Source organism: Megalobrama amblycephala, linkage group LG11 (assembly GCF_018812025.1).
Source record: "Megalobrama amblycephala isolate DHTTF-2021 linkage group LG11, ASM1881202v1, whole genome shotgun sequence".
Classification (NCBI taxonomy): domain Eukaryota; kingdom Metazoa; phylum Chordata; class Actinopteri; order Cypriniformes; family Xenocyprididae; genus Megalobrama; species Megalobrama amblycephala.
Window position 1 is genome coordinate 10,687,625 of NC_063054.1, and position 102,736 is coordinate 10,790,360.

A 102,736-nucleotide genomic window follows, 5' to 3' on the forward strand; every position below is an offset into this window, starting at 1 on the left:
ATATAAGTACAATGTAAAAACATGTATGTACACAATAAATGCATTGTATCAAATGATTAATTTAAATGTAAGTACATAGTAGTTAATGCCACTTAATATAAAGTGGGTCCGAATTTTGTACTGTATGTGTGTTGGAAAATCCTCCATTGTTCCAATAGAGTACATTACTGATCAAAAGTTTGCATCAGTAAGAATCAGTTTTACTTTTTTTAATAATACTTCAAGGATGCACTAAATTAAATAAATTGATCAAAAATGACACACTGTAAAACCGAACAGTGAAATTAATTAAATTAAATGAATTTGTTTCACTCAAATAATAATGAAAGTTCATTGTACTTAATAGAAAAAAAGTAGCATGAACTCAAAATTTCATTGTAGTAAGCTGAACTTAATGTGATTGAGTTGAGCTGCAGCAGATTTCTAATTCCCAGCATGCTTTGCGTCAGACCATATAAATTAGTGTTGAAATTAAATGTTATTTTGTGTGTTTTTGCACAAGATTAACATATGAGACATAAGTTAATGTTTAATGTTGTGTTATGTTGGGATTCAGGGGGGTTCTGTTATGTTAGTTTTGTAGGGTTACCACTGTGGTGAAGAGTAGAGCCTGTGGTTAGGTTGAGGATGAGCTGCAAAACATTTAAGACCACATATGTTGTTTGATTACATATATGCAAGTATGTAATGACTCTCTGATAATGTCTCTCTGATAGTTATAATAGCATGTGTTATTTGCTATGTAACATTTAACCAAGATCTGAATGTGATGTTTATGTAAATTAACTGTATGTAATTAACATTATGATGAGTTGGGAAAGGGATGCTGGTGACGGGATTGTTAGTGAGAGACACCTGTGCACCACACTGGCCTTGATCCGCTTCCATGGCTCTCAGCCCCGCCCCACTTGTCACAAATATTTTAAGTTCTACCAACTTTAAAAAATGAGTTAGTTTACTTAAATGTTATGAGTATTCTGAACTTATTGGGTTTTACAGTGCAGCAAAGCATTTTGTTATATGTTCCCCACATCTTGTCAGGACTTTTGTTTTATTTCCTGTTTCTAGTGCTATGTTTGTAGTTCTTGTAGGTTTCCCTGTTGATTAGTCTGATTGTTCCCAGGTGTGTCTTGTTAGCTCGTTATCCTTTGTGTATACTGTATAGACCTTATTTTCCAGAGAAACATGCGCGCCGTCATTTTTAGAATATTGTCTTTGAACTTCCGTTTTCGCGGTAGCCCTGTATATTTCTATGGCATCGCTGTTGAAGAATAATTAGCTGGTGACGTGGATTTAAATGTTGTAGAGTTAACAAAAGTTATCATGAGCATTGTAATGTTTCAAGCGGGTGTCTTAACAAATGTCAGTAGAACGGGAAGATTTTAAAATGAGCAGTTCACTCATAAATACATAAGATCGCTGTGGAAATACAAGCCGGAAGTCAAAAGACAACGAGCGCAGCACTGAAAAGGGGCGGGGCTACATGAGGTCTATATAGCCATTGTGTTTCCCTTGTTCCTTCTCAGTGGATGTTTGCTATGGATGTCTAGTGCATGTTTGGCCCTGTCCCAAATGGCACACTTCATGTGCACTTGCGATCTTGTGTACTTATGGCCGTCACGTGTGTGTATCCGTTAAGTCCACAAGACCGTAGGCGTAGGGTGTCCCAGTTGTCATTTTAGTTTACAGAAGGGTGCTTGCGAGTGCCCTTTTTGCAGCCGATAATTGCCCTTGATGCGCACTGAGTCTGCAAGCTCGGCAGCAGACTTCTACCCGACAGTCAAAGGCCCCACTTACGGTCTTCTGGACTTACAATGGCTACCGTGTCCGCGTGTCCGTGAGTCCATGAGACCGTAGGGTGTCCCATTTGTCATTTTAGGAGGAGGAGGATCCTTCTCCTAAACATATTGGGGGGCTAGACAGCCCAAGCTTGAACAGCTGCAGAGCTTGTTCCACCATCGACCTCACCAATGAGAATGGCATCCAAGCTGATCCACCGCTGATGTCGGTGTGAGCACCCGGAAGTTTAGAGGTGCCAGCGCTCTCTAGCTCGGCAGTCCCAGTGTTCTTTAGCCCGTCTGTCTTTCCTCGGGGCTCCCAGTGATGGCAACTGCCATTTTGTGCGTCTGGGCTGTACACACTTCCCCAGAGGCATTGACGTCCACCACGACCATGAAGGCCATTTTCTTACAGGTTTGGAACGACATGAGGGTGAGTAATTAATGACAAAATTTTCATTTTCGGGTGAACTAACCCTTTGAAATTAGGGATGTCCCGATCAGGTTTTTTTGCCCTCGAGTCCGAGTCCGAGTCATTTGATTTTGAGTATCTGCCGATACCGAGTCCCGATCCGATACTTCTATAATACATCAAAAAAAGAATAAAGAAGAGCGAAAAAAAAAAACAGATCCAGGATGTTCCTTATTTTTTATTTAATTACAAACAGAGCACTTCTGTGAGGTAGCTTGAACAATCAAGTAATAAATAACATAAATTGTTCACTTCACTTCACTTTAGTGCAACAGTAAATATAAAAAAGGCTAATATAAAAACAAATATATTTGGTTTGATTTGGGTATGCGTAGTGTAATAACTAAAATAATGAGTCTGTGTAATAACTAAAATAATGTTTATATATATATCATATTTTCAGGCTAGTTTACTTTAGTTTTTTATAATACACCATACTTTAACCCAAACTGAATAATAAAAAACAAGTTTAAATGGGTAAATCTTCTATTGTTATTTTTGATTCTTAATTTTCTTTTCTGTCATACTCAAATTCTTGTTAAAACACATGCATTTTGAACACTTTTTGTGTGAAATTATATTTATTTTGTCCATCAAAAGTGTGCTTTCACTTTAATTACGCGTCAGCAGCGCAGTGTGTCTCAATCAGCTCCCTAGTTCAGTAGTCAGGGCACTGATCAGGGTATATCAGCCACATTCACTTTCATTATATACTGATTCACGACCTAGGGAGCTGATTGAGACACAGGGATAGACTCGGTGCCGAGACGATCGCGGCACTGCTGCTTACGCGACGCTCCTGCCTGGCGCTTTACGAGCTGCTCCTGCTGCCTGTGTGAATGCATCCGTTGGTTGACATGCACGCTGAAAAAAATATGCGCTGCTCACGCGCCGCTTACGCTTGCAGTGTGAAACAGGCCTAACTCTGTGCCACCGCGTCACTATAGATGTGTTAAAAATAATGAGAATATATATACATATATATCCGAGTCCTGATCGGGAGGTAACGTCGGATTCCGATCGAGTCTGAAACCACATGATCGGGCCCGATTTCCGATCACGTGATCGGATCTGGACATCCCTATTTGAAATACCCAAGATTTGAGAATACTGAATCATACAAATGTATTAAAATAAAATTTATAAATTTTTAATTAAAATAAGTCTAAATTCTAAAACAACTACACCATAAGTATACATTGAAAGAAAAATTCTAGTACTGAACATGTTATTGTATTTTTATTACTCATATTTCGTGTTGTTGTCTGTTCTAGCTCCCTTGCTGTACCTATACTATGAAATCGATGTGAATATCTGTCTGCTAAATTTATTAATGTAAGAGGCTTTAGCATACAGTATTTTGAATGATGATACTACTAATGATTCAGATAGGCTAACATTTGCTAGCTACGGAAGAGGATTAGGGCCAAGCAATAATAAAAAAATAAAACCATCTCGAAGTTGTTAAATTTCGAGAAAAAAATCAAAATAAAATGTTGATAATAAACTTGTTAAATTACGAGAAAAAACTCGTTACATTTTGAGAAAAAGGTCGAGATAAAATGTTGAGAATAAACTCATTAAATTATGAGAAAAAAGTTGTTAAATTACGAGAACAAATTCTCGTAATTTAACGAATTTGTTCTCATAATTTAACGAATTTGTTCTGGTAATTTAACGACTTTTTTCTCATATTTTAACTAATTTGTGCTTGTAATTTAACGAATTTGTTCTCATAATTTAACAACTTTTTTCTCATAATTTAATGAGTTTATTCTCAACATTTTATCTCGACTTTTTTCTCGAAATTTAACAACATTTTTCTCATAATTTAACGTATTTGTTCTCGTAATTTAACAACTTTTTTCTCGTAATTTAATGACTTTATTCTCAACATTTTATCTCGACTTTTTTCTCAAAATTTAACAAGTTTTTTTCTCGTAATTTAACGAGTTTATTCTCAACATTTTATTTTGACTTTTTTCTCGAAATTTAATAACTTAATAACTGGACCTCAATAGGTGCAATGTCGTTGCTGCCTATGTGTGGTTCAGTTACCCTCGGATTTCATCAAAAATACATTAACTTGTGTTCCAAAGACAAACGAAGGTCTTACGGGTTTGGGACGACATGAGGGTGAGTAATTAATGACAGAAATTTCATTTTTGGGTGAACTAACCCTTTAAAGCCCTGAACAGGTCAGTAATTTTGCTATATTTTTTGCTGCTTCTTCTTGGATAGCTTTCCCTCTCTGTTCCACCTGGCCACTTCTTCTCCATCCTCGAGCCGTGGAACTGACGTGAGCCGAATCGTAGCAATGCCAGTCAAGACTAAACAATTCATGAATTATTATTGGTTTATTATAATATATATATATAAATGCAGAAAGTTTTCTGTGATGAGTAGGTTTAGGGTTAGGGGTTAGAATATGCAGTTTATACAGTATAAAAATCGTTACGTCTATGAAAAGTGCCCATAAAACATGGAAACGCAATGTACATGTATGTGTGTGAGAGAGAAAGAGAGAGAGAGAGAGAGAGAGATGAGGTAATGGCTAGTGAGAGCTCTTATCAGCTGGAGAGGGGGAACCAGGTGCATTTCCTGAACTTTGGGCCCGGGTGCCACAAAAGCTCCTTTGTCCAAGCCTGTTCCCTGACTCTGCACTAAAGCAATGATTCAGCCCGGCTCCTTCCCCTCTCCAACCTGGTCCTTCTCTTTCTCTCTTCTTACTCCAGAGAGACCAATTAGAGACAATGCAAGTAGGTTAGACTGCCCATTAACTGAGGGCATTGTTAAGCACAATGCCAAGAGGATTGTACTCTGACAATAAAACCCATAAGCCGGTACTAGAGTGTCACTGACATTGTTGCGCTAAACCAAGAGTGCCATTTTGTTCCTATGGAGCGTGTGAGTGTGTATGTGTGTGTGTGTATTGGGGAGAGAGAGTGTGCGCTGGGTCACAGACTGCATAGACCAGTTTCTCGTCACTTAAATAGAATCTCTGTGTTCCACTTTTCTATCCTATCTCTTTATCCCTTTCTGTTCCTGGACATCTCCATCTCTCACCCACTGACCCCCGCGCACACAAAGACAGAGAGTCAGTCTCTCTACACCCCTGATAATGATGGGAAAAGGATGATGTAATGCCCCCAGCCAAGGGGTTTCGAGTGAGATGAGGTTGCTTTTAAAAGGCAAACTCTCGTGGGCCTGTTTGGGGGTCTTGACCTCTGACCTCGGGGGTCACGGGTTCGCCTACTATTGAGGGAAATAATTTTGCTTGTCCATTTACAGCACATTTACACCAATACATAAACATACAGCCCTCCTCCAATCATCTGTGCATAAAGAATGCTATGTCTACATCCTTATGGTTTTGCCTCTTCATACCTCAGCAATATCATAACTAAATATATTCCAGATCACACAGATCATCCAACTGCAGCACCTAAATCACTTATTCTGTTAGATACCTATGAGATTCAAGTAACACTGTTCTCAAAGTATCTCAAAATAATATTTAGAGCTTTTTTATAATGTTATTTTTGCATTTTATGATTTTACATACTATTTTGTACCTGCAGTGTCCTTTGTATTGTTTAGTTGAAGAAGTCCCCATATGTATCTCATTTTATTTGATCATATTATATCATAAAAAAACAAAATGGCAACATTGTGAAATATTACTACAATTTAAAATAAATGTTTTTCTATTGTAATATGTTTAAAAATGTAATTTATTCCTGTGATCAAAGCTGTATCAATTTTCAGCATCATTACTCCAGTCTTCAGTGTCACATGTTCCTTAGAAATCATTCTAATATGCTAACAGAAGAAATGAATCATGTCTGATTGCATATAACACATTTCTACAATGGCACTTATAACTGAAAACCTTTGCATGATGTGAAAATCACACTACTGGGTGTCAGTAAGTAAAAGACAACTGCCATAAACTGTGCAACATAAACTAAAATTACCAAGTGCTCTTGTAATCCAAAGCTATGATTTTCTCTGCTCTCTATTTATCTCTAGATATCCCAGGGGACAGTTTTGACCCCACTTAAGTGTGTGGGAATGAGTGGTTGCCCTTGGCGACAGTACTTTTGGCCTGTGACAATGCAGTTATCCCAAACGACCTTTATACGGTATTTATAAACACACCTCATCTGTCTCTCATGCACCTCCTCTCTCTCTCTCTCTCCCTCTCATTCTCTCGTATCTTTCTTCATGATCTCTTCATTTTTTCCCTCTCTCTCTCTTTCCCTCAGTCTCCCTCTATCCTCTCTTTCACTGCCTGATTAGCTGGATTCTATGCTCCTTACTCTCAACAAGCCATTGGAATCTGGGTCAGAACTCACAGCTGCTCTGGATCAAGGGCCAGTGTTGGACCAACGCTGAGGTTGATATTAGATTTTCATCGACTATAAATCAGTAGTGACAAAACAATGATTATAGAGCCATTTAGCTCTAACTCTATTGCCAAGATAATCCAATAATGCAATAACCATTACAGGCAGACCAAAATGTGACATAACATAAATCATCCTTCTAGTTTATATGCAGGAACTGGTCAAATGTATGCATAGCTCTATCTGACCACAATATGTGAGCGATTCTTTATAAAGCTGCTTATAGCCAGTCTTAAAACAAGTTTCTATGTCAACACTATCAATGCTGAAATTAATCTGCAGCAGCCAGGCGGTACAAGTAAGAGCTCTGTAAGTTGTTTACTCATTAGGGGCTTTCGCACCTAGAACTATTGACTGAAGTACCCGGATTTTGCCGTGTTCACATCACAGGAGCTAGGAACGATTTTAGTTCTAGGAACTCCTTTTGGGGGAACTAAATTAGCTCCTACTTCAGAGCAGGGTCTAAACCAGCACTATAGGAACTATCAGTGATGTAAGTGTACGTTAATAGGTCAAACGCATGTCAAACACCGGCACCCGGTAAACATATTTACTTCACGAACATGGAAAACAGTGATAACGACATTTATTCTCTGCAGAGTGATGTTCTTTTCTCCGACTCGATGATATGTAATACTAAAAAGAGATTGTCACTTTGCCCCACTTTTTGCCTTTTCTGTAATTATGCATTTACATTCCATCTCCTTTATCATGAAATGCTCCAATCACGGTGTCCTCCATCCACCATTTCTTTGGGTTTGTAAAGGCTGCGCTTAAAGATGCTGCTGTCAGCCGCTTCAGAGTTCCTATTGCTGGTGCGAATACAACCAGGAACATGGCCCGGGGGAGAAATTAGTTCTCAGGGAACTACCCTAGGCTAGTTCCTATAACTGAGTTCCTAGAACTATTCAGTGCGAAAGCCCCTATTATCGTTCATCACTTGAGGAGCACTAACTGTTTATGTTACAGGCAGGCAACTTCCTACGTAAAGAGTTTCAAAACTGTCAGTTATGATATTCTAATTCAGCTACAATGTTGCCTTAGAAGGCAGCTGCCTATGCTGGCAGTAGAAAGCAAGGAAACTCAGTTTTAGAACGGAGCTAAATGCCATTAATCCAACCAACACTGATATGACTCAAATCACCTGTATCAGAAACCTTCCTCACAGACCCAAAAACACCACAGTGGTAGTGTACTCACACACACACACACACACACACACACACACACACACACACACACACACACACACACACACACACACACACACACAGGGACTCCCTCATTAAGTGTATTGCAGAAATGCTGATGTCATGAAAATGAATCTGTTGGCCTCTTTTTGGCTGAGAAGTAAGTGTGATCACCCACGTACGGGTTCATTAAGTCTCTGTGTGAATGTGTATGTGGGTATTTCAATTCACAGACAATACACTGAGGGATTAGATCACAAAAGTGTAGTGAGCATGTGCTTTAAAGCACGTAGGCTACAGCTGAAAGGAAACGTGAGAGCGAGTGAGTGGCACTCCTGTTTCTGAGCAAGTAGAGGAGAAATTGCTGAGCTCACTGTCTCGAGAGAGACAGGGGGCTGTGAAGGGAATGTTCTGAAAATTGGGCACGTGCATGTGCGGACTGTTCACTTCAAAGCAGAAGCCCCAGGGTATCTTGACACCCAAAGGCCCAGGTCAACATGAGGGCCAAAGCCCTATTACACTCACTCATCTGAAGTGCACATATTTGACTTCCTGAAGTGTTTGTAATAACAGAAAGGTATTAAAGATATTAAAATGAGAACATTTTGTTTAATAATTTTAATCTAATTACACCATTCAGAGTGCAAAAAGCATATTTTTTAATCAAAAATGACATTTAAAATCAACATTTATGAATTAGTTTGACGCTTCTATTTAGCTGAATTCAGTGGCATTGCAAACTTGTACAGAGTGAACTTGGAGCTATATTGAACTCTCCACCAGTCAGAGTAGGGGATGCTGAAGCATTTGACAACTTTGCACTCTCAGTACATGCTCTTGTGGGCATGCTTCGTTCCTTAGAGGGTGAGAACGGCTGGTCAAACTGCCTGCCAGCTACCGTGATGGGTTTGTCAAGCATTGTCTAAGTCGTGGTATACTAATCACAGGGACAGACAAAGCATACACTTTGCTGGACCTATCAGCTTGGCTTCAGTTAAAATCACAGGTGAAGCACATCTCCAGAAGATCTGTTGACATGGTTCAAGAACAGATGAAGCCTCAGAGGAAAGGGAAGAGAAGTCCAAGTCAGCCATCATCTTCTGTGTACTACAACACAAGTAGTAGTCCAGATAAATTACCTCTCAGACTCACCTCACCTCCCCACTAAAGCCCAGAGACAAGCCTAAACCTTACTGCCCATAGTGTAACATGTGTGAACACTATCTCAGTTTGCTGTAGCAAAATGTTCTTCCCTTGGATGGACACTTCACTTTACCACAGCAAGCTCTCCCCACTTTGATCTCCAAAAGCATGTGGAGAAACTGTGGCAAATTGATACATTGCCCTATATCAGTGAGAAAGCTACCACCCGATCCAAGCTTTACCAGCAAGCACTTGAATTGCTTGAGCAGCGCACTGTAAGGGTAAATGTAGATGGCACAATAAGATATGCTACACCGCTTCTCAGACGGAAGGACAGTCCTTGTCTAAAAGCAGCCAAATCTGCCTGTCTTTCACTACTTCGAAGTACAAAGCGACAGATTGCAAACGACACCAAACAAGCCATGACCTATTGTGAAGAGGTACAAAAGCTTGAAATTGCAGGCTATGTGAAGAGATTGACACCTTGTAGATTCCTCTACTGAGTCATGGTACCACCCTCATCACTTGTCCACCGCAATAACAAAGCAAAGCTTGTTTTCAGTTGCTCATATCAATACAGAGAACAAGCGCTAAATGATCACCTTCTTCCGGGTCCCATCTTGGGTCCTTCCAAGCTTGGTGTGCTCCTTCAGTTTTGCGAGCACATGGTGGCTATCAATGGAGACATTAAAGTAATGTTCCACCAGATCAGTCTTTTGCCAGAAGATCGCTCACTGTTATGCTTTATCTGGAGGGACATGAAGAGGGACAAAGAATCAAGTGTCTGAATGGCAGGTTATTCCTTTTGGGACTACCTGCAGTCCTTGTTGCTCCACATAAACACTCCAAAGGCATGCGAAGGGCAACAGCAAATGATACAAAGATGTTCAAAGGTCTGAAGAGGTCTTCATTGGAATTGTCTCACTGACCACCTTTGATACCAGTATCACCAATTTGACTACTCCAATCCCAAGCTACGAAATGTGTACATAATTATGGCCACACCATATGATCCACTTGGATATCTTATACCCTTTACCACCGAAGCAAAAATGCTGATTCAAGATCTCTGGAAACTCAAGATTGGTTGGGATGACATCAATCTTGAAAGCCTGTTAGTACAATGGCAAGCCTGGGAGGCTGACCTGGCCAATTTGCACACTGTGGAGATACCCAGAGAATACATCCCACCATGCGCTGACACAGAAGGCACCCAGAGAACCATCCATATTTTTTGTGATGCCTCCGAACGGGCATACAGATCGGTTGCTTACCTTCACACTCAAGATCAACATGTAGCCTTTGTGAAGGTCCAGAGTGGCTCCTCACAAACAGATCTCAATGCCCTCCTCAGAGTTTTGTGCAGCTCTCACATGAGCGCAGCTGGCGAAGTTGCGCAGTAAAGAGCTTTCTGTTCCTTCAGATGATATAATTCTGTGGATCTATTCAACAACAGTCCTGAGCTGGCTAAGATAAGACTCCTGCTGCTACAAAGTCTTTGTCGGGACACGCATTGCTGAAATCCAGGGCATGAATTTGGTGTAAAATTGGCATTGTCAATACCTCAGAGAACCAAGCGGATGACCTGACTAGGGGGAAGGCTTTGCTAGAGATGGATGTCAGGGACCACTGTTCCTTCGCCAACATCCCAACACATGGCCATACTTTCCTTAATTAACAGCTCCTGATGACAGTGATAAGATAAAAAAAAAACAAAAAAAAAACAATCATTCTGTGGTAATGCATGTCTTGCCAAGCCCCAACCTGACATCTACAATATTAAGAGTTGGAACAAACTGTTGAAAGCAACTCACCAGTCCCTTCACGGGGCGGCTGCTATCATGACTGTAGCAGATGCCATAGCAGCTGAACTACACCTGTTAAGACAAGTTCAGAGAGACAGCTTCCTAGAAGAGGCGGATGCGCTGACCAAAGGTAAATCCATATCTGTCCAGAGTCGTCTTGATTCACGTTTCCCTGAGTACGACCAAACACTTGGTTTAATCCGTGTTGGGGGATGACTCCATCGAGCTGAGGGCCTAGATCCATACACTATGCATCCAATGATACTAGATCCTAAACATCAGATTACAATGCTTCTAATCAAAGAATATGACAACCAGCTTCTGCATCCAGGTCCAGAGAGGGTCTTAGGTGAGATCAGATGGATTGTACTGGATTATGATATCAGATGAAGTACTGGATTATGCATGGTAGAGAATCCATCAAGAACCACTAGTACAATTGTGAAATGTGTCAAATGGAGAGCAAGTCCTGTAATTCTGAAGATGGCAGACTTGCCCCCATCACGCCTATGGCTATACAAACCACCATTCTGGTCCACTGGTAAAGGCTGTTTCGGACCATTCACTATTAAACTGTGCAAATGCACTGAGAAACCCTGGGGCATCGTATTGAAATGTATGACAACCAGTTTCATACATCTTGATCTCTTAGAGATCATGGACCTGGTGGCCTTTCTGATGGCATTAAGACAATTTGTGTCACATCGTGGTAAGCCATTTGAGATAGAGGCACAAACTTCAGAGGAGGAACTACTGAACTCCAGGAAGCCTTTGCACAGGGACCTTCAGGAATAACATCTAGCAGGCCAGGAAACTGCTTTCCAGTTTAACCCTCCAAATGCTCCAAACTTGGGACCTGGGAGTGAGAGATATGATGAGTGGGCAATCGGCAAACAGTGACCGAACCAGTCTTGCATACAGTGCTAGTGTAAGTTGAGGGAATCATCAACTCTAAGCCACTCGGGTACATTTCATCAGATGTTGCCGACCCGGACCCAGTCACACCAAGTCTATTGCTAATGAGTCATCACAATGCATCACTCCCACAAGCAATCTACTCATCTAGTTTTGGTTAGGAAGACCACGTTGGCGACACAGCCAAATTCTAGCTGTTCACTTTTGGGTTAACTTCATCTGGCATTGCTTACCAAGCCTACAGCCCCGCCAAGAATGGCAGAAGGACAATGCCAATCAGAGCAATGGTCAGATTTTCATGATAATTGATCCAGAGTTGCCCAGAGCTTTGTGGCCTATAGGTAAAGTGACTAATACATATGCAGGAGCATATAATCACATACGCACTGCAGAAGTGCAAGTAAAAGGGCAAACTTATCTTTGGCCTGTTTCCCGTTTAGTTAAGCTGCCATCATGGGAGGATGAGGAATCTCTGAATGAGGAATAACTGACACTGGAATTTTCCTAACTTTAGATGCATGCAAGTATGCACAGTATGTATGTGTGTATGCAAGTATATAAGTTTGTATGCATGCATTTACATTTAATAATTTAGCAGACACTTTTATCCAAAGCGACTTATGCAAGTGTGTGTATGCATATACATACACACAAGTATGTATATACATATATATAAGGTAGTATGCATGGATGTATGTATCCAAGTATGTATGTATGCATGTATGAATGCAAGTCTGTATGTATGTATGATGGATGGAAGATTGTATGTATGTATGTATGCAAGTATTTATTTATAGTATTTTTTTTTTTTTTTTTTTTTTTTTAGCAAATTGGTTATTTAATAAATATTCAGGCTCCTCCACTGACCAGTTCAAAAGAAATAAACATAAGAAGTAAAACATATGCAAATGTGTGCAAGGTTTTTTCAAATCTTACTGAGAAGATAAACAGTTACATACTTTTTTCATATTGATCAGATTATTTCAGGTCTACATCAGCCACTTCAATCTGATCAAAAATTCAGTTGGATCGAGCTTTATCAGATCGATTGAGGTGTTTACACAAGGCTTCTCAATCCAATTGAGCCATCAATCTGATTACTAACAGATTATTTGGGTGCATGTAAACATAACCAGTCTGGACTAGCAAGAACATTTATTAAGGATGACAGATGTTTCAAACAAAATCAAAAAGTTTCATTCCGAAATACTGAGGCAGCTAAGCCACTGGACATTGCAGTATTCTCTTCAGATGTCCTCACCATTGTACCAGTGCCACTGGAATTGACTTTACCAGACATCAGAATCCCTCATCCAGCATGTAATCGAGCATTTTCATATTTCACATGGTAACATTCACACACTTTTATGGTTTTTCTGCAATCTGTGGTCCATCTGAGAAGAGGTCCAAGAATGTGGCTCTGTCATATTGCAAGAGAGGGTTGTGTAGTGCAAAAGCATAAAACACCATTTCCAGGAAAGACACTCATTTGGTTCATTTAGAAACCACTGCAATCTGCAAGCCAGACAAAAACACTCGGCAGTTTAATAGCAAAACATCATCAGTCCAGTGTTCTATCGCAGAGGCATGACTCGTGCGCTTGGCCACCATCTGTAATGATCACCCGTGCATGTATATTGCATGCCTCAGCTAATCAGCACCGCCTACGACTGAAAGCCCAGTCACGTTTATGTGTTCCAGTGCTGAATTAAACATGTCAAGAGTGTTTAAGAAAGACGTGTCATATATTGTACGTTGACAGTCATTAAGAAAATATTTGCCTCCGCGATAAACCGATGATCCCCTTGTGATGGCTGTTAAGAGCTTGGCAATGAGACAAGACAAAATGGCACCTCATCATCTTCTCAAGAATCTTTTCTGGAACAAATTGGACATGAGTAAGAGCCACTATTTATTTGCTGCTAAATATTTGAGCTGAGATTTTTTTTTTTATATATAGAGGTTGTATATTGAGATAAGGCCTTTTTTATCCAGTGTGTTAAATTTATTCTCTTTCTCTTTCAGTTCACCTTTTGACAGCAGGCTTTGTGTACAGACTGTGGGAAAGTTTCCTTTCCTGATGAGGTCATCCCTTCAACCCCCCCACCCCACCAGATCTGTTTCACTCTCACACACACACACACACAGGAAGGAGGTATACAACAAGTTCTTGGCTTTTCGGCTGTTTGTGTATGCACACATATGATTGCGATGAAGGTTACGTGTGGCTTTTATGGGTGTCTATGATAAAGGAAATATGTAGTTTGAAAAAATGTGTAAGTACTTAGAAATAAACCTTTTGTGTTCATGCCTGGTTTTAATGTGAATTTTAAAAATCTTTATAGAATTTTAAGGCAGAGTTTCAATTGAATAACTCTAAATATGTACACATCTTAATCATTATTTTCAAAAATATTCTTAACATGTTTTTCAAGGTAAAATTTTTTTTTTTTTTTTACAAATACCATTCATTATTAGTTAATAAAAATGAACGTTTTTTTGAGGAGTTGCACCACGTGACATCTTAAAACCTTAACTAACCTAAAAAAAACGGTGGACAAACATTTGTCAATTTTCGGTGGACAAACATTTGTCAAATATTAATAAGCATGTAAAGCAGTTTAGTTAAAAAATTATACACATAAATATATAAACAATAAAATATACTTTAAGGTTTTCTTTTCTTTTCTTTTCTTTTCTTTTCTTTTGTTTTCTTTTCTTTTCTTTTCTTTTCTTTTCTTTTCTTTTCTTTTAATGAGGCTTTTTTCTTTATTATTGTATCACCCTGAAATTTTTGACTTTGCCCCCCCCCAAAAAATATCAAAACAAAATTGAATTCAGGAATTAAATGATTGTGATACAAAAAAATGTATGTATTCGGTGTATGTAAATCCAATTTTACATTTTTAATATATATATATATATATATATATATATATATATATATATATATATATACACACACCCAGGGGGAAAAAGTCATGTCCCTGACCCTTACATAAATAAATAAATAAATAATAAAAAAAAAATATATATATATATATATATGACACATTGGTATATATTGCAGTTTGCAACAAGAAACACCCAACCATTTTAATTATTGGTTTTAATTAATTTTAATTTTTAGAATTTCCTCTTTCATTTTAATTTTTGTTAAAGTTTTAAATATTTTTTACTAATATATATTAGTAAATATTATATATATATATATATATATATATACACACACACACACACACACACACACACATTTTTATTCCAGTAAAAATTATTATTAAAAAATATTACTAAACCACCTTTTAGTTGATTCAATACATCAAGTTCAACTAAATATAAAACTGAGATGGTAATGAGATCAACCAGCTGATATAAAACTGAAATATCTTTTAAAATATTTTATTTCAAGTTCCAGTTTTTATGGTTCTAGTTTTAAACCCTGCACCCAACCACGCACTGCACGTACCCCTGTCTATCACATTTCATTCAAATACAAATTTCCAGTGACCTCTTACACCCCCAACCCACAAATAATTAAGCTCAGGGTCAAAGTCTGCATCCATACAGAAAATACCACCCCAGGGCCACACTTATGACACAGCCGCCCCTCACAATGTGCCTTTATGGTCAAAGCTCACACTCCCGGTGTAATGTTGGAACTTGACGGCAAGCGAAAACGTGCAAAATTAAACATGCACAAAAAACACAGAGCTCATAGTCGTGACCGTGAGTCTGATGAAGAGGAATGGCTGACACACACAGCTCTCCAGACGTACACACACACAGGTCTTTGTTTGAGATATGCGTAATACACTCACGGCGCTTAATCAAACTCTCCCGACTGTGACTCTTTTCCAGTGTGTGCGTTTATGCAAACATGTGGAGACCTGCGGGGTGTTGAGATGAATTGTGTGTGTGTGTCTGGAGAGTTGCATGACTGGCATTGCTCTCAATCATACTGAAGCCCATAGTGAGAAGGCTAAAGAAACAGAAAAGCAAAAGAACACACTCTCAGAGCTTGATGTATTTGGGAAGGTGGGCCAGAAGGGGGCGCTCAGCTTAGCTGACTCAGAAAACTCGTTTTCTTTCTCAGTTTCTTTGTGTCTCATTCTTTCTTGTTTAATTTCCACCTCCACCCCCTCGCCCCGAGCCTGTATAAAGGGCAGTTTGTTTAATCAGTAATCACATCTGAACAAGTGAGACACTATCTTTAAATCCGACCAAGTCTGAATAAGCAAACCATTATACTACCCTCTCTCTCTCTCTCTCTCTCACCAGAGAATATAGTGAGCTCATGCCACCTGCAGTCTACCACATTATGCTGAATCAATGTCTTTGAAATGGTCAAAGTTGTAATATTAAAGCTTTTCTTGTCCTACAATAGCTACCTGACAGAAGTGTCCTGAGGAATTCATTTTAAACATAATTTCAACCAGTTTATGTGAGTCGTAGCATAGGCCTACCTGTAAAAAGGTCAGTCGTTAACATTCCAATTCATTTCAATGGCAGTTGCTCAGCTGGTGCACACAGTCCTGGAAATACACAATCAAGATGCTGCCATCTTTGCTTCATGAGGATTTTTTGAGCCAATCACCTCGTTTCTAAATGTCATGTGACTGATCATGCTATTTAAGAACTTCCTTCAGCAGACAAGACAACACAACACAGTGACAACTGGAGATGCACCCGTAGTCAAAAGCAAAAGACTTTGGACTGCAGAGTGGCTACAGAAATTGAAATCTTCAGGTAACGCTAATACACACGCAATGCTGATGTTGTTAACATTGACAATTTGAGAACAAAGTATAACAGTAACAGTGCTTCCCACAGGTTTGAAATATACTTGCGGTGGTAGCCGGGCGAAAAATCCTCCTATTACCCACGTCACAAAAATGGTCTACTACATGTGACAAACAAACAATGTGTGATTTTTAACAGTATTTTTATTTATTAAAATTAATTTTAATTACATATTACATTTAATTACATACTAATATTATGCATTATTATGTATTGTAAATTATGCAAAATTACAGCATTTAAATGGTTCACATTTTCCTATGTTCTCCTTGCTGTCATATAGTGTCTCTCTCAGTGAATGGGACACAGATTTTACTAGTAAAATTTATAAAATGAATAATATATGTGCCAAATAATGTTCTTAGTCTTTTCTTTCTGTGGGGGAGACTACAATAATTTATGAGTTATAATTTATGAATTAAATGGAAATCAAATAAAATACAATTTATAGTGTAACCAAAATACCAATAATGCCCAAAAGAAAAAGAAAAAAACTTAGCGTGTGACTTTTAATTATAAACAAGCCCGAAATACACAGGTACTCTTATTTTGAAATGTCTGTACTATTGCAGGCTGATCCTTCAGATTCTTACAACCATATAAAACATTTTATATAAAGGTTATAAAGTAGACATTGTAATATTTCATCAACTTAAGTTCATTAGCAATCGCTTGGCATAAATCTGCGCTTTTCATTGATTGAGAATCACTTTGAAGCAGTCTGAAGCGCTGTTGCGCGAGCTTGTAGAACCTATGTGTAGAACATGCAACAGCGCCCCCTTGTGACTTTGCAAAATGCAGCGCCCGTGGGAATGTTAGCGGGAGTAAACAGTTCTGACACACACATAACAAGTAGGTACGAAACGACTAGTTAATCGATCGCGGATGGTTTCGTTATCTTGCGCAGATATAAAGAGGATAAGAGGATAAAAATAATAAAAGCAAAAATGTGTCTCCGAATATACCGTTATTATACGTGGGCGGGCCCCCCAAGTAAAGTCTATGTGTGGGATGCACTGAGTAATAATAATTTGCACGGTTTGATGTGATATGAGGTGATGATTAGATTTAATCACCATTGGTAGCGTGATTTATTGTAATGTTGTTTTTCTCACTTGGTCAGAACAAAAGTGGCAGACATGTTACTTACTTGTTCAGATGACATTTTCCGGTAAAAATCCTTATTTTGGTCATACTTCCAAGAAGTACAGTATCCACACAGATGTGGTGACTGACAGCAAACATTAGATTCATCCGCACTGATGAGCCGTGCCGATGCACAACCCATGTAAAGATGATAATTCCACAAATAACTGCAATTGCGGGATTTCAAACAGAGATGGCGACAAAGAGGCAAAACTTACAGACTGCAGCTTTAAACATTTAAATGCTATATTAAATATGGATGCTAATATCATTAAAGGTTTCATTCTTGGTGTGAACAGGGCAATTACTGTAAAGGCAGAGAAATGGTTTGCAAAAAAAATAAAAAATATATGCTGAGCAAGTTAAAGCTAAAAACAGTCAATCCTTATGTGTAAATGCCTATTTCCATACTATATAGTAGGTGAAAAACAGTATGTGCGCTAAGTATTAAAGGGTTAGTTCATCCAAAATGAAAATAATGTCATTTATTACTCACCCTCATGTCATTCTACACCCGTAAGACCTTCATACATCTTCAGAACACAAATGAAGATATTTTGATTAAATCTGATGGCTATTGAGAGCAAAGCCATTGAAACTGTCAAGATCCATAAAGCTACTAAAACATATTTAAATCAGTTCATGTGAGTTCAGTGGTTCTATCTTAATATTATAAAGCGATGAGAATATTTTTTGTGCACCAAAAAAACAAAATAACGACTTTTTAACAATATCTAGTGATGGCCGATTTCATAACACTGCTTCTTGAAGCTTCGGAGCTTTTTTACAAATCAAATCAGTGAATCGGAGCGCCAAAGTCACGTGATTTCAGCAGTTTGTCGGTTTGATATAGACCTTATTTACCAGAGAAACAAGCGCGCCGCCATCTTTATAAAATTGTCTTTAAACTTCCGTTTTGCGGTAGCTCTGTACATTTCTATGGCAACGCTGTCAAAGAATAATTAGTTGGTTAAGTGGATTTACTTGCTGTAGAGTTAATGAAAGTTATCATGAGCATTGTTATGTTTAAAGCAGATGTCTAAACAAATGTCAGTAGATCGGGAAGATTTTAAAACGAGCAGTTCATTCATAAATGTAATATCGCTGTGGAAATACAAACCAGAAATCAAAAGACAACGAGCGCAGCGCTGAAAAGGGGCGGGGCTACACGCGATCCGAATCACTGATTCGACTCAAAAGATTCATAACGCTCTAAAGCAGTGTTTTTTAATAGGCCATCACTAGATATTGTTAAAAACGAGTATTGGAACACGAGTGTTTACCATCGGCATTCGCTGTGTCCTGTTAGTGGATTCATTATGTCGGACTCACCGCAGGTAACTCATAATCTGCAGTTGTTACTCCTGTCTCCTGACAAAAACATTGCATGCAGCGCCTGTGGAGTGTGGAAAGTTACTGGAGAGCGCAGCCGCGCTCGTCTCTCACAAGGAACGTCATGGCAGTGATTGACAAGCCAGAGGGCCAATCGTTTACGCAATGATCGTGTAAACGATTGGCTGATGTTTTAAGGCCCTACCTCGTGCACAGGTGATGTATATTAATATTATTACTTTCAGTGCACCTAATAGACCCCTTAAAAGTTTGTAAACATTGCAACGTTTCCTTGTGGGCGGGGCTTAGCTGGAGGCAAAAAGAGACGCTGGACTCAATGTTGACAAGCGTAAGCTAGCATGTTTTAGGAGGGATTTATTAAACATAGATGCAGAAGAAGGTTCAGAACTGTCCGAATATGTACAGTCACTGACTCTGCGGGACCGTGACAGCTATTTTTGTAAATTATTTAAGTTTTGGATATTTCCTAGACAACATATGAATTACTTTCGGATGGTTTGGGGCATTTTGTCAAGGCTTATTGTCTAATGTAACCTAACGCTGGGCTAACTATGATTATGGCTAGCAATGTGGATTATTTTAAGAGACCATTCAAAGGATGGCACACACATCTATCGCTGTATGTTTGTTTATCATTTAAGCTAGCTAGTGCGCTGAAAGTTGGCTACTTTTCACCTATAAAACAGAAACTTGATGATTTGTACTAGATAAAACCAACACACCATTACATATGCATCGATTATTTTACCTGATATGAAGTGTGCACTGCAAACACAAGCATTATTTATGATCGTCTCCGTCCAGTCTGTACGCCGTATTGCTTTCAACAACAATTATCTTTTTGATTTCTGTGAAGGAATGTCTGCCGGGATCTGGTAAAACTTTAGTTTTGAACCAAAAGTCCTGTTCCTTCTATTCTGGCAGCCAAAAACACAACAAGACGACATTTTAAAGTCAAAACCTCAAACTTTTAGCACGCCCGCTATTAGTTCTTATTTATGTTTTGCCTCCAGCTAGAGCGGTGACGTCACAGTGACGTAGGCGATTAAGGGGTCTATATATAGTCTTTTATCAGTAAAGACAGTTTCAAGTAATATTGCAAAAATGTATAAAACAAAACATCCTCTGTAGCACCTTTAAGATAGAACCACTGTACTCACATGAACTGATTTAAATATGTTTTTAGTACATTAATGGATCTTGAGAGAGTCATTGCTGGCTATGCAGGCCTCACTGAGCCATCAGATTTCAACAAAAATATCTTAATTTGTGTTCCGTAGATGAACGAAGGTCTTACGGGTGTAGAACGACATGAGAGAGAATACAAATTTTGTTACATTTTTGGGTGAACTAACCCTTTAACCTATGTCCAAATTCATAGAATTCAAACAGTAGGTGAAAAGTACCTGGATGACTACTTCAAGTCCAATTGGCACTTTACTATCCCATGAGGCCACGGGAGAAGTTTTGTGAATAGCAGTGAAGCGATGCAACTGAAGCTGGTAGGTCACGTGACAAAGACAACAGGACAGATGTAGTAGCCTAGCTATGTTCATTCACACACATACTATACAGAACATACTTTTTGTGAGCAGTTAACTAGCTAGCTAACTACAAAATATCACAACATCACACTTAACAGCCATTTTAAGGATAATTACCACTAACTCCTGAAGTTTGTTACAGCCATATTAAGGTATAAAAACAAGTCAGCGTAACTAGCATTTGCATTTTTGTGGCCTTAAGCTGCTGGTGAACCAACTAGCATGTCGAAAGAAGCTCATGATAGATGTCCTTTCATGACAGACACTGTCTCAGTTTAGTACCATACAATATCTTTATTGTATTCTGTGCATGTATACAGTCCATAAAACATTAGTTTACAAATAAACCAAAGAGTTAGACAGTACAAGAAAAGTACAGAACAGTTTTTGTAATGAAAACACGGTCCTTGCAGCTTAAAGTAAGGAAAGTAATGGCACATGCAGATTTATGTCTGATTCAGATTTATTCCAAGTGAAACTTTTAACCCAGAATCCTCTTTGATCAAGCATTTACACACTTGTTCAGTGAAAAATAATATGCCAGAAGTACTGAGTTTACATGAGTAATGTCATGCTGCTTACCTCAAAAGAGGTGATTTATCAAATAAGACGTTTTAACACTCATGCCGCATAGATGAGTAAGAGATGAGTATACACAGAATATGAGTTATATGATAAATATTTCCAAATATATAAACAAAGTAAAGCCAACATGCTTTTTAAGGAAACCACTTGTCATTGACTGAAAATGTTAGCTCCGCACTTATAAACAAATACACAGATAAACAACAATGCACTGAATATTTTGAGCTATAAAAACATTAAAAGTGGTATTTGATAATGTATACACATATATATATATTTATAAAATTGAAAAGTTCTGTAAATTGATATGCAAAATGCTCTTTGGTCTGCATCTTGTGGATGTGCCCAGACACAAATTAATCATTATTATTTACAAACGAAACCAGGGACCTCCGAAATACTGCAAAAAAAAAAAAAAAAAAAGTCTTCTAGGTAGCTAAAATAAAATAACTGTTAGTCATTTTTCCCCTAAAGCCTTCAACTTTGTTTTCATCAGACTCTGTTTATGGCAGTGCGAGAATGAGCCAAAGAAGTGTGGCGCCCCCTGATGGATGTGTCCTGTGATGCGCCAGCACTGCATGGATTTCAAAGACATCCTGTGGAAATTATCCTCCGGGATAATTAAGGTCCACCTATAAATCTGCTCCTGGTCCTCATGAAGTTTAGCGATGCCCCATTTTATCCAAATAACAGGGTGAAGTTTCATCCATTACAATACTGAGGTTTCATTGTCTCAACACCATTAACAAGCGAAACCGATCACAACTGCAGCAAAACTGTAAATATGTTTTGGTCTTCTACATTTGAAGTGGAAGATGTGGAGTCGGTTCCCATCCGCAAGAATATCTGCGTGTGTTTTTTCTATTTGGTCTTCTGAGAGCCTATCATCACCTTGGAGACAAAGTTGACGATGGCGCTGGCGGGCTGCTCGGGGTCGTGTTCGGCAAACAGGTGACACACATTCTCTGTGCTGCTTCCGCTTTTCCTCGCAATAAAGCCAAAGATCCTGTTACACACACACGTACAACAATGAATAAATGTGCGCACATGTACAAGATGCACGTTTACCCAAATACACAACTAGCACTACTTCGAAACTGAGATTGGGACTGATTAAAAGAGGGACTCACTTTGCAGCTGTGCAGCCGTCTCGTGTCCATCTGTGAACAGATCAGTAGAGAAGTCAGAACATCCCACAAAATCCCAACAAAAAATGAAATGTTGAATTAAATTGTCAACCGATATTGGATTATATTGGTCTATCATCGTTATGTGCATGTGCTGTTCTGCATGATCATGAAATCTTATCGTTTACATGCGTTTTTAAGCATTGCTGTTTAAACACAAGTGATTTTAAACCGCTGAAGCACAGTGAGCAGTGAAAGAGAACTCATTTTGCTATATGTGCACACTGTGTGATCGTTTCTGAACGCTGTCTGAGAGATACAGTACAGTCCAAAAGTTTGGAACCACTAAGATTTTTAATGTTTTTAAAAGAAGTTTCGTCTGCTCACCAAGGCTACATTTATTTAATTAAAAATACAGTAAAAAACAGTAATATTGTGAAATATTATTACAATTTAAAATAACTGTGTACTATTTAAATATATTTGACAAAGTAATTTATTCCTGTGATGCAAAGCTGAATTTTCAGCATCGTTACTCCAGTCTTCAGTGTCACATGATCCTTCAGAAATCATTCTAATATGATGATTTGCTGCTCAATAAACATTTAAGATTATTTTCAATGTTGAAAACAGTTGTGTACTTTTTTTTTTTTTTTTTTTCAGGATTCCTTGATGAATAGAAAGTTCAAAAGAACAGCATTTATCTGAAATACAAAGCTTCTGTAGCACTATACACTACCGTTCAAAAGTTTGGGGTCAGTAAGAATTTTTATTTTTATTTTTTTGAAAAGAAATTAAAGAAATGAATACTTTTATTCAGCAAGGATGCATTAAATCAATCAAAAGTGGCAGTAAAGACATTTATAATGTTACAAAAGATTAGATTTCAGATAAACACTGTTCTTTTGAACTTTCTATTCATCAAATAATCCTGAAAAAAAATATTGTAAACAAATATTTTGTACAATTGTACACATTAAATGTTTCTTGAGCAGCAGATCAGCATATTAGAATGATTTCTGAAGGATCATGTGACACTGAAGACTGGAGTAATGATGCTGAAAATTCAGCTTTGCATCACAGGAATAAATTACTTTGTGAAATATATTCAAATAGAAAACAGTTATTTTAAATTGTAATAATATTTCACAATATTACTGTTTTTTACTGTATTTTTAATTAAATAAATGTGGTGAGCAGACGAAACTTCTTTTAAAAACATTAAAAATCTTAGTGGTTCCAAACTTTTGGACTGTACTGTACGTGCGCATAAAGTTGCTGCTCATAAAGTGCTTGAGCACTGAACTCAGTTCTTTTTGCCATGTAATTGGGCTTGAATGGTTATATACACATACTTGCGTGTCAAAATGCAAGTATCCTCATAAACACAATCATTTATGTCTTAAAGGTGCAGTATGTAATAATTTCGTCTGCTAGAGGTCGCTAGAGGCTTATTCAAAACAAAGGCTTAGCTTGATGACGGCAAGTTTGAGTGCGGAATCTTGGGACATGTGGTCTTCACCTCAACGGACGATGCAAAAGAATAGGGATAGAACTCGGGAAGAAATCATGTTCATAGATGCGATTATTAACATTACTGTAGTATGAAGCAGAGCAGGGCCGAGTGTTGTGGGAGCTGAACGAGGAGCTGGAGCGATTGATCAACACACGCCTTTGTGTCTTCGTTCTATTGTAGTTTTGTCCCATTGCTTGTAATTAGTTTCTTTGTTCTTATTTTATCACTGACTGTTTACTTGTCTTCAGTAAGCTTGAGAGTTAATATAAGTGATATAAGATTTTGGTCATATCGCTCACCTCTAATAGTAATATCAGATATTTTTGACTTTGTAGGGACATTTTTTTATATATCATACTAATTGGTGTTTTTTGAAAATGTAAAAATGCAGAACATTTTCTGTGAGCTTTGTGTTTAGGGTTAGAGGATTAAATATGCAGTTTGTACAGTATAAAAATCATTATGTCAAAGGAAAGTCCCCATAAAACATGAAAACCCAACGTGTGTGTGTGTTTGTTTGTTTGTGTGTGTGACGTACTTCCTGTCCTGAGGATCCAGGGCACAGAATATCACTGTGTTGACAGCATAGTGTCTCCTGAAGAACAATCTGGAAACACAAAGTAATATAAAAACTCAGGACTGAAAGAAATTTTTACTTTTATTCATCAATGATGCATTTAATTAATCAAAAGTGACAGTGAAGACATTTATAAAATTAAAATATATAAAATTAATATATAAAAAAAAATCTATTTCAAATAAATGCTGTTCTTTTGAACTTTCTATTCATAAAAAAGACAGTTTTCTACAAAAATATTAAGCAGCACAACTGTTTTCAACAATGATAATAATGAGAAATGTTTCTTGAGCACCAAATCATCATATGAATGATTTCCGAAGGATCATGTGACACTGAAGACTGGAGTAATGATGCTGAAAATTCTGATTTGATCACAGGAATAAATTACATTTTAAAATATATTCAATTACAAAACAGCTATTTTAAATTGTAATATTTCATAATTTTGTTGTTTAACTGTATTTTTGATTTAAAAAAAAAAAAAATTGCAGCCTTGGTGAGCAGAAGAGACTTCTTTTAAAAACATAAAAAATGTTATAAAAATTATAAAAATTACAAAAACAAATTAAACAACAGCTGATTAGAGACATCATGGGACAAAACATTTCACACAACATTACCTACAATTAGTTTTCAAAATAGTACTCATCTCTGAATAACGTTGAAGTGGAAATGTCACTAACACAAATGTTTATCATTATTACATTAATAATGATAAACATTATTACATTATTGCTGCCTGACCATGAAATATGTGAATACTCAAAAGAAACAGAAACCTAAAGAGAGAGACTCACTTCCTCTGGTTGTCTGTGAGGGTGATTCCCTGTGCAGACACTTTAAAGTGAACGACAGTGGATGTGGTTGGTGGATCCATACTGAAAATCACAGTGGTGGCCTTCTGAACACCCTGAACTCCTGTCAGAGACTCCAGCTCCACGCTGCCCAGGAACCACACGTTACACGCTGAACAACACACATACACATTAGCACATCAAACGCATTTCCTATACAATAACCACTGAAGAAATTCAACACACGCAAATATTCAATTACCTGCTCCCTGTTTAAGTAGCTCTGCTGCAGAGTTTGTAGATGTTTGTGCTGGAGATTCATTTGACTCTTCTAGAGGGTCTAAAAGAAGTATCCAGTTAGTACAGAAACATTATTTAAAAAAAAACATGCAGACACTCTAATAACTATGGAAGCTTGTTTCTGCCAATGAATAAAAAAATAAATAAAGGTAATTGCGACTTTGTATCTCACAATTCTGACTTTTTTCTAGGAATCTGTAGTCATAAAATGGCCTATTCTGATTTTTTTCTCACAATTGCGAGTTTATATATTGCAATTCCGACTTTTTTTTCTCGAAATTGAGATTATGTCTCGCAATTCTGACTTTTTTCTTGCAATTTGTTGTTATAAAATGTCCAATTCTGAGGAAAAAGTCACTTTATCTCAGAATTGCAAGTTTGTATCTCGAAATTCCAACTTTTTTCTTCACAATTGTGAGTTTATATCTCACAATTCTGACTTTTTTCTCACAATTGTGATTTTATATCTCACAATTCTGACTTTTTTCTCACAATTGTGATTTTATATCTCGCAATTCTGGCTTTTTTTCTTGTAATTGCAAGTTTATATCTCACAATTCTGACTTTTTCTCACAATTTGTAGTTATAAAATGTCCAATTCTGAGGAAAAAGTGACTTTTTTTTTCTCAGAATTGCAAGTTTATCTCTCTTATAACATGCAATTGTGACTTTATCACGCAATTCTGACTTTATAATTTTATATTTTATATCACTTTATACGTTTATATCACACAATTGCGAGAAAAAAAGTCAGAATTGTGAAATAAAATTCGGAATGACCTTTTTTATTTTTTATGCAGTGGCTTCCATAAATAACATTACGTACCTCTGCCTGGGATGATAAGTCTGCAGGGTAAAGCCAAGGGTGTGATGGAATGTTGACACACCAAAGCTGTGAGACTTCCTATACATACAAGAAACATAACATTTTTAATTAGTTTAGCTAAATGTTTTACCATATTACTTTTCATACAACAATGCACAGTTGTTGCAATTTTGCTTATTTAAAAAGATATGCACTACTGTTCAAATGTTTGGAGTCAAATGTTTTTAAATGATTTTGAAAGAAGTCTGTTATGCTACAGTATATTGAGAAATATTATTACAATTTAAAATAAATGTTTTCTATTGTAACATATTTTAAAATGTAATTTATTCCTGTGATGAAAGCTGAATTTTCAGCATCATTACTCCAGTTTTCAGTGTCACATGATCCTTCAGAAATCATTCTAATATGCTGATTTGGTGCTTCAGACACATTTATCACAAATGTTGAAATCATGCTGTGTAATATTTTTGTTGAAACTGTGATACATTTTTTTTTTTTTTATAGAATTGAAAGTTTGAAAGAACAGTATTTATTTTGAAATAGTAACAATATAAAAGTCTTTAATGTCACTTTTGATCTATTTAATGCATCTTTGCTGAACAAAATAATTAATTTCTTAAAAAAAACAAAAAAACCTACTGATCCAAATGAGTGAAAAGAAAATGGTAACAGCCACTAGAGGGAGATCTTGACCATGCAAATGATGAGGCTTTAACTAGCAGCACTCATGTCCTCATTAAAATCATGCAGACAATAACAGGTTCTTACCAAAGTAGGGTTCGTTTGGACAGCCTTTTAACCGCACACCTTTCGGTGTGCACTCGATCAGGAAATGCCGCACAAGCTCATTGGTCAGATCACCCACTGTGCAAAGAGACAGGAAATGACTTCATATGTAAAATTATTAACATAAACATAGTAGCAAGAGGAAATGGACTGAAACGTATCACACAAGCTGAGAAAGTAGCTCTGAAATGATCAGGGATCTTGTTATAAAGAGCATTTCAGCTGCTTGTTTCTAATTTTGGGCTCTACAGAGCAGCAGCAACAGCACAAGGACAGACTTTCCTGCATTTTACTCTAATCATGAGTACTTCTGATGTTTAGGAACAACAATATGTATCCTGCTTCCTCCTTAATACCTCATTCTGACTGGGCAGGCCAAGTTTCTGAACACCAAACAGGCATAATTGATGTTGAGGATAGACAGTCTTTGTTTGTTTGATACAATAAACTCTTATCTCAAAATGCAATTTCTCATGATACAGAAAATAAATAATAGCTAAAAATACAGCATTATACTGCATGAAACCCCCTCCAGCCATCTAGAACTAAGAATCAGATGGTGACCGACAGTGTGTGTGTGTCTCCCTTCCTTCCTGTGATTGAGAGACACACCGTGTTTACGGAGGGGCTTTGGATATGAACGCTCCAGCTGTGTTCACACTCATTCAGCTGTTCCTCACACAATAGTGTTGGGATGTTCAGCTCTTCAGGGTCTTAAAGTCCATCAAATATTTCTCTGCAGTTCATTCTTGTACATTCAGAGTCTATGGACAGTTCATATTTACACAGAGTGTTTAAAGTTGGCATGAAACGGAAGTCTTTTCTTCCCTATTGTGATATACATGGCAAAGCTGAATTTTCAGCATCATTACGCCAGTCTTCAGTGTCACGTGATCCTTCGTTCTAATATGATTTGCTGCTATTTATATATTGGAAATACATTCATACTTTTATTCAGCAAGGATGAATTAAATTAATCAAAAGTGACAGTATAGAGACATTTATGTTACAAAAGCTTTCTAATTCAGATAAATGCTGTTCTTTTGAACTTTCTATTCACCAAAGAATCCTGAAAAAAAAAAAAAAAAAAAAAAAAAAAAAAAATGTACACAACATTGATAGCAATAAGAAATGTTTCTTGAGCATCAAATCATCATATTAGAATGATTTCTGAAGGATCATGTGACACTGAAGACTGGAGTAATGATGCTGAACATTCAGCTTTGCATCACAGGAATAAATTACATTTTAAAATATATTCAAATAGAAAACAGTTACTTTAAATTGTAAAAATATTTCACAATATTACTGTTTTTGCTGTTTTCTGAATCAAATAAATTCAGCCTTGGTGAGAAAAAGAGACTTCTTTCAAACACAAAAAAATCTTACCAATCTAAAACCTTGCAAGTGAAAATTTCTCAAACAAACAAACAAAAAAAAGACAAAAATGTTGGGCGGGAATAGACTTAGTAAGAAGTTATTTTGATTAAAGATTACAAGGGAACATGAATTTAAAAAAAAAAGAGTGATGTGCACAATAAATCATTTATAATAAATACTGCAACATTCCATAAAAAACGAGAATTGTCAAACGAGGAACCCAGAGTCGGATATTTTCCACACCAAGTACTTGTTAAGTTACATAAAATATGTTTTCAAAACTCTTTATGGGCAGGTTGTGTGTTTGCCCAGTCAATTGCTTCATCGTTCAACTCGAGTTGTCATAAAAAGTAATGTGCAGCATTCTCTTACTTTTCCTGCTCTGCTGTAGAACGGAGGGTGGGGGCGTGGCCACCTTCATGGCCAATCCGTAAGCTCCTCTGAATGAGTGACTGTCTCTGATGATGAAGGAGCCTGGCTCTTTATCCTTGAGAATGCCAATAGCTACAGCAAAAAATAAAATAAAATAAAAAACACAGATGTATTATGCAGTCATCTTAGAAGCAAAAGAGAACGTAAAGCTTATAAACCAGTGTAGACTTTGGTGATGGAAGCTACTTTGAGATCCACTTTAAGATCCTTTGAGAATAATCAGTTGATCAATTAACAATATATAACACCAATGAACAAAAAAAGGCAGAATAAAGCATTAATATGTGGTTTATAAGTACTAATAAACAGCCAATATGCAACCTAATAAGCAACTCGATAAAAGTGAGAATTGTTCCCCATACTGAAGTGTTACCAACTATTATACAGTTTTGCCAAAAATAAATAATATAATTTATATTCTTGACACAAAAAGATGGAAAAAGTTAATGCAGAATAGGCATCTGTATAAACAGTCAAATGAATTGGTGAATGTTTTATTATTTTATTACCATCTGAATGAATTGATTCACTAGAAGGAATTTAAAAGGATTTTCCATTTCTTAATATGACTGAAAACAGCTGCCAGACTTTCAGTTTGCTTAAAAAAGTTGCAATAAAAACAAGGTTGTGAGGGACAGAAGGAACTTTAGTCCAAAGTATCACATCACTGTATACATTAGTGTTCATAATATTCAGCAAGCATTATTGAGATTCATCTTTCCATAAATTTTCAGTGGTCAACTCTAGACAACATGACAAGTGAACTATGACCTTAAAAGGTCTAGTTCTGGAGCTTCTGCAAGAACCATTGAGGTTCATTCTCGTGTTACGCAGTACGTTTGAGCTTCAGCGAGAACCAATGAGGTTCATTCTCGTGTTATGCAGCACGTTTGAGCTTCAGCGAGAACCAATGAGGTTCATTCTCGTGTTACGCAGTACGTTTGAGCTTCAGCGAGAACCAATGAGGTTCATTCTCGTGTTACGCAGTACGTTTGAGCTTCAGCGAGAACCAATGAGGTTCATTCTCGTGTTACGCAGCACGTTTGAGCTTCAGCGAGAACCAATGAGGTTCATTCTCGTGTTATGCAGCACGTTTGAGCTTCAGCGAGAACCAATGAGGTTCATTCTCGTGTTACGCAGTACGTTTGAGCTTCAGCGAGAACCAATGAGGTTCATTCTCGTGTTATGCAGCACGTTTGAGCTTCAGCGAGAACCAATGAGGTTCATTCTCGTGTTATGCAGCACGTTTGAGCTTCAGCGAGAACCAATGAGGTTCATTCTCGTGTTATGCAGCACGTTTGAGCTTCAGCGAGAACCAATGAGGTTCATTCTCGTGTTACGCAGTACGTTTGAGCTTCAGCGAGAACCAATGAGGTTCATTCTCGTGTTATGCAGCACGTTTGAGCTTCAGCGAGAACCAATGAGGTTCATTCTCGTGTTACGCAGTACGTTTGAGCTTCAGCGAGAACCAATGAGGTTCATTCTCGTGTTACGCAGTACGTTTGAGCTTCAGCGAGAACCAATGAGGTTCATTCTCGTGTTATGCAGCACGTTTGAGCTTCAGCAAGAACCAATGAGGTTCATTCTCGTGTTATGCAGCACGTTTGAGCTTCTGCAAGAACCAATGAGGTTCATTCTCGTGTTACGCAGCACGTTTGAGCTTCTGCAAGAACCAATAAGGTTCATTTTCATGTTACGCAGCACGTTTGAGCTTCAGCAAGAACCAATGAGGTTCATTCTTGTGTGTTATGCAGTACGTTTGAGCTTCCTCAAGAACCAATGAGGTTCATTCTCGTGTTACACATCACATTCAGACTAAACCGCTCAATTCATATGGATTAGTTTTATGATCTCTTTATGAACTTTTTGAAGCTTCAAAGTGTCAGTTGTGTAGCTGTCTATGGAGGGACAGAAAGCTCTCAGATTTCATCATAAACATCTGCATTTGTGTTCCGAATATGAACGAAAGTCTTACAGTTTTGAAACACATAAGAGACTTCTTTCAAACACATTTAAAAAGCCTAATCTTTTGAATGGTAATGAATACAGTTGCATACATGTCTTACAGTCTCACTTTTGTTCAACTCATATTTAACATGACCTCTACCTTCAACTAAGGCCTACTGATGATCTAATATTGTTACCTTGCTCTCTCGAGATATCCGGCTTGTACCAGAACTTCGATGTATCCTGAACAAACTTCACGTTTTCCGGTTTACTGGCCATGAAATCTGTAAATAAGAATAATATCATAGTATATATTTAAAGGTGAATCTGGCTGTGTGTGCACTTGCAAACAGGCCCGATGCTCACCTGGACTTGGTGTAGATCTGGTAGGTGAGGTGTTGTGACTGGCATAGGACGTGCTGGTAGCACTCCTGCTGAGCGGGAAACTCAACATTGTCTCTGAGCCCTCCGTCCCTCGTCTCTTCAGGGGCAGAAGAGGAGGTTGAGCCACATCCAGACCCAGAGCCTCAAGACCCTCCACCGCCTCCAGCAGGCTGCTCTCCAATCCCCCGACATCCAGAGAGGAGGTCAGGCTGCGGGGAGCTCCTCGAGGGGAGCTGTGGGAGTTGGGTGCCGAGAGGGTGAGGGGCGGGGAGGACTGGGGGGTGTAGTGACTCAAGGGGGTGCTGGATCCACCCTCTAACCAGGAATGAGCTGGAGTGGGGCTGCAGGGAGAAGAGACCACAGAACAGGGTTATCTCTTACATATCATGTACATAGACAAACACACCCCACCGTGTGTTGATACATTGTTAAGTATAGACTAGATAAACAATAGACCACACATGCAGCCCGTTGTTACGGAAATGCCAGAATTTACTTTGTGTGGGAGATGTTTTGATTTGGCTGTTAGGAATGTAGTAATAATAAAATTATATTATTTGTGAAATAATGGTCAGCTTTTCTTTTTAATAGTCATCTTATTCATCTTAGTCATCAAGCTTGTACGCACTGGTCAGTGGTCACAGACACTAAGATGTACCTTTCATTTCACCAAGCTGATTGCTCACTAAAACATCCCCAGAGTCATCATGTTCCCATTAATGGCATCATTCAGGCCGTTGAGAACACGTACGAAAACAAGAAGCGTGATTTATTGCGTGAACCAATCATATTCAATCATAACCGATCTTATCCAATGAAAGCGAGATGGCGGAATTGCCTCCTCTCACATGATTTTGCCCCACTTATTCTCAATTACTCCCCACCAAACCCAGCGCACGCTTTAGGGGGTCTGTTTAAAGTCAATGGGCTCAGGGGAGGCAAGTTGGATATAGTTACTTTATAAAAATGAGTGACTTTTACATTTTTTATTGTCACTTTTTGTAATATCTGCGTTGTTTTATTTTTTTGTAATACCAATTATTTTCTCAATCAGTTTTGTTGTGGAGGCACTGCCTCCCTTGCCTCCTCGGAGGAAACGCCCCTGGTGTGTGTGAGTGTGTGTTTGTGTTTGTGAGTACACTTCCATCACACCATTATAATCTACAGTATGAAAAATGAATATTCATTTTGAGATAGGTTAAGATTAGATTTAAGTGCATGAATACATTTTTAGCGTTTTAAAATATGAACTCTCTGTGAGTAATCTAAATGTGAAATTGGGGAAATGGACATACACAATTTAATATCCAATATAATCAATAACTAATATTGTACTGATATATCATGCATCCCTATTGGTTGCTGTTGTTGATTGGCAGTCAGTACCTGTCTGTGTTGACCAATGGGCTGGGGGTGGACATAGAGTGCATGGATCCAAACATCCTCTGACAGGAGGCGGAACTTCCTGTGACATCAGAGTGGAAGAGCTCTCCGTCGGATGACATAGATGTGTGCGTCATGCTGTCCACGTATCCTCGTGACTCTAAGAGAACAAACAAACAAGGAATTTTAAGACCTAAACACACACTTACACTTTTTATGGGGACTTTCCATAGACAGTGATTTTTAAGTGTACAAACTGTATATTCTATCCCCTAACCCTACTACTCATCACAGAAAATTGTCTGCATATTTAAATTTTCAAAAACATCACTTAGTATGATTAGGATTAGTTCACTTTCAAATAAAATTTTCCTGATAGTTTACTCACCCCCATGTCATCCAAGATGTTCATGTCTTTCTTTCTTCAGTCGAAAAGAAATTAAGGTTTTTGATGAAAACATTCCAGGATTATTCTCCTTATAATGGACTTCAATGGGCATCAAACGGTTGAAGGTCAAAATTACAGTTTCAGTGCAGCTTCAAAGGCTTTAAACGACACCAGACGAGGAATAAGGGTCGTATCTAGGGAAACGATCGGTCATTTAAAAAAAAATAAATAAATGTATATGCTTTATATAAACAAATGATCACCTTCCAAGTGGTTCCGCCAAAACCACACTTTCGTATTCTTCAAAAAGCTTACGCTGTATGTCCTACACCTTCCCTATTCGCCAGTTCCATTTTTTCTGGTATCGTTTAAAGCTCTTGACCTTCAATCTGGAGGCCATTGAAGTCCACTATTAGGAGAATAATCCTGGAATGTTTTCATCAAAAACCTTCATTTCTTTTCGACTGAAGAACGAAAGACATGGACATCTTGGATGACATGGGGGTGAGTAAATTATCAGGAAAATTTTATTTGAAAGTGAACTAATCCTTTAAAAGCTGATTTCCTCATGGGGACCAAAAATGTCCCCACAAGGACAAGGAATTTGGATATTACCATTTTTGTGGGCACATTGTCCCATAATGTAGGGAATACACACACAGACACACACACACCTTCACCCAGTTTCTTCTGGAAGATTCCATTCAGTATAAGCAATGTCTTATTGCACACCCACAAAATATTTGAAGACCTGCACTGTGCAACCTGCTACTAGTTGCCAAATCCAGGTAATAAATCAAGTGGTATTATTGGATAGACTATTGTATGGGAGTTGGGCTTGTGGGTTTGGCAAAAGCCCATACACACGCATTCTTCAGATTGTGCACATAACAAACCACAGGGGAGGGACCCTGGAGGAATTTCTCTCTGTTTGTCTCCCTCTCCCACCCTTTCTGTCTGGAAACTGGCTGGATATAATCAAATTAATTTTGTGGTAAATCCTCTTTGACCTTACCATTAATTAAATATGAACAACAACAAAATAATATAGCTTCAAGCAGCAGTTAGCAGAAGCATAATGAAGTGACTGTAAAGAATCAGATGTAGTTGAATTTCATCTATAATATTGATGCTCAACATTGACACCTGTGCATTCATATTATTTTACCCATTGCTCTCAGAGAAATTAGCATGCATGTGTTCAAAACTTCAATGATAAACCACAACAATCACAAGTCAAAACTGCAACTTTTGATAGTCTTGTAAGCATTAGTTACATTGAATGAGGAGTTGATGAGATGGAAATTGTCCAATACTGGGAAAAATATTAATAAATAAAAATATCGTAGAGCTTACTGGTCTTTGAGGCAAATTTATTCCCATGGCATAAGGAAAGAGACTCACATGTGGAATTTTAAGTCCATAACTCCAACAGAAATGCTAGGCTGATGTTTTGTACATTTATCCAATAGTCCCAAAGTAACCACCCCTCCATAATTACACAAAATGCAATTAGCTACAGACTTTTATGCTGGATTCCCCATGAATGTTCTCTTTCAACAGACGTTTACTAATCAAACATACACCGAAGCATCATGATAGCTTCTTCTTCAGCCATGACCGCATCCATAATCACATCATATGATAGGGTTGTCAAGGAGACGTGGTGTTTGAAATTGTAACCAAGAATACATAAAAACATAAACAAATACACAAACAACATCTGGAGGCAGAAGACTCTAAAGTGTTCCCAAAATAGACATCGTGACCCACCCAGAAAACCCTGAAACTCATTCCCAAGACACAGGAATCCCTAAATCGCTTCCCAGAGATTCATCTGGTCCTCTTCTCCTTGATCAAAACAGCAGCACAGCTGGTCGCCAGCACATGTTGTGTTTTGGATGCAGGTGGTCAGTATGGGATGCTGGTTTGCTGGTGTCCCACCAGGCTTCATAACTAGCTTAACCAGCAAGGTTTTCTTTATTAATCATCTTCACCAGGAGCCTCCTAGTTAACTTTTCCTATTGAAAAGCATATCTACATAACACAAAACCAGCATAAACCAGCCTGGACTTGCATGAAAGTTCATTGAGGTACAGAAAATAGATACAAATGGAGCAGAAAGGCATCCCAATATCATTCTATGGAAACTGATGACATCAACAGATGTCAGGGTCACATGAGGATTGCATCATCCGGTGGGCCAAAAGGTCAATGATCTGATGAACTACACCGGCCCTTCAAAGAGAAGAGAAGATCTGCATGACCCTTCCAGAAAGACGGAGACTTATTACGGGCCACAAATGAAGCAGCACTGAATTTAAGACATCAGACGTCCCAGTTCAGTGTTGAAAAGATAACTTAAACATTCCAAAATACCAAAATTTACATGAATGCGGATGCTTCTAGCTGTTCAAGCTTTCAAAACCCAAGTTCGAAGACCAGCTCAGCACTCTGGGATGAAACATCATCACAAAAAGAGCCAACAAATCACAAATGACCTCACTCAAAGAAAGAGTATAATTAAATATTAGATCCTGTATTATTTTTTATATATTTTCTTTATTATTATTTTTTTTAATGTAATTAAAGGAAAAGTATTTAATATTAATGCTGCTTTTTATTTTTATAATGTAATTATTTAAGGCAAAGTATATATATGTTAATATGTTTTATTCAATTAATTAAAGGAGGTGTTTAATACTAGATAACTGGTCACTGTTTATTTTTTTTATTTTATTTTTTTACAATTTTAATTATCTTTTATTTTATTTTTTATTTTTTTTGCCAGTTCACTTAATTATTTGACATTTATTTTGCAATGAGACATTTTTTAAAATGCATCAGGTTATCATTAACTAAAAGTCAAATGATAAAAACATTTTCATTACTTGAAATAAAAAAAACATTAACTGAAATAAAATAAAATATAAAAAAACAAACTTTATTTTATTTAAATTTATTTTTTTTATTTATTTTAGTTGAAGTACTAAAATAACTAAAAACTTAAGAACTATAGACATTACAAATAGACAACACAACAAAATTACTAAAACTTTAAAATAAAAAATGTAAACAAAATATAAAAATAAAATAAAGTATTAGTATTAACAAAAACTTTAATGGTACAACAATGATACTAAAATAACACTGAAAAGTACTATCATCTGCAAATGAATGAAAAGTATATGAAAAAAAAGACATAAGTTTAAAAAAAGGCATAAATTTGAGTATCAGACTGTTAAATGCAGTCATGCTGAAAGTATAAGCCTCATCAATTTCAGCATGTCATATCATCCTCTTACAGAGTTGGGAATTTGTCTGGCAAATGAAAGCGAAGGGCGATAAAAGTGTGTGTAAGCGTGTTTGTGTGTATGTCTGCTCAGTCCAGGTCTTTCAGGATTAAATCTCCCGCATGCCAGTGAGACAAAGGACGACTTCAGTTTTACGGACTTAACAAACTCGCCATTCAAAGGAGGAATGCACGCACACACACGCAGTGAGCCGAGCTGAAAAATGTCCAGCTGTTGTGATCAAAGCTGAGCTGGATAGAGAATGTGTGGAGGGAAAATAAAGAGAGAGAATTCAACACAGGAGAATTAAATACTTTCCAGTCAAGGGCATTACTTCAGCGCTATGATACATGGTCTAAAATATGTCTGCAATAAGATTTAGCTCATTTGAGTTTTAAATGTGACACCTGGGCTTCCTCTAAGACTTCAGATGCCTTCATGACCACATGATGCACATGATTTCTTCGCTGTGTTAAAGACCCGTCCACTAGTCCCGTTATCCTTACAGCGTCAAAACATGCAGACCAAAAATAACACTTTTTCACTGCTTAGGTATTCAGCACACTAAAATAGCTATTTCAGTCCATTTGTGGTCTTAATATGGCAATATACTGTACACACTCAACACATCAATCAAACAGCTGATGGACTGAATGTTTTCTTTTCCAACATCATAAATTTAGGAGAAATTTTATATGTATGTTAATTTTTTAAGATAATTTTTTTTTAAATATTAGTGCTGTCAAATGATTAATCGTGATTAAATCGCATCCAAAATAAAAGTTTGTTTTTACATAATATATACACTATATTGCCCAAAGTTTTGGGACGCCTGCCTTTAGGTACACATGAACTTTAATGACATCCCATTCTTAATCCGTAGGGTTTAATATGGAGTTGACCCACCCTTTGCAGCTATAACAGCTTCAACTCTTCTGGGAAGGCTTTCTACAAGGTTTAGGAGGGTGTTTATGGGAATTTTTGACCATTCTTCTAGAAGCGCATTTGTTTGGTCAGGCAGTGATGTTGGCGAGAAGGCTTGGCTCACAGTCTCCGCTCTAATTCATCCCAAAGGTGTTCTATCGGGTTGAGGTCAGGACTCTGTGCAGGCCAGTCAAGTTCCTCCACACCAAACTCACTCATCCGTGTCTTTATGGACCTTGTTTTGTGCACTGGTGCGCAGTCATGTTGGAACAGGAAGGGGCCATCCCCAAACTGTTCCCACAAAGTTGGAGGCATGAAATTGTCCAAAATGTATTGGTATGCTGAAGCATTAAGAGTTCCTTTCACTGGAAATAAGGGGCCGAGCCCAACCCCTGAAAAACAACCCCACACCATAATCCCCCTCCACCAAACTTTAGACTGGGCACAATGCAGTCAGGCAAGTACCGTTCTCCTGGCAACCGCCAAATCCAGACTCGTCCATGAGAGAAGCGTGATTCGTCACTCCAGAGAACACGTCTCCACTGCTCTAGAGTCCAGTGGCAGCGTGCTTTACACCCGTGCATCCGACACTTTGCATTGCACTTGGTGATGTAAGGCTTGGATGCAGCTGCTCCGCCATGGAAACCCATTCCATTAAGCTCTCTAAGCACTGTTCTTGAGCTAATCTGAAGGACACATGAAGTTTGGCTGAGTTGCTGTTGTTCCCAATTGCTTCCACTTTGTTATGATACCACTAACAGTTGACCGTGGAATATTTAGTAGTGAGAAAATTTCACGAATGGACTTATTGCACAGGTGGCAACCTATCACGGTACCACGCTTGAATTCACTGAGCTCCTGAGAGTGACCCATTCTATCACAAATGATTGTAGAAGCAGTCTGCATGCCTAGGTGCTTGATTTTTGAATTCAATTTGGAGGGGTTTCTCAATACTTACTTGGCAATATAGTGTATGTGTGTGTGTACTGTGTATATTTATTATGTATATTATGTATAATACATACACATAAAAATAAATATATATATATATATATATATAATCGTTTGACAGCACTACTCTAAAAAATAACTTTAAAAAAATGAAAAATTTACACATTAAAATACCGTTTTCCATGGAAAAATTAATATTCCAAAAAAAAAATTCTGGGTAATATTTGAACAATGCATTCTGGGTAATATTTGAACAATGCATTCTGGGTAATATTATTTGTCGTTTTCTAGAAAGTAGCCTATAGGCCTCTTTTCTTTAAACGACAAATATTACCCATTAATGCATTGGAAAACGGTATTTTACTGTGTAAATTTGTTTCAATTTTTACAGTTATTTTTTAGAGTATACATAAAAAGTTTAATATCAGATAATTTATTTAATATTAAATTATTTAATATTATTAATTTTATAAAGTAAATTAAGGTAAAGTATTTAATATTATATATGGTATAATTTAAGCCTTTTTATAATTATTAAGGGAATTATGAAATTATTCAGGAAAAAGAGTACTTAACATTAGATGTTTATTTTTTTACATTTCTAATATTTTATAATGTAATTATTTAAGGAAAAGTATTTAATATCGGGTGCTGTATTCAATTTTATAAGTTTATTGTTTTTATATTATTAAAAGAGAACAAAGATTTAATATTAATATTAAAATGTTTTAAATGTTATTAGTTTTATAATGTAATTATTTAATGGTAAGATGCTGTTTTTTTTTTTTTTTTTACATTTTCAATTTAATTATGTAATGGTGGTGTAAAATTAGAGATGCTATAACTGACTTATTTCTTTTAGTCTTTTAGACTTCTAACTTTTTTTTAAATCACATTTGTATTTTTTGTAACACAAGCACAATTTACCAATACAGTATTTGAAATGTTTTGTTGCTCCATTCAGTGTAAGCCTCTGTTCCTATTCTTTGTCAAATTCTGTCATATCCTGGTAAAAGAACAGTAATAAACAAACCAAACTGTGTGCTTTGGATAATTTAGTTGCGTGCTTTTCATTCTCAAGCTCATATTAAATGAATTTCAGGTCAAACTGACCCGATTACATAACACATTCTTTCCTCGTCCACATTCATTTGGACACAGGCCCACACAAAACTATCTTTTGTCCAGAGACGGAGAGAAGAATAGCATCCACTGTCTCCACTCCACCTCCATCAGAGAACTCACTACACACATCCACTCATGACAAGAGCTCCACATCCATCTCTCTTTGTTTTAGTACCTCCCATGGTCGCTTGATAAATCTGCCAGGCCAGACGAGAAAGAGCCAAAGCCTAAATCACCAATCTGAGGTGAATTACAGGACAAGTCAAGTGTAAATGAGCTTTTAGAAAAGAGTGAAAGCAAGATGTTTTCCACAAAATACCCCATGGTAAAGTGGTGCTCTGCTGTTTGTGAGAAAGCACATGAGGAATGCCAAACACTGACAGAACCAACAAAATATAGTGTAGTCTAAGCACAAATATTGGGGCTTTAAATGTGTTTGTCTTTATCAGTAAAGTTATTGCAATGCAAATAACTAATTAAGGTCTCCAAGCACAGTGTGCATGTCTAAGAGCCAGCTGAAACAGGAAACATTCACATATAAACAAACCAAAAGAGCACACACACACACACACACACACACACACACACACACACACACACACACACACACACACACACACACACACACACACACACACACAAACGTCCTTTTCAAATGAAAACCACTCCCCTTTTTTGCCATCTCAGCAGTTTGTTGTGCAAAAATCAAGCATATACTGTGAACACATATATAAAAATCCATCCTATAATCCTATATAAAATCCTCATTTTCTAATCAGTATTTGTGTCTCGTCCAGTAAAAGACGTTTTTTATTATATATATATATATATATATATATATATATATATGATACATGACAATCATGTCATATATATACAAATATGCATTTTGATATGACCTACACTCTAAAAAAAAAATGCTTGGTTATTTTTCTAAACTGAAATGTTGGGTTCATTAGGTTACTTTTTCAAAATAAAATAAAATAAAATAAAATAAAATAAAATAAAATAAAATAAAATAAAATAAAATAAAATAAAATAAAATAAAATAAAATAAAATAAAATAAAATAAAATAAAATAAAATAAAATAAAATAAAATAAAATAAAATAAAATAAAATAAAATAAAATAAAATAAAATAAAATAAAATAAAATAAAATAAAATAAAAAAATAAAATAAAATAAAAAATAAAATAAAATAAAATAAAATAAAATAAAATAATAGTTATGCATTTTGATATGACCTACACACTAAAATATGCTGGGTTATTTTTCTAAATCGAAATGTTGGGTTAACTGGGTAAGTTTACTGGTCATTTTCATTATTTTTACCCAGGTGCTGGTATTGGCAAATTTATTTCATTTATGCTTCACATAATCTTCATTACATTAAATTTAATTAATTAATCTTAATTTAATAATATAATTTTATTTTCTCTGAAAACAAGTCTTTGTCATAAGAAATTTTCCATAAAGACGATATTTGCATGTTTTTACTGAAAATCAAGACTGATATAGAGATTAAAAATGATTTGAAGTGTACTAAAGATGTGAGAAGAGAAGAGAAGAGAAGAGAAGAGAAGAGAAGAGAAGAGAAGAGAAGAGAAGAGAAGAGAAGAGAAGAGAAGAGAAGAGAAGAGAAGAGAAGAGAAAGTCTTCTCCATAGTGAGGGGGATGTTCACATAGACTTCATGCTGACAAGGAGACAATTCAAGTCTGCCAGAGATGATTACAGCAAATGGCTGAGGTATTAGCATACAAACACACAGGCAAATGTTCACGCACAAAAATGCAAGCAAGACTCAAAAAGGTGCTCAAAAATCTTTTCCAGCATACCTAGAGAAGCAGTCATGCTGAAGTATTCCTCACAAGACACTCATCCACAGAAGATTAGCTGGACTTGCCGGCCACTGCTGCGTCCTGATGCTCTGCACGCTTACTTTGTTTCCCAGTGTCACTCTTTCATGGCCCCAGGCTGCCTACTTTGTCACTTATTCCACCTCACATTCTCTCTCTCTCTGTCGGCTTCCCGGCACAAACACTGACCACGGGCGGCACGTCACACAGTTGCTGTTCTGTCCAACTCTGTCCCCTTCCTCTCTCTCTCTCTACTCATTTGTGTCTAGCCTGAATGAAGTCATTGAGTTTTTGGAATTCTGTTAAACCCCAGATGGAAAACTACTTCACGTCACTCTTCCAGCAGGACTGTGCCGCTGGTTTACTGACTCCAGCTTTGAGGAGGGAGGGAAGGGGGAGGGCTGAAGGAAAGGAAGAGGGAGGGAGGACGACTGCCCCCAACTGGCATGAGGCAGAAAGGCAGTGAAAGACCCCCATGGCTTCATTACCATATGAGTTCATGAGTGCTCTCCTGCCTTTGATAGGCCATTCAAGCATTGTTCTCCGCAGACTCTCACAGTCTGCTTCACCTAACCAAACAGCAGCACTGGGGTCAGGGGTGAGGATGTCCTTTTATGGATGCCCTTATGTTCAACACCATGTGCTGCTGCTCACAACATCTGCTTCTATGCAAAACAGTCTTAATCTGCATTTTGGTCTTGTTTTGGAGTAAAAACATGCAAGCATTCTTATCTCTGACAATGACTTGTTTTCAGAATATGTGTATTTTGACTTTCTTCCTTTGAATAGAATACTTCACTTGTTTAAATATTGATCAAATTTACGTAAACATCTTTAAACAAAATAAATTCACCAGAAGTTTTCTGATAAAACCAAATCGAACTGTTGCTGGAATCAAAATAGACTTAAAAAACAAGACACAAGAAAGTCTGTGCTTTAAAATTTTGAAACAAACAAACAAACAAAAACAACTAAAATATAGCTGCAAGCAGCAATGCTGGGTCTAAGCCCTGGTGGCTTTAGGGCAACTGTGCATGACGGGCAATATGCATTTAAACTGGGTAAATGTAAAAGAATTATGTCAAAATATGAGACTTATTTTAACATCTTCAGTGTCTTGCCACCATGTTCAGAAAGTTTGCTGTGAATCACATGAATCCCGTAGGAGGAGTAGTTAAAAATTCAGAGACTGATTATTTAATAAAAATAAATAAATAAATAAATAAAAAAATCACATTCAAACCTAAATATCTGACTTCCTGTTGGTCGGAGCTATTGACTGTAAATTAGAAAGTTGTCCGGCTTGATGAGAACAATATATGTACCGAGTGACTTTAGGTAAAACTAAACCCTCCACTTTTGACAAAAGGTGACGCTATAGAGCACCTCCTCCCTGTCAATTTCTAAAAAAATTTGCCCATGTCTACTGGACAACATCTCTGACGTGTGCTGAGTTTCATCCAATTTGAAGCGTGCCAAAACACCCAAGAATATTATTGTGTCAGTAAGAATTATTCAGCAAGGATGCATTAAATTGATCAAAAGACACTGTGAAGATTTATACACTCTAACAAAAGATTTATTTTTTTTAAATAACTGAAGCTTTTTTATGTACTTTCTATTCATGAAATAATCATGAAAAAATGAATCCTGTTTTAGGGTATTTTAATAAAGTAAATGCAGCTTTGTTGAGCATAAAAGACTTTTAAACATTAAAAAAAAACAAAAAAACATTTTGAACAGTAGTGTGTATAGTCAATGACGTGAAGGGACATTTTTTTTTGTCCAAAGGCCTTAATAATAATAAAAAACAAAGACATGACATCCAAATTATGTAAGGTAGTACAACTAGATCTCTTTTATTTAATCCAAAAGGTTTTAATTAGATTTTGCTCATTCGGTTTAACTGTGAAAAGGCCAATACAGCCATTTCATTTGTGATTAAAATATCTTAAAATGTAATAAATGTATATATTTTTTTTCTGACACTAATTTTTAACATCATATATCAACATAGTGCAAAACGGTATTAAAATTACTGTAGAAGTCGTTGCTTTGTTATGAGAAAAAATGTCCGGAAAAAATTAAATTTCATTTATGTAATTCGGAGTAACCAATATAAAGGGGCCTTTTTGGATCAAGTCATGCGGTCAGTATCATGTGACATGATGTGCCATTATTCAGACACCTGCAAAGGACCACATGGTCGTGAAGCAAAGTAACTAACTCTAATTTAACTATATGTTTTCACTTGCTCATACGCATGTCCTGAAACATCAGGTCATTCAGTACAACCGCTATAAAACATGGAAAATGTTGTAATATTTTAAAAACTTGTACTAAATATCAAATGTTTGATTGTCCTTTTGCTAGCTAGCTAGATATCAGCCAGTTAGCATTGTTTGAAAATATCCTCATTCGGTCTAACTAAAAGTGTAATTCGGTAAAACCAAAATTTTGGTTAAACCGAATGACTTTTTTGGTGACAAATTTTGTCCATCTTATAAAGAAATGACGAAAGCAGTGTTAATTGATTATAAAAACCACATAATCTCATTGTTAATGCTTAATAAAGTTTTAAAATTAATTATATCTCAATTATGTTTTTTACACTTTTAAAAACCTTATTCATCAATGACTTTATATGGGTCATTGATGAACCTTATTCATCAATGACCCATATAAAGATAAATATCTAAATAACATTTTCAAAACACAAAGGAAAAAATCTCTTAAATAATGGTCAAAATTCATGGCTAAATTTATCCTTATATCTAAATTAAATTACTAAGAAAAAAAATCAAAAAAAAAAAAATTTCCTGTTCCCCCTTTATCAGACTGTAACATCCCTAATGTGACCTCAGCCACAGTAGCACATAAATCCATTTAAAGGGGCAGTGCTTTTCCCTTCCTTCCCCCTCAAACGTCTGTGTAAATATTTGCATTTGTCTGTCAGTGAGAGTTTGGCTATGAGAGCTTCTATTTTCTCCTGTTTATTTAGACACTAAAACATAGATGGAATGAAGTTACATAACCTGCAAATCTTCCCACATCAGGAAATTAAAATTTACAACATCCCCCCATTCCTCCATCCTCTAGGCCAACTTGCTGAAGGCCGGACGTGATAAACATTGTATAATTAAATTGATTTCATAATCACTTTGTTTATTGTTTTTATTATTATTATTTTTTATTTAAAATACTAAGAAATCTTGTAATGACCAAAATTGGACTATAAGACAGATAATCTGACTAATTTATTATTTAATTGTAAAAACATTTATTGCTATGTTTACTGTCCGTAGCTGCATTTATTTTAATGTTATTCATCTGGTAAAAAAGTAAAATATATAATATAAAAAGTGGCAACAAAAATCCACAAATAAAATATAGTCTTTTTGGATTTGTGAGGTATGTTGTAATATAAATGCAACATAATACAGTTATTTTTCTCTTGAAATCTATCTTTATTCCTGTTTTCCTGTGCCTCCTCATTAAGATGTAATCAGGCAATAGTATTTCCCTTTTTAAAAGTTACATAACTGACCGATAAAATGATTTTTTTATGAGTGCTATATGAATCTTTTTCTGAGTTTTTGCGAAAGTGATGTTGTTTTCGATTATAATTAATATTTCAGGGTTTTTTTTTGTTTGTTTGTCTATTTACACAGGTTTAACAAATATAGAGTTGATAGGTAAATAAAGAAATCAAGAATATATTTACAGAATAACATTTGTTAAAGTGACATTTACAGTTTTTACATGCAAAGGTGAGTAGTAATGACGTATATTTACTCCATTACATTTACTTGAGTACATTTTTCGGAAAAATTGCACCTTTAAGAGCAGATTTAAATATGGGTACTTTTACTTTCAATAAAAACAAAATACATTCTTTTTCAGTACATGTTAAGAAATATGTGTGTATGTGAACATCCCCCTATTTCAACTATACCCTGTATCCCCTATTTCTTTTTTCGAGGGCATGAGCGATGCCCCATTCACAAATGAATCACTCATTAGATTTTTTTTTACTCTTAGTCAAGTAACTATTAAGATTATTACTTTTACTCAAGTAAATATTTCTATAAATACTTGTACATTTACTTGAGTACAGTTTTTGAATACTCTACCTACCTTTGTTTACGCGTATGCTACAGTATGTCTACACCGAGTACACATTTCGTCATCAGCATGACTGCATACGCTTAGCTATATGTACCTTGAATTTTTTTTTGTGCTCATTAGTTGGTTGACAAAGGTGGAAACACTAACCCGGCTGTTGTTTCACAGTGAAAAAAGAAACGGATAAGACAGAACAACAACAACTAGCTACTGTAACTCTAGATTAAATTAGTACAAATACATTTTTATCACTCTAACTTCTGAAGATAAATGCAAACAATGGACAAGGATGAAACTTTCTAGTGCACGTGTCGAGAGCATCTGTGTTTGTGCACAATATGAATGGAATGTACTTTGAAAGGCTGTGTGTTTGCACACTGTAAGCGTTTGTGTCAAAACTGAAGTGTAACTTGGGCTTAATTCCAAGCACCCAGTTCCAAGTTCCCAAAGCACTGAATGGCCAGGTTACAGGAAGTATGCATCCTGACCCAGAGGGCCACATCCTGTAGCAGAGTTATTTTGAGCAGCACAGATTTTGTGACAGCAGCAAGACAAACTTTGCTACGGGGGACCGATTTGAAAGGTCAAATTTGTGCAAAATACAGTTGAATGTTTTCCTTGAATTGACCAAAGACATACACAAAATTATATCTGCACCATTCTCATGTAGACGCAGATGCGATTTTGCTAAAGTAGCAGTAAAAGGAAGTAGCATAAGGATGTAGCTGATTACCTTGCCATATTGGAGAGCTCATGTAGTGTCTATTGGTTTGAGAACCAGGTCTTGAAGGGGTGAAGTCATGTGCAATCTTCCCTGTGAGGAGAAAGTGACAATTAAGCACATTAAGTAGTGTTGTGCCACAGGGTTCTATACTGGGACCAATTTTATTGTCATTGTATGCGTGTCCATTAAGCTCCATTTTTCACAAATACAACACTTTGTATCATATATATATGTTGATGATACACAACTATATATTCCACTTGATGCAAGTGAGTCTCAATTGTTTTGTTCACTAGTACATTGCTTAGGTGAGGTTAAAGTGCCATCTTAACACTAAGGGTGTTTTCACACCTATAGATTTGTTTGTTTTATTCCGAAACAGGGACTCATTTGTTACAATGTTGCATTTTCTTCTTGGTTCGTTTCGCTTTCACAAGGTGACATTTCAATGCGTACCAAAATGTGTTTATGCAAATCACATGCGAGTAAAACTGTCCTCTTATTGGTCAGAGTTTCCCCTACGTCATCCATCAACAAGTTCGCTCCATGAGCTTAGCTTATTGTGGCTTTATTTGTAACTGTAGAGACACGCAAAAAGTATACAAATGTAGCCGTCATTCCAGCTGTTAAATTATATACTACATTCATATTAATACTGAGGTAAATTGAAACGCGCTCTCTCTGGATCTCCCAGCACTGTCTAGGCTAACTGTGTCAAGACACATTCAAACATTATATCAAATATTATAATGCACCTAGTGGGTTGGATTGCTTTCACATCTCAAGCGAAATGCCCCAGAGTTCGTTTGCAATCGAACTGAGGCCACCTCGTTCAATTGATCTTGGAGCAAATGTTTTGGTGCGGATCCGAGTGCGATTGCCGCGTTCACATACAGTATGCCTAAACGAACCGAACCAGGGGAGAAAACGCACCAGGTTCTGAAACAAACACTCAGGCGTGAAAGCACCCTTAAAAGACACTGTGTTGTTTTTGGATCTCCTTCTGCTACCGAGGAGACTATAAGTAGGCTACCCTCTACTTTGCTAAGCGTTTCTAATTGTGTTAAGAACCTGGGTGTTATTCTAGATTGGTACTTGATAAGTGTTGTTAAGGCTGGCTTCTACTGACTTATCTCCAAAGTGAAATCGATTTTTTCTACTAAAGACTTGGTTACAGTCATTCATGCATGAAGCCAGGCTTCTGACCCATACAAAGAAGATGGATATTGCTCTAGTTTTAACATTATCACATCAGTTGCCTATTAAATTTAGTTCAGTTTAAGATTCTTTTTCTTTGTTTAAAGTTTTTAATGGCATTGCAGCTCAATATACTTCTGATCTCTTGATTTTTCAACAAAATGCTAGAAAATTGAGGTCATCTAACTATATGGTGTTCCAGTTCATAAAACTAGATTAAAATTTGTCCCTTTCTGTTGTTGCTCGCTGATAATGGAATCCTCTTCGATTGCATATTAAATTTCCTCCAACAGAGGATGCCTTTAAATTGCATTTGAAGGCATATATTTTTATTATTGCTTTTACATCTGAGCAGAGTTCACAGGTTTTAATGTATCTGTGTATGTAATTATTTATATTGTTTAACTTATTTGCTGGAAAGCACAATTGCATTGTATTATTAGGTCATATGATATGATATATACCATAGTAATAATCATATACCATGATATTTCAAAGAAATTATCATCATGGTAAAGGTATTACTATAGTACTATATGTCTAAATACCATGGGATTTTTCATAAGTGACCACACGAGGTTGCTATGATGTCTTTAAAAAGACCATATTAAAAAAGATTACATGAGCAGAGGGTAATAAGACTGTGAAAGGCTTCACATGCCTCACAAACTCACATAACAAACATCAAACACTGTGTCAGCCTTACCATATGGAGTGGGGGGTGTCACAGGAAATGCTGGCGTGGGCGGGACTTGATTAAGGCCTACCCACAATGGGCTGTCAATCTCTGGAGGGAGGTCACCAAAGTCAACAGTGTCAGTGTGATGTAGACCTCTCTGGAACAGACAAAAACACACAAGGTATTGTTGTAGGAATGTTCCAGGTTCAATACAAGTTTAACTTGTATTTATTTGACTGGGCAGAAGTTTGCACAGGGTTGGTGAGCAATTTAATCAGTTTCCAGTTAAAATGTGTAATGTTTTACGTTTTGAGGCTATACATTTATGAGGTAATTGTGCAGGTATAAATATGTGTATATTTATAAATATGTGTATATTTATACCAGAGATTGTGTGTCAAAGCCGAATCTCTGAATATTCTGGGTTCGATCCCCACCCGTACTCCGCAGCACAGAGTATTCAGAGACATCACTGAGCTGTTTCTGTCTCCAACCTGCACAGAGAGAGACACAGAAAGAGAGTTATTTAGTAGGCATTCATAACTGATATCCTCTGAATGGTAGTTTGACTGTGACCAGCCATTCAGCCTTAAATCTCACTCTCATTCAAGATTTTCTAACAACATCAAACAAAGTTAAAGTGTTTTAAACAGCATGACCCAAAATAGCATATTCTGATGCATGTTTGTTTTGATAAGATCCATGAGGAGAAGTTTATGACCTTACATAAACAAGAGCCATTTACTTGTAATAAAATACATTCCACAATTCCACACTTTAAAATAAAATAAAATTCATTTCATACATAAATAAATATGTTTTATAAGTAAATACATAAATATTAAATATAGATAGTAAATAATTATTAAATAAGTATTTAATTAATATTAAAAAAATAAAAAAATAAAAAAATACATATTTAATTAAATATTAAATAAGTATTAAATTATTATTAAATAAATAGGTAACTGCATATATACATGAGATTTTTTGTATACAAAATAAAATTGTGTATATACAAGTGGATTTTACGAGGCTAATGAAAATGCTTCTGTTTTACTTTTTTTAAACAATTTCCAATATGAATTGTATTATCCCATAACAGTATTATGAAAAAGTTCAATTTCATAAAATATATTTTTAATTTCTGTCTTTTGCTTTAAAAACAGCACCAAATGAACGCTGTATGAAAATGAAAATTGATGCATAATTTTCTCCAGAACTATTTGAAATCCAGAGTGCATCTTGAGCTTCAGTGGAAGCAAAAAACATCTGAATGTCTGTACAGAAAAAATCACATGATCAATAACGCAAATTTGCTTATTCCATAAGTGACAGTCCAGAATCTTAAAAATTCTTATTCATTTTACATAACATTTCTTGGTTATTGAATCTTTTTAATCCTAAACTTTTTGATTATTTGCAGGTTTAAACAAAATGACTATAAAACATGGTAATAATTGATTACAAATGGTCAGCAGTACAAGCTCTGTTAACTATCACTGTAAAAATCCTCAAGACTCAACGATGGGGAAAGACAACATGTTTTGTGTGTCAGGATACGCTCGCTTCAAAAGCATTCCTCAGCCCTTACACCATGTGTATTCAAACACACACACACACACACACACACACACACACACACACGCACACACGCGCACACACACACGCACACGCACACACCCCTCAGGGCATATATCTGGTGACATACTACAGTAATAATAACACCATGCATAGATTTCTGTTCATCAGGATGAATTCACCACTCAACTCAAGGACTCTCCATTCCAGGTGCCAGAGCTGCTCTGACATGAGCTGATCCTGCCGAAAGGATCTTAGGATCTTATAAAAGAGTAGAAAAGGGACACATGCAAGGCAGGGGACACACTTCAAAAGCAACAAGACCCGTTCAGTCTGCTTAGGGTCAAAGGAGCCAGAGTATTGAGTTCATGCAGACTGCATCACAGATGTGTTTGGTAAAGAGCTGCAGTCAATATAACATTATTAGGAAGTCACTAAATAGTTGTCAAGGGCAGTTTTATTACACCACTAGAAATATGATTATGTCAAATTTTAAACAAAAAGGCAGCTCAGAGGTCACAATTACAGGATGCAAGCACTCCATACTAGACCTGGATGTTTATATATTCAAACACAGTCACGCTTACACACACACACACACACACACACACACACACAGAGAGAGAGAGAGAGAGAGAGAGAGAGAGAGAGAGAGAGAGAGAGAGAGAGAAATGAAAGGCAGGACTTTATTTTCTTTAGCAAACCTGTCAGGAGCTGCACATAGAGACCCATTGTATGTTACTTGTGTGCATTTATTAACATAAATTAGGCCCCTGCCAATAGAAACCTCAATGGAAACATCAATTCAAAGTCACTAGACTGCAGGCTCAGAAATTAACCAGTGAACCATGCAAAAATCCCACTGAAAGCAACAAAAATGCATATATATTTGAAATGTGATGGTAATATATATGCTTACATACATACACAGTATCATTCAAAAGTTCGGGGTCTATAAAATTTTATATGTTTTTGAAAGAATTTGAAAGTGAGTCTATTATGCTCACCAAGGTTGTGTTTATTTGATTAAAAATGCAATAAATGGAGTAATATTGTGAAATAATATTACAATTTAAAGTTTTCAGCATCATTACACATGATCCTTCAGAAATCATTCTAATACGTTGATTTGATGCTTAAAAAACTTCTCATTATTATCAATGTTGAAAACAGTTACTTTTTCCATGATTATTTGATGAATAGAAAGTTCAAAATAACAGCATTTATTTGAAATAAAAATCTTTTGTAATATTTTAAATGTCACTTTTGATCAATTTAATGAAATATATCTTCTTTTGAAATGTAGTGTATATAAAATAAACACCATTTTGTTGGATGTGTTATGATGTCTCTTTACAGTTACTTTTGTATTAGATATTCAATTGATTTTACAACCATAACAATGAAATGCTGAGTATTTATTTCAATTAAAATTAAAGTATCTGATATAAACTGACAGACTGCTATTGGTTTGTTTAGAAAAAAACAAATATAACATACACTGCACTAGACCATCTAAAGTAGCTGTCGCAAATTAATTTATCCTTTGTGTCAGAAGTATCGCAAGCTAAAATATAACTTGAACTGTTTTTGGTGGACTGCTGGTCAGCTGGAATCAATAAATGGATTTAGGATTGGTGAATGTATCAGGATTTGCTCTTACCTGATTGGTGGGATTTGGCCTTTTCACCTGAGTGCGTCTTTCCATTGGTGTGAAGGGAGGCTGAGCGGGTCATGTGACTCCTTGCTTGTGTAGGGATTGGCTCAAAGTCAGGGTCGAGGTCCAGGATCAGCTGATTGAGCTGTTCGATTGATTGATCTACATCCAAAGCCAGTGTTGCAAACTCATCGTCCTTGTCTGGCTCTGACTGAGCCTCTGGAAAGCCGTTGTCTGGTAATGAAGGTTTGCTTGCACCTCTGTGGAGCTCCATCTCCTTCTTGTGTTTGTCTGATGGAGTGTGTGTGTTAGAGGTGGACTGCGACACCGACTGCTGCTGTTTCACCCATATATGTGTCTGATATCCAGCAGGTACTATAGAGTGTATGAGCGTGTTTGAGGAACTCACATCATCTCTAAATGTGGCAGGAGGAGCATTACTTTGACAATAATCTGATTGGATGGAGGTCTGACATTCACCTGAAGACAAATCAGATAATTCCTTTGAAGACAGCGTGTCTTTAGAGTCTGAAACAGCAGCATTAGGGGTGGTGATGTCGTCGTCATCATCTATAATGTCTGTCTCCCGCTCTATGAACAGAGCTTCGCCGTTTAAATGTCTGGAATGATCAAATGCAGCTTGACCGGCTATAGGGTCATGTCTCGGGATGTCTAGAGAAGGTTGTTCCTCCTCCATTCTGGGCCCAGGAGTAACTCTGTGGAGCTGGGTATGCTCCTCAGAGCTGTAGCTGATTGTGAGGCCAGAGGCTTGTCCTCCAGTCCACTGGGAGGAGCTGGAGAGTCCAGAGTCACTGCTCAGAGAATGGGTGCCTTCATTTGGCTTGGCTGTGGAAGAAAGAATGAAAAGAATCAGTACAAGAGTGATGCAGGGATGACATAAATTTGTAGGCCAACCTGGAAGCTAGCATCACACTGGATCCCTCAACAAAAACCCAACAGGATTTTTCCATAGGCTTTTGGATTATCGCAAAAAACAAGATCTGTGATCAACAAAAGTTTATGATACTTACACATTTTACACATCTTCACAAATGAACACAGCTTTTATGAATTTTGAAGCCTAAATACAATCGGCAGAAGTAAAAAGCTAAACATAGGCTATAAACAAACTACACCACGGTTGCATGACTTCAACGTCACCATTGCTTCCGACAACTTTCAGTTTTTATCTAAAAAGCATTTTCCCTTAAAGTTTGAGTTAGAATAGTTTATAAGAGCATGATTATAAGCACAACAAGGCTGAAAAAGCGGATTGAGTTTACTTGTTCGGCGTGATGACGTTTAATGTCCGCGACAGCCTCTGCAGTCCCATTTAGCCACTTGTTAGCAACCACCTTTTTCAAGACACATAACAGCTTAAAAAAAAAACAGGAGTGGGGTAATACTGATGTGTTTTATGTCATAGAATAAAACACGAAAGTGTTTCGAGCTTGTGCTCACCACAGACCTTATTTCAGCAATTTAACCCACTCAAAAAACACATTGACTTTGGGACGATGGAACCTGAAGTGCTAAAATGCTAATTCGTTTTGGGTTTTGGCCTACAAAAATGCATCATCACTGCACCACTATATACATTTACGGGATTAAAAAAAGTTGCATTTCAATTCACAGTGACCCTACGTAATGTTCACTACTCCCTACAATTGACAACATTTGTTTTGAGTGCCTTGCAACATAATGAAACAAACACTTTGGGCAGCAAATATAACATATATAGTTCTAGAAGACATAATATCTTTAAAATAAATTATATTAAAATAAATTATTATATTAATAATATATTATAATAATATTTAAAATATATAATATTAGATTAATTATATATAACCCCTAATCTTGGTGACTATTACAATCTTCAATACGAACATAAATGTGATTTCTTCTAAATGTTTATGTGATTTACGTTTGCATTTCACTTTCTGTAAAATTATATATTGACCAGTGTTGCCAAGTCTGCGGTTTTCCCTCGGAATTGGGATACTTTAACACTGTTGCCGTGGGTTGTTTTTCATGTCCGGGTGTTGAAGCAACCCCAAATAACATGATATTTAGTCCCTGGAATGTGAATTTTACCAGGGGAGCCCCACCAAAACAGAGATCTTTATGCGATTGGGCTAGTTTTGAGTAGCAATTGGGTGGGTTTTGTTGTGAAAACCTGGCAACCCTGATATCGATGTACACTTGTGTCCTTTGCTGTTCGCAGTGCCCTTTGGGCTGAACATAAACGCTTTTTATGATTTGAAAAAATCCCTCAAGACGCTTATAGAGTACCTCAGGGATGACGTGTTTTTGTAGGCCAACCCGGAAGTTAGCGGCGCACGGGTTCCCTCGGTTGAAAGCCTATGCATTTTCCAATAGACTTTTGGAAAATCGCAGAAAATAAGCTCTGTGTTTAACAAAGGGTTATGACACTTACACGTTTTGTCTATCAAGATAATCTTTACAAGTTAACACAACATTTATACATTTTGAAGCCTAAATAAAGTCATCAGATATAAAAAGCTAACAGTAGGCTATAAACGGACTACAGCACACCATGGTCGCGGATCAACGTCGTCACCACCAAGCTTCCTTAAACTTTATTTAGAAAACAACTTTATTTAAAAACATGCTCACTGATTATGATCTGCGCGGTGTATGAATACTTATCCACTTTTTCATGAGAAATGCTGTCCAAATGTCCTGTTTTTAATGATGACGTCTAAAGTCCCCGCCAAAGGAAGTAGTCCCTTTTAGCAATTTGTTAGCAACTGCCGATTTTAAGACACAGTAAAAGTTTAAAAAAAAAATCACAAATGGGTTATAGCTGGTGTGTTTTATGTCATAGATCAAAACGTGAAAGTATTTAGAGGCTTTGTTAACCACAGACCGATTTCAGGCGATTTAGCAAAAACCCATAGACTTGACGGCGTTGGAACCGGAAGTCCTAAAATGCTAACTCGCTTCCGGATTTTGCCTACAAAAATGCGTCATCCCTGAGGCACTCTATAAAGCATTCAAGTCCTCTTGAACTTGATTTTTATGAGTTGGGAAGTCATAATTATGACGTAATGTGCATTCAAATCACTTTGGTCGGAGCAAGATGGGCAATGTACCTTTTCTATAAAAAAAATTCAGAAAGGTTTTTACTTCTACAAAATCATCAAAAAATAATGTACATCAGATGTGTTTTTGCTTATGTTTTACTCAAATTGAAGGTGTTGTAAACTGAATTGTTATATTCATCATAATTGTACAATACTAGCATATTTGGTAGCCATTGTATCTGGCCTATATGACTTTACAATGACACCTACTGGTGTGGAAGAAACATTATGCAAAAGCAAAAGATTTCAGCTACATTTGCAATTATAGAGACTTTCCCAGTTGTATTTGGCATCCATGATCTGTGTGCATGTACTTCATTTTAAACACGTTTGTCAGGCCAGAAGTACTTATCTTCACCCACTCCTCATTTACATTTAGACCTGTGTGTCATAGTCTGGGGTACAGTGGTAATGTTAACACGTCTCTAGCGAGTTGCAGACACCTTAGTCATCACACAAATACACAGACCTAGATTTGTCTTTGTGCGGCCATTGTGTGTGTTCTAGCAAAGACAAATCAGTCAGCCAGCGGCAGCTGAACACAGATCGCAGCAGATAGCATCCATGTGTCACGACACACTCAGAGTCTCGCAGCATTGATCATGACTGATAACACATATCTATTGTTCAACGTGAAGCCAGAAGGCAGCATCACACATGCAGGCTGTACAAACACACGTAAACACCGACATTTAGCATCACGCCACACTCAATTTTGACAATTGAGTGCTGCAGGGATGAAGTATTTTTATAGGCCAAAACCAGGAAAAGAGTTAGCATTTTAGCACTACCAGCTGCATCGTCCTGAAGTCAATAGGAGTTTTTGGTTAAATGCCTGAAATAAGGTGTGTGGTGAACACAAGCTCAAGATATTTTCATGTTTTATTCTACGAAATAAAATACATCAGTAATACCGCCACATGATTTGATAAAGCTTTTATTTGTCTTGAAAAAGGCATTTGCTTACAAGTGTCTCAATGGGACTGAAGAGGTTGTCGTAGACATTAAAAGTCATCAGCCGAACAGATAAACTCACTTACTCACTAGTCCGCTTCCACAGCCTTGTTGTTTTTATAATAATGCTCTTGTAAACTCATCTCAACTTAAACTATCAGGCAAAATGCATTTAAACAAACACTGAAAGTGTTGACAGAAGCTTAGTGATGGTGATGCTGAAGTTTGTTTATAGCCTACATTTAGCTTTTTACTTCTGCCGACTGTATTTAGGCTTCAAAATTCATAAAAGTTGTGTTCATCTGTTAAGATCACATTAACAAAACATTTAAGAATCACAAACTTTAGTTGATCACAGAGCTTATTTTCTAATATAAGTTAAAACCAATGGAAAAATCCTTATGAAAAACCCTAAATCTTAACATTTAAATTAATCATTTGATATAATGCACTTAATGTGCACACGTTTTTAAATTGTACTTATATTTAAAAATACCAGTATGTAATTACATCTGTACCCTGAAAGAAATATTATCGTTATAATATTTCGGTTATCACAACATTTTTTCTTTTGTTAAATCAACTTAAATAATTAAAGTGGTACAGATAACATAATATTTTGTGTTTCTGTTGATTAAATCAATTCATTGTATTAACTCAAATTTTTAATTTCAATGAACTCAAAATTTTAAGGCAATCAGGTAACTTATTTTAAGTTAAACAAACAATTCTTTTTTTACAGTGTAATTAATTTCTGCAATTACATTGTCGACCCTACCACTTAAATCAACTCTTTAACCTAACTAGACCACCAAACCTGCACTCTAAAAACTAATTCAGGGGACCTTTAGTCATTACTTATATATATATATATATTGTTGTGAAATAAAAAAATCAAGTTCTGAAATGCTGTTAGACTTTTTACTTGTAATTGTTATTTTATTGAGCTTGGATGACACACAAATTATGCCTATTGATTCGATATACTATCATGACTTGTCATAGTTTAACATTTTCAGTTCATCAAAAATGTATTTAATTTTAAGTTCTGTTAATGTAAAATACAACCTGATGACGTGTAAACGTGTTTCATTGTTTTGAGTTGTATGAACACTTCTTTTAATTTAGACGAACTTAAGTTAAGTGAAACTGGACTGGGATTTATATTTCCCATCATGCTTTGCCCATGGCACTTGAAAGGGAGAGTAAATGCTAAAATTAAGTGTTATATAATGTTTTTTGCACAAGATTAATGGTAAGGGAGATTTAGCAGTAATTAGTGATTTATTATGCTAATTTAGTAGAGTTTCTGTTAATGTGGGTTTTTGGAGATTTACCATCATGGTGACAAGCGGTGCTTGGTAAGTTCATGTTACTTAGAAATGTGTTTTATTGTGTCCAAAAAGCGTCTTCACCTTACTTAAAACATTATGTTGGATCAACTCAAAATATTGCTTTGAATTAATGTAATTCTCCCAATTGGCTTAAGTTAAAAATTCTAGTGGAAAACGTTAACATTTTTTTTTTGTTGAACCAATGTTTTATTTTTTAGAGTGTGCCCCGTACCATACCCATATCCCACCTAAATAGTAGCAAAAGTGTTCTTCAATACAACATGAATACATTAAGTACACTGTACTTCAATATGTAGTAGTGAAAGGCACCTAGACTGTTCAGACAATGGCAAAACTGGTCAGTATGTCAACTGGTGAAAAACAGACTCTTTTTAACTAAACCAGTAAAGCTTCTCTAGTCTCAAGAGGCTGAAATCCAAATACCAGGCATGCATGATAAAATGCCACAGCTGGCAAATCTCTCACACACAAACACACACACCCAACAACTGAGATTCAACAGTCACCATACTATCATACAAACTTTATCATATTCTAAAATAAATATTTAACAGACCACTTGATCAAAACAAACTCGCTCAATGCCTCAAACAGACCAATGGATCAACACAACAAACTTGACTTTGACTTTCAATATGACCTTGCATTTAACAAAAAGTCATTTCTTAGTCATATTTCTTAATATTCTGCACATGTTTTATCAGTGTTTTTCAAAAGCAAAACCAAAAACTCTCAAAAGTACTTCAAAAGTGACAACTTTTCCTGATAAATGAAGCACAACTGCGTTCGTCTATCACAAGAGCTTTCAACAGCTCACAGAATAAATCAGCCGTCTTGCTGTTGAAAGTGTATCCCACCACCTCGCACCACTTCAAAAATGCACGGAGCGGCACAAACCTAATGCTTTCCAGAAACATCCTCTCGAATCAGACCCCAAAGGTATCTGAGAGGACAACAGATGACTTTGACCATGGAAACTATCACAAAGAGCAAGAGAAAGAGACACAAGTGAAAAGAGAGAGCGTTTATACAATATACAAAAAAAAGAAAAACAAACTATATTTCTTGAATGAATAAAGAAAGGGGGGAAAAGGCAAGCAGTCCTGACCGTGTTTATCCTGCAAGCGACTGTTCCCATTTAGTCCTGCATGCCCTGTCTTTCTGTCCTTCTCGCCTCATGCAGTTTTAAACAGACAGGCAGCTTGCATTCTTTCCCATAAGGTGATAACAGCTCCCCTGGGTCTCCTTTTCTTTCCTCTTCTTCTTTTTCTTTCTCTCAGTCAATCTTTTTCCTCCCTTTCCCCTGTTTTCCCTCCTCCCTTTTCTCTTACAGTGCTGCTCGCTCTCCCCGTCTCTCTCTCTCCACCTCCACACACAGGTAACCCCTTTCAGGTGCCCCTCCTGGGTGTACGGGAAAATCCTGGCTTGGGAAGCATTATTCCGCTTGAACCAGCCAATGCTCCTCGGAACACAGCTGTACACACACACATATGCTTGTTGTAGAGTGCGCACGGACGCTCGGAGGACCTTGAGCCTTCCAAATATGGAGTGGGGAATGTAAACAGAAGGGCGGAGTTATGTGTGGGTGGAGAGATGGAGTGCAGAGACACAGAGAGAAGGAGAGAGATAAGGGAGATATTGATGTACTAAAGAACAAGAGTGCCAGGTAAAAAGAAACACAAAATGATGAAAGGGAGATTGAAAGAAAGCAAAAGAAAGATAACAGGAGAGAGAAAAAACAGCATGAAACTTTGGTCGGCTGGCAGTAGCATTCCTTCAGACTGTTTGTCGCTGCGACTGGCAATAATTACAGACGTAAGTGTGTGTTAGTGAGCGTGTGTAATTCTATATTTGAGCTTATGTATTGTAAATTGTAAAGGCTGTTTGTGCTCCAACCATGAGGTATCTCTAAATTACACGGCTGCTTGGGACGGAATCACACAACCAGATGTGCATCAAGCCTCAGTCCCATATGACACACGCACATTAAGCTGTTGGGATTGATTTTTTACAGTTGTGAACAGAAACTCCCAGTCTTTAAATATCCGGCCCTGGAATTTCCAATTTTTGTGCATAGTCCAACATTTTGCTATCTGAAACACTAGACTCTGTATAGACAAAAACAAAACAAAACAAAGGGCCACCATAACAAGAGTAACTTACTAGTTCCCTGATCACTGAACTTTAACTGGACAAGGAGTACAAAGTTCATTTTCATAAAGTTAAACACTCACTATGTTCCGCTCCCTGAAGCAGTTACGTCTGCAAAACTCAATATTGTGTATTTGGGAAGGTGGGGTAAGATGTGCCAGCCACCTTGAATTTTGTTATGTTACTCTATACAGTACTGTTCAAAAGTTTTGGGTCAGTGAGTTTTTTTACATTTTTTTAAGAAAAGCAAGGATGAAATAAATTGACCAAAAGTGGCAATAAATACAACAAAATGTTACAGAAGATTTCTATTTTATATAAACGTTTAACTTTGAACTTCTGGGAAAAAAAGCATTACGTTTTCACACAAATATTAAGCAGCACAACTGTTTTCCCGCAAATGACATGCAAGGAAAAAAGTAAATTGTGTGCACGATTTAGTAATTCGTTCCCTTGATTTACAAAATTTTGCGCATGATTAACTAATTCATTCCCTTGATCTATAAATCGTGCACACAATTTAGCAAATAGAGGGAACAAATTAGTACATTGTGCACACAATATAGTAAATCAGTGGAACAAATTAGTCAATTGTGCGCACTATTTTTTTCTGCATGTCATGTGTGGGGCTCCATAGTTTTCAACATGGATAATAATCGGAAATGTTTCTTCAGCACCAAATCAGCATATCAGAATGATTTCTGAAGGATCATGTGACACTGAAGACTGGAGTAATGATGCTGAAAATTCAGCTTTGGTCACACGAATAAATTACATTTTACATATATAAAATATTAAATATATTACATTTATAAATATATTAAAATTAAAAAACAGTTATTTTAAATTGTAATATTTTACAAAATTATTAATTGTTTTTGTGTTTTTCAAAAACATTAAAATGTCTTAGAGACCCTAACTTTTGAACAGTAGTTTATCATATAGTTCCCATAATTTTTAGCCTTAAAGGTGCCCTAGAATCAAAAATTGAATTTACCTTGGCATAGTTGAATAACAAGAGTTCAGTACATGGAAATGACATACAGTGAGGCTCAAACACCATTGTTTCCTCCTTCTTGTGTAAATCTCATCATTAATCATTAATATGTACGCCCACAATATTTGCATATACCAGCTCATGTTCAAGGCATTAGACAAGGGCAGACAGTATTAACGTCTGGATCTGTGCACAGCTGAATCATCAGACTAGGTAAGCAAGCAAGGACAATAGCGAAAAATGGCAGATGGAGCAATAATAACTGACATGATCCATGATTACATGACATTTTTAGTGATATTTGTAAGTTGTCTTTATAAATGTTTCGTTAGCATGTTGCTAATGTACTGTTAAATGTGGTTAAAGTTACCATCGTTTATTACTGTATTCACGGAGACAAGAGCCGTTGCTATTTTCATTTTTAAACACTTGCAGTCTGTATAATTCATAAACACAACTTCATTCTTTATAAATCTCTCCAACAGTGTGTAATGTTAGCTTTAGCCACGGAGCACAGCCTCAAACTCATTCAGAATCAAATGTAAACATCCAAATAAATACTATACTCACATGATCCGACGCATGCATGCAGCATGCATGACGAACATCTTGTAAAGATCCATTTGAGGATTATATTAGCTGTGTGAACTTTGTTTATGCACTGTTTTATAGTCGAGAGCTCGGGAGGGCAGGGAGCGAGAGATTTAAAGGGGCCGCAGCCTGAATCGGTGCATAGTTAATGATGCCCCAAAATAGGCAGTTAAAAAAATTAATAAAAAAAATCTATGGGGTATTTTGAGCTGAAACTTCACAGACACATTAAGGGGACACCTTAGACTTATATTACATCTTGTGAAAGAACGTTCTAGAGCACCTTTAAATCTTTCTTTATTTTTGAGGAATAGGGATATTTTTACATTTTTTACTTAATTGACATTGTTGGCTTGTAAAGTAAATGATTTATACTGAAATAAAGGCTTATTTCAAATTGTATCAACCCTGTTATCACAAAGTTTTTCCAATTTAAAGTAACCAACTATGCCCAAAATAAAAACTTTGTTATAATGCCATAAAATAATACTGCCAATAAAATCATCTCTCACATTTAGCCGTTAGACATTAAGTCTTCCAGAACAATTTTATTTTATATATTACAATAAAATATCAACTTTATTATCATGATTTTTTATAGTAACCATCTAATAACTGAAAAGTGGATATTTGTAAAAATATCAACTTTGAAATAGCTTTCTAAAAAGCACACTGTAGTTTCACAATCTTGAGCTTGTAATTGACCCTTTGCCTGGAGTTTGATTGACAGGTGATCTAACCAATCATAATGCAGAATCCGCTCTTATGTCTGACAAAGTCAGTCAGGAGAGTCAGAAAATTAATGTAGGTGGACTTGAGCCAAAGTCCCTTTAAGACAAGTCATTTCACTCGGCGACCACCTTAGAAACGCCTCTTGGGCAAGCAAGTGCAGCTCCTATCTCTTTGAATGGGGAAACATCAAATTCTCCAAAGCTGTTCACCAAGCTTTCGATTAAATTTCATATTTGAAATCACCAATGAAATCTAACAACAACTGTCTCGTAAATTTTGTTTCTAAACGCTAGAATCATGACAAAAAATGCCATTTTTCAGGCTGGATCGAGCTAATGTGCCTAACGGCTGCTGCAGTGACGCGATGACTTTACCAACCGGCGATTGGCTCTTATTTAGAACGCGGGACTTATTCCGCCATATTGTGTGTTGCACTTTCTCCCATTCAAAACAATATGAGTGAAGCGTCTATGATGTTATTCTAGTCTTTGCTTAACCTTAAAAATGTATGTGTACTGACATCTTTTCTCGGTAGAAACAGCATTCCTTCTGATGTTCATTCATGTTTACTTGATGCTATAAATTAACTAGTAGGAAGACATGATCGGTTCACGAGCAGCTTGAACCAAGACATTACAGCGATCTGTCACGACACATTAAAGAGCCACAGAATGGTATTTGTTTAAATTTCTTTAAAAATTACAAAATTTAAGACTTTGTTTCATATCAAAAGTAACTTGTCCTGTCTTGTCTGTCGAAGTGTTGTGTCTTCTTTGCTCCACGATGTATTTTTTGCTGCATGAGAACATGATGTGTGGCGTGAGAGCGGCATGGCTTGTCGGACAAAGCAACAGTAACTAAAGGGGGTGGGTCTTTGCGAATGGACAATATCAAATTGAAATGTACAATTATCAACCCCATTACTGTTAAATCTGTTTCCTTTCAGAAGGCATAATTATATCTATTAAGATTATTAATTTATCCTGTAAAATTTATAAACATCATTTGTATGATTAGATTAATTAAATATTTAAAAAATCTATATATTTTATATATCACCTTTTTACATAGAATAATCCAATACCATTATGCTTGCTGTCAATAATATATCACAGCGTATTATTTTCTTCTCTGCTTTATTTCTCTTTGTCTAGAAGACAAATTAAAAACTGGCAGTAAATGTTAGCCCATACCCTACATACTGGCCCTTGAATAACACGAGTCATTTGGGTCTGTTATGTCTGAGCTCCATCCCACTGCTTTGATATTCTGACTCGCTCTTCTGGACAAAACATCATATACTTTGAGCAGCTCTCTATTACTACAGTTCATTTAGTGCAGCAACGTTAACATTTACAGTAATTACAAACCCTCAAGGGAAAGGCAATAGCATGGCGCACTGTGGCGGTACTATGGTAACTGGCAGGTCATTATGGTCTGGAGGCCTCAGACCAAACAAGATTAGATTGGGGTCAAATACAAGAATTTTACTATTATTGTATAGGGGGTTAAGCTTTTCCACCCACCCTGAACAGTCCCGCACAGCCTCATATGTTCCAATTAACCTCAGCGAACAGTGCCCAGACTTAATAACGGTAGTACAGTTAAAGCATGTTTCCTGTAGCAGACCGTAACTTCACAATTACTAGACCATTACAGAGACTTCATGTCTGAGAAAACTATTCTTTGCATCCTGACATAAACACTGCTTACATGTGCATTCATGCTTTTGTTTTCCTCTCCTAAAATAAATACCCACAATCCCATGGTTTCACCATGGAAGTCCCACAAGAGGCCTATGAAGTACAATGAAAACATGTCCCAAATTAGTGAATCCAAAGCCAGATTTAGTGCGCTTGTAGGATGTTAATAAAGTGTATACAGACTCAGTTTGAAACTCTACAACACTCCAGAAAACAAAAGAGATGTGATGTGTCACAAAAGTTAAAACAACTGTGATTCATGATGATTCATAACATGAGCAAAAAAGAAAGAGAGATGTGATGGATTTAAAAAATGAACGTACAACAAATCATTGTACAGTGATAATCGTCCAATATTTGGCCTTTTTGACTAATAATTATAATCACTTTGCTGATTAGCAGAACTTTTCCCTTGTTATTTTCCTTAGCGGACCAATAGTTTGAGTGAATTATTGTGTGAATAAACTTAAGTTAAATCAACTCTGCTCAGAGAACATATGGTCCCTCTCTATATAGACTTAAAATAACACTGAAGCACAGTTAAAGTTAATGAGATAATATGCTGTTTGTGGAGTTGTGTAACTAATCAGATCTTGAGAGATTTATATTCAGTTGAGTTCATCTTAGGCTGTGGCTGGAAGTCAGTTGTAGTTCTTGTGTTTCTCTTCAGTGATTCTGCTTGTTAACAGCAGGTGTTCATCACTAATGCTCAATCATCACTTAATTAATCACTTAATTATCTCATTAACTTTAATTCTGATTTTGCTGTGTTTAACTCTCTTTTGCTGTGTAGTTGTCACAAGGGCTAGATCTCAGTATATATGAAATGTTGTGTTAATGATTATTTAGTGGTCGATATTGGTTTTCGCTTCCAAAACACATTGGCCAAACAGAAAAATGTATCAGCCGATGCCGATATTTAAAAAATACCAAATATCAGTCGACCGCTCATTCTTTTACAACAATGCTTGTTTTCATTTCACTCAAAACCCACTTAGATTATATATATATATATATATATATATATTTTTTTTTTTTTTTTTTTTTTTTTTTTTTTACTTTTGTGCTTCATAACTGCCTTACTGTTTCAATATTTCTGAAACGCAATTAAATTACCAATAACATTTTATCTTCATAAAGCACTTCACATTTCAATATATTTGCTGAATTACACTACCTTTCAAAAGTTTGGGGTCTTAATGTTTTTTAAATAAGTCTCTTCTGATCACCAAGGCTGCATTTATTTGATCACAAATACAGTAAAACAGTAATCTTGTGAAAATTACAATTTAAAAATAAATGTTTTCTATTTTAATGTATTTTAAAATGTAATTTATTCCTGTGATCAAATCTGAATTTTCAGCATCATTACTCCAGTCTTCAGTGTCACATGATCCTTCAGAAATCATTCTAATATGTTGATTTGATGCTCAAGAAACATTTGCGATTATTATCAATGTTGAAATCAGTTGTGCTGCTTAATATTTTTGTGGAAACTGTGATGCTTTTTTTCAGGATTCTTTGATGAATACAATGTTCAAAAGGGCTTTTGTAAATGTACAAAATCTTTTGTAAAATTATAAATGTCTTTACGGTCATGTTTGAATTTAATTAATCCTTGCTGAATAAAAGTATATAAAAAAAATAAAAAAAAATCTTACTGACCCCAAACTTTTGAACATATGTGACAACAAGTCTTGCTTTTCCTGTGTATACAGAAGTTTGGATAGAAGTCTAGATATCGGAATCATGCATTGGAAAACTAAGAGTTCTTTTCTAGACCTTATGAAGAACTTGAGGTGTTCAGTATTACCTGCTGCTGTTAAATTTTCACTGAAGTCCCATTGATCCTGTAGTGAATCCAGAGAGTCTTTTTCAATGACAACGGCTGAACTGTTCCTCCTAGAGCCACAGTCTTGAAATAGAGAAACACAGTGTGATCATTTATAACTAAATTTGTTAAAGGGATAGTTCACCCAAAAATGAAAATTAGGTCATCATTTACTCACTCTCAAGTTGTTCCAAACCTGAATTAATTACTTTCTTCTGTTGAACACAAAAGAAGAAATTTTGAAGAACGTTGGTAACCAAACAGTTGATGACCATTGACTTCTATAGTATTTTTTTTTCTCCATACTATGGAAGTCAGTGGTGCCCCACAACTGTTTGGTTACCCATATTCTTCAAAATATCTTCTTCTGTGTTCAACAGAAGAAAGTAATTAATTCAGGTTTGGAACAACTGGAGAGTGAGTAAATGATGACCAAATTTTCATTATTGAATGAACTATCCCTTTAATTCCTAAACCAGCCATATTGGATAATACAAATTCACAAAGACCTATAAAACATCTTCCATTACAGAGAAATGTGAGGATACCTGAAGCAAGGAATGGATCTCTCTCCGCAATTTCTGAAAAGATCACCTCCACCTCACCGTCCTCAGGGAATCTTGGATCTTGAATGGAGACAAAAGCAAATGATGACTGAAAGGATTGAAAGGGATGGAAAAAACTACGCCACACAGCAATGTGGGAACATCAACACACATGAGTTCAATGATAGTTGATGTATATGTGACTCGTAAGCATACTTGCCACAACCATGTGACTGTTTTCGCTTCTGTCCATCCACATTACAGATGTCTTGATTGTGTAAGGTTTCCCATTGAGTAAGGACCGGAATTACAGAAGTGTTTGTGTAAAGAGTTAAGCTGTCTGACTCTTTCTCAGATCTGCTTGGGCCACCATACATCTTGCCTGTCATTATTTACCAAAAACATTCGGCATGCTCACATGCTCAGTCACGCACTCACTCACACAACAGGAAACACCAATCTGCATTCAAAATAATGAAGTACAGGGCTTGACATTGACACCCGCCAACCCGGGTGTATTTCAGCAGTGGTGTGTAAAGCAGTCACTCCTACTAGGCAATTTGGTGGGTTAAATTGTATATATAATATATTTATTTTTCAACTGAAGTCTTTTAAAAAAAGGCATTTGTACAATGTAGTGTCAAAAATATTGATTTTTCAATACATATCGATACCGAAACTTCCAATACTCATTTTCCTCAGAACAGAGACACAATACCAGCTGCTCTTTCTCTCTCATCTCTCCGACAGCGCAAACCCTCCTCCCCTCACTCACTCGTTTCATTTGCTCCAGATGAATATTGTTGGTGTTACAGGGCTTAAATTTCGCCGTGGGATTGTGCAAATTGTGCAGAATTTTACTCATTCCCGCAGATTTTGTGCTCACACTCAAAGTGTGCACACGTGAAGGTGCCTCTCAGTACTAAATTGAGTTCATTTTTACTGCTTATTGTGCTTAAAAACTCAAATAAAGACAAAATAATGACAAAATGCCGGTCTTGGTGAGTATTCACGTAAACACAGTCAGTTATGTTTTAAGTGAACGTAAACAGTTAAGAAAGAAAACGTCAGGTCTTAAAGTGACAGCAGCCTAATAAACCTGCTGCCAAATTATGAGATGATATTAAAAATATCTTTATGGCAGTTTTCCCCTATGGTATTGATGTCAAAATTGTGGCCAGTGAAAATGCTAAATGGCTAGTAACTTTGGAAAACCACTAGCCACAGTGACTGGGGAGCAAAAAAGTTAATGTCAATCCCTGATGAAGTACAAACATATGTTTGCCACAACCGGTATGGAATACATTAGATAAAAAATATCAAATCAAATAGCGTCTGCAAAACACTGCTGCTTAAAGCTTTTCTCAGAGTCATCTTTAAACTAACTATGAACATTTTCCAATAACAATTGTCAACCAGATTTACAGTAAAAGTCATCAGTTTGAACAATGTATCTAAGTGTCTTTATGTTTGTAGCATGTACTAACATATAAAATAACCATTTCATGCAATGCACTTATTTCTGTACATACATGTTTTTACATTGTACTTATATTTAAAAAATGCCTGTATGTAATTACAGCTGTATTTAAATACTGTAATTACACCTTACCCTTTAACCCACCTTTAACCTTAAACATACCACCAAACCTGTCCCGTACCATACCTGTATCCCACCTCAATAGCAGCAAAAGTGTTTTGTAATACAACATAAACACAATAATTACAATGCACCTAATATAAATGGTGACCATTTTGACTTTTGAATCGTAATGTTTGGTCTTGAAATGTTTATGTGTGCTACAAACGAGATAAAATTTGCAAATGCAAATACTTTCTTAGATTTTTATCTCTTTAAATAATTTTGTGCCACTTTTGTGAGAGATGATTTTTACCAAAAACACTTTGTGTACCTTTGTTGGCATGATCAAGGTCTTCTTTCTGCAAGGAAAGTTGGTCTCCAGACAGAGCGCCGGTGTGAAACTGCACACGAAACACTGTCTCATGAGTCCTCACAGGAACATTTTTATGATAACACGCAATCTGCAGAGAAAGAAGAAATGAAGATGATACATTGTGCAGTTTTCATAAGATTAGTGCAAAAACTAAAATGTCCTCACTGGTTGTCATCATTATATTTCCCTATATAAGTGAGGACATTTGGGCACTATCCCTAACAAGGATAGCCAAACCTTTACACATGCTGTGTGTGTGTGTGTTTGTAAGAGACAGAGAGACGTCTCACCATGACATCACCTTTGATCATCTGTGGGGGCTCCAGAACAAAACACACACTGTCCGTCTGACCTACGGCAACCTGACTGAGAGTTATACACAAGCACTGAATATACACATATTCTAAATATACTGTAGCTAATCACATGGATAAACATGATGATACACATTTTACAAAATCTACTTTTTTATATTGTATTTATATGTAATATCCAGTGTCTTACTGCACTCCTGATGTGTATACTGTCTGCGTGCCTTGATACACTCTGATAAACAGCTGACACACTGAAAACAAACAACCCCAGAGAAAAAACTGCATTACATTCTTTTAATAGTTCACCTAATAGAGATCTCAGTTGTGTCATTAAGTTTTAACTTTGTCTCAGATGTTTCAACGTCCTTGGAGAAATAACAGTGAAAATGAATTAAACTAAATACAGTTGACACACTGTAAATTCATTGTGGAGGTCATATAGCTTATTGTAAAATGGTTTTGGAAGAATCTGATACAGAAATACTTTATTAACCAAGTTTAATGTTAATTTCTACATAAACAACTTAATAGATTTTTAGCGTTTCAAGTTGTATAAATAAATAAAAAACCTTAGTTAATTAATCTATGAACAAACATGAATTAACAAGAACAATACTTTATATTTAACAATATATTTAAAATAGAATATTTAAAAATAAACATTAACCTAAATTAATTTGATGATTATTATTAATAAAAAAGAATATTGCATTCATTTTAATAAACAACTTTAATTTCCAAAAATTAAAATTCTTTCATCATTTGTATGACTTACTTTCTTCTGTGGAAGACAAAAGAAAATATTTTGAAAAATGTCTCAGGGTCATTCTTCAAAATATCTTCAACAGATACAAATATCTGTTCAACAGAAGAAAGAAACTCGAACAGATTTGGAACAACTTGAGGGTGAGTAAATGATGACAGAATTTTCATTTTTTGGGTGAACTAATACTTAAGATTACTGAGGTATATTTTTCTCAGGAGAAGAATTTGACAAGAACAAGATTCTTTTTGATCTCTATTATCATTCAAGAGATAATAATTGAGATATTAAATGGGGTGACATACTGAAATTATTTGGAAACTAAAAATACTTTCACTTAAATGACTGGATGTATATGGGTGTTTTCCTCACCTGTAGGGTGGAAGTCAGGAATGGGTTGGATATTAATGCGGTGGATGGAGAGCAGGGAAGGGTTTATGTGGATCTGGTGGGTAAGCAGCCTGCCAAACACCTGCACATACCTGGACCATCCACAAACACCTCAGTCACTCATACTGACACCAGACAATACTAAATCAAGCCTCACAACTTTAGATGAAGCCAAAAATAAAACAGCAAAAAAGCATCAGTCTTGGCAATTATCAGCATTTTAAAACAATGGAATTTAGGGGATGTATTCCTGATAATTTCCACACCCCCATGTCATCCAAGACGTTTATGTATTTCTTTCTTCAGTCAAAAAGAAATGAAGATTTTTGATGAAAACATTCCAGGATTTTTCTCCATATAGTGGACTTCACTGGGGTTCAACGGGTTGAAGGTCCAAATGTCCGTTTCAGTGCAGCTTCAAAGGGCTGTACATTAGAGCTGCAACTAACGATTATTTTTTCTGTCGACTAATCTAACGATTATTTTTTCGATTAGTCGACTAATCTAACGATTATTTTTATTAAAATATTTTTTATTAATTTAGTGTTCTTTTTTTTGATTAGCTAATGAATCCTTTGGATAACTTTACAAAAAATTATAAGTACAACTTCTAATATAATATTTCAACTTTTATTCATTTTTTTTTCAACTGACTGACTTCTCATGTGATTTATGAGCTTCTACAACTTTTGACCTCCTAACTGAACTCCTTTCCACAAACTGATCATAGAAATAAAAACAGTATAAATAAAAATGGTAACACTTTACAATAAGGTCTCATTTATTAACATTAATGTATTAACCAACATCAACTAACAATGAGCAATATCTTTGCTACAGTATTTATTAATCTTTGTTTATGTTAGTTAATAAAAATAGTCATTCATTGTTAGTTCATGATAGTTCACAGTGCATTAACTAATGTTAACAAATGAAACCTTATTGTTTGTGTTTAATAAGATTAAGAGAAAACTGTTATTCATTTTGATGGTAACACTTTACAATAAGTGCAACCATAATCGCACTCTCTCAATATTCAAAGTGCAAATAAGACCAATTTTTTCTTTGATACAGAGCTAAGAGATGGTTACAACTACACAGCCCAGCCTAAAATAGCTTTCATATTGAGAGATAACTGTATTCATCAGAAATCTCGTTTGAATGCGCCCACGCGTTTACTTTCACTCTCACGATGACGCGTACTCTGTAAATATGGAGCGGCGGCGACCGTTAACCAACTGAATTAAATGTTTTTTTTATTTAAATACAAAGCAAAACAACAGTGGAGGCGTAATGTAAACGTAGCGGTGGCATATTCTTTCCTAATCATCCTAACACTCTGTCATGGCAATATCACGAGAGACTACTTTTAACCTCGACGAGAAATCTCGTCACATTTTAATCTCGCGTCACACCCCTAGTGCTCGTGCATCGCAGTTGTGCTGCCGCGGTACGCCATCTCGGTTTTGCAAAGGGAACAAAGGACCATTTTATTTGGCCTCTGTTTAAAGTATTCCCATACTTTTGATAATCGTGGTCTAGGTTTTTGTGATAGAATAGAACTTTCTCCATTCCCAGGAGCAGAAGCCGCCATTACGCGAGATGAATGTAAACAATGTGACGCGTCGACGCATTTCACGCACGTCGACGTATTTTCGTAGTCGACGTAATCGATTACGTCGCCGCGTCGTTGCAGCACTACTGTACATGATCCCATATGAGGAATAAGTGTCTTATCTAGCGTCATTTTCTTTAAAAACATATTATATATTATAATTATTATAAATTATATATATTATTCTTTTTAACCACAAATGCTCATCTTGCACTGCTCTGTGATGCGCCACGACGTAGGCGGAAGTACCGTGGAAAAACTCTCATCTCATTTTCTCCTCCAACTTCAAAATCATCCGACATCATTGTTGTATCTTTTTTGGTAAAGGCCATTTGATTTAGTCTTTGCACGCTCGCTTTGTAGACACTGGATCTGTACTTCCGCCTACATTACGCGTGACCTTTCCAACATGATTATGTAATGTGATGTAGAGATCTTTGAAGCTGCACTGAAACTGACATTTGGACCTTCAACCCATTGAACCCCAGTGAAGTCCACTATATAGAGAAAAATCCTGGAATGTTTTCCTCAAAAACCTTCATTTCTTTTCGACTCAAACATCTTGGATGTCATGGGGGTGAGGTAATTATCAGGAAATTTTAATTCTGAACTGAACTAATCCTTTAATGATTCTGAAACCTGAAAGAGAGACAAAAAACAAAAAAAAAACGCATTTCTTAAAATGAAAATTCTGTCATCATTTACTCACCCTCATGTTGTTCCAAACCGTGTGAGTTTGTTTCTTCTGTTGAACACAAAAGAAGACATTTTGAAGAATGTGGGTAACCAGGCATTTGACAATAGCCACTGACTTCCATAGTAGGAAAAAAAAAATACTACTAAAGTCAATGGGTGCCGTCAAATGTCTGGTTACCAACAATCTTTAAAATATCTTCTTTTGTGTTCAACAGAAGAAAGAAACCAATACAGGTTTGGAACAACATGAGGGTGAGTAAATGATGACAGAATCTTCATTTTTCAGGTGAACTATCTCTTTAACATTCCTCCATGAAATACTGTTATTCTGGGTGCGCCACACTATCAAAGAGAATAAATAGCTTCTTTTCAGTGTTGCCAAAAACAGCTTCTTTGTGTTGTTCCAGCAACAGATCAGAGCAGAATATTTATGTTGCCATTTCAAAAGCTTTACAATAACTCATTTTACTGAAAAGTGTTTCTAGAGTCAATATAGATGGGAGAGCATGAGGAAAACAATAATACACGAAACAGCAGGGAAAGAAGTGTAGAGTAAAAACTCTTCCTCAGTTTGCACTTGCGTGAGGGGTGACGGGTGGTGGCTTTTAGGATTACATAAAAAGTGTAAATGAAGATGTTTCACAGAAAAGGGAAGTGGGAATAATGTCAGGACATCCAGAATGCAATCGGGGGATTTCCTCTCATGTGTGACCCTGAACCGCTCTCCAGAGTGAAACCTTCACTCATGACAGACTGCTGAGTGACCAAAAGCCATAGCATGACCAACACCACAGTATGCTTCAAGACGAAAAGCAACAGATTTCATCTGTAACACCTCTTCACAATGAAAATGCATATAAAGTAGGGGGAGAATGGGTTGAGATGGATCATTTGGAGGCATGTGTCACCCTCTTAATCTAGCAAAGTGTGCAAAATGTTCCACATGACCATATAGTATACTACCTTTCAAAAGTTTGGGGTCAGTAAAATGTTTTAATGTTTTTAAAAGAAGTCTCTTATATGCTCACCAAGAGAAAAATTATTATAATTTTATGTAATACATTTGAATATATTTTTGGTAAAGCTGAATTTTCAGCATCATAACTCCAGTCTTCAGCGTCATGATCCTCATTTTAATATGATGATTTGGGCTACACTTTATTTTAAGGTGACCATAATAGTGTAATTAGTACTGAGTAATAATAATTAACTAGATGTACTTTCTATAGGATTAGGGCGTTGGTAAGGTTAATTGCATGTAATTATGCACAATTTATAGAAATAGTAACTACATGTAACAATAAAATAAAGTGTTACCCTGATTTGAATGATCAAAAATTAGAATTTCATAATTAGAATAATCATAAATCACTCTAATAAGAAAATCTTCTTCTTATTTACATTATTGAAAACCATTGTGCGACTTTTTATATATTTACAGAAACCGTAATACATATTTTTCAAGATTCTTTGTTGAATAGAAAGATCAGAAGAACAGCATTTATTTGAAATATAAATCTTTTGTAACATTTAATGCATCCTTGCAGAATAAAATTATTAAATTCTAAAATAAAATAAAATAAAATATATATTTTTTATAATTTAATTTTTTTTACTGACCACAAACTTGATGGCATTAAATGATAAAAATAATTTGGCGAATTGTGAATTAATGAATCATTTTCCCTAATATCCAGTAGTAGCAGTAGGGTAAAGTGTATCAGATGGTTCTTGTTAATTTCCTTTCATACCTAACTCTCCCCTTCTGTGTAAAAGGAAAAAAAAAAAATAAAGTTAATGCATAAACAAATGAGTCTTGCCTTTTCTGAGATGGGGTCATGAGGTTAACCATTTTATCACTGCAGAACTTCTTCATGGAGTACAGATCTAATGCATGTTCCTCACTAGGTGCAAGAGAATATGAAACAGGTCACAAATTAATGTACAAACCTATAAAATGCATTTGTTTGTCACTTGTGCACTCAGTTAACACAGTACATGCCACAAAATGCAATTCAAAATCAAAATCAATTCACAATGCTTATATAAATATAGATTTTTAGACTGATGCAAAATGGAGCTGTTACTATAAATGATATTAAGACTAATATCAGAAAAAAAAAAAATTGTAAAAAACATTGCTCATGAACTCTCCGAGGCAACATTTTCAGTGAATAATGACTTAAATCTGTTTCTCATACAGAGCTAGCATATGAACTCAGAAGATTTGAAATATAGTGCATAATCCATATGGACTACTTTTTATGGTGCATTTGTGTGTTTTTCAAATCTTGAAAGCTCCAGTGGCCATTTATTATAATCATACAGAAGATCATACAGGTTTGGAAAGACATGAGGGAGAGTAAATCCTAATAGCAACGATTGTCATTTTGTGGTGAACTATTCCTTTAAGCAGCTTTTCTGAGAAGGCAATTGACTTTTTTAAAGATATTTTGACTTGGTTACAAAGGATATGAATTTTTAAGTTGTACCTGGAGAAAACATTAGATAGTTGGATGTAAGAGGATATTACCACACCCACCCTGTCTTTGCTGCCCTATGAGAGAGACAGGAAGAAGTTAACCAACTGTGACATTCCTATAGGAGACCCTACAGGAGTCCCAGAGACAAATAATGGACTTTTAACCTGAGAATAAGCTGCAAATAACTTCACATCTCACTTTGCAGTGCAGCAGCAGCACATTTTCAGGATGTGCGCTCAGCCAGTTGTTCATGTTTTTACACAGCGAGCACAGCAGATGGAGTGATGGAGCGTGACTCTCCGGCCAGCCCAAATCCACCACCTGTCAATCAGATGTGAGGCAACAGTTACACATATACTACCATTCAAAGTTTTGGGGTCAGTAGGATTGTTTTTAAAGGAAATTTATACTTTTATAATTATACATTTATTCAGCAAAGGTGCATTAAATTGATCAAAAGTGACAATAAAAGACATTTCAAAAACATTTTCAAATATTTAAATATTACATATACATAAATATACAAATATTTTCACATTTTCAAATATAGGCTGTTCTATTCCATCAAAAAAATCCTGAATGAAAAAAAAAAAAAAAAAAAAAAAAAAAAATATATATATATATATATATATATATATATATATATATATATATATATACACACACACACACACACACATATTTCATTCATATATTTTATTTATTAATATTTCTTATTTACAAGTAAAATTTAAAAATATGTATGTGTGAAATTAATATATTTATATAAAATTTATAAATATATTTATAAATTTTATATGTAATTTACTATTTTATTCATATCTTATAAATATTACATGAATTATAAATTGTGTGTGTGTGTGTGTGTGTGTGTGTGTGTGTGTGTGTGTGTGTGTGTGTGTGTGTGTGTGTATATATATATATATACACACACACACACAAAATATTAATTTATATTAATATTTAATTTCTTAATATTTTATATATTTTAATTTCCTTATACAAGTAATATTTATATATAAAATAAGAGTAAAGTTAATGTATTTATAAAAATATACAATTTATAAAATATAAAAATGATTTAAAATATTCATTTATATATAATTGTAAAGTTTTTATATTATATAAATATTTTATTCACATATTAAAAGGATTAGTTGTTTATATATATATATATATATATATATATATATATATATATATATATATATATATATATATATACACACAGTACAGTCCAAAAGTTTGGAACCACTAAGATTTTTAATGTTTTTAAAAGAAGTTTCGTCTGCTCACCAAGGCTACATTTATTTAATTAAAAATACAGTAAAAAACAGAAATATTGTGAAATATTATTACAATTTAAAATAACTGTGTACTATTTAAATATATTTGACAAAGTAATTTATTCCTGTGATGCAGAGCTGAATTTTCAGCATCGTTACTCCAGTCTTCAGTGTCACATGATTCTTCAGAAATCATTCTAATATGCTGATCTGCTGCTCAATAAACATTTATGATTATTTTCAATGTTGAAAACAGTTGTGTACTTTTTTTTTATAGATAGAAAGTTCAAAAGAACAGCATTTATCTGAAATACAAAGCTTCTGTAGCATTATACACTACCGTTCAAAAGTTTGGGGTCAGTAAGAATTTTTATTTTTATTTTTTTGAAAAAAAATTAAAGAAATGAATACTTTTATTCAGCAAGGATGCATTAAATCAATCAAAAGTGGCAGTAAAGACATTTATAATGTTACAAAATATTAGATTTCAGATAAACACTGTTCTTTTGAACTTTCTATTCATCAAATAATCCTGAAAAAAAATATTGTACACAAATATTTTGTACAATTGTACACATTAAAAGTTTCTTGAGCAGCAGATCAGCATATTAGAATGATTTCTGAAGGATCATGTGACACTGAAGACTGGAGTAATGATGCTGAAAATTCAGCTTTGCATCACAGGAATAAATTACTTTGTGAAATATATTCAAATAGAAAACAGTTATTTTAAATTGTAATAATATTTCACAATATTACTGTTTTTTACTGTATTTTTAATTAAATAAATGTAGCCTTGGTGAGCAGACGAAACTTCTTTTAAAAACATTAAAAATCTTAGTGGTTCCAAACTTTTGGACTGTACTGTATATATTATTAATTATATGTAATTTATTTATAACATTCCTTATTTACAAGTAATATTTATAAATAAAGAGTAAAGTTAATATATTTATATATATAAATATGCAGCACAACTGTTTTCAGCGTTGATAAGGCCTTGTTTACAACTGGTCTCTTTTGTCTACTTCTGCAGGGTTGTCAGGTTTTCACAACAAAACCCACCCAATTGCATTTCAGGGGGTTCCCCTGGTAAAAATTGCTTTCCAGGGGGGTAAAATCCATGTTTTTGGAGGAGATCCCCTGGTAAAATTTGCAACCCATGGCAACAGTGTTAAAGTAGCCCACTGCTCTTCTGCCCTGATTTCTTCGAGGGGAGGGTCTATGGGCAGGTAAATATAGGGTTTTTCAGATCTTTCAATTTATTGGACAAAATAAGCTCTCGCACTTTACATATGAACGCAAATGAAGATGACGGAAAAACTTAAGCCCAAAGTATATTCACTTTTTACGCGTTTGCGAATTTCGCACATTTGTACGCGCAGGTCGCACAGGCGCATTTGATTTTTTTTTTTGCAATAATTAGTTACTGCAAAAAACGTGCCCTGGGGGCATCGATTCACAAGGTAGTTGAAGAAAAACTGCATAAACAGAACAGACTGGAACGCATGCAAGCTACAGTGACAATGGAGGCCTATATAGACGAGAGATTGTGTGAAGAGGTTAGAGAGTAGCCTCATTTGTACAACTCTAGCATGAAAGAAAGATGTTTACATGGTTGTAACTCATGGCGAGATACTGCTTAAAACTGCGTTGAACGCCTGTGTACATATACGAATAAAATTAAGTATACTTTGAAAGGCTGGGTAAACAAAGCATACCCGGGGCTTTTCGTTTCTGAACTGACAGCCGCAAGACCATGCCTAATACGGTGAGTGTGTGTTAGAAATCAGGAATGGTGAAAGAACATTGTGCTTTTTATGTGTTTTTTGTCTTCAAACCAAACTTGGGTCTTCAGGGGACAAAGTTTAAATCCCATCTGGCTAGCTCCCCATAATTAGTTTTTACTGGCTGTTCTAACACATTCGACCACATGAGCATTTACACTACAAAAACAATCCGGTCGAATGCGTTTTCGACTTCCTCTGGAAGTGGTTGAAAGTGGACAAGCTCAAAATGTCTTACACCCCATTTACACCTGTATTTAGCGTCATCCACTCGTAATCCTGTCGACCAAAACGCATCTTAATACCAGGTGGAAACAGGTCCTATGAAATGTTTCTTGAGCTCCAAGTCAGTATATTAGAATGATTTCTGAAGGATCATGTGACACTGAAGACTGGAAATGTAATAATGTTGAAAATTCTGCTTTGATCACAGGAATACATTTTAAAATATATTCAAATAGAAAACTTATTTTAATTTGTAATAATATTTCACAATATTACCGTTATTACTGTATTTTTTTTTTTTTTAAATAATTGCAGCCTTAAAATGAAAAAAATGACCCTAAAGTTTTGAATGGTAGTGCACATTCCATCACACATCTACAACAGTCACATGACACAGTTTAACTTTACCCTGTGATTCATCCTGCTGAGATCATCACTGTGTTCGGATAAGTTGAGGACCTGCATGCAGGAAAAAAAAGGTTTTGTTCCATGTGACCCCAATAGTAACACTCTGACACAGTCATGTGATTTGTTTGTTTTTCTTGCCTGCTCACCATGTATTGATCAGCATGTTTGGACTGCAGCATCTGCGTGATTCTGCGCAGGTTGTGCTGGTACATCTGCTCTGTGCAGGACTGGTGGAATGTGACGCTAATGATGCGCTCCGTAATGTAGTTCAGGTCAAATTCAGATTCCTCCGCCATCACAGTAGTGTTCCCTCATATGAGGAGATCTGCAGAGAGGACGAAAGAGGTTTCAGTTCATTAAAGGATTAGTTCACTTTCAAATAAAATTTTCCCGATAATTTACACACCTCCATGTCATCCAAGATGTTCATGTCTTTCTTTCTTCAGTGGAAAAGAAATTAAGGTTTTTGAGGAAAACATTCCAGGATTTTTCTCCTTATAATGGACTTCAATGGCCTACAAACGGTTGAAGGTCAAAACTACAGTTTCAGAGCATTCAACTTACGGAACGAACACGGTGCCAGTTCCATTTTTTCCTTAAGTAGAATAGGGAAGAATAGGACGTACAGCGTAAGCTTTTTGAAGACTATAGGAAAACGGAAGCACGTGCAAAGGTGATCATTTGTTTTTATAAAGCATATACAGTTGTATTTTTTTCAAAAATGGCCGATCGTTTCTCTAGATAAGACCCTTATTCCTCGTCTGGTGTCGTTTAAAGCCCTTTGAAGCTGCAATGAAACTGTAATTTTGACCTTCAACCATTTTGAAGCCATTGAAGTCCACTATAAGGAGAATAATCCTGGAATGTTTTCATCAAAAACCTTCATTTCTTTTCGACTGAAGAAAGAAAGACATGAACATCTTGGATGACATGGGGGTGAGTAAATTATCAGGAAAATTTAATTTGATAGTGAACTAATTATTTAATGTGCAGGACTCTTTACAAGCATTTGTTTGGCATGTAGGGATGAGCAAATCTGCAAGGATCCATGGAAGAACAACACTGGTTGGAACTACAGGCAAAAGACAGTAACAGTAGTGCTTTGTCAAGCCCTTGGACATGCAGGACTTTTTGCATAATTTAAGTTGCATATAAATCTTCAAGTTTAAATGCTGTCGGTTCTGACATACAGGGGTTGGAAAATGAAACTGAAACACCTGGATTTAGACCACAGTAATTTATTAGTATGGTGTAGGGCCTCCTTTTAAGGCCAATACAACATCAATTTATCTTGGGAATGACAGATACAAGTCCTTCATAGGGATTTTGAGCCATTCCTCTTCCAGAACAGTGTTCAGGTCACTATGTGATGCTGGTGGAGGAAAATGTTTTCTGACTTTTATCTGTGTAGCCCACTTACTTTCATGTTCATCAAACCATTCTGTCACAAGTCTTGCTGTGGTTATTGGTGCATTATCGTGTTGACACATGGCACCACCTTCAGGGTACAATGTTTGATCCATGAGGTTGCACATGGTCCTCCAGAATGGTTCGGTATTCCTTAATAGTGACGCACCCATCAAGCACAGAAGGGAATGCCATGATATTGCAGCCCAAACCATCACTGATCCACCACTGTGCTTCACTCTGGGCAGCAACAATCTGGGTGTTAAGCCAGTGTGTGGGAAAGACAGTAATATATATATATATATATATATAGATATATATACATATACATGCATATATACAAATATAGGTGTGAAACCTCCAACACTATTTTGGCCAGTGTCAGTTTCATTGTCCAACCCCTGTACATGATGACTTTATTTACATTACATGTTTTAATCTCACATACAGTTAAAAACACATGCTTTGATTAGATGGGTGTATTTTTCTCTTAACACTTTTCACACTCACTAGTTTTTAATATATGAAAATGATTAATAATTTGTTCTCTCAATTTACATGCATACAGTAAATGCATCACAAGAGAAGTCTTCTGTAGTGGAAAAACTGATGGTGAAAATAATATTGTCATAACTTTCTTAATAAAATGGTCAACCCCTTTTTCTTGCAAAGCTTGATATCAAAGCTAGCATTTCAGGCATAATAAATACAAAGAATGAATCTCTTTTTACATAATTTGATAAAGCCTGATTGGAAATAAAAATATCTTCTTGTTCAAGTAATATTTAACTTGATTTTTCTTTGCTTTCTTCACAGGTCTCACATTTCACTGTTGCTGTTTTTCATAAAATAAAATATCAAATGTGACAAATAATTTAATAAAGTTCATATTTTAAAATGTAATAGCTAATATTTGTATGATGGATTTTCATAGTTTAAGTTTGGAAATCTGGTTAGGACAAAAAATGATAAACTACCCGTTCAAAAGTTTGGGAAGATTTTTTTAAATGTTTTTTAAAAAAGAAGTTACTTCTTCTCATCAAGGCTGAATTTGTTTGATCAAAAATACAGTAAAATCAGTCATATTGTAAAACATTATTAAAGGTGCTAAAGAGGATGTTTTGTTTTATACATTTTTGCAATATTACTTGAAACTGTCTTTACTAACTGATAAAAGACTATTTATTATTAGGTGCACTGAAAGGAATAATAATAATAAATAATACATCATCTGTGCACGAGGTAGGGCCTTAAAAACATCAGCCAATCGTTTACACGATCATTGCATAAACGATTGGCCCTCTGGCTTGTCAATCACTGCCATGACGTTCCTTGTGAGAGACGTGCGCGGCTGCGCGCTCCAGTAACTTTCCACACTCCACAGGCGCCGCATGCAATGTTTTTGTCAGGAGACAGGAGTAACAACTGCAGATTATGAGTTACCTGCGGTGAGTCCGACATAATGAATCCACTAACACGACACAGCGAATGCCGGTGGTAAACACTCGTGTTCCAATACTCGTGCACGAGTTTTGGGAGGCGTTCCCTTGAAATGAGCTGTGAAGGTGGGGGGTTGTTCTTACGCATGCGCTCATTTCAAAAACTCAGTAACGGTCTTTGGTTTCTCAGTCGACGAAAAGATCCTCTTTAGCACCTTTAAGATTTCAATTAACTTTTTTAACTTTTAGCTATTGCAGCCCAAACCATCACTGATCCACCACTGTGCTTCACTCTGGGCAGCAACAATCCGGGTGTTATATAGGCATATATAAGCATGAAACCTCCAACACTATTTTGGCCAGTGTCAGTTTCATTGTCCAACCCCTGTACATGACGACTTTATTCGCATTATATGTTTTAATCTCACATACAGTTTGCTTTGATTAGATGGGTGTATTTTTAAACTGCACTTTCTGCGCTCTTAACACTTTTCACACTCACTAGTTTTTAATATATGAAAATGATTAATAATTTGTTTTCTCAATTTACATGCATACAGTAAATGCATCACAAGAGAAGTGAAAAACTGGAAAAACTGATGGTTATTCTTAATAAAATGATCAAATCCTTTTTCTTGCAAAGCTTGATATCAAAGCCAGCATTTCAGGCATAATAAATACAAATAATTAATCTCATTTTATATAATTTGACAAAGCCTTATTGGAAATAAAATTATCTTGTTCAAGTAATATTTAACTTGATTATTCTTTGCTTTCTTCACAGGTCTCACATTTCTCAGTTTTTCATAAAATAAAATATCAAATCAATAATAATAATAATAATAATAATAATAATAATAATAATCATAAAATAAAATATCAAATTTGACAAATAATTTAATAAAGTTCATATTTTAAAATGTAATAGCTAATATTTGTATGATGGATTTTCATAGTTTAAGTTTGGAAATCTGGTTAGGACAAAAAATGATAAACTACCCGTTCAAAAGTTTGGGTTGATTTTTAAAATGTTTTTGAAAGAAGTCTCTTCTTCTCATCAAGGCTGAATTTGTTTGATCAAAAATACAGTAAAATCAGTCATATTGTAAAACATTATTAAGATTTCAATTAACTTTTCTATTTGAATATATAATTTTAAAAGTTATTTCTGTGATGCAAAGTTGAATTTTCAGTGTCTTCAGTGTCACATGATCCTTCAGAAATCATTCTAATACATTGATTTACTGCTCAACAAACATTTCTTAGTATTATTAAGAAATTTTCAGTGTTCTCTAATCATTAAAAAAGTTTTAAAGAACCAGATTTATTTTAAATAGATTTGTTACAATGTAAATGGCTTTTTTAATGTAAATGTCTCGTCACGTTTTAATCTTAAGGGCCCCAAACTTTTGAAAGGCAGAGTACAGAAAGGATATTTGAAGAGTAGCATTTAAAAATACATGCATAAATGAAACTGAAACCACAATCTGATTAAGCAGCCACAGTTCCCCCATCAAGGACTCTGGGTCACGAGATTAAAATAAATCTTTTGCTTTTGTTTGGACACATTCTCTCTTTCACATCAAATATGCTTCCTCTATTCTTTTTATTCAGTATCTCTCTTCCTCTAGATAAAGAAAATAACTCTTTGACTCATACTACAACTACTGCACTTTAGGTTACAATACATGGGATCAGCGTTTTGCCCCAAACCCCTAACACATGTAGTTCACAAGACTACACAGCCATAAACACATGACAGCCAGTGAGTCTCTTAAATGTCATTGTCTGACCCCTGTCATGTGATGGTGGAGAGGCAAAACAGATCCAAAATTAGCCAATCAGACCATTTCTTTTGAGTTGACCTGACACAAAGTGGACACACCTATTGACAACACATTAAAGAGACAGAGAGGACTTCACAATGACTTCGCTTCTATTTACGTCTCAGTATAAATACCTGCTTCTGAACATACCCATCCTCCACTTTAAGCAAAGGGTTTTTTTGGTCCATTTATTGCAATATGGAGAATAATATAACTTTAGATTGTGTATAACACAATAGATCTGCTCACCTTGTTCCCTGTTCACAGCAGATCAGATTTCTTAAAGTTCATGCACCTTCACTTTCAGCAGTGCACACCTACACCACGTGCTCCACCCATACGTGCGTCTGGTCACTTATCTACAGTATGTTTAATCCTTAACCTGTTTAACCTTCAACCTCCTACGAGATCCGTAAAGAACAAGAAACAAAACACAAATTATCGCTCACCTGAGTGCTGTATTAGAAATATAGAAAAACGGTTGAAAGAACTCACCCTTCTGTCTAGCTGAAAATGAAATCTCCTCTCAGTAATCTTCTGCGTCTACGAATACGAAAAGAGAAAAGAAAGGCAGCGAAAGGCTTTGTCTGGTCCGAGCTCAAATGTACTTTGGCCGTTGTGGTGTATGTGCGTGTGTTCATCCGTTGTCAGCACTTGTTGTGTGGCAAGCATGAGTAAAGAAACACTACCAAGGGAAACACACCTCCCTTTTACAAAGAAAAAGTCCTGAGTCACAATGGACATATGATGTAGTAATAATGGACACTTCTTTTTTTTCTTTGCATACTGGAAAGGCTAGACCTGATATGAAACAGACTGCATCATAAAATACAAATTATCATAATAATCCACTGATTTCTGAATAATTGAAATTATGTGAGCCCACATACTTTTTCTTCCATGCATTGACTGTAACCGGGTCATAAAGGTTAAACATTACCAGCATATGCATTCTACATTCCTGCTGTATCTAGAGCTGCGTGATCATGACTGTCAGTCACAAACTGAAAACAGCTCTAAACGCAAATTTATTTCTAGTACTGCTGAAAAATTTGAGGTTCTTGCAGTTATTGCTAATAAATACATCTACCGTTTAATTCCAAACAACTTAATATCCATAAGGAATCTTAAAAATAATTTTTAATAACATCTAGAAAAATATTACATTTGTCACAGTTGGAAAAAAAGAATGTATCATGAATGCTAAAGTCATATTCAGCTGTAATGCTATTTAAGGTCATAGTGTGAGGTCAGACTGACGGGGCCAGAATTGCAAGTGTTTCTGCTGCCCCCTACTGGACAATCAGCCATAGATAATCAATAAGCTTAAAGGGACAGTTCACCTAAAATCATTTATTTTCACTCATGTCATTCTAAAACCTTTCTTTCTTCTTTGGAACATAAAAGAAGATATTTTGAGAAATCTCTGTTTTTTTAGGGGTTCAAGCACGTAGCTCCGAAACCCTATTGTGAATATTAGATTTCCCAGGGATCAGCATTCTCATCTAAAACTGATCAGACAGACCTGTGAAAAGTACAAAATCGCTCATAACTCCATTAGGCGTAGGCTCGAGTGTCTTATATAACTGGAATCCTTGGCTCAAGATGCTCAAACGCCTCGGATTTGATCATCACACTGGCAAATTTTTGGGGGTATTTTAGATTTTTTTGAAAAACCTACTTTTGAGAACTAATCCGAGGTTTTTGGCCCGATCGGAACTAAAACTTCTCTGGAGTCTGATTGTCAATAATTATCAAAAAAGTTGACATTTCAGTTCACGGTCTCTAAGGGGCGCCAAAACGTTTGAAGTGCGCCGAGCCAGTTTTACTAAAATGGCTATAGCTGGTCAACAGAATGAGATATTTTCACTAAACTCGGCACACAAGAGCTCATTCTGTGGTTGCATGAAAAGCGATGCAGTGACTGGGCCACTTGGTGGCACTATAAAATGGAAAAAAAACATAAAAATGGCTATAACTAGACAACTCAAAGTCTGATTGACCTGAAAATTGCCATTCAGTGCCTCAGGTGCCAAGACTGCCTTAGAGGACATTGGCTCATCTCTAAAAATGCATCTGGCGGACAATGAAATCTGAGCACCTGACAAGATTAATGGAGGCCGATCGGAACGAAACTCACTGGGCCTGTTTGGCTCCCGGCCCTAAATGCCTGTGAGATATTCTAAAGAATCACATTTTTCATGTGCCTAAAGGATCAGATATCACGCAATTTAATCGCACTGGCCCACAGCATTCATAACGCATGGTAGAGCTCCTCATTCTGAACAACTTTGCCTCTAGGACCGCAGCTGTCAATTGAACTGTTCATGTATTTCATTAGTAAATTGCTGTTATTGGCTGTAAATTGTCTTTTCCATTTCAAATGTAAATGGTTGTATGCTTGCTAAAGAAAACATCATAACTTTTTACACAAGTGCTTGAACCCCAATATTTGCTGCTCGCAGCTATATTTTACCTTCTATTTTACCAATAGAAGTCAATGGTATCCAAAACAAACCACTGAACAGTCTTCAAAACATCTTTTGTAATTCTGGATTGGAACAACATCAGGGTGAGTAAATCATTTTTTGGATGAACTAACCCTTTAAAATGCTCAGCATAACTCAATAATCAATGCCAAATTTCATGTCTAAAAATTACGTAATTCTACTAATATCTATTGGTTGAACTTTTTCATTAAAACAGTGCATACATTTAATACAGATATTAATAATACAGATATTTTTGTATTCACTTATTTTGATACATTTTTTTATTCATGAGGCAAAAAGCCACAGCTACATTTTATGCAGTATTTATACTAAATAAAATAAAACTAATTCAACTCTAATAAAAATTCTAAAAACAGATTTCTTGGTAAAAAATGTAAAAAAAAAAAAAAAATGTAAAAAACAAAAAGGAAAAAAGAAAAAGGAATTAAAACCAGTTTATGTACATCCAGTCGAGAAGGTTTAAGTCCACATATTTTGTAGCACAACTCAGACATAAATGTCAGGATTAAGAGTTCTTTCTTGGAGATCTCTGGTTTGTTCTCTTCGTTCGGCTTTGTAGCGGTCACGCTCCTTAAAGTAATTTCGGACATCCTGGATTGTTTTCCCCGTTAAAAAGGCGCCAACAGCATACAGAATTGCGGTTATGATTCCAAATAGTGCGACGGATGCATCTCCCCCATTTACGCTACAGTTCATCCAGGTATATCCATTACGAGCGTACAGTCGTTCACGTTGACGGCACATGTCGGTTGAGTTCACGTAGATCACGAAATGCAAGTACAAACCTACAGCAACCACATAACCCACTGCACCAATGATCAGGAATGCAAACTGTCCAATCAGAAGCTTCCGTGGAAGTATGTGGGCGGGTTTGCTGCCGGACACTACGAACAGGAGTGAAAGTATACCAAATGTGAGGCTGAACGCCACGCCTCCATAGACTAGAGGTGCTCTCATTTGTCCGTACTGCATGTCAAGCTCACGCACCTTCTGCAGCTCCGTCCCCTCAAAAGGAGTGATGGTGTCAATAAAGCTTGTGCCGCCCATACCCATTGCAGACATTCCCATCTGCGACATGTGAGCAGCCACAATGCAGATGAGCACCAACGCATTGGTCAGGACGGTACATATCAACACGATACCTGAAACACACACAGAAACACATGCAACTGCATAAGAAACTGCAATATAGTTTAGAGCACAGGTTTTTTTTTTTTTTTACTTTTTAATGGCTAAAATATGATGATCGTCTTGTGAGGAACCCTCTTCCCAAAAAGAAATGCAGCTATATGTTTTCAAGTACATATTTACACTGTGTGAGAAAAATAGTAAAAGCAGTATTATAAACATTAAAGTGTTAGTTTACCCAAAAATGAAATTTCTGTCATTAATTATCCACACTCGTAAGACCTTCGTTCATCTTCAGAAGACAAATTAAGATATTTTTTGATGAAATCTGTGGTTTCTGAACCACACATAGGCAGCAACGTCATTGCACCTTTCAAGGCCCAGAAAGGAGGTAAAGACTTCATTAAAATAGTCCATGTGACTACAGTGGGTCAACCTTAATGTTATTTCTGCACAAAAACAAAACAACTTTATTCAACATTTTCATCTCTTCCCTGTCAGTCTCCAACACTGTTTACGTTGTAGATACAGTGGACATGGACAAATGGACTATTTTAATGTTGTCTTTACTGCCTTTCTGGGCCTTGCAATGATGTTGCTGCCTATGTGTGGTTCAGAAGCATCTTGGATTTCATCAAAAATAAGGTCCTTGATTATGATTTCACTTTTTTAACTTTAGTTAGTGTGTAATGTTGCTGTTTGAGCATAAACAACATCTACAAAGTTACAACGCTCACAGTTCAATGCAAAGGGAGATGTTTTCTTTTACAGAAATCACTTTTTAAAGGACTACAACGAACGGCTGGTAGAGACTATAGGGCCCTATAAAATCCATTTTAATTTTTCCTGAATTCCGTTTTTATTTTATTTTATTTTTTTGGACTCCATTTTAATGGTTAAATCAAATTTTAGTATGTATAATTAATGGAAATAATGAAACTTATCTAATTTACCAACAACTTATTAAAAGTTTAAGAAAAAAAAATACATTTTTTAGGGCCCTATGATATCCGTTTTATTCATTTCCCCAAATTTTATTTTTACCAAATTCTGTTCAAATTCAGTGTTCTGTTTTCCATTTTAATGCTTAAATTACATTTTAATAATCAAAAAGTCTAATTAATTAATTCTTAAAAACAACAAAATGTATTAATAAAAAAAAGTATTTTTATGAAATTTTTTTTTTTTTTCCTTCTCAGAAATTCTGTTCTGTATTTTAATTTTTATGAGGGGCCTTCGAAAATTGTGTTGGACAATCATGTTCGTTTTTAAGTATGCAGTCTTGCACGTTTGTCTTTTTGTCCGATTTTCAAAATCTTTTTTGCTTCAAATCAAAGTTTGTGCTGTTATGATTCACTTTGTAGTTGATTGGCTTGGTTCATGGCTTAAAAACTCTGGAAAGAAGACTTTTTTGGGGAAAAATTAATGGAAATATACTTCCGTTCGGGCAGTGTTGCTCTATAAAAGTCACCTACTAACATAATATCAAGTGAACAACAAAAATATGATTAATATATCTTTTTAAAAATAATACAATTTTATAACACTCTGAGACTCTGAGTTCACATAAACATTGAAATACATGCCATACCTGGTGCATGTGTTTGTTTAAACAAGAGTGAGGAAAAATGTTACATATGTCTGCTAGATAAAAAACAAGTTTTGTAAATGAAAGATTGCCATCAACAAGCTTTAAAGAGCTAAACCGGTTAGACCAGCTGAGAGGAGGAAAGGGATAAATTCATTGTGTCACGTCAGAAGGTGTGGCTTGAGCTAGAGTAAAACCAGATCTGTGTGAGATCAAAAAAATCATGAGAATTGACACCCAAATTCAGAGAATCACCTGAAACAGGTTTAGACTCTGACGCAGTTGTTTGGATGCACTGGATGCATTCAAACACACATACTGCAACATTTGCCTCCCATCCACAGTTATGGCCGACTGTGAATGCCTACCTGTCCTTGAACAGATGTAAGAGCACTTTGACTCCCGGTGTTCCTCTCGAGGAGCGCTCCTCGCGGGTCTCTGAGAATCTCTGGGGTAGTACGGAAGCTGGCTGGAAGACCTGGGTCAGATATACAGTAGTATACATGATGTACAAAGCAAAAAATGACTTCCTTTTCTTTTGGTGTAAATATATAAGTTGCTGTTTGTTTGAACAGGTAGTATGTCGTCTCACCTCTCACTGCCTGACCGTCGGTCACTAGGACTGTCCCGTCGGCTGCGGTGCTCTCTGTCTCTCTTCCCACTATAGTTTCCCCCATTTCTCTCTCTCTGCGCACGCTGGTTTCTGGACGGCTGGCTCATTGCTTCACGAGGGAAAGATGTTTTGGTGTATTAAGTGTTTATAGCAGAGGTTTTCAAGTTTTATAGAACCAGGGGCCCCAGACAGACTTTGAGGGAACCAAGACACTATACTTATATCTCAATATACTTACATATTATTTACATATATATTAATTATATACAGTTTTATAGCTCATAAAGTGACTGATTTATCTGTGCACGGACTCACCATAACATCCAGGTGACCGTGGACTCTGAATTTAGAGTAAAATCTCTATATTTATATTATACATCAATATTTTTCCCAGTAAAATACATTGCATTTTAAAAAACGGAAGCCTGTCGATCAAATCATAATCACAACCGTTCTTTTACCTTAAGAAGTTTAAGCTTTCTGCCTCAACGCAAAGCAAACTAACGTTACTCTTCAGTATCGGTAAGTTTCACCTGTCTTGTTTCAGTCGATGCCAACGAGAACAACATTACACTTTCGTTTCTTCTTAATAAATATACCAAAGAATGTTTGTAAACACAACGTACACAGACAACTTACTTGCGTATAGGGCGCAGATCACATTTGTTTTGGTTTTCCAAATCCAAACTTTACCTTTCCCACAGACACGGGATTTTGACCGAAACCCGTCAGTGAAATCTCGCGATGGTTACCTGTAGAATGGGTGGGGTCGAGCAGGTGATAAACAGGTGACAGACGCGGCTATCCTGGAAAGCTCCGACAAAACTCGGTCCTAAAAGATTCAATCCGTGATAACGGGAGCAAGGGTCACGGCAGACTGCTGTCTGAGGTCACAGACTTGTGTCCGCAACAGAAGTGGCTTTGTTTTGATAAACATATGCCAGTGAGGAGGAAGAGCGTGGTTTTTGATTCATCACAGAGACTCGAATCTTTTGAATCAGTTCACTAAAAAGATTCATTCACTGATTTGTTCAGCGAATCTCAAGATTACGGCGATAAGTGAATCAATTGATTCGGCAAATGATTCACTGTGTCGGAGCGGTCCACCTGCTGCTAGTCAAAATTAAGTGAAAGGAAAGCTTACAAAGACTTTAAAAATGTATAATGACATAGTTTACAAACCAATTTCGAAACAAACAGCTTTGTAAAAGCTTCATGAAGCAGTGTTTCGAAGGCGCGCGCCACTAGTTTCACCATCATAAACGTTTGTTTTCCCCACAAATGACAACAAGATTTCTTTTTTCATCCATTTTGTCTTACGATGAACGAATACGTACGACATACCAAGGCACGGAGGAGACGTTTCATCCAGCTGCTTGAAGAACTGGGACTGAAGGGGGTGTGTTCGCACAGGTCCAAGCTTTTGAACGCTGAAGACAGTCACTCGACACGCTTTAAAAGAGTGCAATGCACTGAACAAAGAAAGATTTGATCGCTTAAAAGATTCGTTCAAAACGCTGCATAGTTTAGCAACAAAACAGCACTTGAAGTGGGTTGTTTCCTGAGGCGCTTTCCATCTGGAATGTAATTTGTATGCAGATTATGTAACGTCAACTATAAACATCCTGCAGCACTAAATCAACTCTCTGAAGTCATTGTCAGACTATTACATACCAGTAACGTCTTTAAGGATTGCTATTATGATAGCATGTAAATGTCTCTAGTCTAGAAGAATCAATTAATAATGTGGGGGTTGCTGCAAAAAGATACCGTACTGTGTGTGACTTCACTTGGCATTTCACAAGGGCCACATTCTTCTGCTCTTCCATTGTTTTGGTTCAAGCAAGTGGTGTTTTATGCAATATGCATGCCAGGTCAGTAGTTGGCGATGTCACTTTGTAAAAAAAGATGACTTTTACAGAGCGCTCGTGCCAAATGTGCACGACTAAACACGTAATACGCATGTGCATGCCGTTTTCATGACAAATTGGGTCCTCCATCAAAATTTGGTCTCCCCAAACTGTCAGTTAAAGGGTTAGTTCACACAAAAATGAAAATTCTGTCATTTATTACTTGCCCTCATGATGTTCCACACCCGTAAGACCTTTGTTAAACACTAACACTTACTAAAAACATATTTAAATCGGTTCATGTGAGTACAGTGGTTCAATATTAATATTAGAAAGTGACGAGAATATTTTTGGTGCGCCAAAAAACAAAAAAACAAAATAGCGAGTTATTTAGTGATGGCCAATTTCAAAACACTGCTTCAGGAAGCATCGGAGCATAAATTAATCAGTGTATCGAATCTGCTGTTCGGAGCGCCAAAGTCACGTGATTTCTGCAGTCTGGCGGTTTGACACGCGATCTGAATCATGATTCGACACACTGATTCATTTATGCTCCGATGCTTCATGAAGCAGTGTTTTGAAATTGGCCATCACTAAGTCGTTATTTTTTATTTTTTTTTTGGAACACCAAAAATATTCTTGTCACTTTATAATATTAATATTGAACCACTGTACTCACATGAACTGATTTAAATATGTTTTTAGTACATTAATGGATCTTGAGAGAGGAAATGTCATTGCTGGCAATGCAGGCCTCATTGAGCCATTGGATTTCAACAAAAATATCTTAATTTGTGTTCTGAAGATTAACGAAGGTCTTACGGGTGCGGAACGGCATAAGGGTGAGTAATAAATGACAGAATTTTCATTTTTGGGTGAACTAACCCTTTAATGATTATCCTAAGTAAAATACACTTATAGGTTACAAATGCATAAGAAATCAAATGAGTGCAATAATAAAACCAGTTGAACATAATTTATTACACTTGATTAACTGTTAATAGATTTTGGGGGGGGGGGAACCCAATTTGTCACTACACCATCACATTTTTCACAGATTGGCGTTTTTGTAGTTTATACAGAGACAATAACGGTAGAGTTTTCAAAAAACTCTTTGATCAGAAAAACACCTTTGTCATGTAAATGAACGGCCAACGCATAAAAAGTTGTCCATTTTAGGGTACGTTTACATGACAAAGATATGCTTAAAACGGATATGTTTTCCTTTTCAGTTTTCCATGTACAGACGATACCATTCTCAAAATGATCCCTATAGAGTACCTCACTCGCCCGGAAGCGAGTTAGCATTTTAGGACTTCTGGATCGATCGCACTAAAGTCTATGGGTTTTTTTGAATGGGTTTTTGCAACTGTTGACTCTTGTGTTACACCTTAACACACCCTTAAACCTAACCATACCACGAAACCTGTCCCTAAGCTTTCCTCTCTCACACAACAATAGCAGCAAAAGTGTTTTGCAGTACATGAACACAATAAGTACATTGTAACTAAATTTTTTTTTTGATGAAAGTACATACAGAAGTTAAAGACACTTAATATAAAGTGTGACCCAGTTGTCAAATAAAATGTTTGCACATTTCAATGTTTGACGCTCAGTTCAATGTAGTTCCTTTTTACAATAAATATTGTTTTAAGCGGTTTTGCAAAGAACAACCTTACTAGCACCCTAATGAACAAGTTAAAGGTTACACTATTCTTTATGCTCCTTTTCAGTTATGAAGTACAGTACAGTCCAAAAGTTTGGAACCACTAAGATTTTTAAAAGAAGTTTCGTCTGCTCACCAAGGCTACATTTATTTAATTAAAAATACAGTAAAAAACAGTAATATTGTGAAATATTATTACAATTTAAAATAACTGTTTTCTATTTGAATATATTTCACAAATTAATTTATTCCTGTGATGGCAAAGCTGAATTTTCAGCATCATTACTCCAGTCTTCAGTGTCACATGATCCTTCAGAAATCATTCTAATATGCTGATCTGCTGCTCAAGAAACATTTAATGTGTACAATTGTACAAAATATTTGTGTACAATATTTTTTTTTAGGATTATTTGATGAATAGAAAGTTCAAAAGAACAGTGTTTATGTGAAATCTAATCTTTTGTAACATTATAAATGTCTTTACTGCCACTTTTGATTGATTTAATGCATCCTTGCTGAATAAAAGTATTCATTTCTTTCATTTCTTTTCAAAAAAATAAAAATAAAAATTCTTACTGACCCCAAACTTTTGAACGGTAGTGTATAATGCTACAGAAGCTTTGTATTTCAGATAAATGCTGTTCTTTTGAACTTTCTATTCATCAAGGAATCCTGAAAAAAAAAGTACACAACTGTTTTCAACATTGAAAATAATCATAAATGTTTATTGAGCAGCAAATCAGCATATTAGAATGATTTCTGAAGGATCATGTGACTCTGAAGACTGGAGTAACGATGCTGAAAATTCAGCTTTGCATCACAGGAATAAATTACTTTGTCAAATATATTTAAATAGTACACAGTTATTTTAAATTGTAATAATATTTCACAATATTACTGTTTTTACTGTATTTTTAATTAAATAAATGTAGCCTTGGTGAGCAGACGAAACTTCTTTTAAAAACATTAAAAATCTTAGTGGTTCCAAACTTTTGGACTGTACTGTATGTGATAAATCATATTTAAATATGTTGTTTTAGGAAGATACATAAATTTGCCATTAACAGATACTTAAAAGCATACAACTTAGACTATATTTTAGTTCTAATATAACCTTCACAATAACGCAAGACAGTTTGATTTCAAAATAGTATATCTAGTATAACCAACAGTATGTAAACGTAATGGATCATGTAATGATGATTCAGGATGTTTTAATTATCCTTCCTCAGCCTCTCATATCGAACCGTTCGGTTCTCCACCCACGGTTCGGCATGCGCTTGCACCACGGTTCATCCCGAAACCTAATGACGCATCTATAATATGGTTTGTTGATAACAACATGGATTCGGCTAATGTATGTTTCAGTCGATGGATATGCATTCTGGTTTCTTAATACGTTACAACAGCAATGATCAAAAGAACATGGACAAAACAGTCACTATAAACAAATGTTCAATGATGTGCCGAATGCTCTATGACCAGTCATTTACTTAGCTCTCATGTATTTATTTGTGCTGTTTCTTTATTCGCTTTATTTTCATTTGACAATTGTCCTATTATACGAAACATAGCGCATACCAAACCGTACCGAAACCGCGACTCTAAAAGCGTGATACAAACCGTTGCACCCTTAATTTTTACCATACGTTTGGAGCTTATGGTAAAATTATGCACAATACTCACAATAACGAGCCAGAATTCAGGCCCTAAAAAGTTTGGTGGCTGTGTATCGATACAATGTCCCCATGCAAAATATCACAATACTATTCTGTATCGATTTCCCCCTCCCAACTGCATATAGTGGCATAGTTGACATAGTTGATGGCAGTTTTTTTGTGGTTAGTGGTGAATACAGCAGTTCTTTAATATACAGATGTTCCACTTTTTACTCCATATGAATTAAAATGTTATTAATGACAACAGAAGAGTATGCCTAATACACCAAATTATGTAAATGAAGAAATCTGGGCAGTTCAATTAAAAAAAAAAAAAAAAATCTGTTCTGTTGTGCTGCATTCAAAAAATGATCAGGGATGCTCAGGAATTCTGTGCCACTCATTGCTACAATATTTCTCATAAGTTTTTGATTTTTTGTTAAGCTTAACCATTTTATTAGCCTGACGTGGTCATACCATAGACAGTAAAAGAAATGGACACAGCGACCCCATTGGAACTCAGTTGAGACAAGTGAAGCCCATTTTTAGCGATTTTAGCACTTCCGTTTCTGACGCGCAGACTCAAACTAAGCTTGATGACGTCCGCAACCTGTCTGACAGATGTAAATCTTCTAGTAGCTGTGCGTGCAAACTGCCATCGTTAATCTTGCAGAGACGGCGAGCTTGAGCGGGGAGTTCTTTGGCGTGAGTGAGCAGGAGTAAGTATTCTGATTAATTATTTTGTATAGTATTTTAAAATGTAACGCCAGTACGCCATATTAAGTTAATGCATACTATTGCCTGCGAGCTTCTCCTCCTGTCTGTACGGTAATTTCTCTACTGTGCGACAGAGAGTCGAGTGGTTATGACGCAATCGTTAGCCTATTTTTACAAAAACTGTTTCTACGGGGCCATAATGTAACATAGAAGGTAATGGAGCCCTTTATACATTGTCGTGTATCTTTAGAAATAAATAATGGACAAATTGAGTCTTTAAATGCCTCAGATGTAAAGTTATTTGCTGTCAAAGTGACGCCAAAATGAATGGGAGTCAATGGGATGGCTAACGCAAGTGAAGTTCTGCTACAAGATGGCGGCACGCGGCCGACTTCAACTTCCGGTCGACTTCCTTGGGCACTGGGTCATACTCAATTCTAGTTCGAATATGAGTCTGATACTGCTCCATTGGGCTTTGATTATGGGGGCGTATTTCAACCGATCCAGGAAAGACCTCAATTGGATAGACCTACAACCAATCAGAGCTACAGAGTAAGTGAAGTATGTTGAGCGACGCATAGTTGTCAACAGAACTCTTCTTAGCGACCATCGGGGCCAGCTGATAAATCAAACTTTTGCCGAATCCCGTAGGAAGGACGGCAAAGACATCTTTCCCATCAACAAATGCCTTGATCGCGGTCCTCTGTTCCTTTTTTAAAATTAATGCGCTGTCGATATCTTCTATAACGGACGCGATGGCGGAATCTACACATCTCAGTTCTTCAACAGCCATCATTGTTGTAACGTAAACTAATTGACCTTTCGCAAAGACCCGCCCCCCTTAGTTACTGTTGCTTTGTCCGACAAGTCGTGGCGCTGTCACGCCACACAGAGTGGAAAATACATCGCGGAGCAAAGAGGGAAACTGACAACACATCGACAGACGAGACAGAGCAGGTTACTTATGATATTAAACAAAGTCCCAGCTTTCAAACTGTGTAGTTATTAAAAAAATTCAAACAATAAAAATCGTTTTGTGGCTCTTTAATGGGTTGTGACCATGACCGTGACAGATTGCTGTAGCGCCTCAGCTCAAGAGGCTCGTGAACCGATCGTCTCCTCCTACTAGTCCATTTATAGCATCAAATAAACACGAATGAACATGAGAATGAATGTTGTTTCAAACGCGGAAAGACGTCAATATGCACAATTTTTCAAGTTTAACTCCACCGAGGTTAATCTTCTAACTCCTGACTGCTTTGTCGGACAAAATGGCGGATGCGGCGTTCTGATTGGTTAGATCGCTTGTCAATCAAACTCCCCAAGCGCTCTTTGATGACGTGGCTGATTACGTTTCTGGCGATAATCTGTCGTTCACGCGGCCTTGTAATTCCTGTAGTTACGAGATTCTAGCTTGTAAAAAGCGTTCACGTCCTCGTAGAGATCGTAGTTACAGCTTGTAAGCTGGGAGTTTTCTGAAAGCTCCCAGATGTACCACGTGGCCACTGTACCACCTGACCGCTGTAGATTGATTTATTAGGCGTTGATAGTGGTGCCATGGAAACGCATAATTCCCAGTCCAAGGACCAAAAGGACGTGAACAGCTCCGAATATAACGTCACGTGTTGTCATTTCAAGATTCCGGTAGGTACGAGGTGACGTGAATGCAGCTTTACTCCTCTACGGATCGAGTCCAGACCGAACTCCCCGACCTCAAAATGTTGTGGGCGGGGCTACGTTCGGCTGGCATCCAGGCTACCATTTTATAGGCCATATAGGCAGTCCCCTAGGCTCCAAACATGGCAAAGTGTCCCATTGTCCCTAATTTTTGAGGGAGGCAGTCCTTATCAAACTAATAAAAGACTGCAACAGGGTTGATTTATATGTTTTTGCTTATAATTAGGTCCCATACATAGATGATATCTTGACCCCTGATATCTTAAAATAGTCTAGATAATTATTACTTGTTATAATCTCTCCAACACAGCCCTTGTCAATAAGTAAATCAATGGGACAAATCACCCAGCACCATATACAGACTTATAAGAATGTTTACATGAATGGAAAGCCTCATATAACAACTAACCTATGTTTGGACAAAGGCAAATTTATATTTGGCTCTGTCGTTACGTGTCACTTGTTTTTGTTTAGCGTAGCCAATAGCAGGTTTGATGACGCACTAAAGTGAAGCTGAAATATAAATGGCTGGAATGGTTATCTTTGAAAATGATTGGATATATGTGGTTTAGTACTGTGGTTCATAACTAATTCCTGATTTCTCCATCCCACGTTTTCCTCTGATCTTTCTAAAACCCTGCAGACAGTTTAATTGCTCTGCAACAACTCTCGACACATTCACAGCAGGCTTGTCCTGTACATCATAAATTTGAAGGATTATTTGTAAGTTATTGATGATGGAGATAGACTGGCCATATGTTCTAATAAAAAGTAAGAAGAATATAATAGCATTAATCCTACATTTAGGTTTGTATTAGCTCAAGACATCTGTTGGACTATTTCCTCAATGTGTGATGTATTTACAATTCATATTCTTATCCAGGTACAAGTCTAAGTTTCTAAATAACTTTGTTCAAACACATATTTTTTTAGTAACTGATGACTTTGTTCATTGTGAAGAAGTCAGCGTGAACAAGAGATTTTAGTCTGTTTGCAAAGATGAGAAGTTTAAAGACTTGCTGTATGCTTCATGCAGTATGAACTTTCATTTATAAGAGAGAAAGGGTTGAAACTTCTAGACCCCCGTTTTTTCTATTTTTTTTTTTTTTTTTGAGGGGGCAAACATGGCAGACTTGACTCTAATTTCTCATTCATTTTACACTTATGTGCTACAAAATGAAAAATCATTCACATTTCAATTAAAACTTGTAGTGTTTTTTTGTGGACTACTCATGTAATAGTGGCATTAATTATTTTCAGAACACTAGGTTTAGTGTTGTATAGAAATTATTTTATTGAAACATTTGAACTAGTACACTAGTACCAGGAGTCCATGATACGCCTCATGCTCATGAATCTCATGCCACCCATATTGCTGAAGCTCCTGTACTCTCCAGGCCTGAAGTAGCACATCCTGCCTCTGTAATGGGGCTGCTCATACATGAGCCAGTGGCCGTCCATCACATGACAGGACTGGCAGTGAGACATGCGGTAACGGTCCATGATGTTGTCACAGTCATCCATCATCTCGTACATCTGACCCATGAAGTTCTCCCTCTCGTAGATCCTCATTCTGTAGGATCCCCTGTGCTGTAGTGGAAGAGAAGTCCATTATTTTCAAGTTTGTCAGGCAGAATTAACATAAAATGTATATATCTATCAAGAATTAGTTCTCTCTCAAATCACCATTCTAATAGGATCCTCTGTACTTTTCAAAAAAAATTCTAAAACCCCAGAAAAACCAGACTGAGTTCTCTACTTCATGTTTTGAAATAAATATAAATTAAATATTTCAGTTCATACAAATGTGGAGCTCACCATGGGGATCATACGGCAGGAGCTGATGCAGTTGCTCATTCCAAACATAGACATGTAATCAGCGTACTCGCCCCTCCTGAAGAAATACCCATTTCCCATGTAGTTGGGATGATCGTACATCATCCAGCATCCGCTCTCCACTCTGCAAGAGTGACAGCGGCTCATGTAGGAGTGCATATCAGCACAGTCGCCCATACAGTTGTAGGAGCGACCCTGGAAGTTCCTGTCCTCAAAAAAGGTGACCTGAAAATGAAAGTTATTAATTTAGTGATTTAAAGTGAAATACACCAAATAAATTTATAAGAAGTTAAAATATGTGGAAATGGCAGCTGGAATGAGGTTTACCTTCATGGTTGCGCTGGCTGGTCCTCAGTAGTTCCACAAAGGAGAAGCTGAAGCTGATTCTGGTTGTTGACTGACTGCTGTCACCTGTGCTTTTATACTAGACCAAGACTAAAGACTACACAGCACCTATTGTTAGTCAATTCCTGACTGTGCAATTTGGAATAGAGGCCTTTCTAGGTAAAGCTTGGTATGTAGATCTTAGTGTTCACGTTTATTTTAGGACAAATGATTATATTTTTCGAAGATTTACAATAGTTAAAAAGAATGTGAATCTACAAACACTTATAATAATGTTCAGTTTGTTATGATTAAGTTATGCTTTAGGTATCATGAACTAACAGTGAATAATTTTTATGGTATTTAGTCTAATTAAATGTTAATGCATATTAAATTTCTGCATATATTAATACTTACATTTGAACTAAGTTGAATAAATCAAGTTAAATATGAAATATGAATAAATCAAGTTAAATATGAATGTTATCAATTTATCATCAACAAACATTAATAGTTTATTGAACAAACTACTGTATATTCATAAATTAACACTGATATGGATTAGTGGATGCTCAATGTTTGTCAGTTTGTGATATCTCACATATTTTTCTTATTAAATTTAATCTAATTGTAATGTTGCCATCATTCTTAATGCATCAACTAAAAATAAACAAGGTAAAGTGTTACTGAAATACTAATAATCATGAGATTCAATGATTGTGTCACGATACTAGTGAGTTGCAATTGGTCTTCGGTTTGTGTATAAATGTATGTTTATGACCACATTTTTCAACTTTTGATTTCAATTCTAGCAAGAAATGAGTATTGGAGAAATTAGATATTCAGTTATGTCCAAAACTCTTTCTGTTGTAGATTATTAGACCATTATGCTGCCTCAGAAGCATGTGTGAAATCAGTTTTAGCTGTGTGTGCAAACACAGCCTGCGAAATCATTACCTGATAGGGCAGCTAGGCAATAGGGGTGAGCATCAGAGGCCCCATGATACAATATTATCATGGCTCTTAAGCCACAATAATATATTGCGATTTTTAAATGTTTTGCGATATTACAATATCATTTATTGTGGTATATTTACTTAACTGCAAACATCCCCAAAGGAAAACTTTGCCCACATATGTTTTTAACTAATAAGATACAGTTCTCAGTGTTCATTTCACATCTTCATATCCATCTCCTTCATCTCTTCCTTGTTCACTACTTCCTGGTATTTTACATATTTTTTTTAATAGAAATGTTACAGTCCTGTTCCCCATGTGTTATGTACTTATATAGTAATTGCAGTAACTGGGTAATAAGTAGGTACTAACCCTGAACCTACCCGTAAACCTAACTTTAAACCAATTAGTTACCTTATATTACCCAGTACTTTCTTAGGTAAGTACACTTTAAGTTCATGTACTGTAAAATAAATTGCAACACCACTTTATATTGTTTCTTTGACTACTATGTACTAACATTTAAATTAATCATTTGATAGAATGCACCCACCTTGCAGTTATTTTCATATATAAGTACAATGTAAAAACATGTATGTAACTACAACTGTAAATAATTTATGCAGTTTCGCCTGAAATAAGATCTGTGGTTAACAAAGCCTCTAAATATTTTCACGTTTTGATCTGACATAAAACACACCAGTTATAACCCGCTTGTGATTAAAATCGGCGGTTGCTAACAAGTTGCTAAAAGGGACTACTTCCTTTGGCGGGGACTTTAGACGTCATCATGACAAACAGGACATTTGGACAGCATTTCTCATGAAAAAGTGGATAAGTATTCATACACAGCTCAGATCATAATCAGTGAGCATGTTTATAAATAAAGTTGTTTTTTAAATAAAGTTTGAGGAAGCTTGGTGGTGACGACGTTGATCCGCGACCATGGTGTGCTGTAGTCCGTTTATAGCCTACTGTTAGCTTTTTATATCTGACCACTTTATTTAGGCTTCAAAATGTATAAATGTTGTGTTAACTTGTAAAGATTATCTTGATAGACAAAAGGTGTAAATGTCATAACCCTTTGTTAAACACAGAGCTCATTTTTTGCGATTTTCCAAAAGTCTATTGGAAAAATACATAGCCTTTCGTTCAAGGAAATCGGTGCACCGCTAACTTCAGGTTGACCTACAAAAACGTAATCTCGAGATGGTCCTCACTACAGAACACAAGATCCAATGGGATCTAGATCCAACTCCTCCCACTTTCCACAGCCCTAAACCTAACTGACTCCGCCCCCTGGCTCTAAACCTACCCATCTCCACCCCCTGGTTCTAGATCCAACTCCTCCCACTTTCCATAGACCTTAACCTACCCGACTCCGCCCCTTGGATCTCGAGTGTTCTGCAGTGAGGGACTACTGGTAATCTCTGAGCACTGCAAAAAATTCTGTTCTTACTTAGAATTTTTGTCTTGTTTCAAGTCCAAATATCTAAAAATTCTTAGATCAAGAAGAATTTTCTTGACAAGTAAAAATTATTTTCTTGTTTTTAGGAAAAATAAGTCAAAATTAAGTGAGTTTTTCCTTAAAACAAGCAAAATAATCTGCCAATGGGGTAAGCAAAATAATCTTAATCCAAACTGAAAACAAGTTTATATATCTTATTTTTGGTTTGAAATAAGATTATTTTGCTTACCCCATTGGCAGATTATTTTGCTTGTTTTAAGGAAAAACTCACTTAATTTGACTTATTTTTCCTGAAAACAAGAAAATAATTTTTACTTGTCAAGAAAATGCTTCTTGATTTAAGAACTTTAAGATATTTTGACTAGAAACAAGACAAAAACTCTAAGTAAGAACAGCATTTTTTGCAGTGAGGTACTCTATTCACAGGGATCTACGAAAACAACTAAAAACACTGATTTCATTTAAGCTTATTCATCGGTACTATCCTGTAAAAACCTTCATTGTGTCTAAATTTAAATTAAATATAGATGTGAACTGTACTTTTTGTGATACACAACCAGAAACTCTCTTTCATCTTTTCTGGCATTGTGATCATACAAGAAAACTTTGGCAAGACATTTGCCAATTTATGGTAGACTATATATATGAAGACTTTGAGCTTTATTTTAAGGATGTCTTGTTTGGATTTGTTATTTTTGAGAAGCAGCACGAAAATGTTTTTTTTCTTTCCAACCTAATTATTTTACTTGCAAAATACTTTATCCACAAATGTAAATTTATGAAAGTGACCCCCTACTTTTGTCACTTTCAAGAAGATGTTAAGATCTATATTAAATCTTTATCTACCTCCTGTAACAAAAAGGCTACTAAAACTTTAAATGTATGCTCACTTTTTGGTGTCTTTGTATAATCTTTATTTTGTTTTATGGGGAGGATTGTTTATGTTGTTATTTATTGTTATTGTTTAATTGATATTTCCCCATTTATTTATTTTTATCCTTTTTTTTTTTTTTTTTTTTTTTTAAATTTAATTTATTTTTATTATTAATATTTATTACTATTAATTATTTTTTCTTTCTTTTTCATTTTCAATGTGATGTCATGTTTGGCTATCCCTGAACCCCTGGCTCTTTTCTCTTGACTATTTCTCACTTCTGTACTTTGTAAGCAAATGTGTAATTTCAATAATAAAAAAAAAAAAAAAAACAACTAAAAACACTGTATTCTGCTGTCAGGCCATTAGATGGTGATGAAACACTATAGATTGAACATGTAATAAGCATGTCCATGATGTCAGCATCTTCACAGATTTGCGTTTTTGTTGTTTACACGGAGACCATTTTCAAAAGTTTGCGTTTTCAGGCACCCAAAACACCATTGTCATGTAAATGAACAGCTAAAACGCATGAAAAGTTTTACGTTTTAGTTGAAAACGGTGTCGCGTAAGCAGCCCCTTCCATTTACACAACAACCATATGCTTAAAACGGATACATTTTCCTTAGAGTTTTCTGCGTATTGACGACACCATTGTCAAAACGATCCCCATTCACATGGATCCATGAAAATGACTAAAAACGCTGTATTCTGCTGTCAGGCCATTAGATGGCGATGTATAGACTGAACATGTAATACGCATGTGCATGACATCATCGTTTTCATAGATTCACGTTTTTGTTGTTTACATGGAGACTGTTTTCAAAATCTTGCACTTTGAAACCCATTTTTGAAAAGTTTGTGTTTTCAGGCACCCAAAATACTGTTGTCATGTGAATGAATGACCAAAATGCATAAAAAGTTTTAAGTTTTTGTTGAAAACGGTGTCATGTAAATGCCCTCCTAGTTCTTTACAAAGAAGGCACTTTTATCAAATTCATCTTGTTCAACAGTTACATAAGCCTTGTCCAAATACCCACACGTGGTCTTTGCACTTGACCACTTGTATACTTACATGACGTATTTCCTGTATTTGGCTCAAGTGTTCAGATGGGCGTGAAGACTGCAAGTGTGTGTAGTACATTTGATTACCCGATGGGACACACTTACAGTCTTGCAAAAAATGCAAGCGTGTACAGCTCTCATTATTATTATTATTTTCAGTACTTTAAATACACTTCTAAATGTCTGTTCAGTGGTCACTATGTAACTAACAGAAGACACTATTTTAAAATTGTGGTGCTTCTTTAAAGGGGCGCTATGTAATAATGACACCCAGTGTTCAAAATAGGTACTGCAGTCCAAATTCAAAGTATTGTTTGGCCAGCCCCTCGTTCAAAGACACAGGTTGCCAGCTTTTACAGCATATGGTTGCCAGCAACAATAGGGAGCGCAATTGACAATGAAAGCTGAGGAGACTTCAACACTGTAAGCTGATGAGTTGATTTATCTGTTTTGATATGCTGTTGTTCATAGAGTTATTTCAACCCTATCTCAGGATTCAGAGGCTTTTTAGTAGAGATGCACCAATTGCAATTTTCTTGGCTGATTCCGATTTCCGATTTTTTGTTAGTGTGATTTTTTTTGCCGATTACGATTTTCTTTCTAAGAACTATAAATGACGACATAAACAAAAATCTACTTTTCTTCAATGCAGAGTTTTATTTTCATTAAAAAAACAAATAAAAGTCAGAAATAAAATATAAACAGCTCAAATAAATGCAATAGAACAAAGAGAGCTATGAAACTAAGAAATACTACAGAAATTAAAGTAATCAAATGTAAAATAACACATTGTGTTATTTTGCATTGGTTACCTTAATTTCTGTAGTCGTTATTGCAAATAATTCTTACCATTAAAGTTACAACTTAAGATACAACTTATTCAGTCAAGAGAAGAAAGTGATTTTCTTTTGTTCTTTGATTAACATGACAGACAGCAGCAGGAATATTGGACTGCTGTCCCTTTAAGAGTTTATGAACGGTGTTCAACGGACCCAATAATTTTAAACACAACATGAGTTCACTTTCTTAGCTATTTAACGATTAAAATCTGACAGTGTTTACTCTGTATACTCGCCAAGATTGCCTGTGCCGCTGGTTTTGACATACTTTTGTATGTATTTGACAGTTTAAGCTCAGTAA

The 102,736-nt window shown here is 36.0% G+C and overlaps 3 protein-coding genes and 1 long non-coding RNA gene across 11 annotated transcripts; 1 reads left to right on the plus strand and 3 right to left on the minus strand.

Annotated features, from left to right (window-relative positions):
• Positions 1-20,825: 20,825 nt before the first annotated feature.
• On the minus strand, positions 20,826-82,348 carry si:ch211-191a24.3 (tensin-3). 4 transcript variants are annotated; one of them, XM_048208633.1, is made up of 28 exons: positions 82,158-82,348; positions 81,912-82,063; positions 77,137-77,315; positions 76,991-77,041; positions 73,483-73,605; positions 73,294-73,358; positions 72,622-72,705; positions 68,473-68,582; positions 67,528-67,588; positions 67,314-67,389; positions 66,982-67,111; positions 65,072-65,149; positions 64,506-64,607; positions 51,106-51,945; positions 48,246-48,355; positions 47,889-48,018; positions 45,995-46,075; positions 32,602-32,758; positions 31,198-31,556; positions 31,029-31,115; positions 28,825-28,956; positions 27,055-27,150; positions 26,284-26,361; positions 25,420-25,497; positions 25,161-25,329; positions 24,322-24,390; positions 22,271-22,300; positions 20,826-22,146 (listed from the first exon to the last, which is right to left on the minus strand). In XM_048208633.1, the coding sequence occupies exons 3-28, from the start codon at positions 77,284-77,286 to the stop codon at positions 22,002-22,004; spliced, it is 3,591 nt and encodes a 1,196-aa protein (XP_048064590.1). In that variant the 5' UTR covers positions 77,287-77,315; positions 81,912-82,063; positions 82,158-82,348; the 3' UTR covers positions 20,826-22,001. The 4 variants fall into 4 exon arrangements, with proteins under 4 accessions (XP_048064590.1, XP_048064591.1, XP_048064592.1 ...); XM_048208634.1 differs by lacking the exon at positions 81,912-82,063; XM_048208635.1 differs by lacking the exons at positions 77,137-77,315; positions 81,912-82,063; positions 82,158-82,348 and having other exon boundaries at positions 73,344-73,358.
• Positions 58,196-65,442, plus strand: LOC125279137. The gene is made up of 2 exons (XR_007187320.1): positions 58,196-58,333; positions 65,056-65,442. It is a non-coding gene; the product is annotated as an uncharacterized LOC125279137 (long non-coding RNA).
• A 2,054-nt stretch (positions 82,349-84,402) lies between the features above and the next one.
• On the minus strand, positions 84,403-89,154 carry si:ch211-191a24.4 (uncharacterized protein LOC100150331 homolog). Of its 5 annotated transcripts, none has more exons than XM_048208652.1 (4): positions 88,849-89,154; positions 87,484-87,613; positions 87,260-87,369; positions 84,403-85,317 (listed from the first exon to the last, which is right to left on the minus strand). In XM_048208652.1, exons 2-4 carry the CDS (start codon positions 87,609-87,611, stop codon positions 84,662-84,664), a joined length of 894 nt encoding a protein of 297 aa, XP_048064609.1. In that variant the 5' UTR covers positions 87,612-87,613; positions 88,849-89,154; the 3' UTR covers positions 84,403-84,661. The 5 variants fall into 5 exon arrangements, with proteins under 5 accessions (XP_048064609.1, XP_048064611.1, XP_048064608.1 ...); XM_048208654.1 differs by lacking the exon at positions 88,849-89,154 and adding an exon at positions 88,257-88,818; XM_048208651.1 differs by lacking the exon at positions 88,849-89,154 and adding an exon at positions 88,144-88,814.
• A 7,187-nt stretch (positions 89,155-96,341) lies between these two features.
• LOC125279132 (gamma-crystallin M2-like) lies at positions 96,342-97,333 on the minus strand. Its single transcript, XM_048208660.1, has 3 exons — positions 97,236-97,333; positions 96,891-97,133; positions 96,342-96,662 (listed from the first exon to the last, which is right to left on the minus strand). The coding sequence occupies exons 1-3, from the start codon at positions 97,239-97,241 to the stop codon at positions 96,390-96,392; spliced, it is 522 nt and encodes a 173-aa protein (XP_048064617.1). The 5' UTR covers positions 97,242-97,333; the 3' UTR covers positions 96,342-96,389.
• Between the last annotated feature and the right edge of the window lie 5,403 nt (positions 97,334-102,736).

Bases quoted from the DNA above. Each gene is read 5' to 3' on its own strand.
- si:ch211-191a24.4 (XM_048208652.1), bottom strand. From the start codon at position 87,611: ATGAGCCAGCCGTCCAGAAACCAGCGTGCGCAGAGAGAGAGAAATGGG. The intron at 87,370-87,483 runs GTGAGACGACAT...TATCTGACCCAG, and splicing joins CGACGGTCAGGCAGTGAGAG to GTCTTCCAGCCAGCTTCCGT. The intron at 85,318-87,259 runs GTAGGCATTCAC...TGTGTGTTTCAG, and splicing joins TTACATCTGTTCAAGGACAG to GTATCGTGTTGATATGTACC.
- LOC125279132 (XM_048208660.1), bottom strand. The intron at 96,663-96,890 runs GTGAGCTCCACA...CTTCCACTACAG, and splicing joins CCTGCCGTATGATCCCCATG to CACAGGGGATCCTACAGAAT.
- si:ch211-191a24.3 (XM_048208634.1), bottom strand. From the start codon at position 77,286: ATGGCGGAGGAATCTGAATTTGACCTGAACTACATTACGGAGCGCATC. The intron at 73,359-73,482 runs GTGAGATGTGAA...TCTCTCTCATAG, and splicing joins TGCTGCTGCTGCACTGCAAA to GGCAGCAAAGACAGGGTGGG. The intron at 22,147-22,270 runs GTGAGTCCCTCT...TGTGTGTAACAG, and splicing joins GACGGCTGCACAGCTGCAAA to GATCTTTGGCTTTATTGCGA.